Source organism: Centroberyx affinis, unplaced genomic scaffold, assembly GCF_046629955.1.
Source record: "Centroberyx affinis isolate AG114_WGS23_722 - 3 ecotype Tasmania unplaced genomic scaffold, CSIRO-AGI_Caff_v1 ptg004430l_1, whole genome shotgun sequence".
Lineage (NCBI taxonomy): Eukaryota > Metazoa > Chordata > Actinopteri > Beryciformes > Berycidae > Centroberyx > Centroberyx affinis.
The window spans coordinates 71,965-216,143 of record NW_027282106.1 but is presented as its reverse complement, the minus strand read 5'-3'; the positions used below and the strand labels follow the sequence as shown (position 1 = coordinate 216,143).

At 41.1% G+C, this 144,179-nt stretch overlaps 3 protein-coding genes across 3 annotated transcripts in view; 1 reads left to right on the top strand and 2 right to left on the bottom strand.

The window, feature by feature from the left end:
• LOC139665032 (ras-related protein Rap-1A-like) overlaps positions 1 to 13,267 on the top strand; it is an 18,466-nt gene extending 5,199 nt beyond the window's left edge. Inside the window, exons 2-8 of the mRNA XM_071543974.1 lie at positions 276 to 364; positions 1,576 to 1,644; positions 2,028 to 2,084; positions 2,934 to 3,074; positions 7,079 to 7,222; positions 8,778 to 8,909; positions 13,115 to 13,267. Coding sequence (XP_071400075.1) covers positions 308 to 364; positions 1,576 to 1,644; positions 2,028 to 2,084; positions 2,934 to 3,074; positions 7,079 to 7,222; positions 8,778 to 8,867 — 558 coding nt within the window. The 5' untranslated portion in view covers positions 276 to 307 and the 3' untranslated portion in view covers positions 8,868 to 8,909; positions 13,115 to 13,267. The remainder of the gene's footprint in view (positions 1 to 275; positions 365 to 1,575; positions 1,645 to 2,027; positions 2,085 to 2,933; positions 3,075 to 7,078; positions 7,223 to 8,777; positions 8,910 to 13,114) is intronic.
• Positions 13,268 to 42,731: 29,464 nt separating this feature from the next.
• Positions 42,732 to 52,833, bottom strand: inka2 (inka box actin regulator 2). The gene is made up of 2 exons (XM_071543984.1): positions 52,745 to 52,833; positions 42,732 to 44,318 (listed from the first exon to the last, which is right to left on the bottom strand). The coding sequence occupies exons 1-2, from the start codon at positions 52,814 to 52,816 to the stop codon at positions 43,029 to 43,031; spliced, it is 1,362 nt and encodes a 453-aa protein (XP_071400085.1). The 5' UTR covers positions 52,817 to 52,833; the 3' UTR covers positions 42,732 to 43,028.
• A 10,422-nt stretch (positions 52,834 to 63,255) lies between these two features.
• On the bottom strand, positions 63,256 to 129,409 carry LOC139665037 (A-type voltage-gated potassium channel KCND3-like). Its single transcript, XM_071543979.1, has 6 exons — positions 128,307 to 129,409; positions 74,807 to 74,969; positions 68,383 to 68,484; positions 65,240 to 65,332; positions 64,067 to 64,326; positions 63,256 to 63,493 (listed from the first exon to the last, which is right to left on the bottom strand). Exons 1-6 carry the CDS (start codon positions 129,407 to 129,409, stop codon positions 63,256 to 63,258), a joined length of 1,959 nt encoding a protein of 652 aa, XP_071400080.1.
• Positions 129,410 to 144,179: the final 14,770 nt, after the last annotated feature.

Sequence of the window (144,179 nt, the reverse complement as noted above, 5' to 3'; positions counted from 1 at the left end):
ATACTCTTCACCTCCTCCACCCTGCAGCAGCTCCACTTATGGGTGTTCCCTCCATTGTTGTGCTGCTTCTTGTCCATACCTCCAGGAATGACTAGAATCCTTCCCTTCTGGAGTGGAAAAATCTGGGACCGGACTGGGAAAATTCCTCTGTTTTTATTTTTTAACACAGTTACTTTGAGCTGATTTTGTTGTTCTTTTTTCTCTCTTTCTCTCTCTTTTTCCATCTCTCAACCTATCTATTCCATTTCGCTTTTCTCCCCGTTTGTCCAGTGCAGACTGCTGGGCTGTCCGGTGAAGCGATCCCGCCATGCGTGAATACAAGCTAGTGGTGCTAGGCTCAGGAGGTGTGGGCAAGTCCGCTCTGGTGAGTATTCTTTCTCCATCCTCACCCCCTTCCTGCACCCCATCACTGACGCCTCTGCCGTGTTTCCTAAGGGCTTTGTAGCACTGGCTAGGATCACCATCAATCAGATGGCCAAAAGACAGTGCGCTACAAAGGTTTTGGGGAAAACTATCTGTGCTAAACTCAACTCCTGTTGTTGAGCAGTTCTACCCTAGAAGAGGAAAAAAAGCAGGGGAGGACATTTTTGTCATGGGATGCCTTGAAAACCCAGAACTGGGACTCTCGTGATGAAGCTGTCCTTTCCTTGTTTTTCCCTTTTAGGTTTTTCCATGACCCCTCATAGTTACCTTATGTGCTTGTTTTTCCTGCCAAGTGTGTAGGCCTACCTTCTTTCAGGCTTGTATTATCTCGTTCTTTGTAAATGAAGATGTGTTTGTTGCAGGGCCTTAGCTGGCTCTCTATTTGCTCACATATATGCCAGTTCTGGGCTCAGCTCTAGCTGTAGAAATCACCCACACATTTACAGTATAACATGAACTCCCAAATCATATTATGTAAAATTGCATTGGGTAAAAGGAATACTCATCTAGCCCATAGATTTTGACTATGATTTTCATGAATGTGATCAAGAACACACAAATGACAGGAAAACAATAATTTCCTGATAGAAATGAGCGAGAGATGGAATTTTGAAAACCTTGGGAAGTCACTTTGTTTCTGTCTCCCATCAGGAGAGCTTGGATGTCTGTGAAATGTTGTATGCCCTGCTTAACTAACACGACCAGGTGTGGAAGTCGGGTTAATCCTTCAAACTGGCAGGTCCTGACATGTTTAGACCTTAAGATGTTTTCAGGTGAACTCACTCTACCCCTAATGTAAACCTAACATAAAGAGCAGGGCTTTGCTATAGCAGAGTCCTACCTTTCATGTTGGTTTGTGTGCCTGTGTGCATGTCTATAAAACTAATTTAGAGATGCAGCTCTGGGCTTTAGGAGCCTATAGTCTTAACTTTTTCATTTGCCTCCTGTCGTCTCTGCCTAGCAACATCGTGAACATCCTCGTCCTTAATGTCCTATCGAGTTGTTTTGATAACTCTAGATGGACACGGTGCCGCTGTAGCACAGCTAGGAGACATGGCACTTTGGCCATATTTGCCAGTCCGGATGTCCTGTTCTTGCGGCCGGGAGGTCACATTGATCTGACATTGGTTTGGTCTGTGTCTTCTCTTACAGACAGTTCAGTTCGTACAGGGAATCTTTGTGGAAAAATATGACCCTACAATAGAAGACTCATACAGAAAGGTAAGTGTCCCGTCGGGGGAGAGGGAGAGGCAGAGAGTGCGCTGGCCTGGAATGAGCTGATTGCTAGCAGCTGGTCTGCAGGTTCACGTCATGATGCTGTGCTCTTGTTTTCTCTTCTCTAACCTCCCACCTCTCTATTTCTCTGGCTCTCTCTTTTTTTCATTCTTTGTCTTTCTTTCTCTCTCTCTTTCTATTTATTTTGATCTATTATCTCAGTACCTTTTTCTCTGTATTCTTTTTCTCTCTCAGTCATTGTATGCTGGCTTTCTGATTTATGATATAAAAACATAATACACATTGTGGTCATTGACCTGTAATAAAGCTTTGTTTTCTCTGAGTCTGTTCAACCTGTTCCTAACATGCCATTTTCCTGTCCCTTACAGCAAGTGGAGGTAGATGGGCAGCAATGTATGCTTGAAATCCTTGACACAGCAGGCACAGTAAGTGAACTCCATAGCTGTGGCATGCCCCTTCATACCCAGCATTACTGTGCATGATGATTCCTCAGTCAGTGTGTTGAACATTGACATTCTGTGTGATGGGCAACTCTGGTTGTTTACCAACTGAGCATAGCTTGGCAAGCTTGTCTTCCAGAATAGTAACTATTTATGGTGAGGAAAAAACATAAACACAAATCTGAGGCTTAGGGATGGCTCAATGAAGTTTTTGTTTAATTTAAAAAATGTGAATATGTGCGAGAAACCTCAGAGCAACAAAATCAAAAATCTTATTCTGTTGCTGAATAGATGACTTGGAATTACATCAACAGATTTTACCATCCAGTCATGCCCTGACACACTGTTGTGTAGTTTTCCCCCCGCACAAATCTACTGTGCCATACCCATACTTGCAGTGTGGTTTGTTGTTTTCCGTTATGATTTTTTCACTTTGATCCAGTACAAGTACGCTTGTTGGTAAGGTACTCTGATATATCTGTTGCTGGAAGGCATGTTGTTATTATGTCAGTGGTGCACAAGCATCGTACACATCTGTGCATGATTCCAGTAGAAAATCAATGGGTGCTGATCCTCGGCCGTATTCATAGAAGGCCCAGACTGGAAAAACTTAACAGAGATCATGTATATCTGCTGTACTATATCTGTCACTATATCCGTTTTGCAAGTACTATGTAAATATTTGTGTCCATCTCAACACCAGCCACACCAATGTGATTTCCTGGCAAGTGTAATGAACTTTGCCAATGAATATTTTCTAATCTGTAAAGAGACAAATGGCTTTGAACAGAGCTCATGGCCTTTCCTTCCTCTTTATTTGTTGCACCTGTATAGGAGCAGTTCACAGCAATGAGGGACCTGTACATGAAGAATGGCCAAGGCTTTGCCCTGGTATACTCCATCACAGCACAGTCCACCTTCAACGACCTCCAGGACCTGAGGGAACAGATCCTACGAGTAAAGGACACAGAGGATGTAAGTGTCTGCACACTGGGGTTCACATTTATAATGTGTGTACATTGGCCCTGCCTCATTTCACACCTGTAACCAGAGTATGAAACTTTCTTTTTTGGGCATTTTTGCATTAATTAGCCAGTCATAGTAGTGAGTTTTTTCATGATTTTGCCCACCAGACTACCTGCCAAAATGGGCGGTAGATTAGACAAACTTAACCAGCCACTGCCTGTAATGCGTATGAAATTGTGATGTTCACATTTATTTTACGCCAACACTCTTGTCTTTGATTCCGGTAACAAAATGTCTATGCCTCACCGGGGGATATTCAACCCTTAGTTATGTTTTTTTTGTACATAGAAAAGCGGTTTTCCCCTTCAAATCTCCCTCTCAGCTTGGATCTGTGACAGTTCAAACAAAAGGAGGATATGTCATCTGAATATTTTCCCGTTTTGCCGTTTGTGAGCAGCACATTTCCATTTCTCTGTATCTCTGTTAAGTTGGGAGACTGTTGGCGTGAGTGAGCCCTCCATCCCCTTTCTGCTAGGGCAGATAGCGCGTCAGCAGGATCTAGGATGCCCTTTTTTGGTGATCTGTGGAGGGAATGAATGTTACCATAACCCCCTCTCTCTCAGTCTTTCCCTCTTTCTCTCTCTCTCTCTTCCCCATCAGCCATCTGTAAAGCCCCCCCCCAGCCTGGCACAGAAGCTTTATACTTCTCCTCTCCCTCTCTTGCTCCCCTCCCTCAATATCTGTGCCAATATACTCCTCTGTTTTTTGTTTTGATTGGCCTTTCAGCGCCTGTTGCTCTTTGTTCCCCCCTCCTCCCTCTGGCCTGCCTTGTGGTCGAACTGTGGTCTGGCACTCTGTGCGGGTGATTGGACTGTCAGGAATGATGTGCAAGGAAAGCCCCAGCTCATCAAAAACACACTGGATTGTGAGGCTGTGGTACTTCATTAGAGTCCCGTGGTTAGGGGACTGGGGTTAGCCTCAGGCTAACGGATGGATTGCAGAATCAGTGGCTCCTGAACATGGAAGAAAGCAGTCACCATCCCTCGTCTTCTCCTGGAACTGTGTTCCTTCTGAATATATCCCCAGTATAAACAGTTGTTCTTATCTGGCCATTACGGCCGCTCCGTCAGCTATCGTTCCACTGGTGATTTAAGCCTTTAGCTACGACGACCACGACATCTGTTTATCTTTCTTTGCCCCTTGCAGGAATGCAGCACCAAAGGAAATGCTTAACAAATTCTTTTTCTTTCTCCTTTTCATCCAAGAGGACAGATTTCGGACAGGCTTTCAAGCCATTGCAGAGCAAGAGCAGTCATTCTAATTGTTGCTGCTGCTGCAGCTGTTCTCATTCTCAGCGCTTGATGGGAATGCCACGGACCATTTACTGCAACACTGGCAAAATGTACAGACACACTTGGTATCGCCAAGCTCAATTAAAAGGCCTTTTAATGACCTGTGCATTGAATGCAGTGGGGGCAAATTCCTCCTCCTGAGAAGACTTGTTAGGAGTCTCATGAGGTGGAGAGTAAAGTAACTGATTAGTCACCAGTGTATTAAAAGCTCACATCCCTTATTTCCTTCCACTGTTCTTATGTAAGAGAGGTCTTATGACTTTTCCGGGCCAGCTCTGTCTCTACTTGTGTGACTGGGGTGGTACTAATGCCTGACTCCGTGCTTGTGACTCACCTCTCCATTTGGAAGTACTGGCTCCATTCATCTAAGCTAGGCTATGCTTCCCTGTTCTGTATTCTCGGCAATCCAATCTCTGGGATGCCATTGTGGGCGGGATAGGACCTGTCTGTAGCATGTTAAGAGCCTCTGAACAGATTCTCTGTGGGCTGTGTGGATTCTACAAGTAGGCTAACGCTGCCTCTGTGCTGCTGACACTGAACATTTTTTCTTCCCTGCATACCTCCATCCTTCCATCTCCTCTCTCCATCCCTTCATCCCAGCTTGGCTTATAGTTTGTGTTAGAAGGGCATACCACTGGTTCTCCTAGGACCCCTGGGAGAGCTGTCGTTCAACAGTCCAGTCTGAGGACTTGTTTGGATATCAAACATCAAGCAGCAACCTCCATGGGGTTAATCCAAACATCCTCACTTCCTGTCGTCTGCCCCACAGCCCAGAGAGAGAGAGAGAAAAGGAGAGAGAGGGAGAGAAAAGAAAAAAACGACACTGGAATATTCAGCCTACACCTTAACAAGTATAACATTCTCTGTAGGCGCTTGGCGATACCCCCGTCCAAGAACAACCTCTGAACACTAGACACTTGTGGAGGGGAAAAGGTTTGAATAAGTGAGCAAGTTGACGCATGTCAGGCTACAACCATATTGCTTACAAATATGCAGTTTTTCCAGATCCACAAGTCATGTCTGGGGGCCATTTCTAGACAAGAAGTGGGGAATGAAGGCAGGGTTTCCCATGGATAGATTTATTTGTTGCAGGCCCACCACGAATAGATTTCCTCAGCTGATATATTAACGGCGCCTCTTGTGCTGCATGCAAAATTTTCCACTGCTTGTTTCTGTGTCTCCAGCTTGCCCCGCTCTGCCACCAACACAAATAACCTCTGAACTTGTGGCAAACACAGGGGGAAATGCTGATCCCTTTCTGCAGCAACTGTTGCTTGCATCTTGATGCTTGATGCTTTTCTTTCAGAAGTTGGACTGTCAAAAACATACTGCAGTGGATCATATGCGCGCACACACACACACACACATACACAAACATAGCCTTACACTATCATGTAATTCCAGAGAGCAGTCAGAGCATGGAATCCAGCTCAAATGTTAGAAAACATTCAGGAAGGAAAACGATGTTATCCTGGCTGGGCGGGGCTGCCATGACTTCCTCCGGGCCAGCATGCTCCCTAGATAGCCAGTCAGGAAACAGCAGGCAGGATGAGACGCATCCCAACACCCTGACTGCCCCTGCTCTGCCCACTGTGACAGTTAGGGCTAAGGTTTTGCCCAGAATAGTCCCTTCCTTTTTTATTTTTTTCCTTGACCTTGCTCATTTAACATCTATGAACGAGGTCTCAACAAAGGAAAAAGTGTTGCACATTCGGGAGATTCCAAAAGCGGTCGCACTTCATTTAGGTGGTTGTGTTGTTAGTGCAATTTCCACAGTCATGGGTGAAAAGGATGTCCTTTTTAAAGAAACAAAACCAAAAGAAACCGCATCCACTGCTGTTTTATATTGGTCCTCTAATGCCTTTGTTTCGGTGTTGGGTAACCTAAATGATTTTTTACACAAGCTTCCCCCGAGGGATGGATTGATTTTCTTGATTGTCTTTGTGAACCTTTCATCTAGGCTTCAAATTAAATTGAATAGACTACTTAGCCGTTGATGATGATGGCCCCCCTCTTATAATTTGAGTTTGCACATGAAATGAGCTACATTGACTAATGAGTGCCCCCCTGGTTCTCTCATTACCTCCAAATCTCTGCCTATCTCTCCTTCCATTCTCCTCTCTTTAACTCCCAATGTTCCCTACTCCTCCTCTCTCTCTCGCTAATCCTCTTCCTCCTCTCCCTCACCCCAACCTCTGCTCTCTACACCCTCGCCCTCTCTCCTTCACGCTCTCCCACTCATGTTGTTCCCCTCTCCTAAACTCCCCCATCTCCTCTTTCTCTCTTCCTCTCTTCCTCTTTAAACCCTCAATCTTCCTCTTTTTCATTGCCCTTCCTCCCTTCCATTTTCCTCTCTTTTACCCAATCGTCATCCCTAACTGTCCCCCTTTCTCCCTCTCCGTCTTATTTCTCTCCTCTATTTTTGTAGACTTATTCAATTATGACACTCAAAATTAATGTCAATCACGTCTGTCCTTGATGCTGATAAAAACAAGACTACTATATATGTAATTAGGATTTCATAATTAAAAGGATAATCATTTTCTGTCTATTTGTCCATTTATTCATTTTACCACCGCATAATTATCAGTATATGAACTACTTAAAAAGACAGAATTAATACTTAATATATTTTATCTGTTTTCTCTTGCCCCTCCTCAGGTGCCGATGATCCTGGTGGGGAACAAGTGTGACTTGGAGGATGAGCGTGTGGTGGGGAAGGAGCAGGGCCAGAACCTGGCCAGACAGTGGAACCACTGTGCCTTTTTAGAGTCCTCCGCTAAGTCAAAGATCAACGTCCTCGATGTGAGTACACACAGAAACACACCAACACCCATATTGTAAACAAGTAATCGACAAAAATCAGCCACAATATCACATTCATCTGTTTGAGTTATTCCTTTTGTGTTAGGAATTTGTTTAATTGGTATCCTAGTCTTATTATTGTCATTGGATAAATGAAGAGTAACCTCACCAGGAGGGGCTTTTGAATCACCAAAGACAAGCATGGTTTGCTTGAGATATAGAAAGGTATGATGTCAGCTGTGTTATGGTTATCACACAGTGCCACACCCTTGTCGAAGCTACTGTGTGTGTATACAGTGTATCCATTTTAGAGATAAGGTTCAAGTGAATGCTCAAAGGTGCTGTGGTGTGTTATAGGGTTGTCAAAAGTATTGATACTTTGATAAGTATCAATACTAAAAATTTGAAATGGATACAATACGCATTTGCAACAGTATCAATACCAGCAGTGCTTTCTCTTAATAAAAAATCAAACATATTATTTCTCCGCCTCCACTAGCCACAAACACACTCACACCCTGCACCGCTGCCCACAGCCCCTCCTCTCACTAGTAGCAGTCAGCTGGGTTGTTGCCTCAGTCAGCAAACAATGCTACAGAGTGGTGCCGACGAAGGGGGTAACACGTCACACTTGGCGAAGCACCTTAAGGACCGACAGGCCAGTCTATATAAAGAATTTTGAGAGGTTAGCGAAAGCTCCCGTTTCAACATCACTGAAGCATTAAATATTTATCATAAACGTTAACGTACCCTGCACATCATCCGTTTTAGTTTAGCTACCAAATCAAACGTTAGCTACAGAGCTGGCTAACGTTATCAAGTAGGTTTGCCAGATGCCCGGTTTTCGACCGGACTGTCCGGTTTTTAGATGCGTTGTCCAGGCCCGGTCAGAAGGCTCGACCGGACGTTGACATGGCCGATTAAAATGATTCTGTCAATAATAATTCTGTTGCTTCAACAAGCTAAAAGTGTTCTGATAGGCTGATGACTAGAGCAGGGTAATCTGCTGTGTAAGTGCAAAGTTTTGAATGAGTTTCATCGGGCCGACGTTATGGAGAAGCGTGCGTCTGTCTGTCTGTCAGTCCATCTGTCTCGTTTGCACCGGGATTTCCCCCTGCGTTGTCGGATATTAAGGGACTAGTTTTGGTCTCTGTGTTTTTTGCTTAGTTGCTTACAGTCTATGCTGCAGAGGCCAGGAGGCAATATGATGTTTCACATGCTTGTGCAGTATAAGCTCACTCCCCTCAATAAAAAAGAGCAAATCATGACGGCGATCGACACCTGTCAATCAAAAATGTGTTGTTTGATCTCAGACAACTTGAAAATATTGTTTTCATGTTAAAATATCATTTTAACATGGTATTGAAAATGGTATCGCATATCAATATTTTCCTGGGTATTGTATCGAAGTTAGAAATTCTAGTATCGTGACAACAACCCTAGTGTGTTAGGGTCTGCCTTTGTACGAGGCGGAGGAAAACGAGTTCACCAGTGTGAATCCACTCATTGTGTCTGCTCTCTCTCCCTCTGTCCCTCTGTTCTGTCTCTCTTTTAGATCTTCTATGACCTGGTCAGACAGATAAATAGGAAAACGCCAGTGGAAAAGAAGAAGGCGAAAAAGAAATCCAACTGTGTCCTGCTTTAAAGACCCCCCTCCCTCCCAGCCCCTGCAGCAGCTCTGAGCCAGGTGTGTATGTGTGTGTGTGTGTGTCTCTAAAATCTCTAACACCTCCGAACAACACCAGCCATAAAGCAGCTGACATATTCATAAAGTCATGTAATAGCTTTGATTTTTCATAAGATATTTTGGAGGATGCTGGCTACGTTGGTTCTAATTTTATCACTCATCACAGTGTATTACTGACTTTGTTTGCCTGCAACTCAATAATTGGTTAACGGGACTAATCTATTCTAAATGAACTGACCTCATATCAACATCCTAAACTGGGCAGGAGTAATCTAACTGGACCCACGATATTTAAAGGTGCTTTTTTGTATATAGTTGATCCAGTGCAGCTGCCTGCGAGTCGTTCAGTTCAGTTCAGTTCAGTTCTGCTGCAGCCTGGATTAGAAATGTAGCCATTGTCCTAAGAGGAACTATTCCATGTGACAATGGATCAGTCAGGCATCTTGTTCATAGGGTATATGTGTAGGACGTGTCTTGTTACTTTCTATAAACTGCTGCAGTTAGCATCTCATGACGGTGACTCGCATTCCTTTGCCGCTGATGAGTTACACGCCCAACAAGTATTTCTGATAGGCTGGCATCCCTGAGTCAGACTTAAACTGTGTGAAGTGCTTTCATTAGCACTTTTTTTTCTTATTGCACCATCTCTAGCCAATGAATGAATGAGTCATTGTGTGATGGGCTGGATTTAAAAAGAGGACATCAGCAGGATTTTGCATTAGCTAGATAAGTCCGAGGAAATATCTGTCACACAGATTGTTTCCCAGTAAAATTAAAGTTGCTTCTCCATTTCTTGCACTGTTTTCTGGAGAAGTTTGAAAACTATGACACTGATATTTCCTGTTAGTCTTTCAAAACAGACTAACTTGCCCTGGTAATGTTATGTTTGCCTCTACTAATATTTTTAGGAAGTGATATGTAGTCTTTGTCCTTTTTTTAGATTGCTGTCTGACAATCAGCTGCACTCCAGGCTGTTTTGTAAGCACTTCTACTGGCCATTTTTTCCTGCCACTGTTACGAACACACTCTGATTAAATAAAAGGTTACCAGTATGTGCATTATTGAAGCTACTGGCTAATACAAACAAATTGACCAAAAACACCACTGTAGGTCAGTGTGAGTTAACGTTCACTATGAGATTTTGATAAGATTTAACCCTAGTTAACCCATCCCTCACCAATTTAGAAAGTCAGTGTAAAGCATGCTTCCACCCTGATGTGGAAAGTTTCCCTCGGATGATGACTTTGGCTTAATTAGTTGAAGAAATCTCTGAGATCTTTCAGTGTGCATTCAGCCTCACATGGAGATTACCAAAGTTGGGCCTCAGTGTTTCCAAACATTGAAGCCAGTGAAGCCGAACACCCCTTTGTGTTCGTAGACAGAGCAGCTAAATGTTTGGCAGTAGACTACTCTGACTGACCCACCCCTACATTTGGTCAGTGAGACTAAAGGGCAGGAAGGTGTAGTAATGAGTAGGGAGACTGTCCTTAACACAATATTCCACTTAGCACTTGAGCACCATGAAAACCAGAATATAAACTACTCACCAAGATCTGATGCAGCTGGGATGAGTTTGTAGCGTTTGTAGTGTTTGAATGAGGCCAAGAAAATGGTCTGAAAACTTACATTTAACAGATTCAACAACATATACCGCTTTAAGACAATAATGCAGTAATTCAGTCGTCATTTTGCATTTCTGTTCTTGGTTTACACTGAAATTAGTATTTAAAAATAAAAGTAGATCCAGTCTCCCAAACAGGAACTATCTCTCCTAAATGGTATCCCTCCGCTATGTTCTCTTCTATCAATATAAATGCTATTTGGCGAAATTATGTCCTAAAATGTTTGACCAACTGCCAACTGAAAATCACAGTAGTGGGATATGTTGTTGAATCTGTTCACCACCATGTTAAATTCAAAGCTACATTCAAATGAATGGGAAGTAAAAATCAGAACGCTACAAAACTCGTCCCAACTGCATCCGATCTTGGTGATTAGTTTATAGTTTTCATGGCGGTCGAGTGCTGAATAACCCCCATGTTAAAACTAAGTGGAATATTGCTTTAAACTGGAGGCCACTGGAACACGCCTCCATGTCCGCAGGCATCTGCCATGCTGAAGTGTCCTTGAGCAAGACACTGACTCCTTATCAGCTTTAGGGACGCCATTCTGTAGCCGACCCTTCGCTCTGAGCTCCCTGTGCTCAAGTGAAAAGAGAATTTCCTTACGGGGATCAATAACGTATCGCATTATCATATATTCTCATTTTCATTAAATATTTCCTGAGTGGGGCCTGAGTGTAGTAATAGTTGGTGCTGCTGCAGCAGAGAAGAGTTCAACTGCCTCTGGTATTATGTCTGATAACACACAGGGTCAGTTAGACAGATATTGTCAGTAGTGAGGTCTCTTTGTTTCTGAAAACTGAAATCGATGTAGCTGAACAACCCGCAGTGGTACAAGACTTTCAAGTGCAGTCACTGAGAATGCCTTAGAATCACTGTTAATACGTTTGGGCAATGTTGTCAGAACGGGGCCTCAGTGTTGCCAGACATTCAAACCAATGAAGCACAGCCAGCCGTAGTACTGTTATATCTGCTTTCATCAGTTAGTTTTGACAAGCCGGAAAAAAACTTTTGATATGGTCACCAATAACACACTGGATTAGTGAAACGGACAATGCCGCTGCCCCAAAACCTCCATATCCGTGTAGCTGAACCACCCACTGTGTCCCTAGGCCTGAATCCATCTGTGTTGGTCAGTTAGTGGTGTAGAGTGTATGAGAGTGGGGCCTCTGTCAGCAGGCCCCGGGGCGGTGTCTGTCCCCCCCTGTACCCACGCCGGCCAGCCCAATGAACCAACACTAATGGGATTACAGCCCTACTGTTCCGCTGCTCACAACACACCAGCTCTTATACTGGGGGAGAGGGAGGTTAGAGAGCCAGCCTCGGATGGGACGGAGAGAGAGACTTGATGGGATGTTTCACTTCGGTACAACATGGGTATTTTTCAGAAAGTTCACCTCAACATGACTCAGTGAAGTGTAAATCTCTGACTTTAGCGGTCCCTAGGAAATGTATTCACCACCAGTGTTCAGGCTGTTTTTCATTTCTCTTTAGCAGTAATTGCAAATAAGTTAAATTTCTCCTTGTGAGTGGTAACTGCTGAAATTCAGTGATGAAATGAGCACCTTTGTGCACTTACAACTCATCTTTGCAATTGTCGACCCAGGTACTGGACAAGCAAGGGACTAAAGCAGGGCTGGAAGCATAATACAACCTGCAAATATAATCTAGCAGGCCTATGATTATGTAGCACACCCATCCCTATTAGGATAGTAAAGTTTACCTTACCTTATACAAACAGCCCCCCTAGTGGTAACAGTGGAACATACTGTTTCATAAGCTAGGTTGGGTTGTGTTTGTATCACTTCTGCATTTTTGTAACAGATAATGTTGACTGCGTACAGTATGAAACTTGTGAAAGTAAACTGCATAGCCGACAGTGACTTTAGGACTGTGATAAAGTAGGAGATGGGCCCAATCCATATATCGGCCACAGTGCCTGTTACCTAGATTTTAACTCGGTGCATCTGTTGTGGCTTGCACAAATCAAAAGGGAGATGCATTTCTGTTGTTGGCTTCGCTTTCAAACTTTTTTTTTTTTTGGGGGGGGGGTGTGAATGTGCATCTGGGGAGAAGGGAGTCGTCGTTTCTGGACGGGGCCTCTCCCTCCCCCCTGGTTACCTCATTCACAGCTGGCCTCACTTCCTGCTTTCAGACTAGGAGGTAGATGCAGGAGGAGACAATCTCATCACAGCTAGTCACTGTTGGGGAGCCGATATACACGCTGCGAGATCACATGTGCACTTGTACAGCCTTTCGTAGGGAGACATAGCAAACTTGATGAGCCAACTTAAGTCCATTTATATAGACTTGACTTGAACCTTGATGTGTTTGTCGTATCCCCAGTTTTGCGAGGCCATGATCTTGTCGTCTTCTGCTGCGTTTTCCTCCCAGCTCTCAGATTTACTGCTATATAGAATGGGTTGGGTCAGCAGATGTAATGTAGCTGAATGACCAGTAGAGGGCAGCGAGAACTCGTAGATAGCACAGTGATGTTCTAGCCAGGATTGAATAAGGCATTTATGCATTGGTGACTTTTTAAAAACATTTTCCATACCTGTCTTGCCCCCTCCCACCTTTCAGAATGCTGTAATGAAGAACTGTTGCCCTGATTGGAACGTGCCAGCATTCCAACAGCCCCGCCCCCTTCCCTCCATCAGCCATAAACGGTGAATCAGCTGACCGATCTGCTCCTATCAAAGACGAGGATGATCTAAACGAGAGAGAGAGAGACAGAGATGGGGAGAGAGATGGAGAGAGAGAGAGAAAGAAAGAGAGTTGGAGAGAAGACTCTGGTCTCTCACCTCTGAGGACCTTCCTCTGTGTCTCTGCATCAGTGTGAACCCTGAAAGGACAGTCTCCATTTCCGCACCAACAAAACGCCACCACAAACTGATGATGATGTTGATGATAAAAGCGCTACAAAGCCTCTGAAAGTATAAAAAAAAAAAAACCGTGTCCATGATCTGCCTACTTGGCCAGAGAGCAGCCCCGTATTTTCATTTTTTTTTTTTTGAGAGTTTAACAAAAAGAAAATAACAATGTTAAGAAGGAAACAAAAAGTTAGAACTTCGATTCAGTATTTTTCATATTTGCAATATTAATAGTGTATTTGAAAGACATGGAAGTTGACCTCTTTAGTTGTATGATTATAAATATTCTTCAAAAATGAGCATGAAAAAATGCATCTGTTATTAAGTGTAGATGTTTTCAAGTGAAATCAAGTGGAAAAGTGAGAACTTTTTTATAGCCATACACCTATCCTCCATGCCTGTCATGTCATGTCAGTGATGATAGATCAAGGTCCATATAATATGTATTTTTTTTATTTTATTTTATTTTTATTTTTTTTGCCCTGTTCATGGACTTCTCTTCTGCAAATATCTCTCTCTGATGTGACTTAATTTTATACTCAGTCACCGGGATTTCATAGCTCCCATAATATATTCTAATGCCATTTTTTGCATAATAATGCTTCAGAAAAAATGGGTCTTTTATAGAAGAAATATGGGGAAAAATAAGGATTGATTTCTATGTCTCTTGAAGCTGAAATATATTATACTAAACCAACTCTAATAATGCTTCTTGTGTTTTTCTGTCAATGATGTTCCAGCTTTTATGGATTATTAAAGTACATTTTAGTACATTTTCATTATATTGGTCAATGTATTTTTGTGAATTAAACTTTTATCCAAAGCGGATTTGACTGATTTGAGAAGAGTGAAATTAAAGGGTGTTGCATCACAACCTACAGAACACATATTCTCCGACACCAACTAAGGAGAAAATGGCAATTGCATGGTGACTGTTAGTCAGCTCCGGTGTTAAAAAGCTGTAATTACATATTGATTATATACAGTGAATGCAGTCTGCTAATTGATCAATAGATAGTATAGGCTTGGGGGTTGGAGCGGGCAGTCAGTGCCCTTAGATATGTATTGAATAACTAGCCTATTTTAGTTTGTGATTATCAATATTAACTTGACTACAGTGTGTAAACAAACGTGTTGATGAGGGGACCTCGGATCGCCTGTTACTCTTGGTGACCAGTAGGAGGCAGTATATGAACATAAATCTCACACTAGCTCTTACTAGCCTATTGACTGAGAGCCTGCATCTAACTAGTATATTACATAATGTGTCTTAATGTCACAGTCATTTACGATGCAAGTAGTGTATTAAGCAGTTTTCATTTCATGGCGATTCTGCTTTAGACAGTATGCAGTGGGTACAGATTGGGGAAGAGGAAGGATGACATATAGCAAAGCCTGTCAACTGGATTCAAACCCCACAATGTTGTAAATGCATTGTATATGCCTTAACTCGAAGCCCCCACATTTATCCCAGTTACCTCATAGATTTTTAGATAGGATTTTCTATGATCTTCTCACCCCGATTTCCACCTGTGCAAAGAAAAGAGAGAGAATTTAAAACCACAACAAGATGAAAGGTTGTTCATTGTTTGAAGTTCAAGTGAATGTCGTCTGATGAAATAACAGCACAATAGTGTAGACTCTCTTAAACATCAACATGCAAATAAAGTCTGATGAATGCTTATACTACTGCACAGGGAGGTGATTAAATTTGATTTTGAATTTAATTTTAGATAATATAAAGTATCCAAATCTCTTCCCAACTTAAATGCGTGTATTCATACCAGGAGATGAATGCAGAAGCAAAAAAAAATGAATGTCTGTGTTTCGTCAGAAGTCTTAAAAGAAACAGACAGGCGGGGAGCTCAAGCGCTTCCTGGAGTTTTTTGGACCCTTTTTTTGTAGGGGAGAAAAAAAAACTGCTGTATCATCTAAGCTCCTTATGTCTCCAAGGAGGATGTGTCAAGTGGAGGAGGATGCTAAATGTCTGGCGGTGAGAGCGGTGGAGAAGGGATTAGCGCGTGTGACTCACTTCTTGCTCTTGTTTTTGACTCTTATCACCTAAACTGCAGCCTTGATCGGGCCCTTAATCCCTTTAGTGGCTAAGAAGCGCAGTAATACCCAAACACTTCTGCATTTATTATCCTCTCTCAAATAATGCCCACCGTCATCCTCCACACTCCCTCGGCTGAGGTTGTTTCATCCTCTCCACGTCCCCTTGGAAGTGTGGGAGGACGACGCAGCACCAGGTGGGCTTGAGTCAAAGCTTAAGCTCTGTCTCTGTCTTGAGGAATATCATCCTCAATGGTATACACAGCTATGGGTACGTGTACTACAACAGAATCAAATGTGTAAAACAATGTACAATACACTGCACCATTTTGACCTTTTAAGTGTGAGTTATTTCCCACCTATCACAGCAGCATTTATCAATATGTTGAATCCATTTTTTCACCATATACTGACTGAGGATCATAGACTTGTGGAGACTGCTTCAAGCAATTTAAGGAAGAGATATCCCTTATGAGGTTTCATTGCGTAAGACATCACATGTGACTTAAATCTATTCAGCATTATTATTTGAGACGATTACTTGAAAACATGCAAGTGTTGCCCCACTTTGATGTGCGCTGTGTCTTGATGAGAGCTTGAAATAGCATAATTATTGTCTGTTTAGAGAAGAATAAACATAGTTTTCCAGGCAAGACTAGGCGACCTTTTCATTGTTGATCATCACCCCCTTTGAACAACTGAGTTACTTTATTGGACAACGGCAGTAATAACACACAGTCAGGACATTGCTGACAATAAACTGAGATAGATGAATTCTTGAAGAGGGACTTCTAACAAACTGTGAGCTTCCATCCACTCAAGGTCCCTGAACCCATTATAAAAGATTATATATTTCTTCAGTAATGTCATCCCTTCATTTCCTACCTACCCCCCCTCCACACACACACACACACACACACACAAACACACGCCCTTCCCCTTCTTTCCCTTGCCAGATCAATTAACAGATTAGTGGTTGCGTGGTATAGATTGAAGGGATGTCTTCTGTGTCTAATGCATTTTCTGGAGAGGGAGTGAACATGAGCCTCACTGTCAGGGGGATATTGACAGTTGGGAGTGCAAGGTTATGTTTTCCCTCCAAGGATTCCTCTGCCATTTCCTGCCTGTAATTTATTTATTTTGATGATGTGCACCGATACGACACTGGCAGTGATATTCGGTTAATTCTATACTCTGTATCTTCTCTTCTTTTGCATGTTTACTCATTCATGGTTGCAGACATCACACTGTTTTTTTTCATTGTTTTCATTTCATCCGCTGTGTGTTTATCTCTTTCTGTTGTGCCTTCTCTCTCTGGCATTTCCTCTGACTTTTCCTGTCTCTGATCTGTTCATGTGGCGTATTCTTTCAGTATCAGTTGTGTACACATGGCTATAATGTTACTGTCCATGTTTCAAATGAATTATACTGTATATTTTCATGGGAATTTATTCCAAAAATTAGATAGATATTAACATTTTCCTGTGTCAGATGTGTTTATCTGACATACGTTGACTTTTCTCTTGGGCCACATTTTTACTTTTTATTGAAAATATACCTCATTGCCATGTCAGCATCAACTGCTCTGCCTGTTCCTGTATAAAATGTGTTTTCATCTTCTTTTTTTCAAATATTGATGGCTGTATAATTTTTCTATTAACACCGATAATCTGTCCTCCTGACTGCAATCACATGGTTTTGTAATTAAAATCAAGGGTTGCAGTTCTCATTAGCAGTGGCACCTAATTGAAAATGGATGATGTTTCTCCCTCCGGCATTCCCCTGTGTTTGCATGAGGAATAAGGGGCAATTTGTACAAGTGGATCCCACCTGTATTTGCACAGGCAGGCTTGCAGCACATAGTCTAGACCCCTATGTCTGTGTTTACTCTACTCCACATATAGCAGTATAGGTCTGTGGCTTGACTGTTTAGACAGCAGTGTAACTCTTTCATTTTGACAGCCACTCAGTTTCAGTCAAGAGAATAACACATGCTTCTTTCAAATGCAAATCTATCAGGTCAGCTTGATCCCCTGACTACTTTTTACAGGCAGTGGTTTCAAGTGCTTTATAGTGATGTGACAACAAAAGAAACGAAGCACACTTCAAGTAGTTTTCCAAATATATGAAACGTTATGGCAAAGTATTTCACCTCACTTTGTTCGGTCAGGGAAGCTTCATCCCAACAAGCTTCCTGAAACATGGCCTGTACAGTTTGTGATGACAAGAGAACATTGTAAAATCAATGGTAATGTCTTTAAGAACCAAAGCGGCAGCGATGCTTTAGGGACCCGCCGTTGTCTGCTGGCTTGAGTTCCAGTCAATTACTCTTAGTGATATATCTCAGCAACACTGTCTGGCTGGAGATTGAGCTAATGCATCACATCCTCCGACTGACACTGGATGAATAATGTCTCATGTTTAGATATCACCTCAACTTGGAGCCATTATGAAGTGATTTTATCAGATTCATTCTCATGCAGCCATTTTTAAAGGAAAAATTCACCCTAAAACACACAAAAAACAGCTATTTGTGATGTACATTTTTGGGCCCATTTTGTTGACTACTAACCAAAAGTAGACATTAAGTCAAGATATTTACAGTGCAGCTACAATAGACTTTCAACTATCTAAAACAGTAACAGTAAACGTCAGATTTTGGTGTCAGTCCCTCCAAATCAAAGGCCTTCTTTCTAGACTCACCATTGTGCACCGATGTTCAACAATCATACAGGGAGAAATCCATCGTAGAAGAGGACGAGATACCAATTTCTCCACCAGCAGCAGCCTCATTAGACCAGAACGCAATGCAGCACAGGACGTTGTGTTTTGCATAAGGGCCACAACTGAAAAATGCTCTTGCTCTTACTATGCTATATCTATCTCTATTACTCTCTCCACCTACTGAATGTAACAACTTCAGGCATGTTCTCTGGTGGGTGTTGAAAGGCATTCTGGGAAGTGTAGGAAATCCCTAACAAGTAGAAGTAGATGAGGCAGGTTGAGGTTATCATGAATCGGTGTAGATAGGCCCTTGAACCGATTGATGATATCTAAGAGTGTGAGACTATTCAAGGGTGGAATTGTCCCCAATTTTTTGACCTGCTTGCTGCACTGCTGCTGCTATACTCTTTCAGAAGATCTAATGCTGTAGTAATGCAGAAAAAATGCACAGTAGGTTACCACTGTGTAGTCTTTCCTGATGTCTGTTACTTATTATTACCACTTCTTACAGTGAGTTTTGGGGTCCATATGAGCAGGTCCATGGTCACAGATGTCTTCTGACCCAGCAGGTCCCGTCACCTTCTGCTGAAGCCTTCCCTCCTCCACGATGCATGATGTAATCCATTGATTTTCATCCATTTTTTGCAACCTGATCCTCTGCCTTTCTCCCCCAATGTGATCTCCCCTTATTTTAGTGTCTCCCTTGCCTCCTCCTGAGTTGCCTAATGCCTTGAATCCTGCCTGCAAATAAAAGCTAATCAATTTTCTCTCTTTTGCATGCATGCATGTATTTGTGTCTTTTAGTTCTATATGCAGATTATTGAGTTTTTTCTCATGCAAATGAGTGAGTGACATTTTTCAATCTAACGGTTAAGCATGTCTTCCCTACTCGGTCTCTCTAAATGTCAATAGCTCATTAGAAAAGGCTCTCCTCTCGTCTTGTCTCTTTGCCTGCCATGGGCTTATTTCATGATTACCTCATTCTCTTCCCCAGCCACCAACCCCCCATGTCTATTAGACACCACAATGGCTGTGTGTGTGCATGTGTGTGTGCATGCGTATCACACACATATATGTAGGTTTGTATGGGAGTGTGTGTACATATGTGTGTGTGTGTGTGTGTGTGTTTGCCTGGTCGTAAGAAGGGTGTTGGCTGGAACAGTGTTAGTAATGTGTCTCTATCAATTCACTTCAAGGCCCGATTCTCAGAAAACGGCTTCTCCCCCTCTTTGCTAATCTAACCTTGTCCTCGCCCCTGTGATATAGTGGTGGGGCAATGGCCTGCATGGCTATTCGTGGCGGAGGAGGGGGTGGGGTGGCAGGGTTAATGTATATCCCCAGTCCTTCAGAGTATAAGACCACCACAGTTATTCAGTGAATAGGTCAGTAGCTGTCCTGGGTTTTGGATGCAAATTCTTGTCTGGAATGATATTGATAGGAAGAGAGTGTTATTTGTTTTTAGTCACCTTCAAATGTCATGTCAAATCTGAAAAAAACCCCCAAAAAAACAAACAATGTTGCTATGTTACTTGATATGTATATATTAGGGCTGAACGATTTTGAAAACATATCTAATTGCAATTTTTTCACTGATATTGCAATTGCGATATGATTTGCGATATTAGAGGGAATGATCATTTTTACATCATTATTCTCATTTTCATTGAAAAATGTATTAAAATGATTATGGTGTGATTTTTGCGGGGATCTGTACCAAACAAAGATGTTTTCTTAAGTCTGTAGAATATGATGTGTAGGCCAGGACATCTCTGCAGCACGACAATATTTAATTTAAAATGGTATTTTGACACACATTTCACCTTTAACAAATATTGCGCCTCCTGCGATGTGAAAATTGCAGTAGGCCATATTGCGATTTCGATAAAATTTCGATTAATTGTTCAGCCCTAGTATATATATATTTTGATGCTACACTTTTGCAAATATAATCTCTCTCTCTCTCTGCATTCGTATGTGTATATGTGTTTGTCTTGCAGCACACATGTGTGCCACACGTCGTCTCTGCGGTATGCAGTGTAAACCAGCCAGCCACTACTGTGAGCTTTGACCCTGAGGTGATCCTTAATAAAAAAAGACAGCCCAGTCTTCATGGAGCAGCTGCTGGCATCTGGCAGTATCACAGACAGTGAAGTGAAGGGGCTTTGGATTCTCTCTGTTAGTACGGATTTTACATCCTTCCCTCCTGTTAACCAGTTTTTTGTAGAATGTATGCAGAGATAGTAAGTAACCTTTTTAACCATTATTAGATTTGAACACAATAGGAATAGAATTGTATTGGTGGCTTTAGTGCAGGCATATCAACAATTAGGCTATATGAACCTCACTTACACTGCAATGGGACAATGCAGGACATATGACAGATATTGAACTGTCCACGTTGGACCTCGCCATCCTCCACCTCTCCACCTCTCCACCGGCTGCAGAGCAACTAAAAACCCTAACAAAGGAGCAGAGGGGAACTCAGGGCTTTATAGTGGAGAGATACTGGAGCCTTTTTTTTTCCATAGATGAAACCACATAAGGGCACACACACACACACAGACACACAGAAAAACGGCAATCCTATCCCTCTCCTCTTGGCATCTCATCCCTCTTGCCCTTCTGAGTGTGATGGCCGATGTCTGCATGGAGTCACGTCTGTGGGCTGACACAGAGAGGGGAAAGCAGGGACAATGGAAAAACAAGGGTGGGGGTTGGGGGACGGGTTTCCCGCAACGAGGGAAATGCGGCTCGTAGCATGAAATCAGAGCCACTGCTCTCTCATTGAATCCTGCTCTCCTGTTCTGCTGACTTGGAGGTTTGTGGCTGTAATGAATATCGTGCCTGGGATGGAGGAATCTTCTCTGGGCTTCTCTGTATTCCGTCCGCCACCCTCCCTAAACGCAAGATAGACTATGGCTCCATGGATGGATGGATGGATGAATTTTTTTTGATTCCCCTTCTCTGCGCCATAATGAAATTCATTGCTGATGTTAGAGGGTTTTTTTGTGGGCTGGATTTAATTTTCTGCTCAGCTCACAGTCTAAATAAATCAGCCACCAGTAAAGCATTTTGAGGTATAATTGCTTGCACATACAACCGCCACCTAGGTTTCCCCATTTGGTCACACTGTACCTTGCACCAGAAAAACACCAGCAAGTGTGTATTGCAATGGAAAATATTTTTTTTACATGAACAGCATTGGCATTGGTTTCAAGAGTCCTCGCTCTTGGGGATGTGATGGTTACTTTCAAAATGTAATCCTTAAAAAACACATTTTGAAAGATCCTTAAATGATTAACTGTTTAATTTTATAATTGCTTTGCCTTTTGTCTTCAAGATCCAGTTTATTCCAGTTTCGAGTGCATTGGATAACAGAATAAAAATGACAATAGTAAATGACAAGGGAAATGAAATCAATTACAAGAGCTTGAAGGGAAAAAAATCATAGGGGACTCTTGTTTTATTTTGTTTTCTTGTAATCAGACTACTGAAATCCAGTTACATGAAATCCATTCCTGGACTCTTATGTTCGCGAAGGAAAGAATGGAAGGAGAGAGGAAGAGGAGGTTTTGGCCAACTGGCTTCTCATCACAGAGCTCCCTCTCCATCACCACTCCTCCACACTTGCGCGCACACACACACACACACACACACGCACGCATACACAATCTCCTTGTACCCATATGGTTCTCTACTTTACAACCAGAGATGACTGAACTGAATACTGTGCTGCTTATTGGAGCATGATTACACACCAAAGGACCCACAGCTAAGGATCCCACCAATGAACAGCCATCTCACAAGGACAATGACTAAATGAACATAGTGTCATGTTTTTCAAACGCTGTGTTGGGACCTGGAAATTATGCAAGATGATTTCTCCAGAAGGGAACTGGGTATCCAGAGCTACTGTCTATGTTAAGTGGCCAAAGTGCCCCCAGCGTCCTGTCATGTGAGATATAGGCTGGATAAAATACTGCTGGGTAGTCAGTTAGTAGCCTACAGTGGGAAAGATATTGTTAGATTGGCCTGCAGCATCAGGTTGGGATCTCAAAAAAACTATATATGTACATATACAGTATATAGGATAGGGTTAGGTGTGTAAAGAGCTATCCCATGACCCTCACTACCTCATCCAACAACTGGGTTAGGTTGGTTGTGTGTAGATGTTCACCCAGAGCTCTGATCACAGCTGTTTCACAGAACAGAGGGGCTTTTTATCAGAGCTATCCAGGTCAGGCACTGGCCATCCACCATAAATAGATTTAGGGTTAGGGTCCCTTTAAGGGGCATTAAGTGATCTATGACTTTTTTTTACCTCTATCGGTGACCAAGGAATTGCAACAACAACAGGTCTGTGAAACAGCTTATGGTGGCCTGTGATTGACAGAAATAGAAAACTCACATTTTCACAACAGAATGAGTAATCGTTGAGTGATTGGTATTGATCAACAACCTTATCAAACCTCTGCAGATAGTATATTATGGTAATTTCTTGCTATGACACAGTAAAAACCGGAGAAAAAAATCTGAAAAAAGAACACAAGTATGTTTTCTCCAATATATATTCCTCTTAGCACCAGTTTTCCATATTCATGGGTGTCCAGCATTGTTATCTGTCGCATCAAGGTGCAGCACACCGACTTCCACGGGACTTCCTAAGATCAGGCCCCCTCTCTGAGTGTGTAATGAATTTGGAGATCCCTGCTGTTTACTATGTGTGTGTGTGTGTGTGTGTGTGTATGTGAGAGACAGCATGCCAGGCCCCATTGATAAACACAGCTTTGTATGTGCACGTGTGTGTGTGTGTGTATCTCTGTGGAAAGGCATAAACGCTTGCATTGTAGATTCATGCATACTGATGAGTAATGTGTGTGTGAGAGGTTTAATGTGGATAAACTGCTGAACCTATCAGGAGGGACAGCTTGGGATACGTGAGGCCTAGCCTGTCATATGAAAGGCAGAAGCAAAGCCTTAAATCTAAAAATGTGACACTGAGCGGTCTGTTTAAGCTTTTATTTATTCAGTTTTTACCTCACAAATCTACATTTTGTTGCTGAGCGATATTAGCCAAAATTCTGCTTTGGAATCACCTCTGGATGGTTTATCAGCAAATATAGGGATCTATTGGGACTGTGCCGATTTTGGGAGCACACATGACAGCATTCTGTATCCTTTGGTATCACATCTCTCTGTAGATAGATGCGTCTGGGTTGAGGTAAGCTTGCTGCTCTTCCCGGAGCGGCTTGAAGGTCAGCAGAGGCCGGTCTGAGCCTTCAGGGCAGCGCTGTCAACGTGTCTCCTCCTATCACGTCTTTATCATTATAATGACGAGGTACGGCCGCTGCACGGGCTGCAGGTACACCGTCACGTTCGGCTCATGCTGGCAGGCAGACGTGCCACACACACACACACACACACACACACACATGCTATATACACATACACAAACACAGGGATGTGGCATTTTTGTTTTGTCTTCTTCGATGGACTCGTATTGATGCCCGTGGCGGGAGGTTCTATTCTGACATTTTGTTTTTGACAAGCTGTAATTGGAGGGGTGGAGGCTGGGGGTTGGGGGGTGTTTCATAAGCACTTAAAGCAATATTCCACTTGGTTTTAACATGGGGGCTTTTTGGCACTTGACCGCCATGAAAACGAGGAAATAAACTACTCACCAAGATTGGAGGCAGTAGCGTTCAGATTTTTACTTTCCATTCAAATAGCATGAAAACTTACATTTAACACAACAACAGATCCTGCTACTGTGATTTTCAATTTGACTGTTGGTCCAACGTTTTAGAACATAATTTCGCCGAACAGCATTTTATTGATAGAAGACAGCATAGCGGAGGGATACCATTTAGGAGAGATAGTTCCTGTTTGGGAGACCGGATCTACTTTTATTTTTAAATGACCCAGGATGCTTTATTCTGATCTGTTGCTGAATCTGTTCACAAATGTGTTAAATGTAAGTTTTCAGGCTATTTTCGTGGCCTCAATCAAATAAATGGGAAGTAAAAATGCAAACGCTACAAACTTTGTCCCAGCTGCATCTGATCTTGATGAGAAGTTTATATTTTGGTTTTCATGGCGGTCAAGTGCTGAATAACCCCCATGTTAAAAACTAAGTGGAATATTGCTTTAAGTTTTCATTTGAAGTGTACAGAAATTCAGTTGCATGTTCTTTTAGCATCATATATATTTCAAAATACCATTGTGTCCATCAAACCTAAAACAGACTTCTTAAATGATATTCTGTTTCAGGGTGAACTTGACTATGATATTTTGATAAAACACAGCTTTATACAGCTCAGTCTCGATGTGCAGCCATGAATCAGCCAAGACTTAAGTCTTAATAATGTCATCAACCGACAAATCTTGCGGCTCGCCCACTTGACAGTAAGTGGGAGAGAGATTTTGTGAACACAGTGATAGTACTGAGGGTGACTCTAGGGGATAGGGACACATTTTCTGCTTCACACAGTAGAGCAGCACAATGAAGAGAGGCTCATTTGGATGTCAAAGCACAAAGCAGCTCCAGGCTTTGCTGGGGGAAATCCTTCATTAGTGCCTGTGTTCTCTGGTTTCAAGCTTCACGAGCGGGCCGCTCATGTTCACAAATGCAAATGGGCTAAGATGGGCATGAAATAACATACTTGAATTCTTTTCTGGGATGCATTTTTGCTTTAGCGGCCCAGATAAGCACATGAATGCCTCTTTGCCTTTCAATGTGTGTGTGTTTGTGTGTGTGTGTGTTTCCAATGAAGAGTCACTGATGTTTAAAACTGTGTCATCTGGCAAAATCATCAGACCAGACCATATCGCCCCTGGGAGGACCACCACCACCACCAGAGTTTAAACTCGCCACTCAAGTGCTGAGAGAGAAAGACAGCAACACATTATTCCCCTCCATGTAAAAAAAACTGACCGTCGGCCTAAATTACCACCTTCACTTGGTATTTGCCTCGTTAAAGGCAAAATAAAAGCGCACTTGAAAGAGGTTTGGCTGAAAAACAAAGAGGCACACAGACCCCTCGTCATTTTCTCTCAGCCTTGGGCTTCAAGTTTATGGCCTCAGTTCCTGCTTTGTAACAAGCACCAAACAGCCACGGCCACCGCTCCGTGCTACACCACCAAAGAGAATACTTTAGTGTGTGAGTGTGTTTGTGTGTGTGTGTGTGTGTCTTTAATAAATGTGCGTCTGTGTGTGTTTGTGACTTTGTGTGTGCCTCATGAATGTCTTAGTTGGTGTGTTTGTCTAATAATGAATGTGTGTCAAATAATGAATGTGGTTGTATGCATACAAGGGTTTGTGCTTGTGTGTGTGTGTGTGTGTGTGTGCGTGTGGTGTGTGTGTGTGTGTGTGTGTGTGTGTTGGAATGTTTTCATAGTCCCTCAAGTGTAAAGAAAGCGTAATTTCACAGACAGTCACCTTAAGACATTCAGTGTATACAGACGCTTTTTTAAAAGGATGTGTCATTTAACACATCTGTGTGTCTTCTTTTAGGACATGTTACTTTTACTGTTACTTTCCTACAAAAGATATGTAAATAGTAACATATGTTGTGTCAATATGTGTTTTTATTAACATTATGTGATGTTGAAAAGTAACACAAATGTTGCGCTGTGTCAAAAGCTATGAAAAGCCATCCAGAAACGATGTGTGTGTCCCCTTCACTCATTCATGTTACACAGTTACAGTTCAGCTGCAGCTGGGAGGAAGAAGACAGCAGACCCCATTTAACCCAGACAGCGAAGAGAGAGAGAGAGAGAGAGAGAGAGAGAGAGAGACAGAGAGAGAGAATGCGAGAGGGACAAAAAGAGAAAAAGTGATTGAGGAGGATGAAAGAGGAAAGAGAGGGAGAGACAGGGAGGGAGAGCGGGAGCTGGGGGGAAGGGAGCAGCGACAGGGTTTCTGACACACTGTCACATGTCCTCTCTGCACCTTGTGCTGCCAACGCCTTCCTCTCCTCTGGTGTTGCTGGAGCCATGATGAATACTCAACACACCCTTCCCCCGCCGCTTCCAAATATAACACACAAGCTGTCATACGATGAAATGGCATCAGGCAGCTGTATCAATGATAAATCAGTTATTTCAAAAAACATGGCAAGGAGCGATTATGGACAACAAACAAACGCACCATCAATCATAGATTAGGGCGGCGCTGTCTCTAGCACCCAGGTGTCATTTTTTATGTATGTATGTATGTGGCTGACAACGGATGGGGATCATTATGATAGCAACATGTGATGTAATAATAATCTAGCACTTTTCAAAGCAAAGTTACAAAGTACTTCACAATCAAGAGCAATAAAATACAGAGCTAATGACATAGATCAATAAAGCAGAAGCACAATGAGGTAGAGCAGTAAAAGAAAATTAAATAAATAAATACATACATAAATACATAAATAAATGTAAAGGTGAAAACATTTGCACTATTGATTTTCTTGAAAGATGGAGCGATGGCTTGAGCTTCCTTCAGACGACAGCGAGCCAGACACTGGGATGCTCTGTCTGCTGAAAACAGGCTGAACTGTGTATTCATCTGGCCCAGAGGAGCAACTGGTTAATAAACACAGTAGGACAGTCTGTGGCTCCATGAGCCCCCTGGGGAGGGGCTGACTCCACCGTCACACACACACACACACACACACACACACACACACACACACACACACGTAGGCATGTACATGCTCATGAAGACACACACCCACAGGCATGCGTGCAGGCGAACAAACGGGCGGGGAGAAGGCACACACTCCCTCTCTCTCTCTCTCTCTCTCTCTCTCTCTCTCTCTCACACACACACACACACACACATACACACACACGCCAGCTGAGAGCATCTCAGGCCAGTTGGCCAGGTGAGGCTTAAATAACAATCTTTCTATTTTAGCTCACAAAAGGCCACAGACAAACGTGGCACAAAAGCCTGCTTAAAGCAGTAAGGACACAAAAGGACACCTGTGAGGGATTTTAACTTAGAGAACCAAGTGTTTAACTTTCCTGTGTCTCCCTCGTGCCCTTCAAAAGATGCCTGTGAGGGATTTTAACTGATAATATATGTGCTTTACAGTAGCCTGCTCTTTTATGGCTATTTTTAGCTCTTAAAGAGTCTTTATGTGGCATAAAGCTTATTCTTAATGATAAGGAATTCCTCTTAATTTAAGAATTTACATATTTTATTCCTGTGGTGTAGGACAATTCAATCAATATTTGAAGAATTTCATTCCAAAATGAGATTCACCATTTGAAAAAAATACACCTGCTCTTACAAAGTGATTGCAGAAATCAAATTACAGTTCTGAGCTTAATATATTTCTTTTATAAATAAATAAACTAAGGGATATAGCATTTTGGAAATTAATTCCTAATTTTTACACATGAACAATTTTCTCTCAATGCTAGAAATGAGACAGATGAGACAATCAAAAGTCTAATCTATGACATCATTAAGATCTGTCTTTGTGAATTAAGCAATTATTTGTTTGAGCTTTTACACTTTAATTTTATAACACCCAGTACAAATTAAATTGTCCAAAGGCATGCAGAGTGCACATTTGAGTAATTCAATCCAGTGATATGTCCTTTTGATCTCTGACACTTCAGCTGATATCAAGTCGAAAGGATAAACAGAAAGGGGAGAAAAGCCAAATCAATATATTTACAGTGCCTAAGACTCCTGTGATCAATATATGGACTGGTGGCTCTATAAACAAATCACAGCTACGACCAAGGAATTAGTTCATCCATCTTTCAAACAGCCTCTCGGCCTACAATCCTGTCAAATGAGCCTTATTGTGCCATAAATGGATGCTGGCGGAAAACTGCAATGACAGAGAAAACAGACAAAACCACAAAAATACAAAATACTATTTAGAGAGTTACTTTTGAATCTTTATTTATCCAGGGAAAATTTGCTGAGCAGATATGCTCTTTTTTTTCAGCAATGCTTAGCTTCACATTCAGTTTAGTTACACACACTCACAAGTGGTAGCTGCCACAGTCCTCTACTGTTGGGGTTAAACACCTTGCTCAAGGGCACCACAGTGGAAGTCATTATTCATTCTCTGTCTCTTCCCAGTCGGTCTGGAAATTTGAAATGGCATCTTTCCCGTCACAAGCCCACTTCTCTAACCTTTAGGCTTCTGCTGCCCTACTTACAAAGGCCTTTGACTCACACAATTTGTGTTCTTGCTCTTAAATGGCTAAAATGTAATGTAGCCTGATGCATGTGTGCTTGACTTCAAACATGGATCCTTATGACAGTAAGCTGAATGCCACAAATATAATGCAATACAATACAATGTAAAATGTGGATGTGATAAATCTAGACCTTTACTAATTCAACTGTAGAAATCCCACTTTTTACATGTACTGATTCACTGCTGCTCCACTCCCAGGAAGAGTTGTTTGCAAAATCCTGCTGTACTGGTGCAAGGCAGATACAGAGCGTTGGACTCCGGTGACAAACAATATGAAAAATTTTTTGGTCCAATTTGAGAGATTCTCCCATCTGGGGACTACCACAGCTACCACTGCATGTTGCGATGACACAGAAAAGGAAGCCATGACACAGAAAAAAAGGCAGCAGCGATTGTAGCCTAATGGGTTAGTGTTCCAGTAGTGTGCCTTTCTGCACCAGGAGATGATGTGATGTAAGGCCACACAACAGCGGCTTTCAGCCAGCAGTGTAATCGTGCCCTAGTCTGCTTTTATATCCCGCATGCACTGACAGAGTCTCCTCGCATATTCATGTGCTGAGGGAAAAGGATTTTGTTTCCTCTGAGAAACTAGTAAAAGTCAGCCGTTAAATTTTTAATGGTTGCTGCAGCGCTGAACTTTCGGGATGAAGGGATGAACGAAGAATGAAGGAAGGCTAGAGGAAGAGAGAGAGAGAAAAGGGAGATGCGAGTGCCTCTTCATGCCTCTTCATGGAAAGAAAAAAATAACCAAAAACACAATAAATGGAAGGAGCTAAAGAACAGGCGCTGTGACATTTTCTCCAGGGGTCTCTTATCCTAAGACATGACGCATGAAGCCTCACTACCTCTCCTAAGCCCCCAACATCACCCTGCTCCCTTCTCCAAATACATGGCTATACATGTATAAATAAGGGTTATGTGCACACATTGCTAGATCTCACAGATGAGAACTTAGATAGGTTTTATAAATATTTGTTAAACCTTCCTTACATAAGATTTTTATGTAGAAATACACCAGTTATCAGCCTATATCAGAAATTGGGGTTAAAATAGAGTGTCCCATCCCCCTAATTGAGACACTGTATTTGCCCTATTTGTCAAAATACAATACCTAGGTTATATGTTAATCACAACAGGTTTCTCAGACAGCCACATTGGTGCTCTAGTTCACTTATACTTCACATCACAGTCCTTTTATTGGGTCCCACAGACTTAAAGTTTTTGTAACCGAATGTTATTACAAACGGGACTGTAGCTGATGCCATGCTGCTGTTGGGTTTGTCTGCGCATCAGAGTGACGTTTAGATACGTCATAGGCATGTGTAACCTAAAAATAAACAGCTCAATAATTTATACAGTGCAATGGCATTCTCTTACAGACACTCACTGTTCATGAGTCACTAATCTAGTGTCCGAGTCGAGTCTGAGGTCAATTTGTACGCGACCTAAACTCGAGTCCCCATCCCTGCTACACAAACAAGTATAGGCTTACTTTAGACTACAGTAAGGTAACCTGCACCAATCTAGTCACAGCCTGTCACAAATTACGTGCTTGTTTTTTTCCCCTACCAGGCACTTAGAAGAAGAAATCGAGGTCTGTGCAGTTTGCTGATGGCACATCTAGGATTTCTGGGACATGTCCTTCAAACTTTAAAAAATCCAAAGTTATGTCTTGGTGCTACTTGGGGCCGCCAAAGTGCAAAGTTTCATCATGCAGCTTTAATTATGACCAGCAGAGGATGGGGGACACATTTTGGTCAAGTGAAGTAAGTAAGTAAAGTGCTCCCCCATTAGAATTGGTGATGCAAGTTGACATGAGTCAGAGGCCAGAGAGGCTACTGTTGGATGATTCAATGTTTTAATTTATTTATATGTATTTAACCAGGCATGCCAATTAAAGTGCAAATTCTCATTTACAATGCATTCATATTTTAAGCATTTAGCTGACGCTCTCAACCAGACTTACAGTGAGTAAGCAGCTAGTGGTTCAGGGTCTTGCCTGAGGACAGACAGGACACATGGCTGCTGTGGGGCTGAAAACCATGACCTTCAAGTTACAGGATGGATGCATTTCATGGTACTATCAAGTTGGTGTAGTAGAATAGTAGTATAGTAATATGTGAACACCTTGAGAAGGGAAGTCAGTGATATTAATGAAATGGTCAGATGTCTATAATACATTAAAATATTGTTAAAAAATATGCATGTGCTAGTATTCTGAAATACCATGTATAGTCTGATGAAATACAGTTGCAGCTGAAATACTAGAACGTTGAAAAATTCTCCAACTTGCAAAGCTTTCATAAGGATTTATGTTTGTTTATCCTTTGTCCTCTGGGTTTGATATTCTGACAAAATAGCATGTGAATGCAGAAATCCCAGATCCAGATGAACAATAAATCTAGTTAATTGATCCTTGGGCCAAGGGCTATATGTCTATATGGCTATATGTCTATATGTATACTTCACCGAAATCCGTTCATAACTTTCTGAGATATCTTGCTAACAGACGGGGAAAAACACAACTTCCTTCCAACTTCAATTTCAGCTGCATCCATTAACAAAATAAAAAAACAGCTGAATTTTATATTTGCATCTCTGCATATTTTATTTATTCTAGCTGTTCAACAGTGTGATTGATTTGCAAGACTGAGGTTTGAATATATAATGCCCATCTACATCAGCAGTGTTATACTATAAAAGCGCTATACACCAGTATTTCACTCCCGAGATTATTCTTGGTGATACAGCAACCTCTGAAACAGCATTTAGACCACATGATACCACAGCTCCCCACTGAAACCAGTACAAATTAAATGTGTTTTTTTAGGGATGCAGCTCCTCTGGGCAGGGTGGCCCACCACACCCTATACAGTCGCACTGAGGTATATTGGGGGTCTTTGCCTACTGGGATCCTCTTCTTACTTCGGCCTCAACTCAGCCGCACTGGGTTTGTCCCGGAGTGAGTGGAATGCCCTCTAATCGCCATGCCACAACAGCTGTGCTGGCTCTAGGGAGGGCCGTGCCGTGCCACGCTGAGCTGCTCCACGGGGGTTAAAGTTGTAACCCACATCTTTAATTTGGGATATATCTGAGGGAGTTAATCACAGAGCTGGGAGAGGCTGATGTCAACTGATGGTCATTCATTACCCTCCTCTCTGCTGCTGATGCTGCTGCTGCCCAAGCTTTCTCTCTCTCTCTTCCTCTCTCTTTCTCTCTCTCTCACACACACACATGCACAGATTTGCGTGCATGCATGCATCCGCACACATCCCCTTGCACACATGCATGGGTGCTTACGTGTGTGCAAAAGCAAAAGCTGTGGCATGTGCGCACAGATTTGTATACGCACATTTTAAATGTTTTATTTCGATCCACTAATTGAATTTGTTTACATGAGATTCAGAGGAGTGCAAGGTTTTACACACACACACACACACACACACACACACACACACACACACACACACACACACGTGCGCACACACACACACACATGGGCGCACACACACACACACACACACACACACACACACACCTACAGTCTGCCCTCCACCGCTCATCAGGCTTCCCCAGCACTGCTGTTCCTCCTCAGGGGCAGTGGTGGATGCCTCATCTCATCCCATCACCCTCTTCCTCCTCCTTCCCCTCCCCCTCCTCCCCCTCTCCCTCTCCTCCTCTTATTCAGAATGAAATAAAGGGCAGCGACACTCCTCTTCATCATCTCCCTTTCCTCTTACACCTCTGCCTCTGCTCTCTCTCCTCACTCAGAAGAGGACTACAGCAGGCGAGGAGAGGATGGCCGCAAACGCTGGTGCAACTATTGAGTGTAATTTTTAGAGAGAGGGAGTCATGTCTAAAGTCCATGTCACCATTGCCAATTATTTCTCACCTGCTCCACAATATGCTGATGCAATGCAGGAGTTGTGGCAGCAATAGGTCTATCCTTCCCAGAATGTCTCCAGAGAGGTTTAAATACTCACTTCTTCCGAGTGCAATGAAAGTTTGGAATTTTTTTGATGTGGCTTAGCACCAATTGTTATCTACTGTACGCTTCTGTATTTAATGATCTATTTTGTTATGTCTATGTGTCCAGATTGCTCTCCTTTCTTTTTTAAGATTAAATGTATGGCATTTCAGGTTTATTAGATACTGTAGGGTACAATAGAGAGTGACAGGAAATCACAGGGGGAGAGACAAGCAACAAAGGTTGTGAGTTCAATTCAGACCCATGACATGATCTGAATATCATGCTGAGCCACCAGATCTCTTTTGAACCGGAATAAGATATGTTTCTATCCAGCTGTCGAGCAAATTTTTAGCAAACTTCTGCAATAAAAGCGTCAATGCATCAGTGCTTTCCCACTTTCCCCTGATGATTAGCGATTTGTTAGCAAAACTCAATATTAAAAGTAACTAAAAGACAAAAATTCATTCAAAGATTATGGTAGTGGATGTATTTTAACCCAAACTATCTTGTGGGTGTCTGTTCAACACAGCCCTTGATTTTGGCATTTTTCGAAAAGCCCTTTTATATTTTCCATTCCATTCATCTTTACCAAATGGTTGAAATGAACGCAAAACGACAACTTCCGCTTATGGCCTTTATTCATTCATGTGGAGTCTAGAGGAAGAGATGTCCTATCTTTTTAGCATGGAGCTGTAAGTAAACTACGTGTGACATTTTTGTTGCGACTATCAGTGTATATCGGACTGCAGCAAAGACATTTCTTGTGTGTTGTTTTGACTCAAGCCGAGACACGGGCGACTGTGCCACTGAGATGAAGTATGTGGGAGAGAAGGTGAAGGATAGGTGAAAAGAAAAATGGGAAGGAGGGACAGAGAGAGGAGTGAGTTAAGGTAAGAGGGAGTGTGGAGGAGGAGGAGGTGAGGAAAGGGAGGAAGGGAGAAGTGTAACAAGGGGAACTAAGAGAAATGGTTTAATAGAAGTAAGAGTAGAATATTTTGTCTTGGGGTACTTTTGAAATTAGGCCACCGTTCATTATTTAGTCAGATAAAACTTTAAACTTTAAAACTTTGATTCATTCTTCCACCCCTATGAATAATTAACCTTGCATTTAGACCTGGACTAGAGGGCACGAAGACAGAACAAACCTGATTCAGAAGGTTAGGATCTGGGTCACTGCCTCAGATCATCCCAGGCTTACTGGGAGGGAATCAAACTGCTGTGTCACATCGATGGTAAGAAATAGACTTCCAGAAGGCTAAACAGGGAGCCACATATTGAACCACTGCTCAGTTAGTTTCTAGTTCTGTCTCTCCGCATTACGTCTGCTGTGCTGAGTGACTGAATCCGTCCTTAATAGACAAAGAGTTTACTTTGCTTTGACACTTTGGACATCTTGTTTGTTGTTTACGATATGAATCTACGCATACTTGTTTGTCCAGTGACTTTCATCATCCGTTGTGCTGCTTCATGCGTAACCAAGCGTGTTGTTCAGCCAGACTCCTGTTTGCTGCCTGGGATCAGCTAGGAGACCATCCAGGCCTCTGTGCTCTTCTCTCAAGCCCTCTAGTTTTTTTTTCCCTCTTCTCTCCTCATCCCTCTCTCTGAGGGGATTCAGTGAAGCAGAACCAATGTTCCAGCATGCATGATGAGGAGGACTTGGAGTTTGTGTGCCACACATCCCGGGGAGTGGGATGAGGTTGTGATACCAGACAGAATTGGGGCTGCGATTAGTGAGTCCTTCCCTTGAGGCTGCATGCTGGGCGAGGAGGAGAGGATGGGAGGAAAGAGGGAGAGGAGGAAGAGAAGGAGAGGAGCGGTGAGGAGAAGAGTGTGATGCTAGATGCATGCTTGGAAGAGAAGTTAGAGGAGGAAGAAGGAGGAGAAGGAGGAGGAGAGGAGAAGCAGGTTCCCACTTCCACAGCAAAGTGTGGAAGAAAGCAGAGGAGGATATTGGAAGGAAGAGGAAGAGAGAGAGAGAGGGGATGCATGTTCCCACTTTCTAGAAGGCCAAGTTAGAAGATGGGAGAGGAGTAAATGAGGGAGGAGAAGAAGAAACACAGCCCAGCTTTGTAAAAGGCCACAGTCATATCCTGCAGGCATGCTGAATCACAGAGAATTCCCAGTAAGATAAACCAAAGTGCCTGCAGTGAAATGTCAAACATTAAAGTGGCACTGTGTATTGTTTATACTGCCCCATAGCACAAAATGACCACGATACATGGTTGATAGGGTTGTCGATCAATAACCCTGACTAACTCATAACTGAGATTTCAGGCTTTCAAAACTCACTTTCTGGGCTATATTCTGTGTTTTGGAATTTCAAGTCTTCATCTACTCGTATTTTTAACTGTTCAACAATGGAGGACGGTGCTACAAGCGACAAATCTTCCCCTCAACACATTTCTGCTACGAAGGCTAAAAAGCCTAATTCTCAAGACAAAAAAAACAAATAACAAAGCAACATAATTATTACAGTAGTTTGCATCGTGATATATTACCTCTTCACTAGACCTTTCTGTTCCCTGCTATAATTAGCTAACTTATTCATTTCTATTGTGAAAAATGTGTGCAGTGCCAATTAGACGCACTGCACTGCTTGCACTCTGCGATTTAATTGCAGCTCAAAGTATTTGTATATCTTGTTATGTAAGGAACTGCACATCCAATACATAAAGAGCATATTGTTTGAAATCCAAACTGTCAGCCTCTCAGTGTTTTATCCTGGGCCCCATCTGGTCGGCTGAGCAATGGCTGTGCTATAGCAATACATGCTGCAGAAACAGATGGCAGTTCTGACTGTCATTTAACTCTGGTGGGAAGCCCTTGGGCAGGAAAGGACTGGATCCACCAAGGACCTCTCTTACTATCTGTCTGTCTATCTATCTATCTATCTATCTATCTATCTATCTATATATATATATCTATCTCTCTATCTATCTATCTATCTATCTATCTATCTATCTATCTATCTATCTATCTATCTTCAGCTGATTTCTTGGGTCTTTAGTCCAATTAAAAACTATATTTTACTATATTTCTACATATCTTTCTCTGTATTTTTCACAACCTCAAGACCATGGAAATGAACAGAAGGCAACTGAGATTTACTGCCTCAGACTTGGGTGTATTATCCAGTGTGTCAGCTCTAGTTCCCTGTTCAAAGTAAACTCCCATAACCTAATAAAGAATGCACATAGCAGATTGCAGTATGCTGTGTTATTGACAGACACAAGGAGAAAGTGCTTCCCCTCTTGCACCACTCAGCCACTCAGAACCTGGAAATACATTAACTGGAGGAGTCATCAAGTTTGAATATCTCTCTCTCTCCTACACTATAAATTCCTTTCTCAAAAAAAAATCTGTTCTGGCTTTGAGACAGACATGGAGGAAAATGTGGGCAGACAGCAAGGACAGTCTGGTTAGTGTGGTTTGGAGAGGCTTATCCAAACGTCAGATAGTGGAGATCAACGCAGTTTGAACTTCAGAGCAAATGGATGAAAAGAGCAGACTTTAAAAATGCAGGGGCGTGCAAACAGTGAGAGGAAACAAAAAACATCTTTTATAAGACTTTTAAAAGTCTTGCCAATAACAGACATACAAAATGGGCGGTGAGGGCGACTTATGTTGAGTAACAGGGTGCAGAGTTAAATAACTGTCTGTGGGTGTGAGTCAAAATTGGAGATTTGTGACTAATCTGGATTAATGATGACGAAGAGCTACCATTGGCCCACAGTTTATGATTTAATGAAAGCAGGGAACAGGCAGACCCCCTGGGGCGAGGTGTGTGTGTGTGTGTGTGTGCGGGAATGACAGAAATAGGGAGAGAGAGAGAGAGATAGGAAGTGCAAGGGATAGAAGGAACAGTTATCTGCTTACATGTGTGTGTGTGTGTATGTGCATGTGCACGTGTGTGTGTGTCCATGAGTGTGAGAGAGTGTGAGTGCAAACAGCCACTTCATGAGAGCAACACCCTGCAGAGATAAGACCAGCTAAGTACAAGGCTCAATTATTCACTGTTTGAAGGGTTTAATAGAATTGGAAGAGATTGCAGGGGCTTCATGAAAATTGATGCTTTTGTGTGTGTGTGTATGTGTGTGTGTGTGTGTGTGTGTGTGTTGGGGGGTAAAGTTTAAATGGTGGCCGCTGAGCCATTAGCAAGGGTCACCTCTAATCTGTGTGTATGTTGGTGGTTGGAGAGTCTTCCCCTCACGACCGGAGCTCTGACCGGGCCTCTGCCACGACTCGAATTAGGAAACAAGCTCCAGTTTAATGACGACTATCTAGCGCTCTTCAAGCAAATCTCCATGCTGCGGCTGTGCAGGCGCTCGGGTTTGAAGCTGCTGTGTTGGTGGTGTGATTAGGAGATCTGTGAATGGCAACGTTGCTTAATGATATGTTGTAATTGATGTCAGTATGAGAAGGAGCAGACTTCATGCTGCTTATGTTGTCTAATGACTGATGGAAACAGAAACAAATTAGTCGCAATTAGGGCCGGGTATCGTTTAAAAAATTACGATACCAGTACCAATACCAGTACCCTTAAAGTGATACCGATACCAATAGAGTACTTCATTCGATACCTTTTTTTTTAACGTTTTGGTGGCATCTCGGCACGCTGAACTGCCAACCCCGTCACATACACCCTGCTCGTTGTAGCTGCTTCGGTAGTGGACCAATCACACGTCGCACTAAATCGAAGAACGCTTGCGGTGATTGGCTGCGAGCAAAACCATACAAATAGTCATTTTTTTCTAGATCTGTGTACAAAAAGTTAAGAATGCAGGTATCGTTTGACTGGAGAAGTTTCGATACTACTTGGTACTGGGTTATTTTGGTCGATACCTTAAAAGTATTGAGTACCGATACCCAGCCCTAGTCGCAATCTTATTGCACATTGTTACGTGGTTACAGTTGTGTGACATTTCTTACCACTGAAGAAATGGTTGTTATTATTGGTTTATTACATTTTTGTGGGGAAATGAATCAATCCTTGACAACGTTGCAGTGTAGCTGAACTGTCATGATGAATTCCAGTATCTATATCAGCCTTGGTAGTATTTGTAAAAGTTAAACAACTGCGAAAATGCAGTATAACGGCTATAAAGAACACAAAACATACACGTTCATAAACATACACTTGCACAAAACAAACATTTCCTTTATATCTTCTGTATCTTGAACGGTTTGGGTTTCATGTTGGAATGACACTCAAATGGAAATTCAGCCACAGGATCAAGCCATCGCTGTTTTTGATTTTTACCCCCCAAGAAGATTACATGGGCCGGGCACAGTAGGAGCCGGAGAGCCCACACCCCTGAAACAACAGCACCACCCTCACCGCCGCACTCTGCCCCTGCCAGCCTGCGGTAGAGTCAACATCAGACTGCGTTTGCACAAATACAGGTTGAATTCCTCAGATTCACAAAGGAATGAGGCAGGAACGGGGATCAAAGAATGGGAACATTCCTGTGTATTAAGTTCACCTGTCAGAGCACCTAAAGACATCAGTCAGGACTTCACTGGAGGTTGGTCTGCAGGGAGCTCCATGTTGCCGCCTGGCAAGTGTCTCTCTGTAGTGGAGGATCACTGCTCCGTGGAGTCAGGATGAAATATTCAGCACTGCTGGGATCACACTTTTATCACAACTTCTGCGTTCAGACAAATGAAACTTTTCCAACTAATGGAGATTTTAGAGTGTTCTTGTCACAATTTATCACATTTTGTTCGGGGTGATTTAAGTGCATTGTGCTCACAAACAGTATCCCAGCACAGCACAGAAGTACTCCTACTACAACTACTACTACTACTAGTTTTGCCATAAAGTTATCACCTACCATAAAATGTGCCAATTAAAATGCATAAAATGATGCACATTGCATAATAATTAGGTATTATGTATTTTGTTCATAAGCACATAGTGACTGTTGAACCTTTTCAAGCGTTACAAATGTCTTTTGAAATGTGTGTAATGCTATGCCGCTTTCATCTCATTACAAGCTTGGGTTAATAATGTTTAACGCAAAACCGTTTCATGTTTGGGAAGTTCTACTTTGCATGCATTAGCAGAACAAGAGAGTGTGAGACTTATCTTGTACGATAAGCATTGCACCGCAAGCAGCCAGATGTTAAGTCCCAAATAATTTGACCTAGATTTAACTCTTACGTTTATCTCTCCGCCAAATCTGGCTCTGCTTTGTGGCTTTAAGATGTAGTCTTTCATTTCCAAAACTGGGGGTGTTTATGTGCCACTACAAATGACCTATGGTTTGCTAGGTTTAGCGTGTGTGTGTGTGTGTGTGAAGGGGTCTCATGTTTCTTGTGGGAACTTCTTGCAGAAAGCCGCACTGATGGACAATTCTGGACTTTTAGTTGCTGACGATTAAAAAAAGTGAAACGTGAGCACATTCCTGAGGGCCGAGGCAGAGCTGTATGGCCACACAGCTGAGGGGCTATTGAAAGATGGGTGCTTTGAGGGAGGAAATTAGTCTAGGATCCAGTAGGGTCACAGAAACACACACTCAGGCACGCAGATAGAGTACACTGAATAGACCTACCCTCTCTCTATTATATGATACTCCTGTTTAATATCATTATTACACAAGTTCCATTGTTATATTCAGGTAATAAGTCATAGCTGACCTCTGATTTGTATCATGACTCTGGCTTTGAATCAGTTCCTGGTATTGAAATTTAAATTGCACAGTAGTTCAACTGTTCATTGCTTAGGCATTGTGTGCCCCAGATTTAGGCTTGGAGTAGGATTGTCGGGCTGTGAGAGAGCGACAGCTGACTAGCATGGACCAGAGAGAAGAGGGGTGGAGAGGGGAGGGGGAATGTGTGTGTGTGAGTGTGTGTGTGAGTGTGTGTGTGTGTGTGTGTGTGGGAAGGGAGGGGGGGTCAGCCAGTCAGCGTCCACTGCTGGGATCCCAGGGGAAACTGAACCAGGAGAGAGGGACTACAGTTGCAGCTGTTATCCTTCACACACACGTACACACAGATATATATCTATATATGTATACACACACACACACACACACACACACACACACACACACACACACAGACACAGACACATACACACACACACATACACACACACACATTATTCCCACCACTGGAACTGGGAAGCGTTTCACATCATTAAAATCTCTTCTTTCTGCCTCAGTATCTGGTATCTTGAACACACACACACACACACACACACACACACACACACACAAACTCACAAACTCATGCACACCCGCAGATTATTCTTAGCCCGTCTCAAAATGACTGCTGCGTCTTTTTTAATCTAGAATGCTCACTGACCTGTTCGGAGAATGTTACGTAAAGTTCTAATGTGCTCCTGTGCAATGATGTTGACGCTGAAGGAAAATTAAATTTTGGTACCTGGTTTAACTTACTGTTGGAAAATGTTAGACTTTCACTTTTTACAATTTTCAGGATATGAAACTGGATACATCAACGTACCCTCAAAAGACTTGTGCTCTCCTCAGCAGTTTAATGTAGATACAATATGTGAAAAAAGAGCCAAGTTATTTTTTTTCTGAACAGGAGTGTTTGAATGCTAGCTGAATGTCATCCTGGCTAGAAAGTTCCCAGTGTTAGTCTTTATCAGTGACCTAACACCATTATCTGCACACACAGCCCATAAACTGGACCAGGGAAAGCTTTTCTTAAAAGCATCTTAGTGTTAGGCCACCTTATTTCTATTACAAGCCAAAGATGATCGCTGTGGTAAGATGGTTTTGCAAAACTGGGTCCAGGACCTTTGCAGTAGGTGTTAATGGTCTTTCTGGAAAGTGCCAGGAGGCAAAAACGATAAGCTGATAGTGGTTTGATTTATCTCATAAAAGGCTCATAGTGAGTGTCATGGAGTGCCTGTGATGAGATTGAGGGCAATAGAGTATGTGTTCACTGTGTTTATTTATTGAAGACACTGATGGAGTTGTGGTACCGATTTAGAATCATTTTAGTGCACAGTTGATGCACAGGCAGTGACTTGCTAGCTTTGCCCTGAATGAACTTGTTAGTCATGCAGCACTTTACTGTATTGAGAATGCAGGGAGCCGGGCAGAACCAAATCACACTAAGAGCTATAGCTGAAAGCAAAAGCTTGATCCTATATGGCCTAATATTTTGCTGCTCTTAGTAGGAGCTTTTTACTTCGATTTTTTTCCTCAAATCTACAAAAAGTATAAAGCATTACTCAAAACACAAAATGTTTGTTTCACTAAAGTGATAATGCAGTGCTTCTTATAAGGCATCTAAAAGTGCTGAATATAAAGCACTAGAGCCCGACCAAACATTTTGATGTTGAATAGATGTTGATATGACGGCCTGCACCAACGTTGAAAACTTGTGTAAATACAGCACCAAAATGTGTTGACGTTGTGATGAATTGTCGTTGCACCAAACCAAATTCAAGACACAGAGTGAAATTGCTTTCTGAAAACAAATTTAATTTACAAAGAGTCAGTGACAGTTTTACAGTGCACATGACACAGAATCACTACTTGAGGTTCGCAGAACCTTGATGAATAATATCGACATTGCTGAAAATTACACACAGGGAGCTGTAAATAGGGAGACAGAAATTGTACATTTAAATATACACACTGTGAAATGACATCTCAGACAGTGCCTTATGGCACAACAGTCTTAGCAGAAACTGTCTGTGTGTGTTTGACCTTCTGATCTGTGTATGTATGTGTTGACCTGAATACTGAGACGACACCATATGGATTGGCTGGCCAAGATGCTGGAAAGACCTAAGGCCTAATTCCTGTTGGCTAAATGGATTGGTCTAGCATCATATCAAACTGACTGAAATTAACAGTTTTTTAATAATAAGATAGAGTATCAGATTGTCCTAGCGTAACAGTGGTCCTCTATAACAACAAATAGTGTTTTGGGTCAGAGCAGGCAGTGTCATCTGTTTCCCTGAGGGAATTCGTGAGGGAAGCTGTAGATTGTTTTTGACAATCGTGATGCTCCTTGAAATGAATAACACTAGAATAGCTTATCAACAAAAATAAACACTGTATTCATTATGATACAAGAGAATAGATAGGTCAAAGATTAACTGAGCAATCTCTGGTTTAAGTACAAGTGTGTTGCTGTTGCTTACATGTTACTGTAAGGTGACATATTTATCTGTGCAGAAAAATTAAGATTAAGTTTATCTCAGAATCATGCGATGGGATATTAAATGCCTGTTATTGCTGCTGTGTTTTGTTGATGACAAGTATGTACAATGCTCTGTACATTCAACAAAAACTGTAATTCCATAATGATAGTCCATTCTCTTTAACTTAAACCACCTGTCTGATGGAGATTATGGGTCTTTACCTCCACCCTCAATTGTCTCACCTTGTGACAGCCCTGTTATGTATTCACCTGTGTATATATGCAACACCATCATCATAATTTAGTTCATCCACAAAGCCTTGGGATCGACAGGGCCCATTCTGTATCGCCTTTGAGCCTGTGGCTGATAAGCTTTACATAACGTCCGGGTACCAGATGGCAGTCAGGCAGTCGGTCAGTACTCCTGTCTGCCTGTGCCGTCTCTACCACCTCCTCTCTCTCTCTGCATAACACACAACCCAGGAGGACTGACAGTCGACTCAAGATGTCTACACAGCAGAGAAAAATGAGTATTTCGTGTACGACAGCAAGCACAACATCCCTGACAAGCACTACAAGGGACAAGTCTCAAAGTTTAATGTGCAATATTCGATGGTTAAACTAGTCATGCACTGTATTGCTGTATGTTTTACCAGGCAAGATGAGATGAGGCAAGATTTCTCTAAGTTGTGTATGTCAAATCCATTTAAATGTGGCAGTGTCTCGTAGCGTCCTGTATAACATTCATTCCCTGAGCAAGGTGAATGTGACTGACTGGTCCAATCAAACCTGAGTTTCCAAGGCTTCATTAGCCCAATGAAACGTCTAGGCCTGTACGGAAACAGCAGGGAGCTTATGTGTTCAGTGGCAGTGCGTTCAGTAACAGCTGTTTGTAATGTCGTTTATAAAAACAGTGCCCATGCAATCCCACAGTTGGTGTTCTAATCATAGATACAACTATCAAGTGTGATATATGAGAGTGTGTGTGTAGCATAAAGTGAAAACGTCAAATCTGAAAACAGTGGATGTTTTATCAATGACTGTAAGGTAACGTAACTCAAATGAGACATTCTGAGAAAGATGCCCATTGTCCATATCAAAGTACCGTCTATTAAGAAGTCCAGGGAACTCACTCATACATGCGCACACTCATGAGAAGAAATGTGAATTATACAAAACTTGCAAAGGAGGAAATTCTCTATGAAAGTCTCTCCCTCTCTCTCTCTGTCTCTTTCAGAAACACTCCTGCACACGCACGCACGCACACACACACACACACACACACACACACACACACAGACAGCCAACGAGGTTTAAGTTTTAGGATTGTCAGACAAACTGTTGCCCTGATAATCTCTCAGTGTGGGGAGGAAAAGTTGGGGTGTCAAGTTCGTCATCTCTCGATTCATTGTAGGCAGATAACTGTATGCCAGTCTCTCATTCATTCCCCTCCAGCCAAGCCAAATCCCCCAGCACCTGTCACTCAGTCTGGCAGCAGCAGCAGTCTAATGGCCTGGGCCTGAGAGTCACTGTCAGACCCACACAGCCGTGTTGTAGTCAAACAACGGCTGCATTTTCTCCAGCCTGCTCTCTGGCTGTCTCCTGTCTAAATAAATCCCTGGAAATGGCTGCTGATGCTGCTGGTGGAACTGGGGGAGGTGGTGGTGATTTCTCTCTGCCTCGGCTAGATGTGGACACGGCCTGCCTTTACCCTGCTGTGCACCTGCCCAGAACGGCAGGTAAAAGCTCCCTTTGGAAGTTTTAGGACCCAGTTTCTTGGGCCTTTTGAAGAGGTCTCCCTCTGGGAACTCCGGAGCCATCCAGCCAGGCCGCTCCTTGAGAAGCTTGTCCCTGTCAGGCCGCACGCTGCGCAGGAACTTCTTGAAGATGTTTGTGGTCAGCGAGAACTTCCGGCAGATCTCCTGTGAACGGCTGAGACGGAGCGGGTGAGCCGGTGTGTCCGGTCTGTCCGCCCCTCCATCCGCGGTCCTCTCCGCTCTCCTCTTCCTCCTCTCCTCTTCCTCCTCCTCTTCCCTCTCTAGCTCGGGCAGGTCTAGCCAGTTGCCCACCAGGTCTGCGAAGACGTTGTCCCCCAGCACTAAGGGCTGCCGGTTGCGGCTGCGGCTCATGAGTGAGGAGGTCCAGTCGCTGCCGTCGTCCATGCTGTCCTGGGAGTAGTCACTGTCTAATGAAGGACCCTCTCTGGAGAGGCTGTACAGGATCCCAGGCAGGTCCACCACCTGGGCACGGCGGGCAGTCAGTGGATCGGGATAGGGCTCCGGTGGAGGGTTGCCCACCATGGGTCCACAGAAGTCCACCTGGGGGGCGGTGTATCCTGACCACCTCCTGGGTATAGACTCGAGGACGCTCTCGCTTCTCGCGCTTCTTTCACTTCTCTCACTTCTCTCGCTGTCACTTTCCAGGCTGGAGCTGGAGGAAGATGAGGTTCCCAGACTGCTCCTGTGTTGGGACTGGCTCTGGTCGTCTCGACTGGTGGTGGCTCTGCTGTCCAGTGATGGCCTGGGACTTGAGATGGGACTTGGGCTGGGGCTGGGTTCCTCAGGCATGGTCTGGGTAAAGTCGGGCCTGTGAGTCTCGCCTAAGGCCACTGCTGCTGCTGCTGCTGCTGCTGCTGCTGCTGCTGCTGCGGCGGCGGGAGGCGTTGGTGGAGCGGGTTGTGGGGGCCCGCGGTTAATGGGCCGTCCCGAGATGTCAAGGCTCTCTAGTGCTGTCTGAACCTGGAGGAGTTTGAGTTCCTGGAGGGCTCCCATCATCGAATTCATCTGAGCATGGAGGCCATCTCCCGCTTCTTTCATAGACAGCTAGAGAGAGAGAGAGAGAGAGAGAGAGAGAGAGTGATGGGAGACAAAAATGACAGGGAAATATCCAGTTAGGCTTAACAACAAAAGACCTGGTACAACTCATCAATTGAAGCACTTGACTTCTCAACCTCCTGTAGGGCCATGTCATCCATCAAAGACCATTTCCCTCACTGTCCCCCCTTATGTTCACCATTAATCTCAGCACCGGGACAAATCCAATTACTCACCAGCAACTGACAGTATCAAAGACATCAAATGAATGAATTAATAAATAAAAATTACAGTATTCACCATCACAGCACAATGAATAAGCATGCTCTTTGTCTCGATATTAGACTCTGTTGTTGCACACCTTTTTTAATTATGGGTCATGTGACCTAGTTTTGAATGACAGGCCAGAGCCCCATATGGCCTGTGCATGAGAAAGGATCCTAGCCCATGACAGCTGTAGAGTAGACTTTCAACGTTGTCATCTCTTTCTCACTCTGTTCTACTCAGATTTTTCTTTTTGCACCCATCAGTTTGTCTTATCACAGATCCTTGCTCTCTCCTCCCAGCTCCCAGATCTTTTTCTTCACTCTGGCTTCCCTCTGAATCTTACTCCTACACTCTGCTCTTATCCCTCTCCTCCTACTCTCTCTTTCTGCTCTCATCTGTCTGAGAGCATGTGTCATGTGACCAGGACTAACCGTTTTCTCCTGGAGGCAGACAGAAAGCCCCGAGGCAGCATCCTGACCTGTGTCTTAACTTGTTAGCCTGAATCATTATGCACCGTAACTTTGACTTTGAATCTTTCTCTTGACATGGCGACGGTTATATGCTCATCAAAGCACATACACACACAGAGGTAAAGGTAATAACTGACAGATGAGGCAAACCTGCCAGGAACCCTCCCTTTTCAAAACATCTGTGGGAAAATGAGAGCGAAAGCATGCAAGGAATTTTGAAAAGTGTGCCAGAGTCTATGGGAAAATGTTGGTGAGAAAGTTACTGAAACTTATAAAGAAGCACAAGTTCATATCAACAGCACACTGATCGACAATTCACTTGTTTTTATTTTTCGCTCAAAACAAAAATTGTCACTCACGATCCATCAGTCTAACTGCAGCACAATTTTGACTGTCAACTCAACATCATTTCAAATTATTGCACAAAAAATTTGGCAAGATGCCTTTGTTATGAGAGAACAAACAAGCTAGCAATTTGATTTCAGCACTGTCAAATGAGATTAAATATCTGTGAAAAAACAAAACTAAACAAAACAACTTTCCATGTCTTTCAACTGCCTTGCCAACTTTCAAGACTCATCATTGCCCATTCTATGCACCAAACATCATAAATCTTTAGAAATCAATACCCATAAATCTCCTTACCTTGTATAAACTTTCACAAAGGCAGGGAGGAGGAGTCCCTGTCTGCCTCTCTGTTATTGTTTGTCTGTACCTCTGCCAGTCTGTCACTGTCCTCTCACCTTTCAAACGGATCGCTCTGACTGCCCCTATATGTATCTCTCTCCAATGGGGGGACACTGCCAGACGGGGCAGCCAATCAGCGCTGCCCGTCTAGACTATAATCCCTAACAGTGGGGGTGGGGTCACTCAGGCGGAAACGGACTGACAATGAGAGGGGAGAGAGAGAGGAGAGGAGAGGAGAGAGGGGACAGCGAGAGGGAGAGGGAGAGTGGGAGTGGGCGGGTGGTGACAGTCACAGCCAGCAGCAGTGGAAGTGGATTGGGGTGTCAGCCGGACGAGTAGGGCTGGGATGGTGGGAGGGAGAGGGGAGGGAGAGGGGAGGAGGGAGGGGGGACCCTTGCCATATGTTTAGATGTCGAAGAGGGAACTGTTGATGGATTCAATTATGGATGACACCATAAGAACAGTGGGGGGGGGGGCATATAGGAAGGAGGGGGGGTTATAGGTGCAACAACACCAGGCAGTGATACTAATCTTGGGGGAGCAGTGATTGTGACCCCGGGTGGGAAAAGTAGCTGTGTAAAACAACTGTGTTTGACAGTATAGCATCATAAACAAAGCGCTCTAAGCACCGTGAGAAGGGAATGTTGCTGCAGAATATGGGAGATAAATGATATTTTTCCCAAGCATTTTGTGCCACACTATCATGGGAGCTGGGAAAATGTAATAGATAACAAACATTCATGGCCTATATTTAGATCAAAAATAAATTCCCAACCATGAGAAGATATGCAGAGTTCCAAAATGAGATAGCTACCATTTGAAAAAAAAGGCAACAACACATATCTCCCTTATGATTGCTAGTCCAAAATTAAAATCAAAATGCATCAAAATGCAACAGCGCCTAAATAAAACCTCACAAAACAGTGACAATTTCTTCATTAGGTATAGTTTATTACACATGGACTCTACCTAAAAAGCCATTCAGTGCTTTACAGCTGTCATTTCCTTTGAGACCTCTGGGTTACATCATAGTGCTCATCAGCAGCATATGGATAGGTAGGTGCACAGGGGCGTAACGAATAGCCTCCAAGATCCCATAATAAGCCTGTCAATGCATATGCTGGGAACAAAAGGCACTTTGTTTCCCCCTGGCTTGCTAAAATAGGCTGTGAAGGTACGTGTAATTAGCACAATCAGGTTGTCTCATGTCTTCATGCCTTACACATATGGCTGACTTCATTAGTTATAATTGGCTGTGTCCTGGGAGAGGCTGGGAAAGAGCGCATAATTATGGTTTACCTTCAGCCACTTCAAAGTTCAACAAGTCTTATGATAGGATGACACGCAGAGTTGTGTTTTGTCATTACATCTTCGGAGTTAGACATGTGGCTTCCGTAACACTCAGCAAGATTATGCTGGGGAGATTCAAGGGATTACTGTACTCTAAGTTTCTGGTGAAAGTTGGACCACTTAAAGTGTATTAAATTTGTTGTTGAAATATTATCTCCTACCCATACTATTCTCATGCAGTCTAAATGGCCAACCTGTTTGCACATGCTAGCTAAAACACCCTAATTTAACACTCACATGCAACTTTTCCATTATCCCCAAAAAGCAGGCGTTCCCGCTGGTTATTTAAAGCACATTGAGTTGTTTACTGGCATTTCTATTCTAAGGCGGCATTAATAATTCATATTGTGCCATGGGGAACAAACAGTGGAACAGTAGTAAACTAAACCCTATTATCCCACCTTACCATGCCAACTAACTCAAGGCGCTCCACCGTTGGCATCTCAAGGCTGAACTTTGTGGCCCAAATATGTCAGCCTTTTCAATTTTCACTCTGGCGTTAGCTGAGATGCTGAATGTGACTAAATGTCCCAAGGCAGTTTCTAGTTTTGGCGATGACGTTTTAACGTTTAGCGAAGATCCTGAGATGTCTCACTCTCACAATGTGTTAATCATCTGAGGGCCTCATTAAGCTAAAGAAAGAGAAGAAACAGACGTGACAGGACCTAGCTTAGTACCTTAAGGTCTTACTCAGGGTAAATGGAGATGAGAAAAATGTCTCTCTAGTCTAATTTAATGAAAAAAACTTCAGAAAATTGGGATGGAATTGTGACCGCAGGGAATTGATGAAACACTGCCATCATTAACCCAATCTTGCGAAGCACAGTGACGTCTTATTTCTGAACCAAAGTCTCCTGTGATTTTCGCCATTTCATCCATCAAGCATCTATTCCTGTGAAGGATCATTTTAGAGAAGCACGTGAGTGAAAAACTATTGATCAAAAGAAGAGGCTGAATGAATCTAACAAACAAGGGCTGTCCAGCCATTCCCCTTCCCCCACTTCGTCTTCCTGCTGCGGTGATGCCAACCAACCGGATATAATTGCCAATTAAGGCCTGAATGCTTCAAAGTTTAAGAACAATAGCTGCCAGTCTTGAATTAATTTTGGATGGAGGCTCATTAAAAACTTCTGGCCATTAAAAAGAAAAAAAAAAATACCATCATGACGCTTCTTCATTTTATTAAGTAATGTCAAGGCAGTGACTGAAAACCTAACATCCAGAAGATCTGAGCGTTATTTCTTTAACAGCTATCATAAAGATGCATCCAAAAACCATTCAGTATGCATGAAAGTGAATTAAATACCACTAAGTATAAATAAATCAATGCTACTTCTCGGCTGTCTGTTGAGATTGAGCTCTCTGCCTTCATTGTGGCATATCACCTTCAGCTGAGGGGGGAAAATAAATGCACTGTGCCAGCACAGCACACTTAACTCACATATCCACACATATCTACACATGCCATGCTTGAATGTGTCAGTGTATATTTGAAGGCGTGTATGTGTGTGCTTGCATGTTTTGTTCAAAGAACCTCATTGACACGCTTTTAACTGGATTAATAGGGGAAAATAAACACACGAACGCACACTGCAACCAAACACAAACCACCACACTCTTCCATTCCACAGTCGGCCATAAAGTAGAGGCCATTCACTGTTGGTGTTTATATTGTTGTTGTTGGCCGGAGTGGAGGAAATAGTGAGGCCAAGGTTATCAGACCCAAAAGCTCTTCCTGTTTAGTAGGAGCAGGCTAGATGCAGCTAGCTTATCCCACCCTCCCTCCACCCTCATTAAAAATGAATGGTGGGCTGTGTGGGTCAAGGACAGGAATGGGATCTCTGTCCCGGGGATACAGAGAGCGGCTCTGTGACTGTACTGCTGGACACGCCACAGACCACTGTGGAAAGACCCTGGGTCACGATCCGGAGGGCAAGGCGGCTGTGCAACGTTCAGTGAAGAAACAAATCACTGTTTAAAAAGGGCATGAATGCCTCTCTAACATTCATGCCTAAGAGTTATATCGTGACCCTGTTTTGTCCAAAAGCCGCTAGGGTCATGTGCAGGAGAGGAGCGAGGGTGTGTAATACATGCCTCTTTTAGAATCTCATGTAGGATTGGACTTTTAGTAATGATATCCAAATCCTTTCCAGAATTTTCTACTTGTAATGTTTAATATGTTGATTACTGTGACTATGACCCACTCTACAGTATACAATGCTTCCCATGCATGTGTCTCATCATATAACATATTATTGGTCGTAGAAGGTAAAATCAGTAATTAGTTTAACACCGAATCAATTTTAAAAATCTATCAGCAATGTTACTGTCAGCAGCAAAGACCCCCTGCTGGCCTTTTTGATGATGGAGGTGGCTTGATGACTAGTTTCCCCGCTAAAATAAATGACGCTGCTATGGTAGAAATAGACTGATTAGAATCCATATCATCGTCACTGGCAGATAATATTTAGAGATGGTCTGGGACTCAATCTGTAGTCATCCTGGCTGGCAATCTTCATTGGAGGCCGAAATCATTAGATAGACGCTTGATAGCAAAGCAGCTGACGTCAGCGCCTTGTGTGTGTGGGCAGTGCATGTGCATAGCCTGTTCTCCATCCATACAATATTGATCTAATCCTCATGTAGAGCATTACTCATAACAAATATTCAACAAATTCGAATGGGTTTTTTCTTCAAGGGACATAGAGGGAGAGAGAGTATAGGGGAGGCGCAGGATTTGATCCTATTCCAGCGGAGTCACACGTGTGGCAGACTTAACCGCTCAACTATCTCTGGACACGATAAATTCTAATTCAATTTATATCGTGACATCTTGGGTAGTAACTTTCTTTTTTTTTTTTTTTACCTCCCCTGTGAGCCATTATGAAGCAGCCTGTGTGCGCAGTGCAGAACGATAAACAGACCTTTTGAAAGGTTATCGGTTCCATCTCAAACACAATGATCATACATGCAAACCGCACAGCTGCCACCAAGAGTTGGGCCAATTTTAGCCAGGGGGAAGGAAGGGCAGGTTGGGGAATAGGAGCCATAGGAGAGGCACAAAACAAACGAGCTGAAAGTTAAACTACTACTCTCTGATCCCATGCCCTGAATGTAACAAAGAACATGCAACTTTGCGGCACACAAGCTTGCCACACACCATAGGTTTGGCACTTATGCGTGTTTTTCTCAGATTCCATGACCTCATGTACACCGGCTTTGGTGTTGAATTCCGAGGTGACAGTTACGTTTGAAAAGTGCCTCAGGTGTGAAAGGGATAAAGGAGCGTGCACGTGAAATTAGGTGCACCAGTGTCGATATCAAAAGGTTTGATTTACGCTTTAGTTTGTGAAATGTCACTGTGGTGCAGGTGTGAACCCGACATTTAGACAAGATGACTCAGGGGCACGTTAGCGTTTGTGTCTTCAACTCCAAGGAGGAAGGGAGGGCTTATCTTTTTTTCTTTTCATGACTCCTATTCTGTTTATGAATAGTGACTCATGCTGAGCTTAAAATATCTCATTGTTAGCATTATTCCCTAAAGATTGCAGCGCTTACAGTGCTTTATATAATAACAAAGGGAAGTTGGCAGTCTTTTGATAAACACTGATTTCAGTTAGAGTAATACAAGTAGAAAAATAACAACCTGTTTAAATTCTGATACATTCCTGACTTGAAAACCAATCTGCCAGGGTTGATTTTCAGTGTCAGGGGTGCAGTAGCTCTGGTCAGCAGTTGGGACAAATAGCCCCAGGCCCGGTCAGGTCAAAGGTCAAATGTTCAAGCTTGACCTGCTACCCCACACAGACTGACCCCTCCTGACCCCAGACAGACAGTGTTCACACTTTCATATGACGCTCTTCTTCTTTTAGAGGCAGCAGGTTCTCAAGGTCCTGGTAGGATTCTATGGACTTATTAAAGAGGCTTAAGGAGTATAGTGCGGTTCTGCTGGTGAGGGCTCTTCAGTTGTTTTTAAACCTTGGCTGAGTATTAACTTCAGAGCTGTAATTTACTGCACTGTTGCATGAGGCTTTGAAAGCCAGGCAGGCTCACATTTCCTTTCTCTAGCACTGCGGGCTCAACTCCATACATTTTCCCCTTTTGGCAGAGGGTCTTATTCGGAGAGACTTAGGATAAGTGCTTACAAATTACATAAAGGTGAACATTTACACTGCACATCACAGTCTTTGAAGAGTAGTCACCACTGCTAAGGAAGAGCTTCATTACTAACTCAGTTGCATCACGGCTGTATGGCGGCTGTAGGGAGAAAGATGTTTGTGATTTCTAATTGCAGATGGAACCTGTTTGCCACTCTCCAATGGGCACTGGATGGAAATCAGTCACAGTGGAAAGAAAAGTGACAACCTTGGCACCGGCACCCCTCGTTTTCGGAACAAGACACTGCAACAGATTGTGTCCCACATGGTCCTGTGCAGGGGAGACTGCCTCAGCTTTTTAACCGGCATCTGCTATCGGTTCTTTTGTTTGATCCCAGGCATGGCACGACACTTTTCTATTATGTTACCAAACTGCGATATGGCAGCTATAGCACAACATGTGCCCCTGGCATCAGGTCTGCTATAGCTCCCAAATCTGAAGTGCCACTTGACAGACGTGTGGCTAATTTGGAGCAGAGAATCAAGAAGTCACAGAGCTGATCATGTTGCAAAACACGCAGCCACGCTAGCTTTTTCTGTGGGCCAGTGGCTGGGTAGAGAGAAAAAAAAAACTGCTTTGAAGATGATTCCAAAAGAAATCTGTGCCAGTTAAGGCTCCTTTGAAAATGGGTCTACAGTGTGTTACTGCCAAAAGATTTGGGTGTGAGGGTAAGCTTCCAGATTTTGTTTTTACATTTCAAAGAAGGGGGTGAAAGATGGCACTCTCAATTTGCTACCATCAAACACATTTGTTTATTAGAGGAGTGGAGAAATGTATACAAACATATTAATTAAGGGAGAGTGTCAAATTCTTTTAGGGCATATGTGATGAACCTCATTGCATTAAACATGACTGAAAATGCCACTGAGTCCCCTGTGAAAGCAAGACCTCACAGCAGTCTATTGCAATACATGATTAAAATGTACTACAGCAACAGAGCAAAATATACATCTTTTCTTTTTTCCCAAAATAAAACCGCAGGTGCAAGAACCCACAGCTTGCCACAGATGGAGCTATGAAAGCAAAGTCCTTCCTTAGGAGATTACAAAAGACTGTCTTTAGGTCATTAAGCTTAAATGAACATCTGTCCCAGATGCGTGGACGGGGAGGGGGAATGTACACATGCCTCTGCTCTGCCTAAAGCTTTAAGCCTACACAGATTAATACGAATGCAAAAAACCCTCGCTCTTCCCATCACTCATGCACCCCCTCTCACCCGATAGAAAAAAAAATAATAATAATACAAAAAATAGAATATTAGAGTCATTAATATGCCAGGACACATTAATATGCACAGTAAACAAAGCACATTACATGTTTTTTTCAAGGTGTTTTGAACAATTAATTGTTAACGCGTCCACTGTCTAGTGAAGTTTGCATAATTAAAAATTGTATACATGTTCAAAATGTACAGCAGTACACTACTCTTCTGCTACTACACAATAGACAACATTAGATTATGCTCTATTATCGCAATATAAGTATAGATACAACAGAACATACCAGTTCTTGCTTCAGACGTCTCAAGCACGCGTCCATGTTTTTGCGTTCTGGTTTGGAGAGCTGTTGTTCCATTTTGAATTGCAAGAATTTCAAATAAATCGCTTCGTCAATCGCCGATCAAGCATGACTATGAAAACTATCACTTGGGCCACTACACTAAGCTGGGAAATAAAAACAGCATTCTCGAGGAGAGGAGAAAACAATTTGTAATTGGAGATGCGCAAATCCTGCTGTGGAATGTGCGCGTCTTGTCCTGACGCGAAATCTGCAATGAAAACTCCTGATGACGGATATTTGTTTACTCCAAAAATGATAATGAGGTCCTTTTGGATGTAACGAGAGAGTCAGTCAGTCCGTCTCTCCCAGCGACCGCTGCTGGGTTAGGCTACTGTAAGCAGTGCGTGTTGTTCAGCCCGTTTTTTTTCCTCTCTCCTTTTTCTCATTCAAGAGGAGCGCTTACGTTGCCCATCCAATTTCCTCCAATGAGTGAGCCTCCCACGACACTCTAAATCCCATTCAAACTGGGATGGAATGGGGATCCATAATTTGTTATGGACGAGTGAGATTTGGCTACAGCAGCATATAACAATTTCACAGAAACCAATCTCTTGCCTGGGGAAGAAGCCTAATCATCTGGAAATATTTGAATCAAGGATGAAAGATCATACGGTTGTGGCTTTTCAAAGAGCAGGAAAAATAATAATCCATACTCCATAACACTGACAAACTGATAGACTCCAGGCAGATTGTGCAGCCACTAATGCATCATGCATTGATGTGAAGCTGGGAGGAAGTTTACAGAGGATGTGTCTAAAAGAAAGCCATATGTCTCATGAAATTAGCCAGAGGGTCAGCCGCCTTCCACCTTCATTGTGGCCAGAGAGGAAACACCTGAGCCAAAGGCTTTTGTTGTGTGACCTGGATACAATACTTTGTTAGCAAAGGAAGGAAGAGTTCCTTCAAATACAAGACCCTCAATCTGGAAATCATTCATCAGTCTCCCTCTCTCACATATAGATTTGACATTGAAAAGTTGTATAAAATATTCTCTCCCCCTCCTCCTCCCTGAAGAAATCAAGGAATCTGCTGTATGTGACATGATGCCTGTTTTTATCAAGCCAACATTGTGTTTGATGTAATGTAAAGGAAGGAATAAAAACTGAAGTTGATTAACATAAAAAGGAAGAGGGAATAACAGATAGGTGAGCCTCTGTAATAGTCAAACAGCCACGTTATTCACAGAGAGAAAGATCTATTCTATTCTATTCTATTCTATTCTATTCTATTCTACTATAGTCTATTCTAGTCTATTCCTGCAGGGTGCAAAAGTGGGGAAATGGGGTCCTACAGTCTGAAAGCGGAGACAGATGTCTTTCCCATTATGTGACACCACAGTAAAAGCCCAACAGGATGCAACAAATTGACAAGGGACTCCAATTTTGCATTGCAGGGTATTCATGGTATACATTTTGATTTTGATTTTATTTATTTATGTGTTATGCATGTCAACAATGTTCATCCCACACCAAAACTGTTTTCTTACATAGCTGGTATGAGCCAAAATACTGTATAAACAAATTGAAAGCCAGAAAGAAAGAAAATAGCAGAGGATAAATATGTGAAATTCAACAGCAAGAACACCATGTTACAGGTAAATCACAAATAACACAACCTCAACTCAGATAAACCTCCACAAATAATCCATCTTGCCTTCTCTTCCACGCTGTAGTGACAAAATTTACAAGTTTAAAAACATCAAAGTTGAACAGCAACCAGCACCAATTTTTCATCATCTCCACTCCAGAAGTTTGTTTAGCCATTTCATGAAAAATTGTAGCTCCTGAATCATCATAATATGTACAATACAACAGAAAATGGGACTCATTCTCAATTTCTCTCAGATCGCACAACAGGCATAAGCTATTTTCCTCAGAAACATCATTAAATCTGCCTACTTCAATAGTCTTAACTGAGCATACAGAGACCTTTCACTTCTTGTTAAATTTGAAATAGTATAACATATTACATAATATACGTACATATTGTAACATGTACATGATGAAATCCAAATTGATTCTCAGACATCTCACTCAGATTATAGGGTTAGATTATCAAGATAACAGACAGAGAGCTTGTAACCCTGCTGCCTTATTCTCTCTGACCTGGTTCCATCTAAATGAGAGCTATTGTCATCTGGAGTTTAATATCGGGCCTGATGTTGATGATGCATCCCAGATGGATGCTAGAGGTAGAGAGAGAGAGAGAGAGAGAGAAAGAGAGAGAGAGAGAGAGAGAGAGAGAGAGAGGGAGAGACAGAGAGAGAGAGAGAGAGGAAAGAGAGGGAGAGAGAGAGAGGAGAGAAGGAAGTAGCTCCAACTTAGATTCCAAAAGCAATGAAACAGGGTTGGGCAAATGAATAAATCATCTGAGCATCAGTTTACTTCTGAGACAGAGAGAGAGGAAGAGAGAGAGAGAGAGAGTCAGAGAGAGAGAGAGAGAGAGAGAGAGAGAGAGCGCTTTAATTGACTTGTGTGTCCTATGCCATTATCCTTTTTAAAACGTTCAAAGTGCTGTTATGATAATAGAGTGTCTGTCTTCATAGCTTCATAACTCCTTTGCTGTTTCTTCAGGCTCATTTTGACTGCGGCTTAAGAACTATTTTACTGCAATGAACAGTTAATATCGTTGATATACTTAACACCTGAAGTATGGCAGCATACTGTTACCTGTCTGGAGCGTACTAAACCACCTGTCTTCAACATGCACACAGCTGTCTGATGTTGTTGGATTCAGTTTCAGTGCACTGCACAGTTTGAAGCAGTTTTATAATCCTAACATTTCAATTTTTAGTTTGGTTGTTTGTTTCTTTCTTAGCACAGTAATAAATCAGAATGAGTAAACCCTGAAAGGAGAAAAAGAAACACAAATTTGTGCATGTGGGTCAAAGAAAAAAGGGAATGATAAAAAACATCTCACCTCAGACGAAACAAAAAAAACAAACACATAACACAAATAACAGTAAAGACACAACTGAAGTTTCAAACCGTCTTTTAATGTTGAACAGCAAAATCCAAATAAACCCCAGTCTGGAACAAGCCAATCAAAGTGTGGAGACACTGTACAGAACATCTCTATAACTCACGATGGAGACAATGACACGTGGGCCTGTTAAACTTTAGGTACGCTGAATTGAGAGGCTGCTGGAAGATTCTGAAAAACCTCGTCCCAAACATGACCCTGACCTGCAGCTGCTTCTGGTGCATGTGCCCACTTCCCCCCAGCTGTCAGCAGGAACACAATGCATAAGGAAGCGTCTCCCAGTGCCAGACCACACAGCACTGGGCACAGATACTGTAGGCAGCACATGCAGCAGCAACTGTCAGCTATCTATCATTCCAGGCAGAGAATATTGTATTCTTTCACTCGATTCAATGTTACGACTTGTTTGGTTGTCCTGAAGTTCGGATATCCAATGCCGAAGACGCATCAAACCACCAAGGGAAGACAAAACATTGCTTTAGATGTCCTTGCAATGAAACCAGTCTATTTGGTGTTACAACTTGTGCTGTATTTTATCGTAGATATCACTTCACACACAGCCTAAAGACCACACACCACAGTGCATTGACTGTAAACACAGACTGCTACAGATCCCTCATGCCTGGACGAACTAAAGCGAGACCTTAAACTATGAACCCAAAATGTTCTGCATCTTCTGTCTCTGGTGTGTTCCCAACGGACAAGAGTTTTAGGGTGACAATGAATTTATACATTTTGAGTCCTTGGCAGGAAAAATAACCCCTGCAATAGATCAGTCAAGCAACTGACTGATCTATTGCAGGGGTTATTTTTCCTGTCAATGGGTAATCACCCTCAAATAATACACTGTCTTGGAAAACTGACTGCTCAGTTGTGCATCTGAGTGCAATTTGAGGAACCCTCCCAAAAACACCAAGCAACCTGGAGCTTACACAGAGCAATGGGAATACTCTTGTGAACTGAGTGCAAATCGTGATCACAGGAATGACCAACCCTCTTCATAGTGTAAATATAAATGAAGCATACGCGGTAGGTCTATTAATGCTCTTACAGTACATGTGAGAGCTGTTATCTCTTTGGGGTCAAGTCACTTCTCTGTGCCGCAGCAGTGAGACTAATTGAATGAGATGGTAAGCTTTAATATTTTAGGAGAAGAAGCACCACACACCATGTGCAAGCTGTGTCGCAATTGATAATATCATAACTGCCAGTTAACTTGTCAAAATGTGTCCCTCTAAAAGTGTTGAATATGTAATAAAAACTGTTAATGTAATAATCTGCTGGACAACATCACATTAACAATCAATTATTACTCCATAAATGTTGAAGCTTATAATCTAATAGCTCATAAGAATAAAAAGAATGTAACATCTTACATCTACATTATTAGTCCATATTTATAATTATATCATGAGTCAAAAATCTATTACACCCCTTATGAGGTAACAATTGCTGGTAATGTAATCATGTAATGTTGTTACATTATCTTGCAATTTAATACATTTACAAGGTTTATTACATATTCAGCCCACTTTGAAGGATATTGTATTGCATTTTGACAAGCTATTACAGTATAAGTTGCTACAAGTTTGCATGTTCTGTACTATATACTGTAAAGGGCATGTGTGGGCAGCAAGTGTGTCTGCCAATATGTACTGGATGTATAATAATATTCTAAGTATAATAACCTTTAGCACAGTTGTTAAATATGTATTTTCATGCCTCTATTAGCCCTCATGATGATAATAAAAGCAGACCTATTGTCTTTTACATTAACTACAGTATATACCAAGGATGTAAGTGTGCTGCCATCTAAAGTTTAGGATGTGTCACCGCAGGATTGGAGTAATATAGTAGAGGGCAGATTCCACACACACAATCCTGCATCATTAATGAAGCCTTTTCCCGAGCAGTTCCTCTCTGTGCAACAGTGTGGCAGCACTTCGGTGAGCATGGAAAAGGTGGGACTTTCACAATGGCAGCATCTGTAAGACATTTGCAGGTTCACACAGAGTGCTGCCTCAAAACCTCTGAGTGAGACATCCTTAAGTTAAAACTGTCAAATTATTGCAGTTTTTCAATAATGTATCAATATAGTTTACAATGTATCATTATTTTGAAGGTTCAGGCCCAACCAAACCATGAGAAAGTATTTTTTTTGCTTTTTCACACTATCATAAAATGTCCTTTCATGTATTTTGGCTGTTTACTTGTTCAACAGCAAATTTAAAACTGGCAGGTTATTTGCTTTAAAGAGATTATATCTGCTGCTGTTATCTATATATAAAACAGTTCAGAGATGCACTATGTATGTATATTTTCTTTGGTTGAAATGATTTCACAATGTTCTGCATACCGCTGAGAGAATATGTAGGCTACCTTTGGGCAAAAATCCACAAAGGTCTTAATTCGTTTGACGCTCTGGTTGAAACATTTCTCTGAGAATGAAGGTGTTTTGTTGAAGCAGTTGAATGTGTGGGTTTTGGTTTTATCTCTATGCAGAGTTAATCATAATCATCATCTCCCTCTGCTCTGAGTCATCCAGCCGTCTGTCTGGTGACATCAATCAGACAACCACTAATGAGCTAATGAGCTGTGAAAGTGGGGGATCATCAGAATGACTGATCCGGCCTGCAACAAGCTGAAGGCCCACAGTGAAACACCTGGTGTGAAAGTGGTGTTTAGTCTTAAAGAGAAATAGTTTGGGGTTTTGTGCATCATATAATGCTAAGAGTGGACGTTGATTTTGTTGGGCATTTAATGTGTTCTCTCTCTCTGAGCCTCTGCTAGGCCCAAGGGGGATATAACAGAACCAATCTAATCATAAAATCTTGCATCATTTTATGGCCTCAGTTTGGATGTTGTTTTATTAGAGATAATGTGGTGGAAGATGATAATATGAGATGAATCTTAGGGTGAGAAGCAGTAAATTCAGCAACACTTTACACCGACCTTTATTCCAGTTTATTAACCTGTTTATCAACCGATGGAAAAGTAATGTATAAATAAATAAATAAATAAATACATAAATATGATAAATTGCAAATAGATTAGGTGTTAATACTAACACAGTATTATTACCTACCTACAATACGGTTCCATAGATTAATACACAGGTTAATAAAGTGGAATCAGGTCATTGTAAAGTATTACCATGCATTCTTATCATTTTTCTGTGAAAAAATGGAAAAGGGTCAGGAAAACATTATTTTGATACATCCAGACACAGATATATTGTTCAGGTTTATTGTTTCAGGCAATTTTAAAATGCCTGTGAATTCATTTCACATTTAAAGATTTTAATGTTACTCTTGTGTTCATGTGTGATGAATGATACAGGTAATAATTAGTGTTAAGTCATACATTATTGTACTAGTCCACCCTACAGTTATTTAGAGATTCTGGTACAGGATAAAATCACATAATGACCAACCTAATTAACTGAATATTTGATTAGCTATGTTTTAAATGACTAACAATGACAGTGTTCAATAATGGCATATATCAACAACAATGTGTATAGTTTGTGCAGTACACCAAATAAAAGTTGAATTGTGTGTTACACTGCCATCTAGTGAGGCATGCGCACATGTACACACACTTGGACACACATGTTTATGTAAGTACATAATCTCAAGGGTGACAATTTTTGATGACTTTAATATCTTTTCAAATGATGACCCTAATGCAGCATGAAAATTCAGCAATGAAAAGCCTTCCAAAGCAACTTTCAGGGTGTCTGCCTCCAAGATTTGTGTGCTTTTGATCGAGGGACTCACCACCGCCTGTTTACTTCATGAGAAAGCACCAGCTTTAATTGATATGCATAACAGATGCTGTCTCATCCCCAGCTGCCCTCTGAAAACATCACCTTAAAGTGTTTTTCTGGAGCAATTTAAAAAGCTGAATTTGAATAAAAAGCATATGTGCAGCTTTGCTGAGGTTCTGAGTCATCGGCGCTGTATGCCAGATCTGAGCTTTTGAATAGGAAATGAGAAGAGGTGTGTTGTATATGTGAAATGCAGATTTTAAATTTGTGTTTTCTTTTTCTGTAATGGCTGCTATAGTTTGGTGTGTGTTTGAGTGTTAGGGAAGTTATGTCTTGTGTGGCTGATGGGTTTGTGCTGACTATACTGCACAGGTTAGGAAGCCAAAATACAGACAGGACACATCATTAGGGTCATACAGGCCATTCTGCTCATCTTTATGTTTACATTCTTCTTCTTCTTCTTCGTATTATTAACAGTTGTAGTATTACAAATAGTGCTATTATCGCAGGCCTCCTATGTGACATAAGAATTAAACAAATAATTTATTTCATAATTCATATGAGCGACAATGCGTGTTCGCAAAGTGTTTTTACACTGCTTTTTGCTCTGTTGCTCTGTTGCTTTCATGCAAATTACACAGGTGTATGTGCGGCACTAAACACCGACAACACTCACTCAGGATTTACATTCATATGGGATAAGCAGTGGCATTAGGAAAGCAGCCATCTGGAGAAATGAACCCATTAACTTTTAATGACGCAGGAGGGAAATCTGCAGCACCTGAAAACAATTCACAGGTGCTCAAGTTGTCACATTCACAACTCAAATATAAATCCTGGTAATCGTTTCACTTTACAGATGAGTTAACAGAAACTAAATGGTGTGAAGGTGTGTGAGTATGTTTGTCTGTGCGACTGTGTTGGTGATAGAGGAGCGAAGAAATACACTAAGTGATTGTGGTGGCAGATTTTAATTTTCATCTGACACTTCATAGTTGTTATAACAAACAAACTGACAGAATATACACAGCAAACAGACAGAAAAGCTCAATTCAAAAGAAGGAAAAAAAAAGATAAGAAACAACACAAACAACAATGCCAAGACTTTTAAAAAGTGACTAGTATTAAAAAGTAACGAGTATTCATCATGGGTTAGTCACATTGTCGTGAACTTTGGAGAGGTGCTTTCTCTAATAGTCTGTTGAAGCATGATGAGGGTCTATGATACTGTAAATAGCCCTAATGCATAGATACTGTATCAGTAGTAACCAAGACCCAAATTGTGAACATCATGAGTAAGCGACACTCTTAGAGGGGAACTACTGATTTTCAGCAAAAACAGTGAGCGGAAAAAACTCTAAAGGGTTTGTATGTCATTTTTATATAGCAGCATAATATTTACTACTACTAGTGGATGGAGAAGTGACCATTTTGGCACAAAACTTTCATCTTGGTTTTAAAACATGACAAAATGCAGAATGACAACACAAAATTTACCAATACAGCAAAAACAACTTCACTTGGTACTTCATTATTGAAAAACCTATGAAGTGAAATTATGGTTCACACTTAAATTTGGCAAAAAAAAAAAAAAGACAAATAAACACATTGTTTATTTGTCTATTGATTAACCATAGCACACCTTGGCAAGTAGTCACAAACTATTCGAAACACCAGGCATCTATGAACTTCCAAATGAGCAACAGTAATGTAGCAGGTTGGTATATAAAATAGGCCTATTCACACCAGTGTAGGGCCAGAACCTGGAGCAGGGCAGGGCTCAAATCACTTTCAATCCTTTGGTTTTAATGTCATAATGCATCTCTGTGGCTTTTTTGTGTGTATTAGAACTTTCTTAGCCTATCATAATGTAAAATACATGTCTGTTTTACTTGCTTGTGTACTGTTAACATCCATTACAAATGTAAACACAACTTTTAAAGACTCAAAATGCGTGTAAAACTTGTGTTTAGCTGTTACATACTGTCAGTCCTTGTATCAAAAGCTCATATTACACATTTAAAACAGAAAAAACATGTCTTCAATCTAAAATGCCAGCACATAAACACAGCCAGAACTGAGATGATAGGTTTTCAGTAAGCAACAGCGTACAGTTGGGCCTTTAACACAAGACTTACAGACAGATTTGCAAAACAAAAACCTGCAAAACCTCCAACCATGTTAAGTGGTATGTTCCCTAGTGAGTCACCAGGATGCCCCAAAATGAAAATGTGAGACACTAAAGCTTTTTCACATTCACATATTTCACTCAAAGTTCTGTCTTTTTTTCAGTTTGAGTTTCAGTTTGCTTTTTGAAATGGCTGAATTGAAAGTGAATTGACCCCCATCCCTGTAATCATCAATAGGTTTTATATCACAGTGGTCCTCAACCGTTTTGGCGTTCAGTCCCTAAAGTCAAAAGAATGCCCACTCATGATCTGTGACACCGGTGAACGCACACAACATGGTAATTATCAATTTCACTTTTATTTTCCCTTCTCAGCCTATCACACTAGGCTATTGGAGACAGCATAAAAGTTGCAACTATTCATTATTCCACAGGACAAAAAGCATTTATCACAAATATATAAACATGATCATATATTCATATAGTAGAAATATGTATTTTTGTATTTTTCACATTCCTCAGCTCATACAATCCCTCCACTTCAAAGTCATGTTGTGGTCACCTTGGGGGTTTTGGCCCTCAGGTTGAGAACCACTGCCTGTCATAGCTGTCATACCTCAGTATAACAGCTTAAATTCATAAAGGCAGCGCAAATTCAGCCTCGCTCCCTCACAGTCGGGGATGTTAATATGAAAGTGAAAATGAGACCGTGAACAGACTGACGGTACGGTGTCTTACAGTCTTTGACTTGATGAAAAGAAACAATTTCCATCTCAAAAAATACACTTTTACAAACTTCGGTCTCATAAAAGCATCTCATCTCTTTAGCACAGACACACACACTTTCACTCTCTCTCTCTCTCTCTCTCTCACACACACACACACACACCACAACTGTGTGGCATTAACAGCATCAACTAACATGACTCTTCAAATGATGCTGTGCAGAAATCTAAAATTCTGTTAATTTCTTTTTTTTTTTCAAAATAATTAAGACAAACAACGCATAACACAAACAAGACCAATCAAATTCAAGTAAACACAGTCAACAGATTTCCTCATCTTTCTGTCAAGAGAACATTTTTTTTCACTAATTTTACTGTGAATTTATGGTAAATTTGCCTTGTGGATGGAGAGAACACAGTATGTCAACAGTATCAGCTGATACATGCTAATTGCACAGTGTCTTTCTGTATCTTTCAACCTTATTTACAGTAAATACTGCAAAGCATCTGTACGGTCCTGCCTTCGAGGTTTTCTTTCCAGTAAGAAACTACTATAAATGCAGCAATTCTGTCCATATCTACATACACAACCTAACAGGTGCATGAGTCTCAGTTCACAGATCTACAATCTTATACCTCTGTAATTTTCACAGTTTTCCACATCATCTGTCCACTCTAAAACGCCAACCGTTGCCGCTGCTGGAGTACTCCTCCTGTTGACCCTCTGAGACGGGACACTGGGCGTCCATCAAGGTAGAGTAGCTTGCTTCCCTCCTTCTCTTCCTCCTCCTCCTCCTCTTCCTCCTTTCTTTCCTCCTGCTGAGTTGAGTTACACCAGTCAGCCAAAGAGTCACAGAGCGGAGACTTTGACGATGTTGGTGCCAGCCGAACTAGTTGTGGTCTGGATGCTGGGGGCTGGGGGGTGACCCGGGGGCGGGGGGGGTCTCCGCTGGGGCGGCCCGTGGAGGCCGTCGCCGTCGGGGGTTAAGGCGGGGGGCGTCGGCAGGCTGATGATCGCCGTGGTGATCTGGCCGCCCTTGCAGTTGATCCTGCCCTTGTCGTCAGTTTTCAGGTTGAGATTGGAGCGACTGTGACGCAGAGAGAGACATGTGCATCACATGGTGCTATACTGTAGGGTGCATAAAGCATTTAATCATTCAATCATTTGTATATTTAATCATTTGATCCTATTTTTTATGCTTACTTTTTTATATTTTGCTTTTATCGTCATTACCAGATTTTATTATTACCATTCTCTTTCTCTATTTTTCCCTGTTTATGCTTTGACAACACAAATGCATTTCTGCGTCATGTCAATAAAGCAAGTTGAAATTGAAAATTGAAATTGAGAGAGAGAGAGAGAGAGAGAGACAGAGAGAGAGAGAGATATTCATCAAACTGATCCCACAGTGCCTTCTAGTGACCTCTTTGGATATTACATACTTCTTCTTCCTCTGCTACTTTTTCTTCATTGCCTTCTCTAGTTGTAGACTTGTTCAGATGGAATAGTAAGCAGCTAAATTGTTGTTTTCCCTCACGTTTCCCTGACAAAGGAGGCACAGCTTGTACTAACAATCTGGATATCACGCCTCTTTAATCCCCCCTTTTAATGCCCAGTGGTGCCGGCTTGCCGCTGTCTGTCTGCTGTGCTTGAGTTTTACCTGGCGGTATGGGATGGCGGATCACCACACTGTATGCGGATGGCACTGAGCTCCTGCAAGGGACCCTGGTGCGTCGGGACAGGGTGGGCAGGGGGCACGCTGGCATTGGGCAGAGGGGTGTTTCTCTTCACCCTGCGGCTACAGCAGGTGCCCATGGAGCCGTCGTGGCTGGATATAGAGGGGCTGCGCGACGGGTAGCTCTGCAGCGCTGTCTCTAAACAGTTCTGCTCGAACATCTGCTCATCCACAAACTCATGGGCCTGAGAAGGAGAAGTGAGGAGAGAGAGAGAGAGAGAGAGAGAGAGAGAGAGAGAGAGAGAGAGCTTTAATTGACTGAATTGAATTGAATTGGAAGGAGGGAGAGAGAGAAGATGTAAGTAAGAGAAAAGACAAACTCATGGGACTTGAGGCCTGGAGTGATGTATGATCAGTAATTGCACAAATAAATAAACTAGACCCAACTAAAATAATTAAAATAAATTATAATGATATACTAATAGTACAACTGGGCATGGAATGGCCCATTTACTATATTCATTGACTGGGGGGCCAAATCCAGACTGGAGATCCACTCTAAATGACTGTTTCACACAAATCTTCTGTTTACACCAAAGGCTGTAGTAAATAGATTAGCAATTAAAAACAGGTAGTGACTCATAAACAATCCAATCATTGCAGAAAACTAGCAGGAGTTGCCAGCAGATAAAGCAGACTGGGGAATCAGCCTCTACTTACACGCATCGCCTAGTCAGAAGTGTCAAAACTGGCATATCAACATTTTGGAGTATTTCTGCCAATGTTCCAATTCCCGACTGATTTTGAAGCACAAATCTGACACATGGGAAAACATCATTGTCACAGTGATAGACATCTTAGACAGACATAACACTCCCCGGAGAGTCTTTTAGATGAGGCATGAGGCATTTGGAGCTACGAGGTAAGTCAGTTTCAAGTAAAAGTTTCTAACAAGGTGAGTTATGTCATCACTAGTCATTGAGGAGTGGCTATGCTATGGTATGAACCTTTAATAATAATATTGAACAAATGTTTTCAACCTCACAATCTTATAGTTATATATAAGTTCACTAAGATAGACTAAGATACTGAAACATTAAGTAAAAGCTAGATAAAAGTGGTGGAATCAAACATTGAGAAATGTCTGTGTGTACCCACAGTGGTTTTCTCCAGACAATGCAGTAGGTGGTGGTGTTGGCTCTCTAACAGAGAGGTGGTCTTAGTCAGCTTCTGCTCATCCTCTTCTGTACCCTGAGCAGTTCAACACACACACATACACACACACACACACACACACACACACACACACATACACACAGAGTTAATACGTATCAACAAATTAGTCAATAAAGCGCAGGACATTATTGGTGTAACCCCGCCAGTCGCTGGAAGCTGCCCATTACAGAGACACGGACCACTCCATGCGTATTTAGCCTTGTATTGAAATGACTCTTTTACCTCAGAGTCTGGGAAGATACTTTGTCATCAGTAATGAAGAGTCAGTGATGTGAAGCGTTCGTTCTGGTTGGCGTACCCCGTTTTGAACGGAACAATCTTGGGTCATGTTTGTTGATTTCATTCTCATTCCCATGGTGAGCAGATTGACCAACAACTCCCACTGTTTGCATTCAAATTAAGTACAAGCCAATTAGTTATACGGGTCAAACTTTGAGCATAATGTAAGTAAAATAATAGACCATATCGCTGAATCACTCCCTTAGCTGTGTCTCTGCCTGGACTTACGCTTTGTTTATAATTTGTTTATTTTTTGTCATTATTACTCTTATCATCATTAGTTTACTTCCTTGCAATATTGGTAAGCAGGCTGCAAAATAATTTCCTGGAGTTATTGAATTATTCATTCATTTGTTATCAGGAAATTTTCTCATTGTTAGTACTCTGATTTCAGTATCTGAGTAGGCACCTCATAATATTTGATGCTCTAGTGTCTAGACAGTTGAACAAAATATTTATGTATGACGCTTAAGATAGGGGGAAAAGTTGAGAAAAACAGATGCAGAAATAGTTACAGAATTACTTGTTGGTATTTCTCCCAATGGGAGTTAGTCTGAAAGCTCAATCTCCAGTATCGTGTGGTCTCCAGGTAAGCACGACTGCCAAATAACATGAAAACTGAAAACATATTAATTCTCCTCTCTATTATTCTCTACCGCATAGTAGCCCTCCACAGATTTGGGTGGGAGGCGGTTGGACCCAAGGACTCTCATTCAGATTCTAGACACATGAACAAAACCCAATGATGTGGACAGGAGAACACTGCGCCTTCTGATGTCTCAGTGTTTCGATTTCTTTTGAAGGTCCGCCATCTGGGAGAAGTCCTCACAAAGAAGTTATGTACTTGGAGATTGAGGCTCGTGTCTTTTGATGTAAAGGGGCTCATTCACTAGTCCATCTGAAATGTGACCCTGATGGTTCAGTGCGGAGCAAAGCCTCACTGTCGAGCACATTGTGTAGCCATCGTGGAAGTCTTTTCTTCTCTTCATTTTTCACTAAAAGGCTTGCTCAAATACTGCTGGAGAATTTTTGACTCTTTTTCAGTCACAATGTTAAAGTAATGGTCTGGAAACTGGCTGCTTCAGGGACACAAGCCTTGAGTTACAACATGCCTATTTTGCTCTGCTGTGTAACACCCAGGAAAGGATTGTCTTCAGTACTAATGCAGGATCGATGTAAGGTAGATGCAGGATGAGGGGCTTGATGAAGGATAGTAATGATGAATGAATGATGGCTAATACTGCACACACACACACACACACACACACACACACACACACACACACACACACACTGCATCTGCCATGATGCCAATACAATGGCCTAAAATGAAAAGTTTATTCTTGAGGGCAGATCTGAGGAAATCTTGTCATCACTCTAATGAGTGGAAAGGAAGTAAACAAGTGCCCAAATGATAAGCATTTAAGGTTCTTTTAAGCAAGTCTAATATGAGTGAAAGGATTATCAATAAATGACCTTCTGATCTAAGCAACAAATCCATTGCCATCAGAAAAAAGCCTTCAGGGGAATCTCAAAAAGACCAACACAGAACTTCTAATCTAACTGTAGACTCATTCTCATTCTCTCATATATAAACCCCCCACCCCCAAGCCCACGCAGTAGTACTGACTGACTGACAGCAGTGACACCACTGTAATTTGATGTGCCAGGACTCTGGCAGCCTCATCGCAGACGCTGACAGGGACGGGGTCGCTCAGCACTCACAGATGGCATTTATATGATAATTCTAACCACTCCCAGACACCCATGAGCTTTCACACTGGACTCGATTAGATCCAAATGGGTTTTAGTAACCGTCTGCAAGGAAGGGAGTGTGTCACTGAAAGCAGAGTGATGGACTGGATGGCAAGGATACAGGCAATTTGTTCATGCATTACAAGACATATATTTCCATGGTGGTGACAAAAAAAAAGAGTGAAGGGGATGATGGTTAGGTGGACGCGTGCTATAAAAAGTAAGATATCTGTAGATGCTGGAAAGTGGACACAAAGAGAACAGCATGTAATTCGTGGTATGGTGACAAAAGACAAGAATATATTTTCACACAACTGCTGTCTATAACCATGGAGGGGAGAAAAGAGGCAAATATTGTCTCCTGGAGGAGACAGGAGTCTGGGTGAGTGCTGGGATTTGAGTAAATCCTTTGCAACATGCCTTCCAGTTTCTCGCTGTTTGATTGTGTCACTTCTGAGGTTGGAGCCACTTGCTGCTGCAGAACCTTTTAATGTAGCAGCCATCTAATTATCACCGAGAGCAACACAAGCAAAAGTAAAAACTAACTCTGTCGTCTGAGCTTGCCAGTTTCACAGACATGGATTAAAATCAAGTCTCAGACTGGAAGACAACAAAGAAAAGTATTCCATGTGATTACAGCGATCTAAGCTGGCAGTGCAGTCATGGAGGATTATTGGCATAACTCCTCTGTTATCACCCTTGCCCTGTATAACAATGAGAATGTAATGACTCTAATTTTTCCTGCTCCTTTATAGCCTCTAGATGACCTCTGAGTTGTCCTTCAGCTGATCATAGCAGTAACTGTTTGTCACTTTGTTGTGTGTGCGTTGACGTGAAGTCGCTGCTTCCAAGCTATTGAGTTCCACTGAACTGAAATAATTGGCAGAAGTATCTTTGACAGGGAACAATAGGATTAATCACTCACACCAAATCTAGCATATAACATATAATATATCCGTGGTAATCAACCCTTTGCTGCAGGTGGTTCTCAGTGCCGCTTGGCTGTTCAGAGGGTCGGAGGTCTTTCTCACCGTCAGCTCCAGCAGTTCGTTGAGCAGTCCGTTGCGTTTGCTCTGGAGGAAGGCGTTGGAGCTGCCCGTCTTGGCTATTCTTATCCTGGCCAGTCTGGCTTTCTGGGCGTGGGAAGAAGAAGAGGTCAAAGCGTCAGACAGGGGAGAGTAGAGGGAAAGAGCAGCGAGGGTGGGGGAGGAGGTGGGCCGGAGGGAGGAGGTGATGACTAATGCCTTATTTAATGGTGAGAATGTGCCAACTCATCACATCAGCTTTCTCTGTAGTAATCGTCACGACTGCTGCTGCTTTTAGGACCCCTGCGATTTTAGATTTTTCTAAGGCTTTGTGTCTCTTTGAAGCTGCATTTTCTGCTGGACGTTGCAGGCGTCCTCTGACTGAAGCATTTCAAGTGGATTCAGAAGATTCAGAGAATAAACAATCAGGTAGGCCAATTAGAGAATGAGAGCTACGTGGAGACTAGGTAAAATGTGAAAGCAACGTGAAGCCAAGTCCACTAACAAACTACTGATGGAGTCTGTCAGCAATTGAGACGGCTACACAGCACTAATGGATGGTTTACAGCATTAGTGCTGATTCTGCCCATGAAAGGCTGAGGATTTTACAACAATGCACCTGTCAACTGAATATAAAATGAGTTCCATTTCTAAGCCTGCATGCCAACATTTATCAACGTATTCTCCTCTCGCCAGTAACAGGTTGGGTGAAAAATCAGCCTTGAGTTTAACTTCTTTCTTTCACAGTTACATCCTCCTCTCTGTTTACAATGAGGTGTAGCATTCATCTAAAACATATAGGTGGGATAATTGGAAAGAGAGAGAGCGAGACAGAGAGAGCGAGCCAGACAAAGAGAGAGAAATTGTATTAGGAATTTCTTGAACTCAAGAGGATATTAGAATGACTATATAGGATCGCCTCAAGTGCTTTTCGGCGTGTAAGGTGAGACACTTTAACCTTGTCCTGCTGCGCTCTCTCTCAGGATAAATACATTTCAGAAACAGGAGACAGACAGAGCAATAACTGCTTCCGGAGATGAATCGAAAGTAATGGAATTAATTTTGATGCTTCAGAAATTGTCCTTCAGACAGATACCTGTAAAGGTGTGAAGGATGTTGGAGGACCAAGATGCAATAATGACTGTGTGTGTATGTGCACGGTATGTGAAAGTGAGAGGAAGAGGAGAAAGAAAGAAGAGAGGAAAGTAAGAACCAGAGAGAGTTTGCGTGTGTGTGTGTGTGTGTCTGTGTGTGTGTGTGACTTCTTCTCTCACATATCAGCAGTTAAGGAGTGAATGCAATTGAAACTGAGAGGCCTGTCTCGAACTGCCTGCCTCTCCTCAGACATACCTTATTGATCAAAGGCCCTGCTTGACAGGGGGAAAGCTAAAATATGAAAGAATAAGTAGCGCTGCTGCTAAGTGTAAGAAGGCTGTGATGGGCTGCTGATGATGAGCATCTCATCCTTTCTGATGGTTCATTTACTTTAGCCCAAAACCTTCAGAGCCCATCGAGCGTAGAGGCTTTATTCACTTTCTACTTCTGCAGTTCCAATCTGTTAAAACCGAACTGCTATTTCATTTTAAAACTGAACTGCGTTGACTGCAGGATGTGATATTTCACCAATGTTCAACTGCACTTGGACGCAGATATGGAAGAAAAAACATTGTTCTTGTAGTTTGCCAATATATCAGGCTGATCATGTCCTTTTTCTAAAAATCAGCCACTCAGTGTCACCAACCTTCAATATGATGGATATGATGCAGTTTGTTTGATTACATATTTATCGTATACAGTAATTAATCAATAATACACTGGGAAGCCCTTGACCTGAATTGATGCTAATCTGAATTGATTACATTTTGATTGGATTCCACACAACTATGCATGAATATGTTATGAATATCATTATTATTATTACTATTTTATTATTATGCTGTGTTATAGTGGGGAGCTTTAGTGTCCATGATAGTCTAAATGCTGTTTTATTATAGGCTTTTCCACCCTTCCAAGAATTAAATTTGAGGGAAATACTGAATACTTGTCATTTTTTCTGACATTTTTTTGGCATAAAAATTGACAAATTTAAGGATACTGAATATCAGCACCAAATATCAGCTTTTGGCAGTTTTTATCCCATAAAATCCGTATTGGTATCGGCCTTCAAAAGCCTGTATCGGTTCACAAAACTCATCTCTAAGATCAAATGCCGACCAAAGGCTCATAAATATTTGTGGTCTGGAGTGCTTCTTTGTGGTAAATTAAATTTGAGTTTTATCTCAGTTTTACAAGTTTTGTGACAGTCAGTGGAGTTCTAATGGGCCTCCACCACACTCTGCAGCCAAAGCCCCGGTAATGACGGTATTCTGTGATTTTATTTTTTGTCGTCTGCGGTCTCGGTTGACCAAGCAGATCAAGTCCGTGTGCTCCAACATTACCACCCGCAGTCAGATGGACTGCTAGACTGCAGCAGTCCGGGGGAAAGGCCACCTCTTAAGACAAGTGAGCCTTGAAAGTGAGCCTTTCCTACTTCCTTTCACCTCATCACCTTCATTTCTGTTGCTCTCTCTCTCCCTCTCTCTCTGTCAAACCTCCCCCTCCGCTCTCTCTATCTCTTTCCATCCTGTTCTCTCTCTCTCTCTTTCTCTCACGCACTCACCTCTTTCTTTTCCTTTCCATCTTGTCCTACTTCCCTTTCTCTTCCCTGCCTCCCTCCCGTCGTCTCCTTTTGCCCTCACGTCTCCGGTCCTTTTTTTTTTAAATTTTTCCTCGACAACCTGCCATCTCTCTCTGTGTGGCTCCACTTGACTTTGCTGTCCCATTACCACTGTGACCTCAGTCCATTTACCGCCTCAACATCGCTCACCACCAATGCGCTGGCAAACAAACTGCACCACTGATTTGTACAGACTTAAAAAAAGAAACCTGTCTTCTCCCGGGGAGTTTATTTTTTTTTTTTCACGCATCATCAGGGAATTAGACACATTAGTAACAGGGGTTGTCTCTCTGCCTAGTTCTGCCCTCTGTGGGTGACTGAACATGAAGAGGTGACACAGAGCCACGCTGAACTGTATTAGTACACTCAGTCATGCACACACACACACACACACACACACATTTACAGGAAACAGACAGACATGGATATATAGACAGACACACAGAGACAGACTTGCAGTTACAGTCACTCACACACACACACACACACACACACACACACACACACACACAGTGTAATCTGACAGAGACTTCCTTTATTTTGTAATCATTCTCTAGGATAGTTAGCAACTATGTGATACAGCAGTTAGTACAGAAAGACCGACTATCACATCCAATTTAGGTTTTGTACCTTCTATTTTCTGACTGTGAAGCTGCAAATTAGTACACTCAGTCAAGCACACGCACACGCATGTGCACACACACTCACACACACACACACACAGCAGAATCTGACAGAGACTGTGGCTATTAACATTTCCTTTATTTTCGAATCATTCCCTAGGATAGTTAGCGAATACGTGATACAGTAGGTAGTAGAGAAAGACCGACTAGCACATCCAATTTAGGTTTTGTACTTTCTATTTTCTGACTGTGAGGCTGCGATAGATTCATGAGAGGACCTTTTTGTACAGTAGAATCCCCAGATGACTACATAATTGTAACGGGTGCCTGGAGCAGCCCACTATTAGAGAAGAATGAAGACAGATGAGACGCAGAGAGAAAGGGAAGGCCAGGAGAGAGCGGGTGATAGAGTGAGAGAGAGAGGAGCAAGGGATGAACAGGGTTAATTTGAAATAGATATTCTCTTTTTCCCCTCTTTTTCCTCTTTCTCCTCCCTCTCTCTCTTACTTATGCTCTCATTATTGGAAAAAAAATCTCTCCCATATCTCTTATGGTCATAGTAGGGCATTTCCTTGCATGAGTGACTGAAAATTGCAGATACAGATGTTTTGGCAACCTTTCCTTTTACAGTCACCCTAAATAGCTGTGTATTTAATAGGTAAATACATGGTAAGAATACAAAAAATACCAAGTAACTACAGCTGTAACTAAGATAAATGCTTAGAAATCATAAAAAATCTCATATTGCTCATCAGTTCAAGTAAACACTTTGCAGTTTTTACAGATTTGGGATGGTAAAAGTTTTGTATAAAATCTCAAAAAAACTCCCACAGGCTCCCAAAGGTTCTGATAAAAGTTTAACACTGAAATGTCTGTGTAATGCAAGAGCACAGTGTGTGGGAGTTTATTTGAAATCTTGTGCAAGGCTTTGACCTCATTGTCTCCCATTGGCTCCTGCAGAAAAAAGATGAGATTAGGTGTGCCAAGGACTTGTCTCACAGAGTTTAACAGCATAACTTCCAAGAAAACTGGGCTACACTTTGTTAGAAACACTGTCTCTATTATTCCCCAATTCAAGGAAAAATCCATGTAGATATTGAACTTTTACTAAACAAACAGGATATCAGCCAGGTAATGAAAACACTGAATACCTGTATCGGCCTTCAAAAACCTGAAGGTTCTGAAGATTACTTTTTTGAAGAATTAAGGCAATATTTTCTTAGAAATTAGCTTTTCTTGCATCGTAATTGTTCATGGCTCTACCCACTTGGAGACAGTTCATTAAACTTGTGGCAATTATATCGGTATAATTGCAGACCTGTATGAATGCACCCAATTGTTTAAGAACATTTACCAAGAAACTAGAAAAAAAATATGTGGTCCGTCAGAGTTTGTGTGAGGTCATTTAATATGCAATAATTGGCACAACTAAGACAGAAACATTTTCATACCTGGAAAATACCTTGTACTTAGAGTGACTGTGAAAGAAAGGGTTACCGATGTTTTGTATGAGAATGAGAACAGGTAACACAGATCAATGCTTCCTTGAGATTTATAAGATTCATATGACAGACCAGGACTGCAGTGAGTGTAATTAGCTAAATGATAAATGATGCTATACGTAGACTCTGGCGTCTACAGTTTGTCATATATATTCAAATGAACTGAGATAACAGCTATCAGCACTGTGTTCTATCACTACTATCAGCTGTTTCTATTGCCAATTATTTTCCCTCCCTGCTCACTTCGATGGTAAGTTTACCAGCAGGGGTGTAGTGGGGGTAAACACACACAAACTCACTTTGACTTCCTTTATATTTTCTGAAACAGTGTTTATCCACCTTTTCAAGGTGATAGAAATCAACATGCTGAAATGGTAATCATTGTTAGCTACAATGAAAATCTTCTTTCCAAGAAGTATGTAAACAAATAATGTGATATTTTACTGATCCAGGTAGGGACATTTTCTTTTTGCTTGCATTCTCTCTCTAGCTGAGACCAGGATCAACTACAGTACAGTGGCCCAGTGCACCTGGAGCCGGTGGGGATTCAGTGCCTTGCTCAAGGACACTTCAACAGAGTGGACACCTGCTCACCCATCCAATATTTTCCACTACATAAATATGTACCAGCCAAAACAGTTTTGACAAGTCCTCTGCATCGCATTTGTAATGGTAGAAGTTTTACATTTCACTAAAGCTGATTCAAAGCAATATATTACAATAATGAGAAAAACCTTCACTTCGGATCTTTCTATTGCTATGGATTCAATCCAGACTTGTCCTTTTTCTATTAGCTATCAGCAGCTGCTCTCTGACTTAGTAATAGCACTTTTATCTAGCCCCTGAGAAAGGTCAAGCCCACTGAGTGAGTGTAGTAAGTGGCCAGTCAATGTTTGGAACTTGGATCTGAAGTGTGTGTGTGTGTGTGTGTGTGTGTGTGTGTGTGTGCACGTGTTGAAGGATGTGGTGTAATGTAAGTTTGAAGGGCAACAATTTGCTGTGTCTCTGCATATGTGAATGTCTCTGTGTTGTTTGTGTATGTGTGTGTGTGTGTGTGTGTGTGTGTGTGTGTGTGATGGTGTTGAAGGATATGGGATGATGTTGCAGGGCAGTGATTTGCAATGCAGGAGTACAATTCCTAATAGGGGTCGATCCTTTTCACCTTCGCCGTTTTTAAACTTTGTAAAACGTGTCCTTTGCACTTCTCATAAATAAAGGAACTGATTTGTTATGAAGTCCTTTTAACCTGCCATCATTACTGGTTTGAAATAAAAAAAAGGACTTCCAAGGAATTTCTAGGCTTTAACATAAGTACCCACCCAGCATTTTTGCTTCAACACTTCAACCTCCCATTTATTCTAATTAAAATAATGATACCTAATAGTCCTATGGTGCTGTGGCTTTATGCTTACCATTTGGGTCTGTTGTCAGTGCAAATGGTCAGGTAATATGTGTTCACACACACACACACACATACACACAGACAGACATATACATACCAATACAAACACACATACTTACGCAGACACACACATAGCCCTCCCCCCTCTGTTGGAGGCGACAGGATGGTTAAAGGTGTTCACCTGTACCTTCTGAGCCCGGCGTTTGTCTGCTCTCTGGTTCTGGTGATAGATGCGGCTAAAGTTGGAGACAATGACGGGGACAGGCAGGGCAATCACCAGCACCCCACTCAAGGAACAGATGGAGCCAAAGATCTTTCCCGCAATCGTCTTTGGCACCATGTCCCCGTAACTATAGAGAGAGAGGGGAAGAGGGTTAGGAGAGAGAAGATGAAAGTGGAAAAGGAGGAGGTGTATCTTTTAATTAACTGCGTATTTTTATTTTTTTGTTTATTTATTTTTATTGTGTATTTATGTCTTTGGTCTTGCTGTATTTATGTGCCCTGTGTCTGATGTGTGCTAAATGTATGCGTCCCACTGCTGCATAACCAATTGCCCCACCGGGGACAAATAAAGTTATTGAACTTGAATTGAACTTGAACTTTAGGTTTGAGTGAGGTAGATAGAGGGAGGGAGAGAAAGAGAGAGAGAGAGAGAGGAAGAGGGTTAGGAGAGAGAATATGAAAGTGGAAAAGGAGGAGGTTTGAGTGAGGTAGAAGGAGGGGGAGAGAGAGAGAGAGAGAGAGAGAGAGAGAGAGAGAGAGAGAGAGAGAGAGAGAGAGGAAGAGGGTTAGGTGAGAGAAGATGAAAGTGGAAAAGGAGGAGGTTTGAGTGAGGTAGGAGGAGGGGGAGAGAGAGAGAGAGGCAGATGGAGGGAATTAAAGAAAGGAAGAAAGAAAAAGAAAAGAAAGACGGAAAAGCAAGAAAGAAAGAAAGAAAGAGAAACAGAGGGAGGGAGGCAGATGAGAAGAGCCAAACAGATTAGACTGGCCTATTGAACGCCACTGTTCCATATACAGCCACCAAGAGGTGAATTATCTCTGCGGGTTACAAAAGTATTCTGACATATTCTCCGCCGCCGTTCGGAACAAGGACTAAGCCCCTGTCAGCCTTTTCTCTGTCTTCCTTTCTGACGGCCCTTTCTTTGATTCTGGCTTAACAATCGCTTGTTGCTCCCTGCCTTCTATGGGCTTCCGAAAACTCGATTACACAGGTGAATGGCGGCTGTAACAGGTGGACAGAGGCAGAGAGATAGGACTGCCGCTATCTGTGCTGCTCAGACCGGGCAGAACAAAGCCATGCCAGCGGGCTCGCAGTGCCAGGAAGAAGCGAGGTTCGGCTCCCCCGGTGAAACCTGGGGGCCACGGTGGCGCAGAGCGGAACAAATTCATTTAAAAACAGAGACTTCTGACAAGACACTGGAATCATCTCATGGAGAGGTTGTTGACATATACTTTACACTGGGTGATGAGAAGCAATGGGAAACAATGTTAGTTGGTACATGATAGTACAATGACATACAGTGATCAAGGTCGGATTAACCAACCACAGGGCCCCTGGGCACACACATCTCCCCCCGGTATACACACACACATCTTAACTCAAGACACTAGCCTGTTCACAAACAATACAAAGGTAAACCTTTTACAGGTTCAAAGTAATCTGAAACAAATTTCTAGCTATTACAAACTGCCAGCCCTTCTATCTAGAGCTCACTCATTAAATTTGAGAGTGATAACATTTGCCCAACCCCAAGGCAAGCCTTACGGGCATTTCATACTTTAATGAAAATAGCATCTCTGCACGTAAAACTACGCTATTTGACGCATATTTAGGTTGAAACGCGTCTCCGCATAGGTATTGCGAACCTTCCCAAGAATCTCAACTTTGCGTCGATTCTATGCGGAGGCGCACACTCTGATTGGTTGATCAAAAGGCGATCATGACGGCATCCAACCCTTCAAGCTCCAACTGCTCCAACACACCCCTTTCCTTCAGCTGCATTGCTATAATCGACGTGATGATGGTTTGTGTTTACCGTCGTCACGTCTGCCTCCTGTTCCTTCCTAAGATTTTTTTTTAAACACTACTACCCTGTGTACCTGATTCCAACAACATGTTACGCACACATCGACTCAGAAGTATAAAAACTTGAATGTAAGTGCCACCGCATTCTTTACATTCACATACGTTTACAATACGTTCGGCTTTCAAATGCGCTTAAGAGAATAATACCATCATGGTAGCTAAACAGAGACACGTGTGTGTGTGTGTGTGTGTGTCAGAGAAACAGAGAGAGAATAAGAGAGAGGGGAGAAAGAAAAGTGTGAAAAAGACTGAAAGCTCCTTTCAACAGGAAGAGAGGGAGAGCATATTCTGCATGAGGGGACTAGTTTTCTAACCCAGCAGACCTATTTCTTCAAGTGCCACTTCCCTAAAACTGATCAAGCCCAACAGGGTTTGATTTGGATCCTCCAAGTCTCACTAGCGCACTCAACACGCGTCAGAAGACCCTCTCTGCTCCCTCAGTCTCTCTCTCTCTCCCCGACATTGTTTGGCCTCTTTGGCTCCTCTGAATTTCCTCTCCACTGATTCTAGACGCAGTGAGGCTCTTGACAGGTGAGCCCCATGCCCTGTTGACCACTGTGCCTCTTGAGGGACGCTCACTGCCCGGGGCGTGGGTGGGTGCTGGCATTCCACTTTCCTGACTGGCGTTGTTTGGCCAAAGCTCCCACTCCGCATTGAAAAGCACAATAATCGCTAGACTTACCTACCTCCTGCTTACTACCCACAGACAGAAGAGCTGCGGGATTATTGCAAGCCCAGCCTTCTGCTCTGCCTGAACAAATGTGCGTGAGAGGGAAGAAAGTGATGTTTGCTAAAATCCTCTTCCTCCCTTTATGAAAATGACCTCTCCATTTTTGTTTTCCTAAAAAGAGGAGAGTCACAGTTAATGCAGACTAAAATCAGGGTCTATTAATCAAACAAATGAGCTCGCCCTCTGAACAGAAGAGTATAAATTGTCCTGCTGTTTCATTTAGGAACAATCAGACAAAAGATTGACTTACACTAACCGAGCACAATGAAATAATCCAGTCAACATTAAATTAATTTTAATACTTGGGAAACTACAAAGTATGGTGGAAAGCTGATCAGAAGTCTCTACAAAGAGCTATTAGTTATCAATCTTTGGTAAAAGCGGGACACATTCTCTCCTTATACTATACTTACATACTAATTCAAACTCAGACACCTTTTTTTTATTCTCTGTACAACTTTTTTTCATTTCGTTTCAAACACATTGCAGGGATGCTGAGTTCTACTTCAGTGGGTTGCACAAAGCACAAAGCATGAGGCAGAAAGTCGAGAATATGAGGGATCATTAACAAGCTATGGAGATTTGACCACGGGGCTTGTTGTTATTGTTGTTGTGTCCTGCTCCTGGATGCCAGACAATCAGACAAATGATTCCTCAGTTCACTCTGCTCTCTTGTCTGTCAGCCAATGAGGGATGACACTCTCCTGGCTGTGTCTCTGACTGCTTTGGCAGTTACAATGAGTCAAACATTATTACAACTGCGATGCGGGGGAACAGTCAAAACTTTACTATAATCAGTGAATCAGTTACATCAGTAAATTCACATCAGAATGATTTATGTAAAGGAAACAGATGCTAAAATATCAGAATTATTATGATGAGTTCCATGCAGAGACACCAAGAGGTCCACCTCCCTCCTTCATGGTGGAACCATCCCTCTGTACTGGTGAGTCCTTCGTCCTCACTGATCACCTGCTATTAGAAGAGCTGTGATAACAATGACCAACCACTCTTTCTCATCGTAAAATACCTGATCAAACTCAGGATGTGTCCATCTGATCAAAGGATCTAGTAACACTTATGAGACTCTGCAATATCACCCCGAAACAGCGAGGAACATTTGGCTCTTTGACCCCCAACACAACACAGACATGGCAGTCGCTTCTCTGACCCTCACACACCTTCTCCTTCTCCTCTTAAAGAGCTTTTATTGATTAATAATTTGATTAAGTCGACATTCTGATGATCAGAAATTATTCCCCTATGTCTTCAACCCTTCAACATGCGTTACATAGCTTCATGTGCTACAACATTTGATGTGCACTGCGTCATTGTGTATTGTACATACTGAAACAATCACTGATACAGAAATATGATTTCTCTTTGAATGTGATATGCCATGTTTGACCATATTTAGACACAAAGTTTTATGTGTGTAATAGAATCATTCTTAGATTTGAGCCAAGGAAATCTGAGGAGTGTGACAGCCAATCTGCATAGCTTCTGCGTCCCTCTCTAACTAGAGAGCAGCCACTCTGTCCCTCAGGAGGGGATCCCAGCAGGCTGCCAGTCAACCAGGAGGCTAACAGCCATCGAGAGCAGATGCTGTTGGAGTCTGCAGAAGAAGTCAAACAGAATGCAAGCAACATAGACTCGGAAAGGTCAAGAGACTTCCTGACAGAAGTCATCTCCTTCTCCTCTCCTTCACAAAAGGAAAATAATGAACCGAAACCAAGAAATGCCATGAACAGACACCACTCCAGCCTTCGTGGCCTTCATGGCCTCCAGAACGCCAATAACACTACTCCTAACAACTGTATCCATTTACTCACCAATGGCACAGACATTAGCTTATGGATTACCAATATCTAAAGCTTGTAAGATGGTTTTGCTCATGCCTTTCACTTTGATTTCTAATTTTATCTTATCCTTTATTTTTGTGTCATAGGCTGTAGTTGTGTAGAGTAGACATGTGTGTTTACCAATAAACATCTAAAGGAATATAGGAATATATAATAAAGGAATCTGGCTCATATGTGTTGCATTTATGGAATGCTTAAAATAATTGACCGAGGAGACAAGCAGGAGAGAAAACAGTGTGAAGAATCATTGAACCGACTATGGATATACAGTTATGGGGAAGTCGATGTGTCCGAGCCCTGGTCGCCAGACACCGCATTATACAGTTTCACACCGCTGTCTGTCTGTCATCTGATGACCGGAGGAATCTGCACAGACCCTGTTTCCCTGAGTTGTCTAAAGCCCGACAGAACTGGAACCGCCAAAAACGTAAACATGAGTCACCTGTACGAATGGATTTCCTCGGCTCTCTCATTTCTATGTGTTTAAATATTGATTTTGCTCTTGTTTCCCCTCTGAAGTAAGTGCATGCTGCCTACAATGATTTTGCCCAGCCAGCTTGTCAAAGACATCTGCAACACCAATACCTGTTTTACTTGACTTTCTTGGGTTGAAATTGCAGAAGCCAGAGCTCTACAGTGCGTCAAGAGGCATTTAGCCAATCCCATGAGTATGCTTTGCTTACATGTTCTTATGTCACTACACTGGCTTCCGATTAAATTTAGGATTCAATTCAAGATCCTCCTCCTCACCTATAAGGCTTTGAATGGTCTTGCTCCAGAGTATATTGGTGAACTACTATTGCCTTATACCCCTGCTAGGCCCCTCAGGTCCTCTGAGCAAGGCCTGCTAGTTGAACCTCGTTCCAGACTGAAAACACGAGGGGACTGTGCGTTTGCTGTCCTGGGTCCCAGGCTGGGGAATAGTCTCCCCCTGGGAGTCAGGTCAGCTAACTCTCTTGGGTGTTTTAAGTCACAGTTGAAGACCTATCTTTTTTCTAAGTGTTTTTATGATTGAGTGATCATGTACACGATTTTCATTTGTGATGCCTTTAACTGTTGTTGCTTTGTTGTTGTAATGTTGTTAAATCCCATCGTTTGTTCTTTTAACCTTTTATTTTTTTGTAAAGCACTTTGTAACCTATGTTTTGAAAGGTGCTATATAAATAAAATTGTACTTACTTACTTACTTACATGGATAGGCTATATAAAATTGAATCAGTTCCACACAGCGGTGGAGTACACAGAGAGTTGGGAAAATAATGAAAAACAGCTGCAAGGCAAGCCTCCAAGTGTGAAATGTCAGCAGTTAGGAACCTCCTCTCATCCAGATAATTATAATTCACCGGGGAGTTAACCAGTCATTGACAATGGGAAACAGCAAAATAAATATTTGTCTGTGCATAATGCGAGCTCATTCTGACAAACATTGCAGGTCAAGCAGGTGCTTGTCTCCCTAATAAGCAAATATGGGACTAGGACTACAGCTATTAACCTCACAATTTAAGATTTTTTTTTTTTCAAAACAATATACTGATAAATGCTTGCATGACAATAAATAGTCCAGTAGGCATATATTAAATATATAATATATTGGGAATATATCAGGGAAAGCCTGAAAGAGTAGTTAAAAGATGGAACAAGGAACAAAACACAGCAGTGGGGCTATTTCTCTGGTAAATGGTCTTGTAGAGGCATTCATTACTCTGCTTTTTCTATCTGCTACAGTTTAAGACAGACCTAGGCGGGTGGAAAAATCAATTGTGAGGAAATTTATTCAGTCTTGTACTTTATCCCTTCCAATTTCTTGCTTGTTTTCCTCTTCATTAAAAGAACCTCTGCAGTTGCTTCCACAACACGTTTAAAGAGGCCTGCCCTTGATTGTACTCTGATGGGCATCAAATAAAACAGATTGGATTGGACGTGGTACATCAAAAAAGCACTATGAAACCAAAGCAATCAATTTGGCTCAATGATTTCAGCTTATGGGGGGTAGAATGGAATGGTTAAGAGTCAAACTCAGACAAACTTTGTTACAACTATGATGTAAAACATTTTAAACTTCACTGTTATCACAAGAGCAGTTAAAGGGAAATACTGGTCTTTTTATCATATGGGCCCAATGTTATTCTTGCCAGGTGTTAAGAGATAAAGCTGTTATTTGTGTTTTTTTGTCATTATTTTGGAAGATTTGTGGTAGCCATTTTGTGATGACTGATCACTTGACCCAGGTATTTGGAAACAGCCTGAAAACTCATGAAATGACCACAGTTATTGGAAAAGTCTTACAAAGTTGTTACCTTGTACCTCAAAGAGTATCCAGCATTTAAAAAGAGGGACTAAACTCTTTATTAGGGATTGTCCCTTAGAAAAAGGTGGCACCGCTGAGTTAGCCTGACATTTCCACTAAATCATTTTTGGGGGATTTTGAGGGATTTGTCATACATTTTCAGATATAGCAGAAGCCTATGGAAGTCATGAATCAACACAAAATGGCTACAAAATGTTTCAATAGCTGGAAAAAAAAATGAAAAGGAAGACCATGTGAGGTGTTAACTCCTATCACAACCCAAATCTTCAGAATGTCCTAAAGAGCATCTCTGGGAAATCCAGAAACATGTGATGAGGTTTTGTAGGCATATCTTCAAAATAATTCAAGCTTCTTCCAAACAATTTGATTGTGTGTCCCTGAACTTAAAGGTCCTATCTACAATGAGTTTATATAGTTAAGTTATACTGTGATTACCTATGTTAAATTATTATTAATGATGTTTACCCAATATACTCCATGGAAGGCAGGCAATGCCTTGAAGGAACATGCAATCTAATTCAACTCTAGTTCACTTTTCACCAACTTCTGCTCATTACACATTCTAAATAGAAAGATAAAGCCTTCTGGTTTCCATCTGGTGTAATTTATTTGAAGCTAACAGACAACATGATGGATTTATTGCTTTAAGTCACCGAGGACTCTACCACTTTATGGACTTTTTTTTTAGGGGGCTGATGATGAATAAAGTAGAGCCAGCTAAATAAGGCCTGGCAACACCATTATCAGCAAGGGATATCCTGATTAAAACATGATTGATGTATCTGGAGTTTCGAGCTGTAATATGTACAAGTGATCCCAAAAAGTCTAAATTCTGTGAACATTTACTCACAATCAACAAGGAAATGACAATAACAACAAGGTCAGGTGGATGATGTGCCTTGCTATCCATATGACACATGCACTTGTAAAGTTTAGGTATTGAGAATAGCTATTTGGGAAGCAATGCATGTTCGATTAAAATCCTTAAAGGATTAGCTATAAGAAATTCACATAAATTTCCCGAACTGTTGTTAAGCTGCAGAATCCTGACTGCTGAGACATTGTCAAGGATGCTAATCTGTTTCTGTGTAGTCTCCCTTTCTTCTTGCTTTTTGTCACAGACATACAGTTGTTGTGTGACACTGCAGGCTAATAACAGATCTCCTTCCATGACATTTACATAATCTGCCTTAAATCATGCCTGGAGCCTGAAAAACAGAGAGGATAGTATGTTGCTGGTATTAGAATCAAGGTGGAATAATGCCAATGTAGGTACCAGTGCAAAGTCTGGAGAATGCCAATTTACAAGCAAACAAAAAACGGTTAAATGCCATTTTTGACTATTTTAAATGCACTGCGAAAAATTATGAAAACACGTTAATCATAGGCAGTAATTTGCATTAGAATTAAATAAATCCAACTGATGCTTTATGGTAATTTATCTGTTTATTATGCCAAATGTTGACTGTGTCTCATTTGGAAGGATGCTTCCTTTTACCTTGATACCCAACTAGGAACCTCAGGTGATAGGAAATAAAATTGAGACAGTTGAGACACACACACACACACAAACACACACACACACACACACACACACACACACACACACACACACACACACACACACACACGCAAACACGATGTACCCTTACTGGCTTTTGAATGTTTTGCATAATTCATTTTCAATTCAATTTGTTCTAGAATATAGTGTTATCGATATTGATACTCACACGTAAGGACTCTATATTAAAAAAAATGTATTCAAAATTCTTGTACATTTTGTTTTGGCAATATTGTCTCAATGTTTAACAGAACGCCAATAAAGTCTGTGAAAAATAGCATGTTGAACTTACTTAAAATACTGATGCAAATTGCTGCCTTGTTTCTTTTTTTTGTCATTATTTTTTTTAGCATCATTTCTTCCAGTTCCCTCTCCCTGCAGCTAAAGGAGCCTTCACAGGTCAAACACCTCCCTGAAGCAACGCTAGGATCTTGTTTGTTGCTCTCGTTCACACTTCAAGATACATTTACGACCCTCTCTTTTACCCTCATCAGTGCAGTGCCAACACCGAAACCAATCTGGCCTACTAAACAAACCTTGAGAAAGTGAACATGAGCAATAACTGAAAAACTACCCAGGGGGACTGCACAGTACACAACCTTCTGTGTTCATCTTCTGCCTCTCGCCTCCAGCCACAATCTCACCTCTCCGTTCTCAACCTGAAGGACAGGAGAGGAGTGATAACAAGGGAAAGAGAGAGAGGGAGAGGGTGGGGTGTGGGGGGTTGAACAGACTAACAAAAGAAAAATAACGAACCTGATATCTGTTATTACACACAGAGGCATGTGAGGGATACGGGATATTAGAGTTTGCGTGACCTGCTGCCACTGGAAGGGAAGCATCATCCATCATGACCTGTGTGAACTCCAAACTGTGTGGGTCTGTGTGTTGGTCCATGGCTGCTCTGCCACGTCAGTGTGGGTCAGGGCAACTAATCTGCACAATCATAGGCACCAATTTATGAAAATGATTGTGCATGGGTACTAATCTGAACGGACAAACATAAAACTGCATATAGTTTGTATTCTCCCCAACTAAAACGCTAAATTACTATCATGATAAGGGGGCTTTTTATTTCTTTTTTTCCATCACATAAAAATAAGGGCTCACATGTCCTGTCAGTCTTTGCGCTGATCTTGATTTTCGGATCACAAAGTGAGGTGGTCTGATTTTTTGAGGCAAAAAAAAAACAAAAACAAAAATCAGCCTGTGTGAGTATGGCTTTGGTTTGTTGTCTTGTACTGTATTGCCTATGCCTGAAGTCATGCATCATAGTGGAATGTGATTGGTTTATTTTATGGCGTTTGGGAACACAACCAATCTCATCCCAGTTCAAAACAGATATGAGGCTACTCAACAAAAATCCTGTTTACATCACTGAATTATTTATTTTGATTATCCAGAGAGAATTGTGGAAATAGATTTACATACAGAATATTGTTTGATAAAAAGTACTTGTTTCCTGTCCTGCCACTTTCAAATTTAACCAAAACAATTACAGCCATGATTGTGCTCACATCATGTTGTTTGTCGCAGCCATATGCCCATCTCTATTGCAATTACAAAATGTAATGCTTCAGGCTCTACTATTGGGAAGCCCAATGTGTCTCCAGGATGTCACCGTCCGTCTCCTGTATTCCCGATGATTTGCACTGTAGAAATTTGGAAGCTGTGTGGAATAGCCACAGTTTGGTGTGCACAAAAATGACACAAAGGCTTGTACCCCTTTTTCAAGAGATTTAATCAAGGTATAAGCATTGGAAGAGTTGTGCATAATTGCACAGCGCTTTGAAAATGCGCACCTATATATCCCTCAAATTAGAGGCTGCAGATGGAACGCACATAAATGTCCTGCCACCTTCAGATGGGTATTGGGATTTCATCAACCGAAATACATCCTACAAGCTGATATGGATGACAGATATTGGATAGAATAACCCCCTAATCAAGCCCAGTACAGACTACAACTAACTTTTACCTTCACATAACATGGTGAGCTGGCCACAGTTAAAGAAATGCAACTATGATGTACATATGTCCTAACTGGTGTTTATTAATGTGATTATGATCAGAGTACTCCACATATCTTACTCAATTATGCTTACTTTGACTATTAGCATAATGGAAATAATAGCAATAATTGAACTGCTCTTGTGATAACAGTGAAGTTTAAAATGTTTTACATCATAGTTGTAACAAAGTTTGTCTGAGTGTTTACATGAGTCCTGCCTTACTCACATTATTGCCTTAATTGCATTATAATCACATTATTGGTGTGCATGTAAACATAGCCATGTCTTTTCTTTTTTTGGCTAAGCATAGGTAGATATTTTTATTGTTGTATACATATATATATATATATACATTATATACAGTATATCTATATATTGGAGGCAGGGAGGATATTGGGGGTGATCTAACTCAAGCTGGCTCCCAGCTAACCAATAAGTTTATTCAAAAACTTGAATAAATGAGGTTAAACTGAGGGTCACTGCTGACAAAAAGATAATGCATGAGAGACCAACAGTCACACAGTAGTTGAATAAACAGTAAATTAGGCCATAATGAAGTTCATACATTGTTCTTAATCTTTATTTATCCAGGGAAGGTTTCCTGAGCATGCATGGTGCTTTTCAGCAACTCCCTGCTTAATATTCATACAATTATACACATTGTCACCTGGGAGCTGCCCAGTACAGCCACTCTCTTCTTCTTCTTCTGCTGGCCACAGCACAGCTCCACTGGACCGTTTGGAGGTGAAGTGGCTGGCTAAGAGGCACCTTCACAGTAGTTTTTGAAGGAGGGGAGAGTGTAACTCATTCACTTTCACCATCAACATTTTCCCAGCTGGTCTGGGGATTTAAATTTGTAACTATTTTGGTCACAAACCCGCTTCTCTAACCTCACCTGACCTGCAGTTACGTGAGCTGACCAGCAAACACAGATGATATTCATGCATGTTCAGGTGTGCCAACTCATCTCGACTAACGGACTGTGAACTTGAATAGACTATGTAGATCAGCAAAGTAGTTCAAAGAAATTTTCCAGATAGACCCAGCAGTGTCTGTTAATCTTGTGATCACCAGGCTACTTTCAAAACTTTAAATCAGTATAAAGCCGCATGTATTTTTAATTCCCCTCCAGCCTCCGGGTTATCACTCCGAATCATTGCTCATTGTTCTTTGCCTCTGTTTCATTTGTCAAGGCTGCATCAGCTCCTTTACGGAGTTTCTCCACATGCTGTCACACTGGCTTCATTGACAATTTCAGCTACACAATCATCAGGAGTAATGGGGCATGGTGTCCTGTGGATGTGATGGAAATTTATATTTGTCTTTTTTTGTTTTACTCTGCCGCAGAGATGTAGCACACTCTGCAGCTCAGAGAAGTGCTGGGGCAGCAGAACATTCAGGAACAATTGTGTATCAGTGCTGAGCAAGGCAACAGGATTACTATTGGCTTTTTTCATTGTGATAAAAAGACTATATTGAACTACAGTAAGTGTGCTAAATCTTGCATTTAAATGGGTGCAGACAATAACAGGATATTGCCAGAGTCACTACTGCAATATATGATGTACGTTCAATGGCCTTTTGTTCTAAATCACATTCTTCCTCAGAGGACACGGCGAACTGAGGATTTACAGTATTGCATGTCTTCTGTGAATGGCAGATGGGTTTATCCGGCCTGAATTATTAATATTTCTGTGAGGCTGGGATGTTTAAATATGATGAAATACTGGGTAAAAACCTACCAAATGTTTGCAAAGACTCAGTAATTGTTTTCATTTGGAATTGATGTATTTGAGTAGAAATATTTAAAATGCTTTCTGTACAAAATGTATGTTCACCTTGCTTGATAAATGAGATCCATTTGTTAGTGGCCCCCTGCTGCTATATGTGTCACTCCATTCAAAGACACATTGCGGCGTCCACCTCATTAGGATTACCCAGGCTATTTAGCTTAATGGCTGGGGACTTGATAGCCTATATAGGCATCTGTATCTGTAAGAGCCTGAGTATTATTGGTGTTAAGTCCGAACTTTGAGAGTTCTTATCTTCTAAGCTCAAACAAATCATTTGCTCTTCAAAAAATAAATACATCTTAAAAATAAATAAATGTTAGCTTCCAATGACCATTCCTGCATAATGTATATATACACAGGCAATCGTTCAATATGTACATTTCCCTACAGCCAAGGAACATATTCCCAATGCCAATTCATTATTGACTCTTACCTCCTTACTGACATTCACTGCGAACTTTCCAATAATAGACCGGTGTGACGTCTTGTGGGTCTAATGTTGGACAACAGGAACCATAATTGTACACAATGATTTAACCCACAACCAATTAGTTTCTCATCTCTGCTTGAGCTCTGCTTCTTCCCCTGGCCTTAATCTCTGTCACGGGTGTATCCATTGGAGGGAGCTACCTCTAGATCGATGGCATTTGAATTTCCCCAACCATGGTGTGATGGAATGCTAAACAATTAGCGGTGAATCTGGGGGACTTGCCTCCCATGTCGTGTCGGGAGCAAGGAAATGAAAATGTGGCAATTAATAAGCAGGAAGGGCTGTCCTGTCATCCCTTCCCTAATGGCCCAATCTGGTAATTCCATGATTGATCTAGCTCTGTCTACCTCCGCTGCCAGCGCAATAACACACTCTGAGCCCACATACTGTAGAATGGCTGGATTGAACTGACATTGGATCAGACAACAGTTGGATATGGTACGCAGGCACCTCTCCCTCAGACTGGATAATCACGGCATAATCAGCAGCATAGCCACGCCTCTCTGCCACCAGCGAGCCTTTAATCCATTTTTTTAAGCCCTTATTAAACCAGACAGGTTGACCAAGAACACATTCTTACGAATAATTGCAGGGGGAGGGAGGGCTACAAACATTGACACACTGAAGCTTACATCCACCCATTAACTATCAGAGTCTTGAACTGGTGGCCACTGATCTGCTCCAGGAGAGCAGGGCTCAGTTCCTTGCTTAAAGCCACTTCAGCGATACTGCTTGAGAGATTTTCTGAGCCAGTTTGGGATTCAAACCGATAACCTTCGAGTTACAAGGCTGCTTGTCTAACCTTCAGGCTATTCATGTTCAAGTTCAAGTTTGTTTATTTATATAGTCCTTCATCACAAGCATGTCTCAAAGGACTGTAAAGAAACTGAGAAACAATCAAAGAAAATAGAATGATATAGGACAAACATCAGGAAGAGCACGACACACAAAAACAGATTATAGTAAGACATTACAGGCTATTGTTGCCCTCTAAGATGATGATGATTTCCTAAAATCATGGAATAAAACTTTCATTCACTTAATTGAATTTTGAATGACTTTGAATGATTTTGAATGATTTTCACTCTCACCCCTACCTAAAGGGTCAAAATTACCTCTTATGTATTTTCTTTGAGAATACAAGGGATTCTCAAAGGGGACAAAATACAATACTTTCACCTCCTGTCATTTTTTCAAGCCAGAAGCCAGAATTTACTGTCGACAACTCTTGAAAAGTCAACAGTATCACAACCGTTGAAGACTACTCTACACATCGGACACGGGAGTTTTCCAAACAATTATATTATACCTCAGAAAATGATGGACAGTTAGTATTTACTCATTCATTTCTATTGTTTGAAGAAGTCTTCTGTTTAGTGCAAGACTGATACATACTGATATAGGTATCTGGTTAGATGAAAAAATTTCTTTTAAAACCCATGTCAATGAACTGACTAAGAAACTAAAGTTTAAACTGGGTTTCGTTTTTAGAAATAAGCAATGCCTTACAATGAGTAGAGATGCAGATTGGACAAGCAACATTTTTATCAGTGCTTGATTATGCAGATGTGATTTATATGCACGCTGGGCCCTGACACTCAAACCCCTTGATACCGTTTACCACAGTGCTCTTAGATTTATAACAGGTGACATGCTTAGAACACATCATTGTATTCTCTATGAGAAAGTAGGATGGCCATCTCTTACCACTCGAAGAGAACAACACTGCCTTTTGTTTATTTACAAAGCCTTACGTGGCAAGCTACCATTGTATTTGTCTTCGCTTTTAAGTTTCAGTGCTACAGGATATCATACACGTTCGCAGGCATACATTAGATTGGACATTCCACGTATGAACACAGAGTCAGGAAAGACCGCTTTCACCTTTTACGCTTCTAATAGATGGAATAGGCTTCAGGACTCACTCAAATTGGACCGACTTGTCTCCATAGAGACGTTTAGGGTGCTGCTGGATGATGCATTATAGGGACTACTCTTGTTTCTCTTACTTTTCTTATTTTGTCTGCATGTGGATTGTCTGGAAATAACTTCTTGTGAATTTTGTTTGTTTTGTTTTCTTGTTGTTGTGTACACAGGTCTCTCTTGAAAACGAGATCTCGATCTCAATGGGACTTACCTGTTTAAAAAAAGGAATTGAATTGAATAGGTTACCTATCTATCCATCTTAATATGGTGGATGTTTTCATTGAGTTTGTCTCTCAATATCAATCACTCAATCGATCAGTCAATCAACTGATCAACTGACCAATTGCCTCCCACTCCCACCACACAAATAATTAAAAAGTAAAAAAAAAAAAAATGTAAACATAACAAGGCAACAGTAAACATGTCATCCTCCACAAATGATGCAGACACCCCTCGTGTCAATCAGTAACATGATGCATCATCCCTCCAAGTTTCATCAAAATTGGTGTAGCAGTTATATGGCCATTCAAAGATTGAAATTTTGACCTTTTACAGTGCCCCAATTAGGCCAATCAGTGTAATTTGTAAGGATAGCTTGGATGTGTGTAGCAAGTTTTGTGTCAATCAGACTTAAAGGTGTAGTTCAGGCCTTTCAGAGTTAGAAATTCTGATCTTTAATTATGGTGCCTAGGTCAGGTGAGTCACTGTCGTTTTTTAAACAGCAGAACACAGTGTCAGAATGCATCATCAGTCCAAGTTTCATCAAAATTGGATTAATGGTGTCTAACATATCACATTTGAGCTTAAAAGTTTGACCTTTAATTATAGCGCACTGATTAAGCCAATCAGTGTAATTTTTTAAACGCCAGAACACAGTACAAAAATGCATCAATAACCAATAATGTAGCAGTTATGGCCTTTCAAAGTTAAGAATTTTGCCCTTTAATTGTAGTGCCTCCATCAGGCCAATCAGTGTAATTTTTTATGCTATAACAGTTTCATCAAAATCAGACCAGTGGTGTCTGAAATGTCACATTTGAGATGAAAATGTTGACCTTTAATTCTAGCACCCTTATTAGGCTAACCACCGCAATTTTTTAAACACTGACATACAGGTGTCACCTGAGTCACCTGTCACATTATGTCACTTAACGGACAGACGGATAGACACAGCCCAATCCATAGTGAAATTCAGTAATTCAGTAATATTGTCCTCCTTCAAAAACGCATGATTCTGAACATAACTGAGGAAGTTAAAGGACTGGGCTATGGTACACCAAACCTAAGGAATACATTTAAATAAAGTTATGACATTCCTGTTTTGTTAAATAGCATACAACTGAAAGTATGATGGGAATTAGAGAGATACAAACAAGATTATGAGCTGATTAAAACCCACAGTGCTGCCAGACTAAGGTGTGCTGAGCCGCCATGCTGTAGTAATGGAAAGTAGCTTTACAGAAGATTGAATGTCTGGTTTAGTTAGTATAAAGAGTATTCAGGTTGGTTTACAGAGTGAAGGCTTACTGCAGAGATTTAAATCAGTATTACTATTATAATTGATATAATAATAACAATAATAAGATGTTAGATGAATGTTGACACACTAAGTATTGACTAATAATCTGTTTTTCATGTAAATAGCCAAATAGCTGAGAAAAAAATAAAAATAATAAAAGGATTTCCCGCAATAACAAGAAACCCTAATAAAATAATAATAATAATAATAATAATGATAAAAAGGTCACATCTGTTCGTACCCCCAAAGGGAATTTTCACTCAATAAACTAGTAACAATGAATTACATTATGACAGATATTGTTTTTGTCACACTTGACCTCTTTGGCTGGCTGAGGAGATTTCTAATAGAGAAAAGCCCAGCCACACCTGCTCTGTTCATTTGCACTTCTACTGCACATACAATCACACCTTCACTAACCAGGTGCCCATATGCCTACCCTCCCTTACTGCATATCTCTCCTTATGTCCAACCTCCATCCTGCTGTCTCTCCATTTGGCTCCATGAGAGAGAGTGAGATGAGAACAGAAATGAAAAGCTTTCTTTGGGATCCCATGCTGGCCCTTTTAAAAAAGCCTCCTAAGTAGGTTACAGGAGAAAGTAGGCTGCCAGAAAGGCTCAGGAGACCCAAGGAGCTACTGTTGTATCACTCGAGAGGGGTGGCATTCCACTTCAGGAGTCCACATGAAGAGATGGAGGATGGGGAAGGAGATATATGATATACGTGATGCAGCAGGTAGAACGTAATTGGCCTCAAATGTATCCTCGGTCACAGGTTTCTATCACAGTAGGGTGACGGCAAATGCACAGTCTCATATGAGATATTTCTATATACTGCGGTCAAACTAATGAAACACCAAGTAGTAGCAGAGTAGCAGAGTTTGTCATGGAGGGAGAAACCAAGATGCAAAAGAGAGAAACACTACTAGAGAAATCAGAATTCATAATTCTTTGATTTGGGTTTGCCAGTCAAGAGACGACAGAGGCGAATTGTTAACGATCCCCAAAGCTGTCACCCGGTCCTGTGTGTTCGACATGGTGCAGCTGTGTCTTGCACAGCTGGCCTGGTTTCCCTGATTCAAATCGGATAATCATTACACCCCTTGCTAATATCATTGTCTTCCCCTTCAAACCACTGAGTGACCCCCAGTTGACAGGGCCATTGCCATCCTGGAAGACACCACTCCATCAAGAGAGAAATGTATCATGTAATGAAGGCAATCACCAAGACACACAGTATTAATGGTGACTAGACTTTTGCCTAGCCTTCTTATGGACAATTGATTATCAAATCCAAGAATGCCAAGTCGATACTTCTGGAAAAAGTATCGAGTTCTTACCAAGTTGACTCGAGGAGAACGATCTTCTCATGAAAGTGAACACGCTTCCTTACAGTTTGAGATGGACTGTGTGCTTCACGTTGCGTGCGTGATTAATTAAGACATACAGCTGTTAATTTTCCCGCCTGTTAACCAGCTCTGTACTGTAGACTACAGCGCTGCTCGGACATGATGCGCCATTGTTGCAATGAATCTTGGGGCTTTCAATTCAGTCACCATCCGATGCATCCTCGAAATTCTGAGGTTGGCGAGGAAACTTCCTAGCCGTCCTCTGTCCTGTCATTCTTTTGTTTTGGAATCATGCTTACATATATATTACATAAAACGCGTCATGGAGGACACAAGAACGCATATTGATAATCAGCCTTGGACTGATCTTATGCCAGGAAATGTAACAAACAAGAGCGATGAACCACCAAAAGCCTTTGCTATGGTGGCATTTTATTTTGCTGTTGTTTATTTAGACTACACTTTGAACAGAAGTGTTGGTCAATACGGTAAATTTAAGAGAAAAGCCTTTCCCAAAGTAGTCCTAGACCCATTCATTCAGATAAGCCATAAGAGTTAACAGCCTAGACTTATCAACAGGATTGTTTAGGACACCTCATTTCACTTCACGAGGGGCCCAAACAAAATTCAGCAAAACGGCGAAGAGGTGTTGTAATTATCTTAATTAAAGTCTTGAGACATAGATGCAATCTTGTTAAATAACAATGTAAGTTCAGTTGGTTCTATTTTATTGAGGACAAATCTAATGAGAGAACAGAACAACACGGGGAGATCAAAGCAGCATAGTTGAGCAGCACTAACAAGCACAATGGTGGATTTCTGAAAACAAAGGGAATCATTCCATTACTGCAATTTGCTAAAAACAAAACACAATAAACAAAAGACAGAGGTAACACAAAACTGCTGAGCTTCAGGGACTGCAGATTAAATTCAGCCTCCTCAATTAATTATGCCACATGTATAGGAATGATAATTGACGCTCACAGTCCATATTAAATAAGACAATAACAAAATGTGACTTTGCAGCACAAGAACCCACAGCGAGGGCTGCCACATGCGCTCAAAATAAGAGAAATTAATAAAGGCAACATACCACAACATTTTGCCACCGAAGCATTCAGGCTACAAAATCTTGCTCCACAGATTTTTAAATATTTTTATGTGGCCTTTGAGTCCACTAATGCAGTTAGGAAGGTTGTACCCTCTCATTGTATTGTATTGTATTGTAGAAAAAGGCATGAATAAATACCTAAAAACATGTAAGTTTCATCTTTAAGTAAATCATTTTTGATGAAAAGTGAAAACTTTTTATGGGTCAACACTTGATAAATACACACCTTTTGATATTATAAACTTTGGTCAACGTGCGCTGCCTCCATGGCAAGATGTTGTCTGTTACTTTCCAAGATGACTTCCATTTAAGTGATTTTTTATTTAATTTTAGGTTAACACTTCATACACAACAAAAGACTAAAGTCACATAACTTTGCCCATAGTGAGTCATGAACACTGAATCTAGTATCAAAATCACAGAAGTAGTTTGTAAGACATTCAGACATTCATTCTCTCTTACCATTCCAGTGGGTGGCTTGATGAGAATGCCATGTTTGAAACTTGCGTGGCTGATATTTGGGCCATTTATTATGCAGAATGTGAATGCAAGCTTGTCTGAAGAGTATCTAACAAATTATTTTATTCATCACTGTGGCATAGTTAAGAGTTATACAGTGTGGAACCCCCTCCCACAGGCAAGCATACAGCTCAGTCACAACAGCAGCAATTTTCTCCAGTCTGAGGTTCCCAATTAAAGCATCTGAGCTGGATTTATTAAAATAGAACAGTGTTTTTTCATTGACGAGCGAGAGCTACAGGCAGTTTGTTTTCCCTTGTTGGTTCAGTAAACTGTGCCCTGAAGCTGAATGCATTCTTACCAACACAGCAAAGACAAAACAATAGTATTACCTTGCTTAGACGCTGGATATAATTCTGTTTTAATAATTATGTCAAGATTTTGTGCAGCGCCAGTCATTTTTTTTTGTCTTGAAAACAATACTGTATTCTGTGAAATAACACAGATTGCACAACAAATCCTACCGTCACAGACCTTCACTATGGAGAACGATTGAAAGAAATATGAATTCACATATCTACTCCTTCAGTTTCACACTTTCTATTTCTATTCTGCAAACTAATTATATTTTTATGGGTTCCACTTTTTCCTGCTGAATACATATTGTTATTTTTATATTTTCCAATGTTGTGTTATATATACTTATATATATATATATATATATATATATGTGTATATATATATATATATATATATATATATATATAAGTATATATAACACAACATTGGAAAATATAAAAATAACAATATGTATTCAGTAGAGATATATATATATATATATACTTACACTTACTTATTTTCACATTTATTTGCTGCACTGTTTTTTTCCTCTGGACATATCATTTTGTTTTGTTTTTTCCTCTGGAGATATTTCTGCACATATAAAACTTAACTTATTTATACATATTTATTTATATAGCAATATGAATATAATCAATGGAGATTGCCGTGAAAGAGCTGGGGTACTGTGGTTGTCATCTATTCTAAAAGTAAAACTGGATACCTGGGTAAAAAGCCACCACAATCGGGGGAGTTTTAGTCTTAGCATTTCTAACAACACCAAGACCATCACCTGCATTGGTTTCATTCCAGTATAACCAAAATAGTGTGGACCCCTACTTTACGTGAACACACATATTCTCTTACACGCACATGCACACACACCTGTGTGAACATATGTGTAACGAATCAGAAAAAATAAATAAATAAATAAATGAATAACACCGGACATATTGTTGTTATATTTTTCATGGAGATAGTTTACTGAATCTGAAATTGGATTTCTGTAACACTAATCTATGACACAAGAAAACTGGAAAGAGTGATTTAATAATGACAGTTTAAGTATTGTATTATTTCACTGATAGATCCACTCTTTTCAAATGGTAAATGGACTGCATTTATATAGCGCTTTTCTAGTCTACCGACCACTCAAAGCGCTTTACAACAATGCCTACATTCACACACCGATGGCAGCAAGCTACCACGCAGGGTGCTGGTGCAATCGGGAGCAATTTGGGGTTCAGTATCTTGCCCAAGGACACTTCGACATGCAGACTGGAGGAGCCGGGGATCGAACCACCGACCTTCTGATTAGTGGACGACCCGCTCTACCTCCTGAGCCACAGCCGTCTTTATCATGGCCTTTTCGTTACAATAATGAAACACTGGGCTTGGTGATGACTGTCAGTAGGAAGGAGGGTCTTTATAAATCTGTAAAACCCATAGATTACTTGAACAGCGTGGATGAAAGAACTCAAATGAACCTGTAATGTCAGATGAGGTCAGCTGGCAGTGGTATCAACTGACAGACACATATTTCAAAACAGTAACAAAGGCATTAGCTAGTTAAATTATAGACATAATACTGCCATCAAGACAAGGATTTTATTATGATGTCCCTCATAGGCGTATGTTTAGGTAATTCCAAGACTATTACCATCAGTTTGTGCTTGTCTCTCCATGTTTTAGGCCCTAAAACAAACATCATTTACTCCGCCGTTTCCCTGGGCAAACAGCTGCTCGGCTGAGATAGGTTTTAAATATTAGGCAGCAAAGCTTCCCCAAGCTACTCGGCAGCCGCGGAATAAATTATATTTGACATTTTCCACGAGGTGATAATACAGGGGCTTGTGTGCCACGGAGAGACACATAGCTGTTTATTTCCTTCTGTTATTTACATACAGGTTGATTCACTTTTGGCTCAGCTATTCGTGACCTGCGCTTCTCACTCCTTGCAGTGGTGGGTTATAATTGCAGGCCTTTGAACTGGATTGTCAATGAATGAGTCTCCAAAAAACAAAAACAAAAAAAACAAAACAAAAAAACAAACAAACAAACATGGTTTTACGGAGAGTACGAAGAGCGATTGCATTCTTCTTGGTTTTCGATTTTTACTATGTCTCTAATTCTGACATCTCTCGCCCTCCATTTCATTCCACCCTCTTCATCCCCCAATCACACTGTCTCCCCTCGTCTCCCTCCCACTACAAGTGTATGGAAGTGTGAGCAGTATGTAAGGAAATGTTGTATAGGGGGAGTATGGGAATGTAAGTAGTATTCTTAGTGGGAAAGAAGATGTAAATCTGATGTTATACATGTGTAGAATGAGAATTAATCCAGCCTCTCTGTTCTTGCTGGATTTTCCCATGTATCCATCTTTCCATTATTTACATATTCATAGCTTTAATGTAGATTTCTAAAAGATAATTTTCATGGCATTTCTGCTCTAATAGATTGTCTACAGTGAAAGTGATAGCAAATATACATAGGAGAAAGTGGAAGCAAAGGTTATGGGCCAGGCTCAGACACACAATGAGCAGGCAGCATGCAGCACACACACAGCCAACTGAGCATCTGTGAACATCTGTAGTTATGCATGTAGTTTATATACCTGTTGCTTGCATGTACTTTATATGCTTATTTATCAGCTGCTTGTCAGATCAATCCTGGACTCTTCTGATCACTGAAAAGAAAAGAAAACTCGACTTTTGCAAGTAATTCTTGGTGAGGCACAATAGTGCAGAAGTCATTAATTATTATTAGGGGCCGGGCAGCTCTGCTTCTTCTTCTTCCTCCAAGGAAATCTGCCTTCCCATGCATGAAAATAAACAAAACTTTGCACATAGGTCGAGTCCCATGCCAAACTTACTCAACTGGCTTTGGGGGTCAATAGTCCTGATGGTGGCGCTACAGCAACTGTCTAAAGTTTAAAACTTTGAAAATTCATAACAAATCAGTCGTAAGTTCTACAGCTTTGCAGCTTTCACCAAAATGTAGGTCCAAGTGAACAGAAATGTTCAGATGCTTCAAGCTGGCAGGAATTATGAAGTCAATCACTCTGTTTTTCTCAAAAACTGTTAAACTAATTAAACCTATCTCCTCCCACATTTTTTGCTCAATTGACACCAAACTTGCTACACTGCATCTTCAGACTGTCCTCCACAAACGATCCAGCCAGATTTTTGAATTATCAAAAATTGAGCCCACAGTGCATCAAAATGTTTTAATGTAAACAGTACTGTAAACAGCTACTGTAAATTCTCGCTAAATAAATCTCCAATGTTCATGAAAATAAATGACAAAATTTTCCAGTCATGGTAGATGAAGTGTTGTCTTCATCTATTGTCTATCTGTTGTCTAGATGAAGTATGCAAATTCTCAGAATTTTGTCTTGAATACTGAATATTTGACACTAGTTTGAAATCTGCCTTTACATGCATGGACAGCTGTTATCCTGCACCCTGGTGGTTGGCTAAGTCATAGTGTGAAGCCTTCTCCAATTATCCACTTTTCAGGTAGCTTAACACAATCAAGACTTGCCATTGGTGGCAAAGGTTGTGAGTTCGAGCCCCAGGTGCTGCAGAATGAACATGCTTATGTCTGCTCAGGCATTGTGCTGTGTGGATTAGAGACATCAAGGTTTAATGATGCTTTTGGTCCAGACAGGTCTGCGGATGGACCCATTCTCATTTGTCTTCCTCCTCTTCCTATTTTTCCTCCTCCTCTTCTTCCTCTTCCTCCTTCTTCTTCTTCTTCCTCTACCTCCTCAAAATGCCCGCCCCCAACTCACCACTGCGCAGCAGCTATAATTGTTGCATTGGACTTTCACAAAGGCTCAGATGACATACTCTATGTAATATCCAACAAAACATTTAGCTGCCTTTTTGCATTTTGCATTTGTGTTGACACCACAGAAAAGTAAAGACAGATGTGTATTTCTCCTTTTTGCTTTAGTTTGTCAATCCAGAAAAGGAGTAAACAGGACAGCTCTGATTTCTGGAGAGGACGGAGCTCCATTTCAGAATAAAAGCCTTAGTGTTTTCCGGTCTGACGTTGTTCAATGATAATGGACATTTTTCTTCCTGCCCGAACACAGCATGGTAGAGATGAGGGAGGCAATGAAAATTGAATAAGCAAGTTAAAATTACGCTATAACATTTTTTAAAGACTTCATGAAATGACACCTTTACTTCCTTGATTTGATGCATTTCCTGTTGAAACAGGATGCTGGCAGAATGCATAATGCAGTGAGGGATCATTCAAAAGTGTAAACTAATGGAATATGAGTCAGAGAGAGAAAGGCAATGTTATTTGATGGGAGGGGTGCGGATCAAGGATTGTTCAAAAATCTGATGGTTTTATTGTTTAGAAATGTATATTTATGTCTACTAGTGCAGCATGTGGTCACCATTAAAGATACTGTTTTCCAGGAAGTAAAAGTAATGGGAGTTTAAGCTTCATATCTTGCTCTCTAACGTAAACTAGCTAAAGTTTTAACCAACACTGATGATGACCAACAGTGATGACTTAATTTGTAGGACATTGGCAGGATTAATTCCATTGTGTTGATGGCAGGGTCTGGACAAATATTTTTACTTTTCTCAGACAGCTAAGTAACTGATGGGAAACCACAACTGAGCAAGTCCAGGTCAATAGGAGAAAGCAGTAATGTACAGGCCTTGCTATATTTAGCTTTCCTCTGCTCTATCTGTTACAGAATGTTATAGTGTTTGTCTGCAGAGATCTGCCAGTTAAAACACTGAGCCAGTGACTTTTGTTTTGTTGTGTTTTTGTCGTTTACGATCCCTGACACAAATATGTTCATAGTCCTAATTATATAAATGAATAGTGTACATTTCCTGAAGGCTATGACCATGGCACTGTGTGAGTTATTTTTTTAAACTTCTTCTTCAAACATGGATTTGTTGTCAGTAAATACTTCCTGTGGTGTTAACTCAAATGCAAAATGCAAAAAGGAAGTGAAAACGCCTTTTTATATTTTTTATGTTGCACTAAAATGAGTAATTTTGTGATTTTTTGTGTGCCAGGCTCTATTCAGATGAATCTGGTCAGCTGGTTTTAGATTATAGTATTACAACATCAGTCTGATAAAATGTTTTCATCACTAAAACCTTAATAGAAAGCTGGTAAAAAAAAAAAAAACAGAGTGAAAAAACATGGGCTTTAGTGGAGCGTGTAATAGTAGAAGTGTAATAGTATGTCAGCATGGCAGGAGATGCTTCTAAAAATGATAAATGCGCTCTATTGTACAACATATCATGGCTGTTACATAAATTCTAGCTGTCCGCCAATACTGTAGCTTGAAAGCCCTGCAGTAGACGTTTGTGTGTGCGTGTGTGTGTGTGTGTGTGTGCGCGCATACATGCAAGTGAGTCATGCCCCATACTGATTACACCCATACAGTATAATGTCATCAAGTAGAGGTCACACACTGCATGATGTGTTTGCAGGCTGCTGTTAACATGGTAAAGGTTGACCACCTGGAGGAATGGAGGGAAAGACAGATGGATAACAGGGAGGATGAAGAGTAGAAACCAGGGAGAGGAGCTCCATCAAAGAATAGAGAGATGAAGATGGAAGATGCCTGTCTGATGCTCCCAGTGGGGGCGTTATTTAGAAGATGCATTTTCATTTAGAGGTTTACTGTGCTACTGTACTTCCATCAATCAGTCTTGGTAAAAATAGAAGAAAAACTCTTGTATCTACTGTATGTGTGAAAGCAAGCTTGCTCTTGCAAATTATTGTGCTTGTGCAAAATCTACTTGGGTCTAATGTGCACTTATTTTGATCTTGTTTTGACGTTGTGCATCATACTGTGAGAAAAAGCAGTTTTTTCTGAGTTGAACTGAGGTATCACTGTGAAAACCCTTTGAAAACCCCACACGCTGATCATGATGTTAAACGACCTTCATTGCACTGCATTTCTCCACCTAACAGCAGTCATGGCTTCTCACTATTTGCTCCCATCTGTATGCACAGAGCAATGGCCAGGCAATGGTGATCCCTAGGTGGAGATTAGCAAGTAAGAAATCACAAGATCAGTAGTTTGCATGAGGTCATTCGACTAGGATAGGACAAACCTCCTGAGGACAGCCTGTAGGCTAACTCTAGTTCTGAGGCTTCTCTGAGGAAAAAAAAAAACTCTTTTTGAGTTATACCTGGGATCCTGTCACGCTCCTATTGTGAAGAGGAGTGTGAGAGGGAACAAGGTGCCCATTCTCGTCTCTTGAGATCAGTCCTAACTTTGTGACAAGGTGGGAATCGGAAGGCGATGCCGGGGATGTTTAACGAAGAGACAGGGCCAAAATGAAAAGTGAATGTAAGATTAGGTTTGGTAAGATCAGTTCCATAATAGCTGGAGGCATCCTGAGGAGATCAGATGATAGAACTGACAACCAATATGATATGACTGCCAGGAAACAAGACAAATGAAATGTCTAGGCATTTAAAAATATAACAGAAAAAGTGTGTATGCATGACCCCGCCCCAGCGCCAAAAATAGACCAAAAAAAAAAAAAGACAAAATCACACTGATTTCAGCAAAACTATCACAGTCACAAGTATTCTATATCGATTCTTCAGAAGCTCCACACTCCCCCTCACACCATGTCTCTTCCATCATCCCTCTGCTTTCATCTCAAAGAGGTTGGGGTTCATGAGAGGGAACAGAACATGTTCGTGCTATTCAGAGCTCTCCACCCACTGCGGTCCTCAGCAGGGGAGTCGACAGCCCATCTCCCCCCCGTCCCACCCGAGCTTTGAGGCCTCACCCGTTGCCCTTTCAAGCCTGACCTCAACCTTTAACAGCGAGCGGACAGGAACAAGCAGACAATCTCCCTGTACCACTGCAATTTCACCAAAGCCTCTATCTCACCAAAACAGTTTCTTTCTGTCTGTTTCATGAAAGCGAGGGGTCAGTCGTAAAAGAGGCGCCTTGAACTTGTATTCTGTTTGCAATGGCAGGTTGCATAAGTGCAGCAATTATCCGTGAACCCGGTGCTGAGAATTGAGAAACAGATAATAGACAGAATAAAGTTGCCAAGGATAGGTAAATTGTCCAATGAAGAGAAAGTGAAGGCTTTTATAATTGGAAAAGGGAACATTAAAATCATAATTTTTTCAGCAAATACACAGAGACCATTTCAGTTAGTGTTAATGATATAATAAAATGGACCAAGCAATTTTGTAACAGACAATGGCATAAAATAAAAGCATTTACTGTGTGTTTGTTCTTTTGTGCTGCATTGAGAGGCACGTAGTTAGCACCGAAATCAAATAATTCAGTCAACCTTTGCCACCACTCATCGGCATTGAGTGCAATTCACCTAGAAGATGGCCCTGCAATTTACGAATCACCTTTGTTTTGATGTCTGGGGGCGTCTGCAGTGTCCAGCTGTCAGAGTCTGAGAGAGACGTTTGTTTACCGCAATCAGACAGAGCGAGCAGAAGCGCTGCAGATTCCACAAATTACATCCATCCACTTAGCTACACCTCTCTCCATTGAGCGAGTAAAACACGCACCAACACAGCTCACCGAGATCAAGGCCCTAGTGGATGCTGAAGATGGAAAATGAATAACTTATTTGTGGTTGTGTACACAGGGAAACAGAAATTAATCTCAGGACACACTGCACAGAGGAGAGAGAAGTCATAGGGGAAATAATCTTTCCAGTTTTTTTCGCCCAGCTATCTGTTCACAGAATTCAATTCCTCCTCTCTTTCACTACGAGACATGCCCTGTGGCACTTGGTGGTCAAAATTATTAACTTTCTAACGGAAACTTTAAAATGGACTCTCTGTTTCTGTTCTCTCTCCAATGTCTCTCTTTTCAGTGTTTTGTGTGTATACAGTATGTGTGTGTGTGTGTGTGCACAAAAGGTCCAAATGTCCCTGCAGAATAATACGCTACATGTGATGAAAACAAAAAAAAAAAACGAAACAAAAACAGCTCTGTTAAAAAATCAGGGGAAACAAAGCTAACAGATAAAACCCTTTTCTTTTCCCATCTGAAAGCATATCGGCAACTTGTGATAAGAAGAAGCCATTGATTCAAGGTTTTTAAAAGACAGCATAGTACTTTGTGGCCATGGATATGAAAATTGGAACAAAAAGTTCCCATTATAATTCTGTCACACTTAATTGTAGTGTTCAGACAATCCATACAATTAAAAAAACACCTTGGCTGAGTGTGTGTGTGTGTGTGTGTGTGTGTGTGTGTGTGTGTGTGTGTGTGTGAGTGTGTGTGTGTGTGTGTGTGGGGGGGAATTAAAACCACCACACAAAATATTTTCTGTTTGCCTCTAGTCAAAAGAATAAAGAGACACATTGATTTTGTTTCTCTTCTGTTCTAAACAAGAGCTGTTCTCTACTGGCTGTCTGTTTTTGTCTGTTTTTGTCTGTTTCTATCTGTTTCTGTCCCACCTTACAACGTCTCTTTTTATTGGATAGACTACAGTGCCAGAGGGAGAAAAAAAAAATCAAAACACAATGAATTAATCATTAAGACAAATTCAGGCACATTTGACCAAGTTCTACAAAGTATTGATCCGCACTACATTATTGCAAGCAACTTCAAATTGGATACTCTAAGGTATCTCATCATAAATTCTCAATATAGAAAATGAATCATATGTATGTGCCCACTCATTTCTGTGGTATTAATAGCTAGTGTGGAGGTATTGCATTGCTATTTCTTTCTTTTTTTGTGTTAAATAAATAAACAACATGCAGAAGATTGTGAGACATAATGCAATGTGACAAACTCGCCACCAGCTGTGGTCAAGCAGAGTATTATCATTTAATGGTCTTTGTCCAGTTCTAACTTAAACTTCTTTTATTTACACACTGCCGCAAGCAGCTGGGCAATTTACTGTGCAGCCTGCCTGCCTGCCTGGCTCACACTTGGGGCAAAAAACTGCACTGATTTTTGTTCTTGGAGTACAACCTGGAAAATTCATTATTCAAAAGCTGGGGAAAACCTTCACTAGCCTGCAGCTTAAATCCTGCATCAGATTACACAGCATATTTGAGACTGCATTATGGGATCCCCTCCATTTTTAATCGGAGGCCTTGTGGACAGGTCTAGTGTGTGCCTATTTTACAGGATTGGCTGCACTTGTCTGTATTTTCTTAAAGATGTGTTTAGAATGAAGAGGTTTAGAATGATAAAGTATCATTTTAAACCTACTTTCTTTTAATCCTACATTAAACGTCTTTTGTGGCTATTATGGGATAGTATGGAGTTTCTGAGGAGTCTAGGCAATCACAACAAGCAGTCAAGCACTACTGTATGTATATCCAAAACCACATTGAGCTCAGTGTTCAGCGTGGTCCCTGATCAGGAACTCATCTGGCTCAGCCTCTGCTTACAGCCCAGGAGACCACAGCTTCATGTCAGCTCCATGACAGCATACACTACTACGACATAGAGTTAAACTTACAAGAACAAATGGCCAATGTGCCTGAAGTGGTTTATTTGACTAGATAGTTCATACACAAATTCAACATGGCTTCCCGTCTCCATTGACTTCTATCTAAATGATGGTTCTATGAGTTCTATTTCTGTGTGCTTCGCTGTCATAAGCGAGTGTGCTTTGCAGCTGCTTACTGCTGAATCCAAATATGACCCTTGACATCCTATTCCTCACTTGGAAATATCTGATGGGATTCAACATGCATTATGATTGGCTGCATAGACAAGGGCACAGCCATATTAAATTGAAATTTAGGCCACCTAGAGCATTCCTTGTGATGGCATTGATATTACCATCCCATATCTTGCCATTTGAAATAGGGCAGAGCTATTGCATACGTAAAAGAAATTTCATATCAAAATCCTTCATTTCATATCAACTATATTTAGTGAAAGATAAGAAGTCTTTTATAATTCATGTTTCTGAAATTGCATTGCAAAAAATTCTTGCATTTTCCTACAGAAAGTGTCATGTAAGTCACACAAATCATTTGAAAGCTCAATCATTGGTATGATTTAGATTTAAGAGGATTCCACATGTAAACCAGGAGACTTAAGTACAAAAAACAGGTAGAGAAAAAAGGTGCAGATGTAAAGAGCTTTCTTGGAAAAAAAGACTGAGCAGCTAGCTCCATTTAAAGGCAAACACTTATGGAGAGAACCTTATTCTACTCTTCATAATCACTGTCCTTCCTTTAGTTCTTTGCTACCTTCAAAAATAATATTATCCAAATAATATATTAAGTACTTTACCTATTATTTAATTCGAGTCTATGCCATTTAGACTGATACTCATTTACAATTTGCTTTTCAATGAATGAGATATATTCTTCTTTGCTCTAGACATGTTCAACTATCAAGCAATCAAAATGATAAAGTCTGACTCATCACAAGGGCCCATTGATTGTGGTGGTAGTTTTGAAATACATGTGAGTTTCTCTCTGAAACTGTGCAGAGGGGAAATGGTAAAAACAAACCAAGTTCACCCATCTCCCACTATTACACAAACACAAACACTCCAAGAAGCCTATTTTTAGCCCTTACAATTAAATTAGCATATATCTTCCGCCCCATGCTGGAAAAATCTAGTGCTATGTTGGATGGCTCAGCTTGGTTGCTGTTAAATATTTCGCTCTTCTGGGATCTCCTAGGATTATCGTTTGGTGTTGGTCTGTTTACGTAAATTAAATGTAATGTAAACATCTAATAATTCCTGCCTTAAAGATCAAGTGCAATGACTTCAACTCAAAAGTTTGATGCTGATTTCTAACTCAATGAGCTGATTTATTTATTTTTTTCAGTTTTTGATGGTTACTGAGAAATAATTTACACCAAGAGGTAGATAGGAATTTTAAATCTGTTTGATTCTGCTGACAACCAGAGGGAGAGCTTTTCAAATGGTGTTAGTCAAATACTGACAGTTATAATAATTTGGGTACCTTTACATTACCAGGTTCTTTGTTACTGTAGATTAGAGCATGGAATTGAGAAATGCAATTCTCATTCTCACTGGACCTTTAAACTTTCAAGTAATTAAAGTTTATCTACATGGAAATAGAATACAGTAATGAAATAAGGATGCAGTGACTTCAATCCATCAAGCTTATATTTTGAAGACACAAACGCCCAATGTGAGTTAGTGAAATATAAGTTTTAATAACATTCACATTGCTCAGCTCATTAGAAAAGATACAGTAGGTGACGGCAACACTGTGCCAAAGAGTGCTGGAGTAGGGGAAGTGCACACACACATACACACACACTGACACACACCCGTTTATCTATGGCCTGACCTGTCTGCTCATCTACGGAAGTCCTCCAGTGCAGTACAACAGTGTTTCCTAAAGGTGACAGGGCTAATTTGTTCTGCTGTCTTTAACAACCGCTGATGCACTTTGAGACCTCAGCCTCCTCAGTCTCTCTGTGGCTTCATGAGCGCCAACATGTCACACTTCATGTGTTTCTTTCCTTTTCGATCCTGAAACTACAATGGGTGAAAGATCAGAGAAAATGTCTTCAATTTGATTTGATTTGCATTATTCTAGGCAAAAGGAAGTATTTAATGTTGAAATTCATACATGCGAATCAATAGAACAAGTGGACAGCACATTAAAAACACAATTCAATTTGGTCATCGGTGAAAAATAACGCTAAAATGGAAAGCTAGGTACTGTCACTACTGTTGTGAAACAAAAGTATTGAAATGTTGTTGTTTTTCATTTTCTTACGTGAATTGAAAGTTTACATATTAATTTATGTGTTGAGTGAGATTCATGACTACTAGACCCTTGAAAGCCATTGAAACACATCCATTAACTTCAAAAATACATGGGTGTCCACCATAAAATAACTCTTTTCATCATTCCTGATAAAAAGTACTTTCTCTAGATGTACAGTGCAAGATGTACTGTAGGTTTCTTATAGATGACCTGGATACCAGCTGTGATTGCTTCCCTACTTGTTTGTAGGGAGGAGGATTCTGATTCACCATTGACTCATCATGTTATATTTCCTAAGAGATGATATGTTTCCTGAGAGAGTAAATTGGATCTATTTGAGGAAGAGAGGGAGAGAGCGAGAGAGTGAGTGAGGAGTGAGAGAGAGAGAGAGAGAGAGAGAGAGAGAGAGAGAGAGAGAGAGAGAGAAGGGGGGGTGTTGTGGTTGGTGAGGTGGTGGGGATTGAATAAGTTAATTTGAAAGCCTGCAACATTCATTGTGTTTCAGTGGTCATCTTGTGACTCACTTATGAAAGGTCCGTGTTGAGCCATCATAATCAACCATTCAACCATTAACACCATCCAGTCCCTGCTTCACATCTCTGGCTGCTGACTTCTTTGCAGTGTGCAGCCGTGTCTGAATTAACGTTTGCAACCAGCGAAACCGGATGGCCACCTAACAACACTGGAAGGTCTGTTTTAGTCTTCTTCAGGGCCAGATACAGTAAGTGGGGTCTACCATATGTGACAATACAATGAGTGCCAGAAAGCATTTGAAAGTTTAGAAAACTTTTCCATGATCATCAACTTACCTGGCACTAGCTGGATTGGCCTGAATGCTGTAAAACGCCACCCATCAGGTGCTTTAAATATGTTAGAACAAATGCAAAGAAGTATTTGGGAGTAGTGTTTGACTCACGGATGATTAACAACAGTTTGACAGCACAGTGTGTGGAGAAAAGAAGCCCCTACTTGCAGCTCACTCTTAGTCAGCTACCGACAAGTTATTGCAGGATCCAGTCACAAACCACGACAGGTGGTTTCTTAAACGGTTAGCCCCAGAGTTTATCTATTCATAGAGTAAAATGTGGACTTCAAAAGTTTACGTTGATTCATTTGTCATCAGGTTAACCAGGTATGTATTATCTATCTGCCAATTTTAGTTGGAAACTAAAGAGAAGTGCATTCCCTACTGCAGCTTTACAACAGCGATATCTGAACCAAAGCTCACACAGCACCACGGTTTTCAAGGATGGGCATCAGACAAGACAGCCTGTCTATTGTGTTGAAGACAGTAGAGGAGCACATTGCTGACAGCTGAAGGGAACGGAGCATTGTGCTGCCGCTTCGTCTGCAGAGACAATGACAGAAGAGAAAAGGCCACAGAAGACTATTTAGACTGAGTCGGTTCGTCTCCATGGTGACTCCTCACTTTGAAACGCTGCCCCGGTTCTTCCAGAGTGACTTAGTGCTAACAAGATATTTCTCACGGAACAGTCTAAACATAGACAACACCTCAGACAGATGGGATCAACGTGAGTTATTGGAACTGTAAAACCGTTAATCTAAGATTCTCAGTCTTTTCCCCCCTTCTGCTGCAATAATGGTCCCATGGCGCTGGATTCACAGTCATAGGGTTTATGTTTATAGGCTAGACAATGTTGGAAAGTCTCTGCCATTGATTAAAGGAGCATATTGTGCCTTACCAGAGTTAAGTTTATTCTCTTTACATGAACTCATAAATTCTGTCTTAAACTGTAAAGCCTATCTTCTTACATGAACCCATACTATTCACTGTTTCAGCCGCAGGCGGTATTTTAATACTGGGTTATGCTTACTTTACAGCTCACACTGACATCAAAATTGCATTTAAAATAGGGTTTTCAGTTTATATCTGTGCAGGTATTCCATCATTGCAAATTGGTATCAGTATCGCTATGCATGGTCTCTCGCATCGCATTCACAGAGGGAGAAGTGGGAGGATTATCAGCAGTTGACTTGACATTCTATTCACATGCTTTGCATAGGCAGAAATAGCAATACAGATCCCCTTTAGGGGCATTTTTGCCAATGTTGAAAATTCCAATTGTGGAAACAATTTTCAAGCAAGCATTTGACAAAGAGTGACAGTGACAGATAACATACACAGCAGGGATGGGCACTCGCAGTCAAGTTGCACTTGAGTTGCATACAAAATGACTTCAGACTCAACTTGGACTTGTGACTATGACATATCTAAACTTAACTCTAATGTGCGGTTCTGACAAACAGCAGCATGCCATCAGCTGCAGTGGCATTTGTAATGGCATTTGGTTACAAAGACTTGACAACTTTAAAAAAGCTAAGCTGTCATTGTGTTATTTTGCAGAGCAGTATAATGTATTAAGTGATTACATACACTTGTGCTTCCTATACCTTCATTTAGGTTACATTATAATTTTATTTAACCAATTCTGATGTATGGATAGCTACATAATGTAATCAGCTAGCTGTCACAAATAACCATGCTGTGGTTTAAGCAGATCACCTGAGACTTGACTCAGACTCATGACCAAAGACTGTCTTGATTCAGACTTTTGAGAAGCATTTGAGACTTGACTTGGACTTGAGCTCAAAGACTTGACTAGGGCATTAAATGACTTTTGAGCATCTCTGTTACACAGACAAACATATGGCTCTGGGGTCTCATTTATAAACGTTGCGTACGCACAAAACGGGGCCTGAAAGAGGCGTACGCCACTTCCCACGCAAAAGTTGTGATCTATAAAAAACAAACTTGACGGGAGAATGTGCGCACCTGTACGTTAACTCTGACCCATACATACGAACATTTTGGAGACAGTGGGAAACGGTGACTGAGATGGCAAAGTAGTAAAATAAAGCAAAAAATGGCGTTTACACTCAGTTAATTTCCAGGCCGACTCCACATCAACTTAGAAACCCCTCTAATAATAATAGTCCTTGTCGGTAGAACGTCTAGGCTACAACTAAATTGTGTCTTTGTTGCTTTAGTTCCAAACCCGATCATTTGTCCAAAAAGCATCTATATGTCATTATAGGCTGACATGGTGTGAATTAGTCTCAAGTACGTACATTACAGTCTTTTAGCAGAGACCCAGTTTGTCACAATTAAATCCGACAAATTCAAGGTGTTAGGCAATTGGACTGGATGTCTCAAGGTAATAGATAATAATGCGCATTGGAGACGCCGGTGCCAGGCGCAGCCCTCCTCTTGTTCACCCCGGTCTCACACTGTCTGATCCCAGAGTCAGAAAACGAGAATACAGAACTTGTCTATGCGTTTTTTATTCAAATCAAATGAATGTGAAATGCTGAGTGCGTGGGCACATTTACGATACCTGGGTCAGTCGCAGCATCTCATCTTCCTCTCTAATGTTAAGTCAGTGTCACGCTGTGTTTCTGGCACAATGCCACTAAATAGGGTTTCCCCCGTCATCGAGGTGTAACGTTCAAAAGGAGAGAGCTCCGGTATCTCCTCGCCCCGCCGGTAGTGCTGACACAACAGTCCAATGCGCTTCTTGGCGTCAACCTTTATATTGGACAATTTATTTTTTAGTTTTAGTTTTATAAAGGGTCTGGCTCTCGGAGCTGGCAGCATTACCTGCTGCTGTGACATTTTGCCTCTCAACAAACTGTTTCTGGTTGGTGACGCCCGAACTGAGGCCACCGGGGAAATGTATCTTTTCCGCCTGGCTCCGCCTTTGCCATTTTCTCACACGGTAGAATGGAATGACAAACATATTTACATACACATCAGTATTCATTCAGGGCGTTTCATTGACCATCTATGGTTAATTGTGGGTGTTAAGGGGCAGAGTATGAGGCTCGTGCACGTGTGCAACATTTCAAGTTGCATTGTGATTTATAAAGGGGAAATTGCCTGCAGGTGTACGTACGCACGGTTTTATAAGCCTGATTTTTTTTGGGTGCACACCATTTTCGGCTTTTGTGCACACATACACTTTTGGTATGGATCCTATGCACTGTTTTATAAATGAGACCCCTGGAGAGTGTTTCAGAAGTACCAAGAGATTTTTGTATTTTTTGTATGTTATTTAATATTACTTATTATTTATTATAAGTCAAAGTGTCTGAAAGGGCAATGGATGGAGCTGGAGTTGGGAGTAGATCAAGATATCATGCTTCAAGAGAGGGGCAACATAGTCAGTGATGACCACATGATCCTTTAAATAGCCTCTACAGAGTGTTGGCACAACAAACTATATGTCCCCACAGCTGGAAAAAAAACTCCTGGTGAGATTATGGTCCTTCTGAAAATGCTAGGTTTATGTAATTGAATTCTGTCAGTCCAACTGATTCATCATTATAGGATCAGCTAAATATAGAGGGGTGTGAAGCTCTCATGTAACCTCATAAAAAGGATGTCAAGGATTTCCAGGATGAAGGAGCGAATGCCGCTGAGGAGAAGAAGAGGAGGAGGAGAGAGATATTTCCAGACATGAGAAGAGGAAATGTTCACAGGTCACTGTTTCAACAGGTGGAACTCATCCATCTAGAGAGGCTGTGAGTGACACCAATCCAGAGCTATCTACTCCACAACAATAGGGCCTGTTCATCTGCTTGAAATCTACCTTTTACAGCAGGAGGTCTTAAAGGTGCACTAGGCATTTTTATGTAAAAACACATGCGTGCAATCAGGTTTTCTGGAGCCGATTCCAATGACCGATTTGTTTTTAACAGTGTGACTGGCCGATCACCGATCTGATCGCAGCTTGAAATGATGCATTTTACTCAGACTTTCTACTAACAATGGCATATCACATAAAAGTGCACAGCAAGCACATTAATTCGCACTGCCGACTGCTGCAAATTGGCTCATACTTTTTATGGCATACGTTTGACTGCTTTCCTGATCCGGCAATTAAAACTTTGTAACTGTGTAACTTTTTGATCAGGCATTTGAAACAGTGATTGACTGATCACTGATGACCTATTTAGAATGTTCAGCCAATCAGCCAATTACGATCAGTGGCTGATCGATTGGTGCACCCCTACCTAGCTTATTATTAGCCTAAATCACAAAGTGAGGCTGCAACAGAGAAGAGCACTCCATCCCGCTGAAGATGTGCCAACATGAAATTGTGGTCGGGTATGGTCACTGGTGGGAATCATCTCTGTGCACAAGTGATGAATCTAAACTGAAAGGACTATTCCAGTGTGACTGGATTCTTTTTTATGTTTTCCATTCCTTTAATCTTAATTCTCATTACGTGTCTGAGTTCCATGTTTTTCTTTCAAAAAATAAATATTACAACCAATAGCTAACGTTCTCTGAAGAGAACAAACAATTTAAACTTAAAATTGTCTATTCACTGAAAATAGAGAATCGATTGCCTCTAATGGACAAAGTGTTGCTCCTCACATGAATGGCCATATGAGAAGGTGTGCAATTTGAAGAGTGGACTGTATGTGACAGTCGACAAGAAATTACAGCCCAGCTAAGGAACCAAACATGCTCCTCCATCTGCGTCAGCTGTTTAAATGTTTTTTTTTTTTTTTTTTGGATATACCCTTTTTATATAATTTTGTATTGGTCATCCCAACTGAACAAAAGTGGGAACACCTGTTGCTAGGAATGAGAATGGTGACTCAGCAATCCATGTCAGAAAAATTATAATGAGCAGCAGAAATGAACAACCTCATCAGTTGGGTCTTTTTTGGGCGGTAAATTTACCAGACCCAGGTCAGTGATTGGAGAGTGACTGGAGCAGCTCAGACCTGCAGCTGAGCCTGTGGTCTGACCGTTCTGTGGAGAAGCATATCATTTGGCGTTTACATATCGATGTGTCTCCAGAAGGTAGAACATGTGAAAAGAAGAATGCATATTACTTAAAGTGAAGAATAATGAAAACAATCTCACATTTTAAATTCAAAATTGATTTGCAAGTCTCTATTAAGTGTGAGTATCTAGGCAAGTTAGAGGACATCTTACAGAGATATTTTGTCTCTGCCTTCATCTGAAGCACAGACCTTCGTTATCGCTCTTCAATGAGCTTGGCTCCTGCTTCTCACTCCTTTCTCCTTGAAACAAAGAATAGCCTTAAATTATTAAATCAAAGAGGGTTCAAATGCAATGCAAGTAGAGATAGACTCTCCTGAGGCTGAAAACACAAGAAACCAATGGCAGCAATCACTGGTAGATTTGAGGTGACAGCTGTGTGGAAAACAAATCCATGCAATCCTCTGAAGAGTTCTATAGCTCCTTTTAGAGTTGATAAACAGTAATTTGCATGTGCATACTAGGGTGGGCTAGCGTGTCACATAATGTCACAGGCCTGGCGCAGTTGCATTGCACGCACCCCTTATATTTGCCCGTCTGCCACTAAGTACACCATTAAATTAAGCCAAAAGTGCAACTGACATTGCTGGCTCGTTATGAGCCACTCAGAAAAATTTAGAAACCACACTGGACTCCAAACAAACAAATCAAGAATACCACTATAACATAATATGGGCAGTAATAAGTTTAATGGCCCTGAATGCAAAAGCTTGAGACTAAAATGCGACTATGCGAATATCATCTCTCCTCGACGCTCCAGTTAATGTACAGCCTGACTTCTGCATTCTGAACTAGCTGCAGATGAGAAAGAACTGTACAGTTGACGCAAGAATGAAAACAGTCACAATATGATAATAAATAAGGGCATGAATACTTTTTTCCCAGATCAGAAAATGATGAACAAGACCTATCAGAAGATATTTTTCAACTGGTAGACACAAGAGTGGACAGTTGTTTGGATTTGATTCTCGTAATTTAGACCATAACTCCCGAATCTCTGGTAGCTGGTTTGAAATTAACTGCCAGATTTTCAACCCTTTATTAATGCTGCATTTGGTTCGGCCAAATAGATCCACCTCGGCACACTGCCTTATCATCATCGTTAGGTTTAAGAAAGTTTTCAGACATCCAACATTTCTGTAAGACAATCTTTGATAGTGTCATGGCTATTTGTATCACTGGATTTTATGGGTGATTATCAGCATAGCAAAGCAATAAATCAGTATGTTGAAGAATTATATGATTGAATAGGGCGGAGAAGAAAATAGGACCAGGGATAGATACTTGAAGTACTTTAAAATGTGTTATCTATGAACAATCTATTTGAGGGATATGATGAAAACAAGGGAACGCTCTGTATTTCCATCCTCTAAGATGATATGCTGTCATCATCAGTGTTACGTCGTGCTAAAGTCAACTAGATTCACTAAGTGTCACGCCCTCATCTCCACTGCCTCGTACTACAACCAATCAGCACTCAGCTTCACCGGTCTACTAATCATCCACACCTGTTTCTCACCATCAAGGACTGACTGACCCCCTTTATGTTTCCCCTTTGTTTCAGTTTCTCCTTGGGTAGCATTGCAGCTTCTCGTGTGTTATTGCTGGACCTCAATTGTTATTTCTCTTCTCATATATGCTTAAGTTTTGAGTTGGTTAACACTTTGTACTGAGCCTGAATCTGTTGTTATTAAAGGCTACCTGCGCTTGCACCCTCACTATGGAGAGTTCTTCACACTAAGATCCATTGCCAAAATGTTTGTAACTCTAAGCTCAGCTGTCCCAGCACTATGTTTGTATTGAATCCAGATGGAATCTTAAAAAAAAAAAATTGTGCTTGTGCTAATTCTTTAAAAACAGCTTTCTTTAGTGTTGACTTTGAAAAATCTGCTAAGAGAAAATTGCTGAACAAAATATTAAATTCATCTATTGACTGAGTTGGAAAATAGGTGCTCATATAGGTGCTCCTCCCAGGAACCTAGTAAATGAAAATAACAAGAATAAGAATGGTAAAATTTTAAATTCAGTTTAACTTTTCACATTGTCACTCTTTAATTGATTCATGATAAAATAAATGCACTGGTTTTGACTGTATATTTACTCTGTAGTAAATGAGATGGATGCTGGATGGTTTTTTTTTGTTTTTGTTTTTTGCCTTGAGTGAAGTAGCCCAGAATTATGGCACTTCTCCCATATGAATTAATCCCGTACATAAGCATTGGGTGTTTCTGTTGTAGAAGAAGTGGTCATTGCCACGCAACTTTTGAGTCATGTTGTTTGATATCAACCGCTTTTTGCCTCCAAATGGGCGCGCATCTATGTTTGTCACATGATTGTGTGAAAGGGTCTATACATCTGTTGTTTTTTTATTGATGGCCTTTGATATTCAAATTAATGTACAGTCATGGCACATGATTCTTCTATTACTCATCTCTAGGGGAACCAATCTGCCATTCCCAGCTGCTATTTACAAAGTATTGCTAGGAAATGGACGGAGGGAGCACTTTGATTCCTAAGTCGATATGCAATTCAGTTGTTCAATTTACTCCTCCAGTTGGTTTATTATTAGCTAGACTGTTTGATTATGTTTTAATGGCTTTGAGCGGGCTGTCTTAATTTCCATGGATTGTGTTCATTTCCATAGATTATGTTCCACATTTATCTCCACATGTGAAGTAATGGCAATGGGACACTTAAGGCAAAACATTATGGAAGGAGAAAAAAACAGCAGTCTCTGAAAGGCAGCTTAAATAAAGTTTGCAGGACCTGCATCTCTGAGGTAAATAACCTTTGCTCTGGTTATAAGACAAGGGAAGAGACTGCAGAGAAGCTAAAATGTGTGTGAAGGGGGAAGAGAACGGCTGTCACACGGATAGTATTTTTAGAATTCCACTGTTGTCAGTGTTGAACTGTGGTGGAAACTGTTGGGGGAGAAGCCTGAATCCTATTGACAGCCTTGACAGTTCAATGTTACTATGTAACAATGAAGTTCAAATACACAGAAATTGCCTAAAACATCCGCTGTCTGTGTTCTCCATTCCACTCTAAAGGTCTGTGATACCTTTTTTCCGACTGAAGTGTACACTGAGGCTCATTTGGCATTCATGTAAACAATTTCAACCCAGTATGAGAATTCAATCCACACAAGGAATAAAGATGGCTCACATCTCTGGATAAAACACAATATCCTGAGGTGCACTGTTGAACACCAAGGCAGTAGGAGTGCTGTGAAAATCTGCCATTCAGTTTCATCTTGGTCCACGCTGGGGCAGGACTCCGGCCAGGTCACTGCAGCATTGCTGCAGTAAATGAGATATAGACTGCCTGATGGGAGATGATTTTTTGGCAATATCAACTCTTCAGCTTGACATTTTAAACTCTCTTTATCACAGTTTTGATAAAGTTGCCAGGCTGAATTCAACAGTTGCCATTCAACAGTTGCCAACAGTTTGGTCATCAGGATAATTCAAACAAACAACCTGAGAAGATCCACATAGAAGATACAGCATTTTATGAACATGAATATGACTCCCACCCCCCAAAAACAAACAAACAAACAAACAAAAAAAAACGAAATAGCTATCACAAGGGCCAACAATGAAACTCAAGTCATTAACTGCCCGTCTTAGCCTGTTTGCCAAAACTTTCTGCAGCATGTTGTCCATTCTATCTACTCTAAAACATAATGTGATTCATGTTGTGGTCAGTAAGAGCCACAATAACTCTTCAGTGTTACAAAACTTGGTTCATACTATAAATCACACAAGCATCTTAAATCCTCATCTGTTCTGTATGCTGAGGCAGGCAGTGCTTCCTGGAGCAGTTGTCAGTGGCAACCGTTATGACACTGGGAGGAACTTTGCTTATCTCTGGGCTGCATAGAGATTTAAGAGAATAATCTGGCTTTTCGCCCTATTGAAAATGAATACATGGATGATGGCGGTAGAGATTTCAGACGAGTTTAATATTTTTCCAGGTGCTAACCATATTATATGAAAATGCAGCTCTAGGAAATACATACTGTACCATATATTTATTTCAGTTATAAGGCCAGGTGACAAGCACAATCAAATTAAATACTGTACTATAATAAAATATTGTACTATGCTAGTACAATAAAAGCCAATCCTTCTGGACCTCGGTGTTCACCCATACAGTGATTCTCGCTCTAAGAAAGCTTGTGCAATGTTTCATTCTGTGTCTGTATCAGAGAATATACCTATGAATGGAGGAGAGTAGGGGTGGGAGGGTGTACATATTACACAGTTCAAACTAATTCAAGGGAGTCCTTCTCAATGAAGCAATAAACATAATCAACGCATATAATATCCTAGAAAGGGGTAATGGCCCGACTGACAATGAACACAATGAAAAAAATGCAATAAAAAACTCGGCTAAATATGTGGTTAACCAGCATAATTGCCTATGAAAGGTAAGCTGGTCTTCATCCATCACTCTCAAAACCAAAAACAAGTCTCCATAATCCATCCATTCTCAAAACAGAAGCTGTGACTACTCTGTTTTAGTTCATCTGCACATGAATTGTTCTTTAACCAGGCTGTCCTGTCGAAATTAAAATGCCCCTTACAGAAGAGACCTCCATAAAACTGTATCAGCAGCAGCACACATACATAAAGATATAGACGATACAACATCAGTCAACATCAGTTTACATGAAAATCCAGTAAAAGGCCTTCCAGATGTTCAGAGGCTGTGTGTCGGAGAGACTGAGTCCTGAGTTACTGTAGGCTGGAATGATAACAGCACAACACATGTATTCCTGTCAAAACAACACTGCAACTTTATTAAATGGGTGCAGAAATAAAAAATGGAAATCAATCAAACAATACCGCATCTGAATGCAATAATAATGAATAAATAATAGCCTTTTCCTGGAATATTTATCAAATACTGCTATCTGTCTGTGATTTGTGAATACAGAACCACCACAGCCACTTCAGTACAGCATGCTATAGCCATAATCAAAAAATAACTTCAACTACACCCACAGGGAAAATGTTTTAGAAGTAAAGCTTCAATTTTGAGTTAAATATATAATGAAAAATAAAGTAAGCTAGATCTTCCATCTTAAATACACAAGATCAAATCCAAAGATTAATCTGTGAATCATTCTTCTTGTTAACTGTATAGCACCTGTCATCTGGATGCCATATGATTTCATTTGCTTCCTCAAACTCAAAGAACATAAAAAAAAAATATGATTGAGATGATTTGGAGTAATATGTGTCTCTTGATATTAACTTGGTTAACAATATCCTCATCATATCTGAAACTTTATAGGGGTAAAATGACAAGAGGAATAAAAACTTAAAGAGTAATGGAGGCTAAACAGAAATATTAATTCATATGTCGAGGCGCACTGCAAAAAACGTCCATCTTAACAAGCCACTTAGTCTCATATTCAGCCTTCACATCTTATTTTTCTTAAACCAAGAGAAACATCCTGCCAGTGAGGAGAGACAACTCCACTTGTTTCCAATGCAGCTTCACTTCTTTCAGGAATTTTCTAGAAATGTCAATATCTTGAAACAAGTCAGAATAAGGCAAAATCACTGCACTACTATCAAGAAAATGACACTTGATTCTAGAAGATTCTTGAAACAAGTTGATTTTCATTGGAAATAAGTGAAATTATTGAACCCCATTGGCAGATTTTTTCACCTATTTTCAGAAAACTACAATTTTAGGACTCAATAACAGACTAAATTACTTGTTAAGATGGAGATTTTTTGCAGTTCAGCATCCAAGTCCTTCCCTCACTCTCATCTGTTTCTCTTGCTTGCTGTCCCATCTATTCAGCCAGTAATGATGGCTGTGCTCCTAGTTTTACCAGCAGCTGGGCTCGAACCACCAGGTTGTGAAAAAAGCAAACACGCTCATATGCGGATAACAAGCCTTGGAGAGGTTTCTAATACTGTGGAGACATGGGGGTCACCACAGCCTAGAGATGTCAACATAATTGGCATCCAGAGCTGTTGAGTCACTTCAAAGAAGATATGTCAAATTGATGTGGCCAAGGATGGAGCAGCCTGTCTGTCTGATGGGGGATAACGATTCTGAATGGAGCCTGTACTCTAATGAAGGCCTTTTTGTCTCTTAAAGTGCTAATCAGTGAGATTCTTATGTTTTTTTTTATTTTTTTATTTTGGTGACATCTTTGGTCCTAAGTGGTCATTGCTGTGGTGTTTTTTGCACTATTTCTTCCAAACAATTTGCTGTTGCTGCTGCTGGTAACATACAATGCATCACTAACTGTGCAGCAGAGGATTTTCTCCCAATAAAGACCTACCAGTGTCCAGGTGTTTAGAAGATAAAATGTAAAAGTTTTTATGAACTGGGTATAGGTTGAATCACTATTGTGCAGACGTGGGGACTTGACTTGATGCATGAAGAGAATACTTGAGACTTGACTTGACTTCTGGTGACTTGGACCTTGACTTTGACTTGCACTTTGACGACTTGAAAAGTCTTGACAAATGATCTTGTGTTGTAAAATCTTATAGTTTGTGTAGAATCAGTTGTGTAAAAGCTCAAACAAATATTACACAAAATGAGTTATTCCATTCAGCAGAAAAACACAATAACAAAGAATATGCTTAAAAATGTATTAGAAAAATGTTTCGCTACAGTATGTTCAGAAATTGTTGTGTTTCTTGAGGCCAGTCAAGTACATAATTAAATGCACTGTTCTTAATGTAATTTGCGATTCAGGTAACATACCCAAACAATAATCACAGCAACGCTTTGTTGTGCACCATCTACTACGGATGCCACAATTTGAGCGTAAAACAGCCTTTGAATGTTAATGTGTGTCTATGGCATAACAAAGCCATGACACAAATGGTGATTGCTTTTGTGGTCCAATCAGAAAGCTCATTTTGGCTAATGGATCTCATAACCTGCTTTGTGAATGCTCGAATGAAACAGCAGAAGACTTCTGCTATTGGAGGAAAAAAAAAGTAATACTTTATTCAAATGAATGTAAGAAAATCTGTGCTTACTTTTCCTAACATCTGCTGGATTCTGGCTGCATATAAATTGATATTTAAATCTGGGGTGAAGAGGAAGGCTTGTGACTGTATCCCAGAGCTGCATTTAAGACTGTAATGGAAACCATAAATAAACATGCTGGAATTATTTATAATGTCAGGTAGGCATATACACCCGGGGCTGAGGTAGATGCAGACGCACAAGGAAACACAGACACACACACACACACACACACACACACACACACATACATACGCACACACACACACACACACAGACTCATATACACAGGCGGGCAGGCAGGCAGACAGGGAGAGAAAACGCATGCATGCACAAACACACACACACACACACATGACAATACAGGGGCAGCTGAGACGACACAGTGTAAACGAGCAGCTCTAATTGGGTGAAACTGCATTAATTGAGAACATTCAGCGCTTTTGTTTAAAACTAAGTTGTATTTACATATATCATTTAATTTCATTGTTAGATTTTGTTAAGACAAAACATCATAATCAAAAGTTTCTTCCCCTCTTGTATTAGTGTACTTGGCATTTTGTTAATGTATGCTCTATAAACCTATGTAATCGATGTAAGTGTATCCAGTTTTCCTGTGTGCATCTTCCCTCACAGCGCATGGAAGGTTATTAATACATTTACTTTACCTTTCTCTGTGTACCTGAGCCAAACCCTCACCAGCTGTGTGGTGAGATAAGGGCCATATGTGTCTAAAAATAGCTCATTCGGGGGACAGAGAATGCCGTGTCATTCAAGGCTCCTCTTTGTGGACCGGTACAAACGTCTTGAGATAGCATGTCAGAAATTCTCTGCTACAGACTGTACTGGATAGCATCTCTTCCTTTCCCTTCCTTCCTTGCTTCCTTCCTTTTCTTTTCCTTTCGATGCTTTCCTCTCTAATGCGGTGTTCTCTGTCCTCATTCTCTGCCTCCTCATCCTTCCTTCCTTCCTTACTTCCTTCTCCTCTCTTCTATCTCCTCCCATTCCCTCCCCATGTCCCTTCCTCCTTTAATCCCTATCCTGCATTCCTATGCCTTCTTTTTCTCCCTTGCTTGTTTCCTTCTTTTGTACCTCTTGTCTTTCCCTTCCCTTCCCTGCACTTCCCCAAACCTCCCTACACTTTTTTGACCTTAGCCTGCCAAAGTCAATCAGTGATCTGCACGCACACACCCACACACACCCACACACACACACACACACACACACACACACACACACGCACACACACACGCATCCGCGTCTTCGTGCCAGCACACCAAGGCCACTCTGCTAACTGAGAGCAACCGTCTTACTTCATTAGCCCGCTACACTCTTTAAGGAGGCGATCAGACTGGAGGATTGGGTAACGTGTAATGGACCATTTCAGAGAGCTGGAAAATAGCTTCCAAACAATTGTTGCGACTGTACATTACCATAGAAAACCCGGCCAAAAAGCAGCGTGTTTAACGACGCTTTTGTAGCATTTTTCTGATTCCCAAAATGAAGACCTCAGTTCCTATAAGCTCTGTGCCTCCTGTCACAAAGTGGATGTTATGCTTAAAGCTGTTTAAGGATGTTTAAAGGAATAGTTCACTACTATATTATCTACTCATTCTCATGCCAGTACATACAACTTCATACAACTTACCTTGAGTTCTCCAGGCTTGCTGCTGGAGGAGCTTCTTCCAGTGAATGGGGAGTGAATGGGGAGCTGGACGTTCTGCTTCAAAAAGGGCAATAAATGTCCATAAAATTACTCCATAAAGCTTGTGTAGTATAATCAAAGTCTTCTGACGCCTGATGATCGCTCTATGAGTAAAAAAAAAACGTAATTTGAGCCATTATTTCATGAAAATCGTCGATCGCCATTGCATGTACTGTACCAAACTTCACGAGATGGAGGTCGCGCACTATCGCACACACAAACCTTGCACGGCCACAGTGGCTTCGCGAGGTTTGGTAATGCGGAAGTACATGCAATGGTGCTCGACTAGGATTTTCAGCAGAACGTCCAGCTCCCCATTCACTTCCCATTCACTGGAAGAAGCTCCTCCAGCAGCGAGCCTGGAGAACTCCTTGTAAGTTGTATGAAGAAAAAACACTCACCCGAGTTTGTACTGGCATGAGAATGAGTAGATAATGACCAAATTTAAATTTTTGGGTGAACTATTCCTTTAAGGCACACCTGAACAATAAATCGAAAAAAATTGAAAATCAAAATCACAACATGAACTTCTGCAATTTCCAAATCGCAGAGGCTGCAATTAATTGCGAGAGAGGAGCATTCAAAATGTACTTCTAAACAAGGTGTTTTAGAGCTGTGGGTAATCATGAATGAGTAAAACATTGGTGAAAACCTTTCATTATAATCTAGCCCAGTAAATTCTGCACACTGACATCTATTTTTTTTTAACAAATTCACTTTTCTTTAAACAATTTAAAAGATCTAAAAAATGCATGTCAAGAAAAACCTGACGATATGAATCACAGTTTAAATTGCAATTGCAATATTCTGTCAAATAATCACAATTTGATTTTTTTGTCAGTATCTTTCAGCTGCACATTCTGCACCCTGACACTTGTGAGGTGTGTTGTTTACGCCACAGAAATCCACAGAAAGCAGTGGGAAATCTATACTGCATCTGCTCGTCAGAGTGATTGCCACCCCAAGGCCTACGGTTCATGCTGAAGCACACCGACGTTTCTGATGATTTGACAGATGATTTTTCCACACTTGTTCTGCTGCTGCTTCGCCCAAAAAGACAAATTGTTGGCTGTGCTAATACAGGGAGGATGCAGGGTGAGGTGATGTCTGCAATATTTAGCACTATGAAGGAAACACATTCAGTCGCTGACAATGCAAAACCCGGTGATATAACTGCAGTAATAGAAAACATTTTTTATTCACACATTGTAAATTTGCTTTGTTTCACCAGAGCACTCGTGTAATCTAACCCACATAATGGTCTATGGTATCTTCATTGACTTCTTCTCTCAAAATAACTTAATGACCGTAATATGTTTACACTGGCTAAATGGACAATCAAAATATTTTCTTTTGTTGTTTACCCTAACTTCTGGGACTCTTTGGGTGCTTTAGAGAGAGTGTGTGTGTGTGTGTGTGTGTGTGTGTGTGTGTGTGTGTGTGTACATAGTACACAGGGATAAGGCTTGCTCCTTTCACCAAACCAGAGAGAGAGAGGGAAAGAGAGAGAGAGAGATAGCAGAGGTCGTTAAGCATTCCAGACACCACTATCCTTCGTAAGTATAATTCCTTTTAAATGAGTTAAGGTGTTAAATGAACCTCTGTTGGAGCTAAATTAAATTCCACAGCTATCATTAGAAAGGTTCTATTAAAGAGCCTTGTGTTGGGAAATTGGCTCCAAGAGCTTCTTGGCCAGATAAAGGCAGAAATATTTCTAATTTCCTACAAGCTGCACTCATTTTGACCCCAGGGGTTCTGCTGGGCAACAAAATGTCCCATTAATTCCATTTGAAAGCAGGCTGCCATTGAGAATCGCCATACTCTGTAACCTCAGATGATTTGGGTGGGAGAAACTTCCCACTGCTTATAAAACATGCAGCACTACATCTCAGTTCTGTTTCAACTAGGCGCAGCGATCTTGAATTATTAACAAAATGATGTATGCCATTCAGGAATTAATAGACATTTACCCCATCCTCGAACACCCTCCAAACCCCTCACTTCCGTTACACATTAATCCACCATTAATTGTCAACAGCTAACACACACACACACTAGGAAAGTACAGGTTTGTTTAGATAACAACCACACCAAAATGGCAAGAAGCTTGGCCCAGTTTTCCAGTTTTAGAGGAAACCCCACACAACAATCCTATTTTACCTCATACCACATTTTGCCAAAAGTAGTAAAAAGCTAGTAAAAAGCTGTATGCATACATATATAATGCATGTATGATGTAACAACTGACTGTCTGAAATACTCAAAAAGACTTCATTCATTATCAACACTTTTTCTACCCAACGTGAATGGGCCATTTTCTATCAGTCTGGTGCCAAGGTTAGAACAGAGAGAGAAAGCTGTTATTGCCTTTCATCAAAACCCGGCGTGAGATTATTGCTTTCCTTATTGTCGGCAAACTGACTGCTCCAGACTGCTCAGTCTCTCAGTGCCATGGGGATCAATGGTCAGGGTAGACAATTAACCTCATTTACATGTTCTAAAATTTTCTTGAGAGGAGATGAGAAAAAAAGAACAGATACACGCAGCATGTCACTTGTCTCTGGTGATGGAAAGATGACAATTTCCAAAGGTTAAAAGTAAACAACAGAGGTTCTATTGTTGAATAAGATGGAGGTGAGAAAGGCGACAGTGTGTGTGTGTGTGTGTGTGTAGGTGCACAGGCATGGATGTATGTATATGCACGTGTGTGTGAGAGTGTGTGTTTTGCATCAAATCAGAGTGAGTTGTCAGATACAGTTAGAGAGTTTTCTTCCAGTCATCGGCAAAGTCGCCCAGTTCAACAACCAGGTATGAAAGAGTTCTTGTGGACCCAAAGCACTGCTGCTCTGACCTCTCTTTTTGCTGCCTTTGGCCCCTAGGCCCAGTCCACTTTGTCTAATAGAGATGTTGAACGGAGAACACAGAGGAGAGCGAGCTAAAAGACTCTCTGAAGGAAGAAGCAGATTATATATAGCCACTGATTAAGGCAGAGACGGGAACATGACCTACATGCATAACAACATTTTCTCTCACTTTCTGCTACGGAACAAGCCTTCGACCAGGACCAGGACTCTACAACTGGGAGAATCACTCTAATTATAACACCCGAGTCAGATTTCACTGCACACCTCATTAATATTTCTTTCATTATTGGGTTAATAATGTTTTTTAGAGGCGTGGGAGACTTGGGAGAGCCAGTGGCGTGTGAGTGAGTGAACCTTTGCTGTCAGTCTGCTCGTCACACAGGTAAAAATGACTACTCCCATCCACTGTGCCTGTATCGTGTATCAGATTACATTTGAATCGGATAACTCCCTATCACACACACACAGCCCATGTTCTCAAAATAGCTGTCCCCCTGGGAGGCTCATGGGGGATGAGGGAGGAAGAGGGGAGGAAGAAGGGAGAGCGAGATAGTTAGAGAGAGAAAGAGAGGGGGAGAAAGGGCTTTCTCCTTCCTCATCAATCTTTTGGATCCTGTCCCGCTGCTGCCAATGACCGGGTATCCGGCTGGCTCCGACAGCGGCGGCACCGGCAGGCAGCCGCGGGGAGCGGCCCTCGCTGAGATTCAATCCAGATCCTTTTATCAGCCACCTGAGGTTGATTTAACACCCCTGTTCCTGGACAGTGAAAGCGCGTGATTATACAGCCAGTCAGTCCCTTTCCCCCTCATCTCCCTCCCCGGCCCTCGGCTCCAGCCCATTACCCAGACCTGCTGCGCGGCGCTGTCTGGGCTCACGCAGACACGGAGGGGACACGGAGAGCCAGGTCAGAGAGGCGAGACAAGATCAAAGGCAACGTGTGTGTGTGTGTGTGTGTGTGTGTGTGTGTGTGTGTGTGCCTGTCTGTGTATGTGTTTTAATGTATCTCTGTGTGAATGCATGCGTGTATGTGTTTGTACAACGTACACACTCTGGGATGTTATTATGATATGCAAAATCTATCTGACTAAATAGTTGATAGGCTTGACAAGATGTCAGATCAGAGGTTGGAAGCAAATGCTTTGGATTTGCTCCAAAGTAATACAATGAAATGAACTTAATGAATACATTGCAGGCCAGATATCCTGCAAAGTGCCATGTTTACATATGCCAAGTGAAACCCACTGTCTGATAAAAATTTGAAGACTCTTGTGATTTAGAAATTGAAACTGAACTTGATTTGGAAGTCAACATTCAGATTCTGATTGCTTATTTAAATTGTGTAGTCATAACCCGGAGAGACAGACACACACACACACACACACACACACACACACACACACACACACACACACACACACACAAACACACAATGGGACACACAATGCGGATTGGGACTCTCAATCAACTGGAGAAAATCAATTGGAGAAAATTACCAGAAGGAGGCAGGAGAAGGCACTGGAAAAAACATAAGAACTAAATTAATGTTTGATTTTTTTTTGTGTGTGATGGAGATGGGGTTGTTTTTTCCCCCATGGCTTTTTATGTAAATTGACAGATGGGCTGGTGACCTCATCACCTGAGCATATGTCTCTTCAGCAGGTGAACAGAGCGACAGGCGTCCAGGAGGGAAACACTGAGCTTCACAAAGAGCTGCTTGGTGTTCACTTGCACTTGTAATTATGCATAGATTAGCCTCCCTTACTGTGAATTATAGAAACTAGGGGGGGCCACTTAACCAGCTCTGCTGTTTGAAGTGGTAACTTTTTTGTTTTCACCTATTTGCTTTTTTTCTGTTTGTGTGGGTTGGTGTGCTACAAACAAAACAAACATTGTACTGTACCGTTCTTTTTAATTCTAACTTTATGGAAAAACAATCCTACATGGTTTGGTTGTTTTGATCAAGGGAGGCTGTAGAGTGATCTGCTGCAAACAGGTGCATACTGAGCAAATCAATTTTGGGATACATAACCTAAGAATAGGATTGGGTATGGAAAATAAATACCTATCCATATTGTACTGTACCAGTTATTGGTATCACTATTGATTAGGCTCTTGTTTGTGGGCATTTGCACCCAGGCAATCAAATGACTGGTCTGATTCTATTTAGAAAAGCAGATAACATGTACACATTTTACTCAAAAAAAATACTTTAAAGTAGTATAAGGTCTTGAAGTGGGTATTGTTTTAGAACTAGTACTGAATTTTGGATCTGCTACAGAAAAATGCCAATGTCCACCCACTACCAGTGCCACTAAGTCCCAGGTAGACAGTGCAGATAAACAGAGATTATTTTATATGGTGCAAACATGTTGAATTTAAACACTTCAAAATGATTGAGTGAGCCATGAGCATTCATCGGGTGATGGTTGTCCTGACTGCAAATTACTGTCCTTAGTGATGAGTATCACACTATTGTCAGAGCTGCAGATAGACAGTCAGTGGTGCTGGCTATTGTGTGGAGGCCATAAAGGTTCCACACTCCAACTCATTGTTCAGGGTTAAAATTATAATGCTTTCACATTGGTATTTCTATTCTGTGTGAGAGAAAGAAAAAAATAAAACAGTGTCAGCCAGTGAATCACTGAACCAAACAGCACAGGTAAGTTCGGCCTTTTCAGCCCTTCCAAGGTAGAGAGACTAATTGTGCTATTCTGGGGTGAGAGATCCATGGTTGACTTTTCATCTTTCTTACATTTCTTTTTTATTCGTGGCAGTTCAGATAAAAAAGAAAGAGAAAACCCTGACAATAGAACCAGTAAAGTACAGTGCTATAAGTCTACATTTTTTCCAGTTCACCACACTAAAACAATCAACTTCTTTTGTAGAGAACAGAAGCAAAGTTCAGTGTCTGCCATAAAGATTCCTTTCCTGCAGAAGTCTCTCCCTGTTGTTAAACCCGTCTCCCCTCAACAGGCAAACTAAACTTCAAGTTTGTGGACAAAAAAAACCCCAAGGTCACTTCATTAGCTGTCTTGTTAATGGTCAGATGAGGTGCTGCATGACAGCGCACACATTTTCCTGTCCAGTATTCTTAGTCTTTGAGGAGGTCATTCTCAATAACGAACACTGCATGCAGGCTGACAACAGCAGGCATACAGAGCAGCCACCAGACAAGCAAAGACAGGACTGTCAAACATAAAGTCATTTTAAATTCAGCACTATTTTGAAAATCTTATCAGTTTCTAAACCTCTCCTGTTTGCCGTGGTACATCTGTAAAAATTGTTTTCGAAGTGATATTTCACTTCACAACAACATTCACAGCTTTTGGCATGTATATCCCCATGTTGGCTCATGAACAGTCGCCAGTATTGGTTGTCCCTTCTGACCATAGTGATAATCACTTGCCTTCATTTTCCTTATGTTACACCTGAAAAATCCCATTTCTGTTACCAGGTGTAAACATGCGGAACCACCAAGATTATATTTTTTTCTGTGTTCTTTGCCATCTTTTTTCAAAAAGCAATTTTGTTTGTTTACATTTATCTATAAAGAGAGGGAGGGAAATGCCTGAATGCCAATGGTAGAGCAGCTAAAGTAGCTTATGTGGAATGCCTGCCTGAGTCATATTGGAGTGAAAGAGGAAAATCAAAATGTTGTACTACAGTGATATTTAAAACTATGCATTACCATATTCATTATTATTCCTCCATTGTGCCTTCAAACAGGATAGAGCACTTCTCTCAGGCAAACTTTTTCAAGGACACCATGCCATTCATGCCACTGAACCTTAGCAAGTTTGTGACTTGTGTGAGAGGTTAAGAGCAGAGTAGAATCATAAAAAGGTGATACACAATCTCTCCTGGGACACTTCAGCTCCAGGCGTACAGTAGAGAGATCTGACTTTATAATGCACTTTAATAAATTCCTCAGACAGCATTTTTAAACTGAGCACCTAAGCCAGAAATCCAGTGCTTCTGATGTTGCACTAATTAGCAGAAGTGAAACCTGCCAGAAACACAGTAAAAAAGTGAAAAACACAAGTTACAGCATATTAATGTGAAACTAAATTGCTGTTCATTCAAAAGTGGTCAGGAGTTATGTCATCAAATATTACATGGGCCAGAAGTGCAAATAATATGAATGTTAGTGGACAACTTGAACTGTTTGGGGTCAGGTTAAGATCAGACAACTAAAGCAAGTTAAGGCAAGAAAATTCTACCAGGTTAGGATCAAGTTAGGTTTATGTAAGGGTCGAAAATGTTAAGCAGCAACAACAAATATGTTTATGGTTGAGCGACAGGTTGAGCACCATTTTCTCCCAAAGCTGGAACTGAAATTGGGACCTATCTGGGTCTGAAGGAAACAAACCTGAAAAATGAGTTCAACATCAATCAAGTCTTTATCATTCACACAGATTTTTGTTGCATCTGGATATCTTTTCAAAACCCAGATGCAACATTTTCTTTGTATTAGCTCTGCCCCAGCACATCTTCAACAACTATGTCCTTATTTGGCCAGCTCTAAGTGAAGCAAACAAAGAATGCCATGAGTGTTTGTGCTGGTAGACAAATGCTACAGTACCCACCATTACTCACACTGGCAGTCTCAAATAAGCTGTAGTGTATTGAAGTATGGGGGCAGGCTGTCTTAATGCTCGTTTGAAATTCAAAGTGGTTTTCATAAATTATTCCATTTATATAAAAATCCATGAGAAATGCATCTAGTGCATCCATTACAATCATGAGCTTCATAAACAATGGTTTTAGTTATACAACAAATGCAAATATAGCACAGTGAGAGAGAGAGATAGAGAGAGAGAGAAATAGAGACAGACATAAGGGGGGATCTTTACAAAATGTGCATATGTATTTACATTTTGTGTGTGTGTGAGAGAGAGAGAAAGAGAGAGAGAGTGTGTGTGTGTGTGTGTGAGAGAGAGAGAACGATAAAGAGAGTGTGTGTGTGTGGGTGTGTGTGTGTGCGTGCATCCGCACATATTGCATGTACTGTATATGTGTATTTACTCACCCCAGTGTAGTCATTGTGACGATGGTGTACCAGAAGGAGGCTGGGATGCTGGTGAACTTGCTGGAGCTGGAGCCCTTCTCTGCGTAGAACATGACAGTGGCAAAGATGATGATGGCCATGGTGAGGGAGAAGAGGAGGAAGCCCAGCTCCGAGGCGCAGCTCTTCAGCGTATAACCCAGGATCCGCAGGCCCTGCGAGTGACGGGAGAACTTGAAGATACGAAACACTCGAAACACGCGTAGCGTCACGAAGGCCCCGCTCACGTCCTCGTTGTTGGTCATCACCAAGCCGATGTAGTAGGGCAAGATGGCCACCACATCGATGATGCTCATCACCGAGCGCATGAAACGGTAACGGCTAGGTGCGGCGAACAAGCGCATCAGGTACTCCACAGTGAATATCATGACGCAGGCGGTGTCCATGCAGAAGAAGGCGACTGTGTAGCGCTCGCCACACGGCATGTCTTTCTGGTTGGCCGTGGCGCCGCAGGGCACCGTCTCCACCACGTTAGTGATGACTGAGATGGCGATGAAGAAGCCGGTGACATAGTAGAAGACCAGGGCCATGGTGGAGGTGTGGGGGTTCTCGAAGGCCCGCCACATGGTCTCCCTGAAGTTCATGTTGGGCAGCTTCATGTCCTTGTTCTCTTCCTGATCATCCTGGAGCCGTTCTAAGTTCTCCCTCTTTCTGTCCTTGTACTCTTCATAGCAGCAATCGCCAATGATCTCGGGGATGATGCCGAAGAAGGCCAGCTCTTCATCATAGGCTGAGATGCACTCGTAGCGGGGGTAGTGGAGCTTCCCCGTCCGGTAGAAGTTGAGGACGCTTCGGAATGCGTCAGGGTCCCGGTCAAAGAAGTACTCCTTGTTTTCCTCATTGTAAAAGAACTCTTTTTCAGAGCTGCCCAGCAGGGTGTCTGGGTATCGGTCCAGAGTGGTTCTCCAGGTCTGAAAACGACGCCCGCTGACATTGAGGATGATCAGTTCATCCTGTCTCTTACTGTGGTCTCTCGGTGCAACCGGCATGGGGCAGTTGGCTACAGGCATCCAGCCAATTGCTGCTGCCCTGGCAAAGGGGAGCCATGCAGCTACTCCCGCCGCCATGGATGAGCAGAGTCTTGGAAGAAGTCTTCCTCACCTTCAGGCTCCTCTTTCCTTGAAATCAGCTGGCATCTGAAGGACACAAGACAATAAACAAAGAGAGAAAATATAAAGCTGTTAATAAAAAAAATGCAAACAATACACTTAATAGTGTATAGCTGATCAATCATATCATCCAACATTACTGGTATCCTTTTAACGCCACAGTAGAATCCTCTGCTCTTGAGAGGATGCCAAACTCTCTTCTCTCTTCGTTGTCACATTTCCTATCATTCTCCACTGTATTTAGTCCAATCCAAATGAACTAAAATGTCATCCAACTTCCAGGGCAAAGCAGATTTATGGCAAGACATTAAGCACAAAAAGTGCAAGGCAACCAGGCAGTCCAGGCTCGTGAAGGCTGTCTGGCTTCAAAGTACAAACATGGTAAAATTCTTCAGTCAGATGTGTCTGTATTTTGAGCTTTAACACGCTATTTCAAAGTAAACTTAATACTTTATACATACACATATAAAGCCCGGAACGATTTGCTCTCATAACTGATGTTACTGCATATTGGGAAGTATTTTTTTCAGATGGCTAATCTAGAATTAATACAGTTAATGAACAAGAAATCATTAACATGTTCAGACTAAAAGCATTCACCCGTGACAGTTACTGCAGCGTTTCGTCTGATGATAGAGATTTAACAACATCATAATCAATCGCATCAAAACCGATAATGACGACAACTATAGACACAACACTATACTGTCCTGCTCACGAACACCATCTCCAGACTGGCCGAGAGGGAGAAGCACAGATTATAAAGGACTGAAACCTGTTGAGTCGGAATGACGAGTTACTCTAGTCGACCATTCCCCATTCTCATCAGTGGGTTTATTCAACTAAAAAAAGAGTTTTGGCCACAGCCTCTATCCTCTTTGCCAGATGAAATGTTACAACTATCCTTAGAAACAAACGCTTGGTGTGCATGCAAGCAGCAAAAAAAAATACATTTACTTCAGAATAGCCTATGATTAGAGATATAATGTACAAAAATGTGCTTGTACGGGTTGCTGTGTAACATTCATTAGAAATACATTTTGTACACTAGACAACATTCATACATTCTCCTCCTGTGCGTTATGGACATCTACATCCACTCAAATATATTTTTCGAATGAATGCCATCAACACAATTTGAGCCAACGCTTATATATTTTGATGAATAGTAAACATATTCTGAAGTAGGCTACATGAGAAGCGCATTTGTTGCACTATGGGTAAAGCAAATAATAGAAACACACTCACCGATAAAATAAAAAAAAAAGGAGGGGGAAAAATCCCAACTCTTTCAAACGGAGAGAGAGAGAAAGAGTTTCTATCAAGAGTCCTCAATTATAAGTGCGCCCCGCAATGGGAGAAGAGCCGCGGGTCCACTCCGCGAGACAGGAGCAGCGAGGAACACCTTTCCCCCTCACGGCAGCCGTCTATACTGTGAGGAAACCGTCAACACGCTGATGATGGAACAGAATTAAACCGCCTATGGCTAAATATGTACAAGACATAAAAGCGATGGTCTCTGGCGGGATCTGTGGCTCGTCCTCTCACGAGTTCTACATCCTGGCGTCTTTGTGTTCTCGTGAATGTTTGAAAGTAAAACGTGGAGGGCAGCGCGCGCTCCTCTCTCAGCCACAAAGTATAGCTACACTGTTTGCGTCTTCCTCACTCTGCCAGCTCGAGCTCAGTCTCATCAGCCTCACTCCCCTCCTTCTTCTCCCTCCTTCCCTCTGTCTGCCTTTGCCATCATCAATGTGTGAGAGCTTCGTCCTGTTACTTCATCTGCATTCCGGATTTGCATAGCCTGTTGTAGTGCTGCATTGTTAGCTACTAACGCAGTTCTGTAATAAATCTGTGAAAATCTGTTAAAAGGATAGGGGATTAAAAAGAAAAAGAAAAAAGTAAAATATAATAAGGCCACAATAAAGTGACTATTGAGCACCACGGGAAACACCATAAGTGCCTAAAGGAATATTATAGGAATTTTATTCTGAGTTAGGTACCGGAATAGCTAATACTGCTACTGTATGACTGCACCAATTACAATAGCCTAAAATGCCACTTGTAAAATCTCATCCCTCACTGTATGAAGTATATAGTCCCTTCTTTTCAGTACAGGCTTCTGGAAGACCTTCCTGTATACAGAATTTACAGTATAAACACTTAGAGTATAAAAATGCATGACAGCACTCATGCTGGATCACATTTCCTATAGGAATCAATGAATTCAGAAACAACTGATCTTCCGACAAAAATAAATCATATGCACAAAATAGTCTCTTTTCCAGAGTTTATCCTTAATGCAGCATTGCAACAAAAGCAACTTTGCAACATTAAATGAAAACTTTTCAGCACAAACAACAGGCCAGAGACTCTCATCTTACAAAACTTCATTCTCCATTATTTTGCTCAAACAAAACCTTCATCATCAAACCCTTTGCGAAACAGAGAGTGGTGTCAAAGGAGGCCCTGTGGAGCCTCGTCATCAGAGGGGAAGAAGGAAAGAGTCCCACTAGCTTTCCCTCCTCTCTCCCACTTCAGTCCCGGTCAGCATGTTCTGTATAGGCACCTCAGGGGACTGCTGTGGCTGGAAGATGAAGGCCTTTGAATGGATGGCCTTGTATGTGTCCATTCAGAAGAGAGAGAGAGGCAGAGAGAGAGAGAGAGAGAGAGAGAGGCAGAGAGAGAGAGAGAGAGAGAGAGAGAAGGCTGTGTGGTCTGGGTGTTGAAACAGACAGGCTATTGATGGACTCTAGTACATTCAGATGTTCAGATGAAGTTCTCGCACATCTTATAAAATATTCATGACTTTTTGAGTTTTTGAACATTTTTTCTTCTTCATGTGGCAGGGTTTCACGCAAAGAGGGCCTGTGTTTGTGTTATCTGAGGCATGTTGTAGCACTGGAGAATGTACGAATATGTAAGAACAATGATTAGCTCAGGATTAGCTTAGGTATGTTTTCTTCTTTTTTTTTTTCCATCACGTCGTCGCCTTTCATGCTTAGAGTTTTTGACATTGCCTTCATCGTCTTCAATAGATCCACTCTTTCATTTGGGGAGTTTTGCATATCACCTCAATCTGCCAAATCGCACCCTCTTGGTGTCTGGATCATTTTTCCACTCCTACCCTTTTTTCGATGACATGCTCAAACCTCTGGGGTGGTAGTTGAACTTTGGAGAAAAACACTTATGTGTAATTTTTCTCGGTACTTTCCATAAGATGGTGACAGTAGAGGCTCTCAGATATTCATAGAGGAAGGATATCTTATGCGAATGTGATCTGAATGGGAAAAAAGGAAAGGAGCCAGAATAAAATGCTTCCCAGAGAGGGAAACTGAGGCGCAGAGTATTTTGTAACCAAGTAACTATGGCAACCATCATTCAAATACAGTACCTTTTGAGGTAATGTGATTATGTTTATTGCAAACAGTCTTTTTCCTTAAATCCTCGACAGTAATCCGTCAGAGATTTTGACAGTAGCTTGGCAACTTTATCTCCAATGATATTTCCTCAGGCATAAAAGAATACAAGACATTTGTTGTTGTTTGTTTACAGTAAATCCTTGCAGGTATCTTTGGGTAAATTTGTATTTTACACTATCTACAATTTTTGAAGCTTATCGTCCCACTTTCCTCTGATAAAGGAGCAAACAAAGCCACCTTTGTAGCTTTTCCTATTGCCAGGTTTCAGTGATCATTTAAAAAGCTACACTGTGTGTATCTTCAACTGAAATAGTGTATGCATCATCTAAGTATGCATCGATTAGTGTTTAGTCTACTGTATAACTCAGTTTAATCTTTACAGTGATTTGGCGTTTGGAACTAGAGGTACGATCAATCACTGATTTGCAGACTGTATTTAAGTGACACATTGGTATCATCTCTGTAATAGTTCATCATCCAATTTCCGTTGTCCAGCACTAAAGCAACAGATGAGATTCCAAAGTATTATTCATCTTTCTTGTCCTGGACCTGGAGCTGCTGGTTCCTGATTGGATCAAAGCCAAACTGTTGCCACAATTTATGAATTATTGACCCCGACCTGTGGGACCAACTCCATGAAGATACAGCACAGAAAGCTATGTTAATACAGCGTCCATTTGCCTTTTATTTGAGTTGGTTCTCATTTTGATTGAAGCCTTTAAATTAGATTAGAGCACTGTAATAAGAGTTTATATTGATTTTTGAACATTATTATGTCAGAAAATGTTCCTCAGGGTTATTTTACTTCTTCCTACTCCATTTCGGACATGTAATATTTATTTATTTATGTTGTTTATTGAGAATTTGTTGTATATGTTTACTGTTAATTTTATTGGTTATTCTTGTTTTGTTTTCTTACGTATATATATATTTTTAACATGTTCTAAATAAATCTATTCTATTCTACTCTATTTCTCCACTTAACCACCTTTTTTCCTCATTGTTTTCATGGTCTTATGAGCAAAATATTTTTCCCTTGCACACTTGCAGTTGTCGCACTCAATCCATGGGGAAAATACAATATCTACAAAGCCTCAGAAGTTTATAGAGTTGGGTTAAGTCCAGTAGAATAAATAAATGAGAAAGTACATTGAATTCACAATATTCATGCCCAGAACTTTTGCAAACTGGCAAAGCATACAAAGCTGTAGGTAGTATCACCTTCACTTTTGTCTATCTGGTCTGGAAGCCTATGAAAAAGATCCATTTTAGAAGAGGGAAATTCACAGAAACTGCACACATACTACATGCAATTACAAGCATCAAACTTTTCTGTAAACACTGGAGATGGAACGGCGTGGGCGGTATTCAAGTGTTTCCTGATAAACCTGAAGGATTTAAATCCAATACGAGGAGGATTTCAAAAGCCTGGTTCTTTTTTGTTTATCAGATATCTCATTGGCAAGTGCTGCCTCTTATCCTCCAACCTAACTCACAGTGTTAAGACTCTTCTGCCAAAGGATATGAATGTATTCAACTTTTCAAAGTCAAAAAGCATCCATTCATTCGTTCAAATTAATAATGTATACACTGTAGCTTCTGAAAGGGGAGAATGACTCATTAATTGAAGTCTCAGAGCTTCACTCACAAGTGTAGCTGTTAAGCCACTCTCGACATTACAACCACTTTATGACTCTATTATTGTAAATCTGGTCGCATTTACTATCTCTATCATTGTCAAGAATAAAAACAACTTACAATTTCATAATACTCACTGAAATGTCTCACACTGCATATACTATCCGTCTGATGTGATCTATGATGATTGCAAATGACTGAGTATCCTGTAGTCTTGCAGCCAAAGTCCAGTTGTCTGTTGGTCATGTACCTCGGCAGAATATTCATCATGAGCGAGAGTGCTGTAGATATTGGGGGGGAAGGGGGGCGATGTCCATCTCTATCAGGCAAGAATCAATGTATAGCCATCAATCCATCACCTATCTGTAAAACCTTTTACCATAAGTCATCAGATTGATACAGGACCGATTTAATGGGAAATGAAGGTGGATGGCACCCTCATGTTAACTCTAAGAATGTAATGAATCACTGTTAGACAGACAGACAGACAGACAGACAGACAGACAGACAGATAGATAGATAGTATACAGCATAGTATGTGTTAAGCAAAGAGGCAGAGGACGGTCAAGGAGGGACTGGAAGGAAGGAAAGCTAATGAGATGGACATGGTCCACAGGTGTCCTCCAAACAATGAACAACGGGAGAAGCAGCAGGGCTGAGAGGCTCCAGGAAGATAACAAAGCTCCCAGATAATAGAAAGACAGGAGAGCTTCAGCCTGGGGATTTGGTGAACCGTTTTGAGTATGAAAAATCTGGAGTGTGTATCCGAAAGAGAGAGAGAGGGCGAGCGAGAGAGACAGTCAGGCAGAAGAGATGGTGGGGGTGTGGATGAATGAGTTCAGTTGAAAGTCTGTAGCGCTGATTTGAGTATATCCCTTGAGTGGTCATCTTGAAACTGAAACATTTAGAAAAGATCCGGGCTGAGCTTTCATCATCAGCCATCAAAAGGCACAACACAAACCATGCTTTAGAGCAACATGTACAGCCAGTTGATATACTGAAAAATGCACTAAATCACAGACAAATAAAGGCTTGATTGCAGGGTAGACCAGCTTTGCTTCTTGCCATCATTCATGCTGGTGGTTGAGTGAAACAACAGCTCATGGTAGCCAACCACTCAGAGGGAAATTACTTTGACTCTGGGAACCTCTCAAGCTTTCTGAGCAGCAGAGCAAATAAACAGCAGACAAATCCTATGCGTAATTTATATCAGCCGAGAGCAAATTACAGCGACATTCAAATAAGGGGGGAAGAATGAGAAATGTGGCTTTGCATATAAACATTTATGTTACTGTTTTAAAACACATTCGTCAACTGCAAAATGGATAGAGAAAATGTAGAGATGTAACACTTATGGGGCATTTCATCAATTATATATCTAAATATTGTGTCTGGGCTGTAACTTGGGTGTAAATAATTCCCTCTGAAAATTATTGGTATGGCCTTAAATTCATTTGATATTTTGTTGAAAAGCCTGGTTTTGATTTAAATTGCAAAAAATATCCTTTCATGCAAAGTTTTGTCAGTCATTTTCCCAACAGTATCCCTCACTGAATCTTGGGTGATGCTTTTTAAAATTTCATCAAGCTGCAACTATTTTTTATTATTTCATTTATTAATTGATTTATTTATATTTTTTTATTAGAGCTGTAATATTTTTTACAGTCTACAACAGTGGGCTCTGACAGTGAAACTGTGCAAAATTTTGGGGTACATGTGTGAAGATGTACATAATACAGTATTATCAACGTGGTGAAGTAGCACTTTAGTGTCGATTGTACTTTAATGTCAAATGTAGTGATATCATCTACTGTACAATACAGTTCATGAAATGGAAATATGACTTTTGCCATTATATTTCATTGCCCTTCAGAAGGTAGCAACGTTATCATAGTTCAGTGTTTTAATTAAAACTCTAATGAGTGCAGTGAATGGTCCAAGGACTCAGGCTGATTTATGTCAAAGTAATAAATTACATGCAGTAATGAATATTTTCAATTATAGAAGTCTTGGCTGACAAAATCAGCAGCCTCAAAAGGCTCAAAGAAGACAAACTTCAACCTGTAATAGTTCAGATGGGTTCTGATATGAGAGCCAGTGTTTTCTATTTTATTTTTTGTAAATACGGCATACCAATACTTACATCAGGTGTATGTATACACTTGCAAACAACATGTGTACACACACACACACACACACACACACACACACACACACATACACACAATGCTGTGCTGATGGATGGAAATGTGACGACAGGAGAATGCAAAACCCCAACTGGGTCTTTCCTGTCTTGACCTAGTTATAATGGTTTGCATCATTATCTGCAACACAGTTATTCAGAGACATCAAAGCACTGAGCAGACACAAGACAGCCACTAGAACGTCCTGGGAGACAAGCAGGCTCAACGACAGTTTGTAAAATCCTACCAAATAGGTTTTATTGTGGGGTCCACTGGGGTTCATGCATAAACAAAAACATTAGATAAACTACAGGAGCTAGTGCGCACAAAAACACACTGACATGTTGTAATGGACATTACCATTTAAAGAAACAGTCTTCCCTTTGGAAGGTTGAGAGAGAGAGGGGGGGGGGGGGGGGCGCTGGAGATGAAGAAGTGAACTACTCTACCAGGTCCTTTGTAGACGCTGTGTCCAATCAGCTATGGTTCAACAGCCACACACAACCAAAGGGATATAAAGGTACGCCTTTATGATGACATTTAGACGATATTTTCATGGACAAAGTTAATTTTAGCTTGAAAGGTACCCGAAAGCCCTGAACCTGATGTGCTTTAAAAGTCAAACACAGAAGCCAATTAAATTTCTAACTTTGACGAAAGTAGCACGGGTTTGGATTTTAGCCATAATCCTCAATTTAGCTTGTAAATTGTTACATTCCTGTCATTCATGTAGTAATCTATTCAATAAACAGTCTTTGAAAGACTTCATTCTATCAAACACTCAAGATTATATTGGTTTAGCAGATTGCAGTCCTGGCCTCAATGTGCAGATATGCTATAAAGTCATACAGAAGTTAATTAATTCTTTCACATTGAAATATTACCATATACATGTCATATAATGTGACCGTCACCCATATGATCCACTTATAAAACAATGACCACTATTTTTCTCCATCTTTTTCATGAAAATGTTATGCATACTTTATATTTCTCCATCTTGGGGTATTTCACCTACACTAGGACTTAGTAATCCTAAAATTGACTTGATGATATCATTACATCCAATTTTCTTTGGCTATTATTATACCTCATTTATAAAAGCTCTGTCACTAACCTTATTCTGGGGCTTTAATTTCCAACTCAATTAGATTAGAGTGAAGTATGACTGAGTACTTAAAATTTTTGGGCAGGGGGATTCAGACGTTTTTGGCTGTGTCCAATTTCCTCTCTGGTGTGGTATATGTGATATGGGAAAGACCTTATCTAAATACCTACATCCGTTTAGCATTTCTGTTTAAAGTTTAGAGTTTTTATTTAAGCTCCATCTCATCCCTATTCTGCTATGATGCTTCAATTCATTTAAACTCAGTTCACTTCTTTTATAGAACTTATTTTTTTTGCCTTTTCTTTGAGTTTTTCTTAGTAGCTCTTCCAAATGCCGCACTCCCCAATTTATCAGTAATCTCAGATAATGTTCTTTTCATTGACCAAAATGCTAAGGATCTTTGCCATAGTGAGCAATTGTGGCCAATTTCCAAGACTGAAAGAGGACATTGCGCAAAGAAATACCCTAAGCCAGAGAAACATAAACAAACACCATACAATTTACTTCAACTGGTCCGACTATGCCTTTGAATCAATCTGTCTGGTGGGAGATAATGGCAAAGCTGGTGGAAAACACAACATTATATGAGCAGTCACAGTCTACCTTTTGTGCCACAGAGCAAGAATTACAGACTCCTAGACATTGCTTGTGATCACCTGCAAAGTGAAATGGTGTTTTACACAGTGCAACTAGACATCCACTTGAACAAAAAGACTGATAGATTCAATAACCTGTATATCCCGTCACTAAATGGGTACAGAAGTAACAAGCTCACTTCATTTGGACATATTGGCATCTTTCTGCCTTGTTATCTATTTGTCTTCCTTTCTACATTGTTTCCTACCTGCTGCTTATCTTCCTCCAAACCATTACTGAAAAAAAAAAAGTTTCACATCATGCATTGATTTCTTCGAGTATGTGCTCAGATTTTGGTTTTCTTACAGGAATACACCCGCAAAATCCCCTCAAACAGATCTTTGTTAGAGAGGGGGTGGAAAGGCGCTTTGAAAGCCCTCACCATTTGTGGCTGTGAATCGATAGTGCCACCATTTCAACATAAAAGTGCCTGGCTTTCAAAAACGCACCAGCTGAATAATACCCTGCCATGTTGTGTCCTGTGGGATACCTCCACCTGCTCAGAAAGCAATCTAGCCTTAGAATATAGATTAGTTACTGACAAAATTGGTGAAAGGGGAAGTGAAAAAGACCATTGAATGCATTCGTTCACCAGGTTGGGAAACATAGACATGAAAGAGACATTCTATTTGCAAAGGATAGATCAATAATAAAGAAATGACACACACTTGTATCGGTGTTTTGTGAACCAAAGCTCTGGTGGTCATGCAATGTTGATCTAACAGGCCATTTTGAGACTTTACTTTATGAAACAGGTGTCATATAGAAGTTATATTACACAGTATGACGAAATCAATACCTGCTAACATGGGGAATTAACTATATTATATTGTATTAAATTACTGATTGAATGGTGCCAAAATATGAAGGTGTGTAATTGGCATTTCCGTGCAGACAGCTGCTGAATTGTTAGCTCCGCAGATGGACTGTGGCATTCTTATTACGCTTTAACTCAATAACAAATACGGGCCTCTATGGACCCATGAAACTGTAGAATACTAATAATAATAATAAAAAGTTTGTGGGTTTGTGTCATTTGTGATGGAATTTTCTGTCAGAGTCAATATAATGCACTTTGGACCAATGGCAGAAACGTAATTTACATTTAGATTTAGTTCTGCAGACAAAGGTGCAAACCGTATACTGCGAACTGGTAAAATTGTTAGACTCTGGCTCATTATCTGTGTCACATGCCATGCTCTCACTCTCCTCTCTGTCTTTCCCTCCATCACTCTTCTCTACATTCTGTCCACAGAACTACAAATAAGATGAAATAAAATGATTTTAAAAAAGTCTTTCCGTGAGTTCATTTATCTTAGATATTTCTTGTGAAGTATATAACCCAATTACACTTCTAAGAGTGGAGAGAGCAGATATGAATATCCATGCACTCTCTTTTTTAGTAATTACATGAAATCTGTTGAACATAATTTCCGTCAAACAAGAACTGAGGTGTCTAAAAAGAAATTAAACAATTGTCCCCAATATCCATCATTAGAATTCACGCCGCATACTTGTTACAGTGGAGCAGACAAAAGAAATTAGACTTTTGGAGAGTGTAGGAGCCATTATGTGATTAAATTACCATTCATAATTTTGCTGTCTGGTGCTTTTAGCCTGGATGGTTGCCTGGGTGAGCAGGCTGTCTCTACTAACTGGGATGTGTGTGTGTTTCATTGTGCCATTGTTTACCCAAATAGTGCTTTTTAGACGCTGCTTTGAGGATCATTGGAAGCAAGACAGAGGCAGGGTATCTTCAGGCTGCCACATTGCTCTTTTATGTTTATTAAAGCCTTAAATGATTGACAATATGTTAAGAGTTTTCTGTCTTTACGGTATTGATTACTGTTCATTGCCAACTGCAGAGAGGAGATGCTTAATTTTTTATTTCACGTCACTCAATTTTGACCTAAAAAGGCAATTTGGATTATTTTGCAGTGCTATAGAGTCTGTTTCTTAGAGTCAGAGAGTTGGGTCAAGTATTGAAGTTAAGTACTGAATCCAACAAACTCTTGGTTTGGCTCAGCTTTTTTCTGGAAGAAAGCAATGATCCTTTTCATCTCTCTGTATATAGCATAAAGGAGTCCAGCACTAAATAAATCACATTTCAAGCTTCCAAATCTACTCTGGTTGAGGAGTATTTGATTTTAAGATAGCAATCATTTCTTGTTTGTGATGACTTATTAAATCAAACTCTGTGGACCTACAGTGCCTCATATCCGTCCAACTCAGCTGAGGTATTTCTCCCTGCATCTGTGGTGTTTAGTTTACAAAAACAGTTCACCTTTAGAAAATGAGCTGAGGTGGAAACCCGCTCAGACAGGGTCGTAAAAACTCTCCCTGCGCCAATCTGCTTCAACATACTCTTGTATTTATAACTCACAAGCCTCGATAACAACAGACCCACAGAGGACATCTAAATTGATCGGGCTGGTTTGTCTAGTTGCAGGAAAAGACCTTTGTCAAAGTGTTGCAGAGAGCCATATGCTAGTTCAAATGTCACCCAGGGTGCCATTAAATCACATCAAAACATGCAAAGCCTCCATTTGTCTCTGTTCTCTTGGAAGCCCATGATTTATAGTTGGCTCCATTTTTGTCAGTAGAAACGCAGGTCATGCCCAAGTAGGATATAGTTTGTCTTGGCTTTGAAAATTGTTGTTGTCTCATCTATAAATTACATTGCTGGTTACATTTCTCTCAGTTAATCTTTCATGCTCAGCTTTTAGTCACTGAAGGCAACATGCACTGGAATCTCACTCACATCACAATAATTGAGATAACAGAGGATATTTGTTTAGTTTTGCAGACCTTTTACTCTGCTGGCCAATCTTGCACTTGTTATCCTTTATTAAAAAGACCGATGCAATACATCAAAGCAACTAACCTGTCTAAATATAGGGTGAATAAATGAATGGCAAGCACTCTTTGGCTATTAAATTTCACATCTGACTGCCTCCACATGATTAGAAAACAAGTACCTTGGTAGCAGTGACACCATCTACTCCTTGAGGACACACTAGCACTCTGGAGATATGCAAATGATTAATCAGAGCTGCTTCAAGGTCAGACACTTGGGCAATTTACATTTCTCATGACCATTGCCAAAACAAATCAATTCCCTAACCTTAACCTCTTTCATAGATGTGCACACAATCAGGTGTATTGAGAAGAGTAGACTTCTGTATATTGGTGACAGCCTGACTCACCGGGGGGTATTGAGAGGTTACATCCTCCCATGCTCTTGCATGCATCCTCTGTATGGGGAATCAGATACGAAAAGTGACAGATATGGAGCAATAGATGAATAACTAAAACCCCCACAGAACTGGGTGCCAGGCAACAGATTCTGATAACTGCCTCAGATTAGGTCCTAGATTGGCGTCGGCTCCCGCCAAGACTTCGATGCTATATTTACCGCTCCTTCTCCATCCCTCCCCTGATCGCGTCTGCGCCACCATGGTGTGTCATCGCCGCATTAGGTCTGGCATCTACTATGGATTACCAGGTGTGAAATGGAGATGAAATATTCATTTTGAGTAGCAGAACGCAGGCTTTCATATAAGTAGAGCAGAATAAGGCAGAAGAGAGCGTGATTGCAGCTTGGTGGTATATTCGCTCAAGGTCGGTTGGGGCCCCAGAAATGTCAGGGTTAATATGGCTTTGTCAAATATTAAGGAGACTTTTGACATTATATTTTGATGGGGCTTGGGATTGTTAGCGGTGATCTTGCTGTCACTGTCACAGCACCATAGCACTCTAGTCCTAGTCCTAATCTAGACTAGTCCATGCTACATCTTTCAGGGGACATATTCTTGATCATTGGGACAGTTATCTTGAAAGTTTGACAGTACTCTATTCTTGCTACCCCTAGAGTGTTGAGATAAATGTCAATATTCTGTTTAGAGTTGGATTGAGGAGCTCACTGAAGGCCAGGACACCTTGAAAAGATGAGCTATGGACTTGACAAAAACACCCCAGTCAGCGATTATGTCAGCGAAGATCAGAAAGAGAGTGGGGGAAGTTTAGAGTGAAAAAGTACAAAAGGAAAAAAAAAAATCTGTGCTGACACTACAAAATTTTGACTTGCAGGTCTTTCTTTTATACAAGATTTGTAGGACTAAAGGGCATCAGCATTAACTTTTTTGCACTAAACATAAACAAAGGAACTGGTATATGTAGTAGGCGAAAAATACAAAAAATGTTGAGGAACATTGTGATATTTTTCAAACAAAACCAATATTTGACTGGTTACTTCTGATAAATCTTTCATACTTTGTGTCATTTCCTTAACTTCTCCACTGACCCCTGTGTCTGTTCTTGCAGGACCAAACCAATGTGGATGGAAAACTTTACAAATTGTTTGGAAGAGAAAGGCGAGGACACACAAAGGTTCTGGGGACACAGATTCTCCACAGCAGCCAGTCAGCAGGCAGGCAGAACAGAGCGGCTTAATTGAAGAGCCTGAAATAGAGACTCTCTATTAGGGCTGAAGAGGCTCCCTGCACCAGCAGCCTATCAGGAGCTATAATTCTCCGGCTCTGCTCTCTCTATACCCTCCGGATAACAGAGGGAGGGAAATAGACACAATTATCAAATAGCACAAAGATGCTGCATAATCATAGATTGGATTGGAGTTCTGTTGTGGGAGTCGTGCCAATTTATCAGTGACACAAGGTCGATGATGATGTGTGTACATCTTGGCAGCATGGTTTTGTTTTCTTCAAGCATAATGGCTGTCTATTATAGCACACCATACTATGAAGGCAAGATTACAGTGCTATATTTTACATTACAATTTTGGCATTTAGCTGATGCTCATATCCAGAGTGATTTGATAATTGAATGATCATAAATTCCAAATTGCCAACATTAGGCCTACATAAAGCAGTAATAAAGAAGGCAAGGGTCAAATGTGCTGGGGCGTCCATTATACTTATGCCATGTTATGGTGAAAATTCTGGATTTTGCATAGTGTTCCCAAATGTAGGTAAAATTACTGTAACTTTGACTTGAATTGTGTGAGCATTGCTCTCTACTGGCAGCTATTATGTATTACATCAGGGGATCCAGTTAACAGCTGGGATAGCCTTGCATTTTCAAGTGAGTGCATCACAGTGAATACATCATGAGACTTTTGTCACATTGCGTCTGTAGCTCTTTGCCTAACAGCTGACAACAACAACACACAGCTGTGCCCCCCTATAGTTTCAGCCCCCCACAGAGAGGTTTGTGTTGTTTCAGAGTGCTGCTATTAAGATATGGAAGGTGTGGGAAATCTCTCTTTCTGAAATCACAGTGTTTGATTCTGGCTGTGATATTAGCTCATCTACACTCTGCACACTGTTTGCTTTCCTGGATGAGCTGAGAAACCCATTGGCATTGGTCCTCCAACAGCCATGCAGCCCTCTTGCAGCAGCCAGGCTCCTCTGGAGTTTCTTACAGTGATTATGCCACCAGATGGCAGTCACTAATACTGTAATGTCACACATGCTGTAACGCAAGGGATACTTTTACTGGAAATGGAATAATTAGCCTAATATAGGCCTAGAGAGATTAGGCCTATACATAAAACAGGGGTGAAACAGGTGAAATCTACACCTTATCACGCCTCTTTAATTGCCAATATGGTAAAGATAAAATGTAAATTCTCTGTGGAAAAAGAACAGAGTAATCCTGTAATCAATTTTAGATGGATACTATACAAATACCACAGCAAATCATTAAACTATATATTATATCCTAAG

Excerpts from the sequence above, each read along its gene's own strand:
- LOC139665037 (XM_071543979.1), bottom strand. The coding sequence starts at position 129,409 with ATGGCGGCGGGAGTAGCTGCATGGCTCCCCTTTGCCAGGGCAGCAGCA. Across the intron at positions 74,970-128,306 it reads GTCACAATGACTACACTGGG|TTACGGGGACATGGTGCCAA; the intron begins GTGAGTAAATAC and ends CTCTCTCTATAG. Across the intron at positions 64,327-65,239 it reads ATTGTCTGGAGAAAACCACT|GCCCATGAGTTTGTGGATGA; the intron begins GTGGGTACACAC and ends TCTCCTTCTCAG.
- inka2 (XM_071543984.1), bottom strand. The coding sequence starts at position 52,816 with ATGGAACAACAGCTCTCCAAACCAGAACGCAAAAACATGGACGCGTGC. Across the intron at positions 44,319-52,744 it reads GACGTCTGAAGCAAGAACTG|CTGTCTATGAAAGAAGCGGG; the intron begins GTATGTTCTGTT and ends CTCTCTCTCTAG.